At 45.1% G+C, this 144,179-nt stretch overlaps 1 protein-coding gene and 1 non-coding gene across 5 annotated transcripts; one reads left to right on the top strand and one right to left on the bottom strand.

Annotated features, from left to right (window-relative positions):
* Positions 1–30,561: 30,561 nt before the first annotated feature.
* On the bottom strand, positions 30,562–113,688 carry Fermt2 (FERM domain containing kindlin 2). 4 transcript variants are annotated; one of them, XM_052733446.1, is made up of 17 exons: positions 113,556–113,688; positions 113,036–113,201; positions 85,280–85,513; positions 58,600–58,734; positions 49,266–49,298; positions 48,755–48,980; positions 48,384–48,486; positions 45,166–45,273; positions 41,238–41,375; positions 40,501–40,550; positions 39,131–39,255; positions 37,047–37,153; positions 36,702–36,923; positions 34,589–34,609; positions 33,776–33,900; positions 33,369–33,510; positions 30,562–31,822 (listed from the first exon to the last, which is right to left on the bottom strand). In XM_052733446.1, the coding sequence occupies exons 2-17, from the start codon at positions 113,190–113,192 to the stop codon at positions 31,649–31,651; spliced, it is 2,100 nt and encodes a 699-aa protein (XP_052589406.1). In that variant the 5' UTR covers positions 113,193–113,201; positions 113,556–113,688; the 3' UTR covers positions 30,562–31,648. The 4 variants fall into 4 exon arrangements, with proteins under 4 accessions (XP_052589406.1, XP_052589407.1, XP_052589408.1 ...); XM_052733447.1 differs by lacking the exon at positions 34,589–34,609; XM_052733448.1 differs by lacking the exon at positions 49,266–49,298.
* Positions 113,689–118,840: 5,152 nt separating this feature from the next.
* Positions 118,841–118,947, top strand: LOC128108125 (U6 spliceosomal RNA). Its single transcript, XR_008217334.1, has one exon. It is a non-coding gene; the product is annotated as a U6 spliceosomal RNA (small nuclear RNA).
* Positions 118,948–144,179: the final 25,232 nt, after the last annotated feature.

Below are 144,179 nucleotides of genomic sequence, written 5' to 3'. Positions count from 1 at the left end.
ATTTTTGACAAAATGTAAGTAGTTCTTTCATAAACAGAAACATAGAATTATTTTTTTTAAATGAAGTAAGTGGGGTCTGAAGTGACTTTGAAGCTGTCACTCTGCCTGTCTCCTGAAGCTGAGACTTTGGAGCCTTCCTCTTTTTCCTGATGGTAAAAAGGACAGAATGCTGCCAGTGTGACTTCCGAGACAGACGTCTTGCTTTGCCTGTCCACTCTTTCCCTGTCCACCAAGACTGAGAAACTATGTGTGTACTCGTGTGTGCATGCATGTTCACGTGCATGGGTGTGCAGAGGCCAGAGGACAACCTCAGGATGCTGTCTTTCATGGTCCTGGAGCACACTGAGCAGGCAACACTGGATGGCCAGCAAGCCCCAGGGGTCCTTCTGTCTGACTCCTTAGCTCAAGGATTTCAAGAGCAGGTCACCATGCCCAGCATTTGTGCGTGGGTTCTGGGTCAAACTCAGATCCCTACATTTGAAGACAAGCACTTGACTTGCTCAACCACCCTCACTCACAGTCCTACACTGAGAAATGTTTAAAAACCTCAAGTTCAAAGTTGATTCTTATTTTACTTTTGAGACAGAGTCTCAGTATTCAGCCTTGGCCGGGCTGGGGCTTGCCGTGCAGTTGAGGCTGGCCTTGAACTCACAGAGATCTGCTTGATTCTGCCTCCCAAGTGCTGGAACTAGACGTAAGAGCGGTAACACATGGCCAAAATTTATTTTAAACAGTAGGCAATTGAGAATAATCACATTTAAACATATGTTATTAAGTCTATGTTATCCATTTATCTTCTTCAAAATTTCTCTTCATTTGATGGCTTTTGTTGACTCTCTTTAAAATTTAGTTCACATTTTTGTTTTGTTGTTTTGTTTTTTGAAACGGAGTAAGTAACCCAGGGTACTCTCAAATTTATGATCCTTCTTCTTCAGTCTCTAGTGCTGGGGTTACAGACATGTTCCACATACATCTTTGAATTTTAATTTTCTGCACTATAATTCACACCAAGTTTTCTTTTCTTTTCTTTCTTTATTTGTTTTCTTTTCTTTTTTGTTTTTTGTTTTGTTTTGTTTTTTCAAGACAGGGTTTCTCTGTGTAGCCTTGGCTGTCCTGGAACTCAATCTGTAGACCAGACTGGCCTCAAACTCACTAAGATCCACCTGCCTCTGCCTCCCGAGTGCTGGGATTAAAGGTGTGCGCCACCATGTCCAGCATCATACCATGGTTTCTAATTACTACAAATCCATGAACTCAGCTGCTCCTCAGTTCATTGCAAAAGTAGTTACTGAGAATGTTCTCGATTTAAGCAAAGTCACTTCAAGAATTTGCAAGCAGAAATGTTAGTTCCTCTGAAGCTCCCTCTTTAATCCAGGTTGTCTGTTTAGTGGTTCCACTCATAAACACAGTCAGTGTCTGGGCTAAAACATCTGGGATTAGGCTGCAGTAGACCTTGCCTCGTCCTATGGACTGGTCAGAAGGACAGTTAGGAATTAACAGGGTGGCATTCCATCTGGCAATGATTTTGTGTGGTGTTTGGTAAATGATTAATCCTGTTTCTTTGCCTATAAAATCAAGCTGGTAGCCCAGATGGCCTGTGACTCACGCACTGATGGAGCAGCAGAGTGTTGAAATGAGGCTGGTCTGTAAACATCCGGGTGACAGAACTCTTGCAATGCTGCGATGCTCAGGGTCTCTTCAGAGCAGTGTCTACAGGATGCTCTTCCTGGGTCTGTCACTCAACCTTTCTCCCAGCACTATGGTTTAAAGGCCAGTGTTGACTTCTACTTCCTTAGTGCTGTGGTCTGGATGCTTGTGTCCCTACCAAACCATGTTGAAATCCTACTCTGCAAGGTGATGGGTATTAAGAAGTAGACCTGTGGATGATGAGTAAGAAATGGGATCAAAGCTCTCACAAATAGGGCCTGGAGAACTCACCTGCCTCTTTCCACCATGTCAGGATGTAGCTGGAAGGTGCTGCAGTTGAAGGAGAAAGGGGGCCTCCAATGGAACAAGCACTTTAATCTGGGGTTCCCAGCCTCTGGAACTGTGAGATCTAAATATTGATTTATAAGCAACTAGTCGATGGGTTGGTTTGTTTTGTTTTGAGAGAGGGTATTTTAGTCAGGGTTCTCTAGAGAAACAGAACTGGTAGGATTAATCTATACACACATAGGAAGGGGATTTATTAGAGTGGCTTATAGGCTGTGGTCCAGTTAATCCAATCATGGCTGTCTCCTGATGGAAAGCCCAAGAATCCAGGAGTTGTTCAGTCCATGACGCGGGACGTCTCAGCTGGTCTTCAGCATACCCTGGATCCCAAAGAAGTGGGCTCAAATGCCAGTGAGGGAACGATCGTGCCAGCCAGAGTGAGGGCAAGCAGGCAAAGAGAAAAAGCTTTCTCCTTGCATGGACTTTATTCAGGCTGCCACCAGAATTCAAGGCGGATCTTCCCACCTCAAAAGATCTGGAATTAGGCTGGGTCTTCCCATGTCAAATGATTCAGTCAAGAAAAATCCCTCACAGGTGTATGGCATTGGGTTTTAGTTAATTCCATATGTAGTCACGTTGACAACCAAGAATGGTCATCACCAAGTCCCACACTGTTGTCCAGACTGGTCTCAAGTCCTGGTAACCATTCTCCTTCAGCCTCCCAAGTGCTGTATTACAGCTGTGCACATCAGGTCCTGCCTTGAAGTAGACAGAACACACTTTCGGGATGTGTTTGAAAGAACCCCAGACAGGGTACTTTATTCCAAACACCTATCCCACCTCCTGCCAATCCAACATGATTGCACTTAATTTTGGCTCCTGAAAATGCCACAAATTCTTTATAAAGACATTTTTCAAAACATTGAGAGAAATATAACCTGTAAAGAATAGAAATGTTTGTAGAGCATATCAAGCTCCATTGAAAACTGTGGTGAGATTTTAATAGACTTCCAGGGGGCGGGGGTGGGGGTGGGGCCTGGAGAAATGGTTCACAAGCTAAGAGTGATTGTTGCTTTTGCTGGGACCTGGGTTTGGTTCCTAGCACCCACATGGTAGCTCACAACTGCCTGTAATCCTAGTTCCAGGGAATCCAATGCCTTCTTCTGGCCTCTGAAGGTACTGCATACATGTGGTACACTTAAATGCATTCAGACACAGCAATCAGACACATAAAGAAAAGAAAGAAAGAGATTTCCAGGGCCAGCAGGATAGCTCAGCAAGTAAAGGCCACCAAGTCTGATGAATTCAACCCCTGAAATCCACATAGTAGGAGAGAACTGACTCTTACAAGCTGTCCTCTGACTTCCACGTCTCTCTATGACGCATGTGTATCCCCTCATAAATCAATAAAAATGATACTACAATATTTCCAGCTGGGTGTAGTAATGCATGTCTATAATTCCAGCACTCAGAGGCAGAGGGAGAAAGATTGGAAGTTCGAGGCCAGTAGAGACTATGTAGTAAAAGCCCGTCTCAAACAATAACAACACAAAGCTCAAACCTTAAAAACCACTAAACTGTTCCCATTTAACTTCTCTGCATGTTCTGTTTCTGGTGTGCCATGCACGAATACCCATCACAGTCACTATGCAGCCACAAATAGGTCAAGATTTACTTTGTATTTGTTTTTGAAACTATTTCCTTCCATTTTTGGTCATCAAGAAAAATCTTTATGTCCAGGGGGTTAATTTTGGGAATTGCATTTACAGACCTTAATAGTGAGACTAACTTTTTTTTACATAATATTTTTATTAATTATTTGGGAATTTCACATCATGAACCCTGATCACACTCACTTCCCAGTCCTCCCAGGTCTACACACGCACCCTTGTGAGCCATCCCCACCCTACCCCCCCAAAAAAAAGAAGAGGAAGAAAAAGCAAGTCCAATTTGTGTTGCCCATATACTTACTGGAGTCAAACTCCCAATGGGCAGCCCCTTAAAGAAAACAGTCCTCCTGACCCACATCCCAGCCAGAAGCCACCAATCGTAGAGAGCTACACTTCAGCATCCTTATCACAGTTTTTAAGAGTTCTTTTCAATGGCTTTCTGTCTTGGGTGGTGGGTAGGGTGGGAGTAGTGGTTGTCACAGAAGCGTTCTGTGTCCCTCTTTCTCAACTGTGAGTCTGCAGTCACCCAGACCACTGCAAAAGTGGCTTCCTTGTCCTTTACAGTCAGTGGACGCACAGATCATGGACTTCCACACGGCCCTCTGAGGCAGCATGGGCCATGGACACCATCATAGCCCTTGGCAGCGGCACGGACCAAGGTCATCACCATGACCTCTGGTGTCCGCACAGGCCACTCACATCAACACAGCCCTGTTGCCAGCACAGAGCACCATGGACACCCACATGGCCTTCAGGAGTAACAGCGGCCATTGACATCAACATGGCCCCCAGCTGCAGTAGGACCACGGACCCAAATGTGGTCCTCAGAGGCAGCACGGCCCTCAGACACCATCATGGATAGCCCAACTTTTTCAGCAATATTTTTAATATGTGGGAGATTTTTCTTTGCCTTGGCCTTTAAACTGTGAACAGTAAACAGACTTTTCTAAGTTCTTAGAGTCACTCATGTTCATAAACTTAGTGATGTTATGGACTTTTAACATGAATTTGTGATTAAACTTAGCTTACTTTAATTAGTGATGGAAACAGAGTAGACAGAGAAAACAGAACATGAACATCCTATATGGATACTGTTTATTATACATGATGTAACATTATTTGCCTGGGGCTCATATAGGGATAATCATAGTCTATTTACTGTTAGCTAAGACAGGGGTCTGGCCATACATTGTTCTAATTTACTTGATCTGGTTCATTGATTTTTCCTCTACTTGGTTTTTTGCATTGTTTTGGTTTTTTTTTTTTTTTTTTTTTTTTTTGGAGACAAAGTCCTATGCAGCCCAGACTGGCATATTTAACTCTATATGTTTCCAAGGTTAGTCTTGAACTCCTGTTTCTTCTGCTTCCACTGCTCAAGTGCTGGGATTACCAGCATACCTGGCTCTTCCTCTTGTTCTTTTTTTTTTTTTTTTTTTTGGTTTTTTGAGACAGGGTTTCTCTGTGTAGCTTTGGAGCCTGTCCTGGAACTCACTCTGTAGCCCAGGCTGGCCTCGAACTCACAGAGATCCACCTGCTTCTGCCTCCCGAGTGTTGGGATTAAAGGCGTGTACCACCACCGCCCAGCTTCCTCTTGTTCTTTAGAAGTGTCCTCTGAAACTTCAGGTAGACATTCCTCTATTAAAGTATCTGTTGGCTCCACTGTGCTCTGGAGGCTGTGACTGAACTTGAGCCATACTGTTGACTAAGGCAAAGTCTCAGAGGGAGACAGAGACAGTTACAACATCACAAACATACACGTGCTCGAGGTTCCCAGAGATCACACTGGAAGGAACTCCCAGGTTCTTCTGGACTGGAGGGTTCTGCCGAGGCATACCTGAGGCCACACCAGTTACCATGAGCCAGAGGAGAAAGAGGAGTGTGTGGTGTTTGCCTTGAAGGAGCCCTGGTACTCTCTGCAGGGCATTTAGTGCAGCCTAAGATGTTCTAGGTTACAGCTCTGATTAGACTTCATTAGAGGCTACAGAGAAACTTGAAAGTAAGAGTGTCTTCTGAGGGGCTGGAAAGATGACTCATTACATGATTAAGAGCACCATCTGCTCTTCCAGAGGACTGGAGTTCAATCCCCAGCATGAACACAATGGCTCACAACTGTCTGTAACTCCAGTATCAGGGGATCTAACACCCTCTTCTGACCTCTGAGGGCACCAGGCATGCACATGGTGCAGAGACATACATGCAGGCAAAACACACACACACATACAATTTTAAAAAAAGCCTTCTAGGAAGACAGAGCCCAGGGTGTGGCACAAAGATGTTTCCATAGCTTTCTTAGGAAAGGTGAGGAATTAAAAAAGGTTGGTGATGTTGGTGCATCAAGGGAGTTGATGGGGGAGAATGTAAATTTGCATGTAGCAGTAGTTCGTACTTAGATGGCACACACCGTTGTACATAGTTAACAGACACTCATTTAACACCATGAGGTATTACTATTTCCATCTCCATTTGTGGAGGTTAGAAAGGAAATGGTCCCCAAAGGGAGCGGCACTATTAGGAGGCATGGCCTTGTTGGAGTAGGTGTGGTCTTCTTGGAGGAAGTTGTCACCGTGGAGGCAGACTTTGAGGTCTCATATATGCTCAAGACACACCCAGTGTCTCAGTCTACTTCCTGTTGCCTGCGTATCAACATGTAAAAGCTCCTTCTCCAGCACCATGTCTGTCTTATACCGCCATGCTCGCCACCATGGTGATAATGGATGAAACCTCTGGAACTGTAAGCTGCCACCTGCATTAAATGTTTTCCTTTATAAGAGTTGTCATAGTCATGATGTCTCATCACAGCAATAGAAACCCTAACTAAGACACCATTCTACACAGGTAGCTACTGTGGTGTCATTCAAATTGGCCCACAAAATTTCTGGTTCTTTTAAAGACATGGACCCTAATTCTATCTCTCTATCTAAATAAGCAGAAATGTGGGGGTCTCTTCAAACACCACAACCAGCAGAGTGCTGATCCATGTGAGGCAAGAAGGAAGTCAGGTTCAACACAACTCAGCCGGTGTTGGTTCAGACTTCTAGAGTCTGATACTGGGCAGTTTGTTTTAGGCATATTTAAGCACAGCACAATTTGGGAAAAAAGTTTCCTGATGAACATTAACTCAGTCCCATGTGTACAACAAAGCTTAAGACATGACTACATTGAAGTCTTTTCAAAGTACCTGTGACCTCTTCCGTAAAGATGGTTCTATTGACCGAAAAGAAACTGCTCAAGATAAGGGTCTAGGAAGGATGACTGAAATAAACATCAGAGTCTAGGGTGGGGCACAGGTGTGGCTTCGCTGTACATACAGTTTGGTCACCAGGCTATTAACCACCTCTGCTCCCATTTGTAAAGTACATGTGACATCTCCCATAAGGATGGGTTCTACTGACTAAGAAACAGTGCTCAAAATAAGGATCTAGGGAGGAAGGGTATGGGATCAACATAAGAGTCTGCAGAGCCAGGTGTGGCCTGGCCCTACAGATAGCATAGGTCCCCAGGCTATGAACTACATCCATTCCCAGCCTTCTGGTGGAAAACAGGTTATATATCTCTTCCTTCGAAGAGACAGCCCTGCCTGTTCAACACTTCTGTTTTCCCTAGTGCGTATCTGTGAACACAAGGACCTTGTGCCCTCTACACAGAAGTGACAAGCTGTGACTCCTAAGACTAAATGGCAAAAAGCATTGAAGCCTTCTTGTCTCCTCTCTAGTGTGGAAGAAGGAGGCCTTACCTGGAAACACCGACGCAACATCCTGGAGTGATTCCCACCGTAGGAAATGACACCTTTCTGCTAAGGCCATTTCGGAACTGCAGCCTCCATCATAAGAGCAGCTGCTTTGGAAAGGTCTTCTAACCTCAGTGTTGCCTTCAGATGACTAGACTTCTCCCAGGTTCCTGACCCAAATTAACTTCAAAGACAGTGAATTTAGCTATTTTAAGCACCAAGTTTTGTGGTAATTTATCATGAAGTGCTCGATAACCAACACATAAGTTGTGCTCCCAAGCTCACATGACTCGTATGTTATGTTAGATTTCTGAGGTAGCATAAGAGTCTGAGGGGATTGTGTTTATTAATGCACACAGCAAGGGGCAGCCTCTCTCCCAAGGAAAACTGAGTCTGCCAAGGAAAAAGCTGCCTGGGATCCTTTAGAGGAGCAGGTGAAGGGCTTGGGAATGAGGGGGTTGTTGCAGCTGCAGGGGGTACATGTCTCTGCTACAGTCCCTACGTCCTGAAATCGTTTGCCCAAGGTGAGACAGACCATCCCTTCTGAGTTGACTGTAATCTCAAGAATCCTGTTCCATAGCCAAGGCACTACTCTAGCAAGTTGTAAACTTGAAATGTGAATCCAGGCCTTCAAATTCCAGGGTTTACACATCTGAACTTCATGTCATCTTACCTGGAAAGACACTCGGCTCCCTCTGAGGAAGTCATGAGTGTATTATGCATATATTTGCATGCACTCCACATGCATGTGTCTTGCATGCACATGTTAGAACCTAGCCCTGACACTGACTGGGAACCTGTGAAAGCGATTACACTTCAGAAAAGGCCCAGCTGGAAGAGGCTACAGTGTAGCAATGTCAGATGATCGGGATAATCCAGACAGCAAGGAGAGGTCTTGAACTAAGGGATAGGATAGAAAGGGTTAGACAAACTCAGGAAATGTTTAGAAGGAGGATTTAAAGGGTTTTGTGGCTGCATAAGTATTTGTGGTATTGGCTATGACAGTGAAAGAGGGGTCACTGCCAGGACTTCCAGAACTGTGTGGACTGTACCCATCATGGTGGGATGGTGGGTTGTGTTTGCCGCTGTCGGGAGAGAGGGAGGGTCAAAACATTCCACTCTGCAGCAGTGCAGCTGAGGTGCCTTTTGAGAGTCAGGACACATCTAGACATGGGATCCCAGCTTCCCTGAGCAGCTTGCAGAGACGGAGCTGAGATGGGATTGGAGAGATCTCTGTCGGTCTCTAATGGGTGGTGATGTCAGGACATTGACTCTTGTTCTAAGAGAGATGTGTGCCAGGAGAGATGGGGATGTCTCTCAAAGGAGGCCTGGGAAATCCTCACCTTGAGGTGTGGTGGGCAGAGAGAAGCCAGAGAAGGGAGGGCCAGGTGAAACGGCATCAGAAGACCTGAAGGGAAGGAGATTCTCAAGGGAATGTTCCTGAAGAATCAGAAGAGGTCTGAACCGCTGAACAATTCCATGGAATCTGCCTGTTGTGATTCCAGACCCGTCACTTGAAAGACACTCAGAGAAAACCGTTCTCCACTGCCCACTGAGGCAGCCAGCACCAAAGCCCCATCTCAGCAGACCTAATTGTTTAAATCCAGCACACACTTAACATTTAGCAACCGGCTGGCAAGATGGCTCAGCAGGTAAGGGTGCTTGCCACCAAGGCTGAGGACCCTAGTTCAATCCCTGGAACTCACATGGAGCAAAGCGAGAACCAGCTCTGGAAAGCCCTCCTCTGACCTCTTCGCTTGCGTGCCTGCGCCCCACGCACACAATAAATATGAAGTCTAGCAATGACTAGGCAGGTAATCGGTGATTACTGAATGAGCAGATACTTTCAGTAAGTCATGGGGTAGCTCAGCCTTTTGCTTTGGTTGTGCATGGCTTACACAAGTCACGAGACTGCTCAGGGAGTGAGGCCCCTTGACTCAGTACACCGCCTCAGGTTTTAAAGGACATTTGATGTCTCCAATGGTGCCACCCACGTTTGCCTCTCCTGGGGAAGAGCTGTGAGTGTTGACAAAGTAGAATTCAAGGGCCCATGATTCCAGGATGTTTCCTATCGTTCTAAGATTGAGTTTAAAAATGCAATGTTAGCCGGGCGGTGGTGGCGCACGCCTTTAATCCCAGCACTCGGGAGGCAGAGCCAGGCGGATCTCTGTGAGTTTGAGGCCAGCCTGGGCTACCAAGTGAGTTCCAGGAAAGGCGCAAAGCTGCACAGAGAAACCCTGTCTCGAAAACCCAAAAAAAAAAAAAAAAAAAAAAAAAATGCAATGTGAGGTGCACCGCGTTCTTCTGGGCTCCAGCAGCCTCCTTCGATGGTACACGCTTCTTCAGGCTCCAGCTGTTCCAGCGGCAGTTTCCTGTCCATCTGGGAGTCATTATTTTCCAAACTTGTATTTAGGGGAAATGGAATCATGTCAGCACTTACCTTTCTTGCTAATTAGCTATGGTGATTAGAATCCCTTCTTAAATTATGCTCAAGTTGTCGATCAAGAAAGCCATGGCAAAACCATAAAAGAATAGGTCACCAATAAAGTTTCAAAGGTCTGAAAACTTTTACTCAGAAAAAAAAAATATTAGCATAATTGAATTGATGTGGCAATCCTCTTCAAGGCAAAATGTTTCCCACATATTTAAATAATTAAGACAATTAGACAACTGTAAACCAGGCTTTCAATTCTGTGGTCTTTTATAGTAGGAAGGTTCTGTTGTAAACTGGATTTATTAGCCAAGGATGATCATTTGAGAAGGGCATAAAGCCAATGTCGCCTGCTGAGGGGTTCCTTTAGGCCCTCATTTTAAACTTTCAGAAAGGTTTTTTTTTTTTAATTGAGAAAGAATTAATTGATTACATCTGGAAGAACCTTGCTCCCCCACTCTTCAGGGAAACCTTATCCTTAAGTCCCACCTCCTCCTTGTCTCCCAGGCCAGCTCTTTGCTGACTCTTCTCACCTGTCGGGCCCCAACTCTAGTCAGCCCCTTGGCGAGGAGGGTTCCATTCTGGCATTTTTAGGAGGTTCTGTGGTAATTTCCTGGGTGCCTCACACAGGCTTTGTCTACGGAGTTTGCTTAGGGCAGAATGGAAGGTTAGCTCCCTTTCCCACAACGCCTTCACTACCACCCTGTTTCCCGGCCCCTGATGGTTAACTTTCTCCATCCATTCAGCTCTGCTAAGGTACCCAACTGTTTGGTTAAACACTAGTCACTGGCCATGGTGTTGCTTTGAAGGTATTTTTAAGATGTAACATTTAATTCAGGAGAAATTGAGGAAAGCCTTTGCGACAGGTGCCAGAACTGGAGAACTGAGGTCTCCACAGTGGAAGGAATCCCACTTAAAACCACAGCACAGGCACCTGCCCTGGGAACCGTCAGCTCTTCCTTGAGTTTCCAGCCTGCTGGTGAGGCAGGTTCAGAGTTCAGACTAGTCAGCTCTTGCTATCACCTGAGTTAAGCTCCTAAATTAATCAGAGAGAGAGAGAGAGAGAGAGAGAGAGAGAGAGAGAGAGAGAGAGTCTGAGAGACACAGAGACACACAGAGAGACAGAGACAGACAGAGACAGACAGGCAGACAGAGAGACAGACAGAGAGTCTGTGTGTGTTTGGCTTCTCTGAAGAACTGTGGCTAATAAAACTATCGAAAACCTATCTAAGGAGAGAGCCAAGAGAGTTGGCTGAGCCACCTGGATTGGACCTTTGAGGAAGCCACCATGTAGTTAACCTGTTGCAAACGTGACCAGATGGAGGGTGTGTGATGTCGCACACCTGTTAGTCCCAGCGCTGCAGAGACTGAAGTAGGGCTGGCAGGTGCAGGCCGGCAGGTGCAGGCCGGCAGGTGCAGGCCGGCAGGTGCAGGTGCAGGCTGGCAGGTGCAGGCTGGCAGGTGCAGGCCGGCAGGTGCAGGTGCAGGCTGGCAGGTGCAGGTGCAGGCTGGCAGGTGCAGGTGCAGGCTGGCAGGTACAGGCCGGCAGGTGCAGGCTGGCAGGTACAGGCCGGCAGGTGGAGGCCAGCAGGTGCAGGCCGGCAGGTGCAGGCCGGCAGGTGCAGACTGGCAGGCTCCACTGTTCTCTCCAGCCTCAGAAAGATCAACCTCCCGGGAAGCAGACAGGTACGCTCTGCCTCCTCCAATAAGAACGAGGCCAGTGACCACCGCTTTCTCCAAACCGGACTAAGTGTAGGCGTCACTGATTTTAGCTTTGTATTTGGTTGTAACTCAAGCTTATGTAAAAGCTGCAGGAGTAAGATTAGTGCATGTGGGTGTGCTTGTGCATGTGGGTGTGCTTGGGCACACACACACATCTTGTAACTTTCACCCAGCTTTAACTAGTTTCCGCATTCACTTTATCATCTTTTTCTTACTTGCAAACTCTCTTCTCCCCTCTTTCTCATTTCTCACCGTTCCTTCTTTCTCCATTTATTTATTTAATTGTTTGTTTATTCATTTGTCTGTTTCTCTGTGCTTTGGATTAACCCAGGGTTTCACAAACGCTACTCAAGTGCTCTACAATGGAGACACACTCCCCACATCTTTTTCCATGGGGCTGGAGTCTTAGCTCAATGGTAGAGGGTTGGCCTACCATACACAAGTCCCTGGGCTTGATTCCCAGCACTGCAACACACACACACACACACACACATGCATGCACATACATACACACACACACACACACACACACACACACACACACACACACGAGCACGTGCGCGCGCGCGTGCGCACACACGTGCACACATACACATTTTCAGAACCATTTGAAAGTCAACAGCATACACTATAACCATTCCTCTTCAGACGCTGCAGTCTGTATTTCTCAAGGATGGAAATAGTCTAGTCCTTCACAGACAGAATTTGACATCAACTAAACACATCTATTCCAGAACCCATGCTCCAGTGGCATCTATTAGTGTGATATTTTCTTTTAAAGCATTTTATTTTTCTTTAATAAGTTGCCCTGCCTTCCTAATCTGGAAATGTCATTTATGATATGTACTGTGAGCTATGATGTAAATGCTAAGCTTAAGGCTTGCTTTCACAAAACTTAGATTTGTAGATAATCTAGTGTAGGCTGTAGTTTTCCTCCTAGGCCCTCTTCAGGTCCATTCACAGTCCCGGGCAGGAAGCATGCTCTTGGGACGTTTTGCTTAGCCAGCTGTCAGGCCATCCTGGTCCTCATGTGCTCCTGACCCAAGCTGTCCTCTCTGGCGTGGGTACAGTCAGTACGCACCTCAGCCTCTTGTCTGACATTCTGTGACAAACAGCTTACTCCGAATTAGAGATGGTCTTGGAAATTAGAACCAGATCTGTTTTTCTCCTAATTCATTCATAACAAAATCTAAGAGCATGAGTTAAAAAATAGTTAATGAGAAAACGCTGAAGTCACTAGGCACAGGCTTTCCCAACATACGTTCTCTTAGGATTTATTTAATATATTTTGTAGAAAAAAATAATAATGCAATTAGGGTGGGTTTAGCCCATATCAAGCTCTGGCTCTGTTTTTCTAGAAAGGGAACCATTTGATTAAATTACTTTTCATCTGAAAATAACATTGGAGGGGGAAGTCCCATTAGGTGTACAAAGTTGGATATGCTGAGTAGCTAAATGGGACCAAAGACTCACATGATGTCACAGACATAAGCAAGGAGAAAATGTCTTCATTTTGAAATACTTTGTTATGCCTGTCAGACAGTCTGGTTAAAATGACTTGTCAGAGAATATTTTTTTTTTTGGTCCAAAAATGGAAGTCATGCAGTGAGTGTACGTGGAGCTTGGTCATTTTGGCTGACTCACACGGCATGGGTTTCCTGCAGATGAGATTGGAGAGTGTCCACCACACTGAGGAAATTACGGGGATTTCTACATTAAGATTTGCATGTGTCAATGTGTATGAGTGTGAGTGTGGTATGTATGTGTGTGTGTGTGTAAATGAGTATATGTGTATGGTGTGTGTCAGTTTATGTGAATGTGTGTGTGTCAGTATATGTGTGTGGTGTCTATCAGTATATGTGAGTGTGTGTTGTGTATGAGTATGTGTGTTATATATAAGTCTGTGTCAGTATATGTGAGTATGTGTTATGTATGAGTGTGTATGGTGTGTGTGTATGTGGTGTGTGTGTAAATAAATGAGTATGTGTGTGTGGTATGTGTCAGTATATGTGAGTGTGTGTGTAGAGTGTGTGTGTGATGTGTGAGTGTGAATGTGAGTATGTGTGTGTGTGTGAGTGTGAGAGAGTATGTACGTATGTGTGAATATATGTGAGTGAATGTGGTATATGAGTGTTTGAGTGGGAGGGTGTATGAGAGAGAGAGAGAGAGAGAGAGAGAGAGAGAGAGAGAGAGAGAGAGAGAGAGAGAGAAAGAGAGAGAATGTCAGTGTTGGGGATCAATGCAAGGCTTTGCTTAGTCTAAGCAAGTCCTCCCCCACTGAGTTACTGAGTCCACCCCCAGCCTGAGTCACTTAAATGCATTTTCTTGGGAACCATAAAAAGAACTTAGTTCTTTAAAAAAGAAAAGGAGTTCGTGTTAAGTTCAGATCTGACAGGGAGGGTGTACGTGTTCTGTGTTTACTAATCAGAAATCTCCAGAAGCCAGTTCTCTCTTTGTGGGAAAAAGATTTGTTTATTAGAGTAGGTGTTCCTTAGAAAACTTGATCAAGAGAATAACTGCCTCTTAGAAGCTGGATGTGGTGGCGCATGTCTAATTCAGCACTCGGGAAAGAGAGGCAAGAGGATGAGGAGTTCAAGGCTAGCCTCAACTATGTAAGACCCTTCTTAGAAAACAAAACAAAATGAGGAAAAAGCCACTTGAGAAACTAAAGCCATTCTTACTTTAGAAACAAACTAATAGAGGGCCTAATCAAAGCCAGGAAGTTACTAATAAAGTTTATGAAGATAAATGGCAGAGTTACCCCATCCAGTCAACACCTTCTTGTTCTGGAAACCCAGACGGCTTTGAGTCAACGGGGAGGCCTGCTGGCTATGTGTGACACATCTCTGATGAACCAAGGGTCCCCAGGCACATCTCCAGGCACTTGCCTGATCTACCACACTGGAGGTGAGATGCTCTCCTCGGCAGCTCATTTCCGCTGCCAGTGAGAGCCACTCACACTTCCTTAGACACGCCCCTTCTCATGGCCTGAAGGGAATAAACTGGTTCCTTTTGATTGAGGCTATAGTCAAGTGCCCAGGGGGAGGTCCTGGGTTTTCCTTCCTGCTTCTGCAAGTGGTTTTCTACTCCTCAATCTACCTGGAATCAGAAAGACTGTTCCTCACTTCCTTCCACATAGGCAGCCTCTGCCGTGAGTCATGCAGACACATGCTCCAGCTGCCTGGGCGTTTTCTATGCTAAGCACAGAAGGGTTGCTTAGCACCCGCGTCTTGTGTCATCTACAACATCAGCAGCCTCCTCCAGTTTCCCAGAGCAAGTCTAGACTACGCCCAGTGCTATGGTCCCCCAGCATCGGCACAGTGTCCCTCGGAGTGGGAGGAGTGAGGACAATTCTGTCTGATATGATTATTTCACAGGAGTAGCGGGGTTGTGAATGTGGGTGGTGCTCTTCAAGACTGTGTGCGTTACCAAACCATCATCACTAAGCTTTGAACCTGTGTTTCCTTCCTAAGAGTTTTAGAGTTAGCTCTCACATTGAAGCCTTCGATCTGTTTTGAGTTAATATTTTATATATGGTAGAAGGTCAGAATCTGGTGTCATCCTACTGTATGTGAATATCCAGTTTTCCAGCACCGTTTGTAGAAAAGGTTGTCTTTCTTGGTGTTGAATGGTCTTTGGTGGGCATTGTTTTATTTTACCTTGAGAAAAGGAAACTCTATGAGTTAGACTTTACAAGAGTGCCGTTCACGTTTCGGTAGATTTTTAAAATCTGTGCGTTCATCACTGTTTTTTTCTCAAGGGACAATGAGAACAGTAGGTTTATCCATCATGAAGGTTATCAGCCCTGGTCCTGTGAAGGGGTCTGCCAGACTTGGGTGTGCCTCCGCGTGTGTCTGTGCTGGAGGCGTGCCCTGAGTGCTGGAGTGTCCAGGCAGTGGGACATTTAAGAGGTGGAGTCTGGCATGGGGGCTACTTACTGTCTTTAGGGACTGCCCGAGAAGGGATCAACAGAGTCCTCATGGAGAGGGGTTGTTTTCAGAGGATTAGCCTGGCTCCTCACAGCCTCTTCGGCATCTGTCACACCCACGTGATCTCTCTCACCTGGACTCCCCCATTGTGATGCCAGCCACCACTGAGGACCTCACCACAGCTGAGCTCAGCTTCCAGAAGTGTGAGCTCAGTAAACCTCTTTTTTCAATAAAGCTGCCCGGCCTCAGCTGTTTAGTTATAAGAGTAGAAAACTAACCCATTCTTTTCTTCTTAGGTTAGTATTCTACAGTTGGAGGGTCTTCCCTCGTGAGCCACAGATCCCTCTAGAATGCCAATAGGCGGAATAAAAAAGCATTAGTTACTCACATGCCTGTGTGAGTTCATTCACAACACCGATTTCCCCGAGTTAATCAGATAAAAGGGAAATTTTACCTTTAATTCTGTCCCCTGCCCCCACCTTCTTCCTTTTTTATTTATTTATTTATTTATTTATTTATTTATTTATTTAGAGGCAAGGTTTTATGTATCTCTAGCTGGGTTCAAACTTGTAATGTAGCCAACAGTGGCCTTGAACTTCTGGATCCTCCTGCCTCCACCTCCCAAGCATGTAAGCCACCAGACTGGTTTTATGTGCTGTTCGGGTTTGAACCCAGGACCCTGAGCGTGCTTGGGAAGCGCCCTGGACCTGCTTCACATCCCTACAATCTTATTTCTTAGAACGGCTCTCGCTATTGGTGCCCAGGCTGATTCATCTGCCCTCTGCCTCTGTCTCTGTCCTGCCTGTTTTTGTCTTTACCTTTATTGAGTCCTGGGAAGAAGTGAACAGATGGGAAGACATTTTGCTTTAGGGACAAGTTCATATTCCTCGGAGGGCAGGCCTGGGTGTGGGGTCACCCTGGTCACCCTGCGGCAGCAAGGACCCCTAACAGGCCCAGGAGAGAGGACCAAGCCCCAGATGGGGAAGTAGGGGCCTAAAGATAGACTCTGCACACAGCTGTACCAGGGAGAGGCACCAGGAGTGGGTGTAATAATCCCGAGATGTGCTGGAGCCGCCCTTCCATGTTTATTTTTAAGCTGGTCAGGCATCAGCACTTGCTTTTCCAGGCCAAGAAACACCACCGTTAGGTACCATCCGAGCAGATGACTTTTAAGGGCAACATGAAAAGTCCATAATGCTAAAAAAACTCTAACTTTTTCCTCCTGTGCCCCTCACATCTACCTCTAACACGTGCGTGCACAAGACAACTCTGTTTTAGGGAAGGGTGAGTTGGCATGATTTTACGATCTAATTGAATTAATTCACCGCACTTAGAAAAAAAATGAAAGGAAAGAAAGGAGGTGAGGAGGAGTTGCTATGAGCTTTTGCTATGTGGCCTCTACTTTGGGACTCACTTTGCAGTTCAGGCTGGCTTACAACTTACAGGTCTCCCTGTGAAAGCCTCCCAAGTTCTGTGACTTCAGGTGTCTGGTAAATAGCATATGTTTGCTTGTTTGTTTGTTTGTTTGCTTGAGACAGTGTGTCTCTACATAGCCCTGGCTGTTCTGGAATTCATTATGTAGACCAGGCTAGCCTAAAACTCACAGAGATCCACCTGCCTCTGCCTCCTACGTGCTGGGATTAAAAGCGTGGGCCTCCATACCCAGTTAAGTAGCAGATATTTAAAATGTAGACGGGTTGCCGATTGTCTGTCTATAGCTTTCAAGAATGGGATGTCCTGAGAGTGCCAGAGCCCCGCATTTTGTCTTGGAAGCATCTCTACAACATAGAAGAACTAGGTAGTTGTAAATTTTGCTCTGGAGTCCATTGTGGTGGTACACACCAGCAGGCCCAGCTTTGAGAAGTAGAGACAGACGGATCAGGAGTTCAAGGGCGTCCTTAGCTATGTACTGAGTTCCAGGCCAGCCTTGGCTATATGAGACTGCCTAAAACAATAATAACAACAAAAACAAACAAACAAAAAACCGAAGAGCTTTGTTTGTCTCTGAAGCTCCTTGTACTTGGGTTACATTCAGAATTGGCATGTCATTCATATCTCGTTGGTCATTAATTTGGCCAGGAGGAGCTGAGCTATTATTACATGTCAGTCTCAGACCACTGAGGCCAAAGGACTCCCTTAGTTATGTTCCTGCTGAGAGCTGTCTCTGTACTCACAGCTAGCCACGCCCCTTGTTGGTGTCCAAGCTGTTAGAAAAGTTGACTTGAGACTCGGGTACAAGGCACCAGAAACTGCTCTAGCTAACGCTTGGTCTCTAACAAGTCACATGACTGTTTCTGAGACAAGAGAGGTGTCGTCTGTGACCATTAGGAAGCTGGGATTTCCTCTTTCCAATGTCGTCCATTCAGTACTACCTTTGTTTGTTTGTTTGTTTGTTTTTTGAGATAGGGTTTCTCTGTGTAGTTTTGGTGCCTGTCCTGGACCTCACTCCGTAGACCAGACTGGCCTTGAACTCACAGAGCCAGGCTCTGCATCCCAAGTGCTGGGATTAAAGGCGTGCACTCACAACCATCTATTATGAGATCTGGTGCCGTTTTCTGGTGTGCAGGGATACATGGATGTAGAACACTGTGTACATAATAAATAAATAAATCTTCAGAAAGAGAAGAAAAGAAAATATACTGGTCTGGGGAGATGGCTCTGTGGTTAAAAGCACTTAAAAGCACTTGCCATACAAGTGTGAGGACTGGATTTTGGGTGCGAGGACTGGATTTTGGGTGCCCAGAACCCCATGAAAATGCTGGGTGGGCACGGAGGTCTGCATGGAATTCCAGTCTTGGGAAGTGGAGATGGAACCACTGCAGTAAGCTGGCTGACCCAGCCACACTGGTGATCTCTGAGAGGGACGAAGAGACCCTGCCTCATAGACTAAGATGGAAGGGTGATTGAGGAGAATTCTTGATATCAGCCCCAAGCCTCCATATGCAGAGTGTATGAATACACACACACACATCTCAGTCCCATCCATAGAACCCGTGGAAAAGCTGCAGTATTCTGGGTGGCGGTGACACACCCCTTTAATCCTAGCATTCAGGAGGCAGAGACAGGTGGGATCTCTGTGAGTTCGAGGCCAGTCCGGTCTACAAGTGAGTTCCAGGGGTAGCCTTAGCTGTTATACAGAGAAATCCTGTCTTGAAAAACCAAGCAACCAACCAAACAAACAAACAAAACAAAACAAAACAAAGCCCTGCAGTACACACATGTAATCCCAGTGCTGGGATGCAGAAGCAGACACATTCCCAGAGCTCACTGGCCAGGCAGCCCAGCCTAAGCAGTGTCCTCCAGGCCACACAGAGGAGATCGGGTCTCAAAAAACAAGGTAGACGGCTCCATCACATCTGAAGCTGATCTTTGGCACACACACACATACACACACACACACACACACACACACACACACACACGTGTACTCGTAGTCACACACAGATCTGCATACACACACCTGCATATATATACAACAAACAAATGGAATAATGGTGGAAGACTTTCATTTATGACTCACACTTTGTAATTTAAGCCATGCTAGCAAAACAGAAATTCATGAAGCAAACATCTACAGTTCAGATAGGTAAGATCCCATCTCAAAAAAGTGGGGTAGATGGCAGGCATGGTGGTACACACCTCTAACCCCAGAACTTGGGAGGCAGAGGCAGGTGGATCTCTGTGAGTTTGAGACCATCCCTAGTCTATATACTGAGTTCCAAGATACCCAAGGCTACAAAATGAGATCCTGCCTCAATAAATGAGTAAACAAACAAATAAACAAATAAATAAAAACATAAAATAAGGCCGGGCGGTGGTGGCGCACGCCTTTAATCCCAGCACTCGGGAGGCAGAGCCAGGCGGATCTCTGTGAGTTCGAGGCCAGCCTGGTCTACAGAGCGAGATGCAGGAAAGGCTCAAAGCTACACAGAGAAACCCTGTCTCGAAAAAAAAATTTAAAAAATATATATATAAAATAAAAGATAAAAAATTTTTAAAATCTGGATTTAATACTTAGGACCAAAACAAAACGAATTCTATTATCTTCCAACGAAGATCCTTTCTTATACAGACAAGAGAAATTTGTAAAAGAAGGAAGGTAAGTCAAAAGCAAAACAACAGTATTTTCAATAAATAGTTCACAAATATCTAAATGTGATATTAAAACAAATTAAAACACAACCCCAGCAGGGCCAGTTGTTATAGCTCAGCTGGTATCGTGCCTGTCCAGCATGCATGCAGCCCTGGGTTCGATCCTCAGTACAGAATGCACCACGTAAGATGGTGGTACCTGCCTGTGATCCCAGAATTGGGGAGGCAGAGTCAGGAGGATCAAAAGCCAAAGCTCATCCTTGGCTTCGTTGAGAGTGGAGGCCAGCCTGGGCTGGATGAGCTCCAAGTCAAAATAACAACATCAAGAAACCCATCTCAAACCAGAGCAACACATTTGCCCAAGTCCTTCTGTCAATGGACAAAGGTGAACTTAAAATAGGCGGGGACTCAAATGAGAGAAATGGAACTGTGATTTCTTCCTTCCTCCCTCTCTCTCTTTCTTTCCTCTTTTCTTTGTGCAGCCTCTAGTGTGTGCGCAGCCCCGTCATACTGAGGGGTCCTTAGAGAAATGAGGTGACGCCTCTGACTTGAGTGCAGCTGCACAGAAACCAAATCACGGGAGGCCTGATGAAAGCCCAGCTTCGTTGTGCGCTGGACAAAATAGTGTTGTGTTTATGTTGAAGCTCCCGAGGTTTAATACGCTTACTCAGGATTCACAGTTGGGGCGAATCTGTTTCCCTTTCCCCGTTTCCTCTCCATTCTTTGTCTTCTGGTGTTGACTTTCCTTTGCCTTCTGAAAAATGAAGTTGAGCAGCGCAACAATTTTATTCAAGTGGCCAAGGAGTGGAGAAACAGCCGCAGGGCCCACATCCTTCTCCAGCTCTTTGAGGAAAGGATGTTATAGATACAAAGTAGAAGAAATGTGGAGGGTGGGCTGATGGGAGGGAGCACAGGTCCTTCTTTCCTTAGGTGGTGGGGACACCTGGAACTCCTTTTATGGTCTGGTGCCTCCGGTCTTGGCAGCTGGTAGCTATAATGACGTAATATGGAAATTAGATTATAATGAGGCTGGAAGTTATTTGGCGGCCACTCTGGTCTCATCTTACATCCAATTGGTTTTGGCTAGGCTACTCGAAGAGGAACTTCTGCCCTTCAGACAGCTTCTGACTGGGATATTTTAAAAGAACTGTCTTCCAGTTCAGGCTAATGCTTGATCTGACCGACTGTAGAGACCTTCACCTGTGTGTTTCTAATTGGAGTATGGAGAGCCTCGCCTCCATGACTTCTGTTTGGGTCCTCTTCGAAACCGCTATCTCTTTGCTGAGTCTCCCAGTCATACCCAGCATCCTCACCATCTCATCGAACTGCTTCTCTGTGTTCTCTCGTACATTGTTGAGCTGTTCTGCCATCGTGGATAGTTATGCAGGTGGTAGATGAGCGCTGTCTACAGCTTTTATGGGGAAGTCATCTTAGTAAGTAGCTTTCTGATGAAGGCGTGTCTTGGAACATCAGTTCATTAGGCAGTGTTGGCTTTCTCACAGCTTTTGGGGTTGTTATATTAGTGATTTGGGACCCAGCACAGATGTAACATGTTGCCAGTGAGACTTCCTGAGCAGTCCAGGCAGGTGTGGTGTAGACAGTGGTGGGTGTGTTGGGTCATCACAGGATGGATACTCTTGCAGTGCCAATGGTGGCCCCTCGGGGGTGAGGAGGATGTCCTTGGGTACTGTTTATGCTGCTCTGGTATTAATGAGGCCCTCTGCTAGTGTGTCTCTGGCACTAGTGGGGAACCAGCAGCACTTGATCTCTGAAGGGTTGGTAGTGCGGGCCCAAATGCTGCCGGGGCAGGGGGTGGGGGAGCTGGAGGTGCTTCCTTTCGGTGCCCATGCTCTCCTGACAGCAGAGTTTAGTTAGATCAGATACCTGGATGGGGAAGTTGGAACCACAGAGGCAGGGTGGCAACAGGAACTGGTGTCCCTCGCTCCCGACAATGACTAACGCCTGGTGAAGCTCCCCACGAGGTACCAGGCTTCTTCTTGGCTCTGCCTCATCTATCAGCGATTGTGCCTTCCTAGGCGTGAGTAGGCGCCGAGGACAGGCTGGGCAAAGTTGTTTTCTGTGCCCTCTAGCTGTGTGCATGTCCCAGGGTAGCTGCTCAAGGCCTCCACGTGTGCCCCCATAAGCAGGCCATCTGTGGGAACAGTCATGTTCCCTCTGCTTCCTCCTAGTAATACATGGGTGGTGCATGCATGCGGACCATAAGGACACCTGCTCTCAATCCTGACACTGGTACAGGGACACATGCACTTGGCCACACCCTTCTTCTTGGTTCTCAAAGAGGGTGTCCTCCACAAGGTAGTGCACATGGTGGGCTTAGGTCTCAGTCTTTCTCCCGGGCCAAGTTAGGTTCATAAAGCAGCGGTCCCTCCCACGAGCTGGGGCAGGGGAAGCTGCACTGACCCCACATGTGGAAATACGTAGGGGATTCTGGCCAGGAGAGATGCCCAGGCTCAGATCGTAGCTCAGTCCTCCATATGCTTTCTGGCTACAGCTCCTGTTGGGACGGTGGAGTTCACTGGGAGATGATGGGAGATCTTTCCAGGAGCCAGGCTGGTGCTCGGAGGTCAGGGTACTTACCCGGTACACCGACTGCGAGCCCAGGAGGACTGGGCAGTTTTCCAGAAACTAAAGTTGCCAGTGGCTGCACTGAGATTGTTGGGACTCTCCCGGCCCCTGTCCCCCTTCCCGGGCTGTGGAGCCTGGTGGCAGATGTCGGGGTGTTTTGTCCTTCTGTGCTCTTTCTCTGACTCTAATCAGGCTCCGGTCTGTCTTGCTGAATTGTGTTCATCTCAGAATGCAGTCATATACGTGAGTTTGGTTCCTCCTTGTGAATTTGGGGATGAGTGTTAGACACCATCTGTAATTAAAAAAAAAATGTATTCCTACATGCCTTCGGGAAATCCTTTGGCGTAGTTAAGGCGTGGCTTTCTGATGCTTGTGAAATGAGTGTGATACAGTCTCGTGGAAGCTTTAGGAAATTAGAAGAGTTTGTAGTGGGCTCCTCTTTGGGACTTTAACTTAAGAGTAAATGCCTCCATCGGATTAAAGTGCCTTTTTGTTTGTTTCCTTCCCCCCCCACCCCCTTTGAGGCAGGGTTTCTCTGTGTAGCCCTGGCTGTCCTGGAACTCACTCTGTAGATCAGGCTGGCCTCGAACTCATAGATCTACCTGCCTCTGCCTCCTGAGTGCTGGGATTAAAGGTGTGTGCCACCATGCCTGCCTGAGAATGCCTTTTTGCATAAAACACATAATAGCATAACCCAGATGGTCCCTGTTGTTTTGTTTTTTTCTTTGTTTGGTTTTGCATTTGAACTTACATTTTCTGTTGGAAGCATCTGCCTCCAAAGAGCTCTGATCGGCCCATTATTTCAATTGGCTCAGTTTCCTGACTTCAAAACTGTTAGTAGCAGGAAGGGAAGGCTAAGATTTTTTAATCTAAAAATAACAGGAAAAAAAAACAATAGTCCCTCGTTGGCTAACAAAAAACGAAGTAGAAAGCTGTGTTCAAACTCAGGCCTGAATGCAGTTTCCTCTGAGCCCTCCAGCCCTGGCTGGTTCCGGGATCGAACCCAGGGCCTTGCACATGCTAGGCTCTCGGCAGATACACCGCATGCACTGCAGCCCAAGGAAGTCACCAGGACGCTTTCATAAAGCCAGTCCTCTCCTTTGTATCTGGATCCTGCCCTTCCTTCACTCCAGAAGTGTGTGCCCGAGTCACTTCTGCATGCCAGGCTCTGTCAGGCGCTGGGCATGTGTGGCCCGGAGGTCTACTTTCTACCTCCAGGGTGGAGATACTCTGAGTTGATGGTAATGCCTTGTGGGACACCTCATGGTGGTTATCAGTGCCGGTCTCCTAAGGAGTCATGAGCACAGAGCCTGTCTGGTGATTGAGAGCCCTTTTCCCTAGGTTTGGTTCTTTAGAGTCAACATGGAATGTCCCAGAAAGAACTGGCTTTGAAGACTTGTTTATGGCAGTGGTCTTTCTCGGTCACTTCAGAAGTTGCCCTGAGCCAAAAAGGACACGACTTCCTTTAAAAGAGCCGTTAGGCACAGCTGCTCCGGGTCTAAGGTCCCTGCACGCTCCTCCAGTGGGAAGATTCTCACGAGGCACTGTCTCCCCGCAGGGCCGTGATCCCTTCCCCTCTGCCCTCTGCGCTCTGGGTGTGATGTCCCTCATCCTCAATGGAGAGCATCTCTGAAAAATGCAAGCTGGCTTTCCCACGGGTCTCCTGCGGCATCTTGCTTAGGGAGCTTCCGTTCTAGGCTCCTGTATCTCAGTTGTAAAATCTCCCTGGCTGCTTTCTCTTGATGTTCCTGCACTGCCTCATAAAACCACAGGCATTTAAGTTGACTTGGGTTATAGCTGATGTTCACATGGACATATGATTGATTGGCCTTGTTTCTCCAGGAGGATTTTATTAATGGCTCCACTCCCTGGAATTCTGGTCTTCCCATCTGTACTTCAGCAACAGCTAAATTTAGCTGCATTTCAATAACTCAGATGTCCCTCATTCGTCCCCATAATTTTTTTCTCTTTCTTTTCTCAAGCGTTCATTGAGGTTTTGAGGGCTATTTCTTGAGTCTCCCTTTCCTGAGGGACGGGCTCTGGGTTTTCTTATTTCCTGCCATCTGCTCTCCACACCCTCCCTGCATGGCTTCCCTTGGGCCCTTGGTCACAAGTGTCCCCTCAGTCCCACAGTTTTCCCAGGGCTGTGCCTCGTGAGCATTTATCACCGCCATCATAGCTGTAGTTAGTCATTAACGGCTGTCAGCTGTGACCGGAGTCATACTGTGACCTTTCTTACACGCAGTCTTTTCGTCTCTGAGCCCTACAGGCTTCCATAGTTTCTTCTCCTCCTGAGGACACACAAACATTTATCAAAAAAGCTCCTCGATTCTTACCCCACCTTCGGCAGCGGCAGTGACATATTTGGGTCTGAAATCAAAGATCTTTGGGAGAATGAGCTGAGATCTCTGGGAAAAACATGAGCTGGCTGGCTTCTTTAGTGACCCGTGACCTTTCTTAGAGATGGCACCCAGTTAACTAGGTTCCAAACAGTTATTTTGTCCCTCCTCATTCAGACAACAGGTGGCCTAACCTACTGCCACAGACCATGCCCTCAGGCTTTGCTGGGACGCAGCTTCTCAGCCCAGTTGCTCAAAATATCAAAGAGGGGGGTTCTAACCACACTCGCTAGGTTTAGAAATCACGTTTGTTCAGAGATCAGCACGACTTGACCTGTAGGAGTTCTTAGAGTTGGAGGAATGACTGCCGGATCCATCTTGCCTGCCTAAACAAAGCCCAGACCGGAAAGCACTTGGTCGTCCATCCGTTCTACCACGTTGTCTTCGTGGTGAAGATGAAAGGAGACATCTGTCCGGTTTCCTTTTTAAAGATCTTCACGGGGAGAATTTGGGGCATGTGAAAGAGGTCAGGCCCCCGGGCTGGGCCCCATCCACCATACAGCAAGCATGGCAGGAAATTCAGTTCCATTTTCTAGCTCGCCCCCCCCCCCCCCCCCAGTCTGTGTTAAGAGGCTGCAAGAGGAGATATCAGCAGTTTTAGTGATTTCTCAGCTATGGCTTAGGTGGTTTGGGCAGGCTTGTGTTGATTTCCCCAAGCGCTTGGGAAGAAGGCCACTGTTTGTAAGCCGAGGCAAGCTCTGAGCTTGGTTTCCCAATGAAGTCGGCAGCACTGTTCCGCCTGTCCTGCTGGTCTGTGACTTTCGTGGGGGTCTTGGTGTAGCCTGTGAGCATGAAGCAAGGTCAACTGGACCTTGGGAACTGAACCCCCAGTCCCGGGCCTATTAGCTTTTCTCTTCTTAAACCTCAGCAGTCAGGTAGCCCACCGGTGAGGGATTCACTTGGCAGCAGAAGCCAGAACTGGAAAAAGGCATCCCGGAGCGAGCAGAGTGGCTGCTGCTGAGAGTCACTCCCTCCGCCTGGCCTTTGGTGACTCAGTACCACTCTGTTTCATATGGGACATCAGAACTAAAATGTCTTTCAGTACCGTTTGGAGGCTGTCAAGACGGTGTAGTGGGGTGATGGGCTTGTCACCCGAGTCTAAGAACCTTAGATTCTGGAATCCACACAAGGGTACAAGGGGAGGACCTTGTGTGCTCGTCCCCTCCTTCTCAATATTATTGGAAATTGAAAAGCACATTGTCCTCAATGACAAACATCTGCCACTTTCCATTTGTATCAAACCTTGAAATCCTGCATGTTTAAAAGCTAACCATATTATGTTTTCTGCAGGCTGGCACATGTAATTCTTCATTCCACTCTTACACATCTTTGTTTCCAAGTTGTTGCTGCTTTATAGAGTGAGCTCTGTGAGTTTTGTTGTTGTTTTCTTCTTCAGGGTTAGACACTGAACACAGGACTCTGCATGTTAAGTAAGCACTCTACCACTGAGCCACATTGCCAGTTTGCTCTTTGTCTTTCCTTCCTTCCTTTTTTTAGGGGTGGGGAAGAGACTCCTAGGTAGCCCAGGCTGGGCATGAACTCCTGATCCCTATGTCTCTACATCCCAGGTGCCAGTTACACACTTACACACAGGTTTCCCAGCCCTCTTTTGACTTTTCAACACGAGATCTGACTAATTTGTTCAGGCTGGCATTGTGATTCTCCTGCCTCAGCTTCAGGAGCAGATGGGATTATAGACCTGTACCAGCATACAGCTCTGCATGTTCTGGAGCGTGGTTCCTGGTGGACGTGAGTAGGCAGTTTGTTTCTCCAGATGCATGCATTCCTAATAATGGAGTTTTGAGATCCTTGGATGCATGGGAGATTTTACTAGATGACGACATACGCCTCTGGTGATGCTGTAATTTATAATGGCACCAATAACTATCTTTGTTATCCTAGCAATGCTTGACACTGTTAGCTCTTAACTATGCTGCTAATGATAGGCAAGAGGCTCCAACCGGTGGCACTGGGCATGGAGTTGAGTGGTAGAGCATGTGTCTGATACACAACAAGATCCTCTGGGTTGGTTCAGTCCTCGACACTTCACAAAGTGCCCATTTTCCAGGATACTATGAAGTTGGGCGGTTTTTCATTTTAGGCTTCCATTGTTGTGAAGTGACTATATCTTAGGGTTTTGTCCATTTCCTTTTGGATTGGTCTGTGTGAGCACAGACATGTGTACTTACATGTTTATAGCCTGGGTACTCATCCTTTGTGTTATAATACCTTCCCCACATTTTATTTCATTTTGAGGCAAGGTTTTCCTATGGAGCCCAAGCTGGCTTCAAACCCATCACCCCCACCCCCACCCCCCTTTTTCGGCCTTTTACTCAATAGTTCAGTGTGCCTCACAATGTAGTTAGTTATCTTGCACTGTGTACTGTCTCACGGCATCTTATACCAATATTCTTTCAGTCAGACCATGAGATCATTTTGCTGGTTGAATTTAGTCCTCAATCCACCTGGAACTGATCGGGATAACCGTGTAACAAGATGAGGTTGTGGTCCAAGCCCTTTGGGGACATCTTTTGTGATGCTCTCAGAAACAAGTAGTCCCTCTGCATGTTTCCAAGTCTTGACTCTTCAGTGTTTCAATCATCCTGTGCCAACGCCATGCTCTTGGCTCTTGTTTGAGTCAGGTTCTCACTGTGTAGCCCTGGAACTCACTATTGTAGATCAGGCTGGCCTCTGCATGTTGGGGTGCTGGGCTCAAAAGTCGTGCAAGAAGCCAGGTGGCAGTGGCGCACGCCTTTAATCCCAGCACTCGGGAGGCAGAGCCATGTGGATCTCTGTGAGTTCGAGACCAGCCTGGTCTACAGAGCGAGATCTAGGACAGGCACCAAAGCTACACAGAGAAACCCTGTCTTGGGGGATAGGGGGTGGGGAGTGGGGGGTGGGGGGTGGGGAAGTCATGTAAGATGTGCACCAGCTTTGTTTTTTAAACTTCTAATTTTTTAATTTAGATACAACTTATTGAAACTGGGGGTATCATTATGGTACTTTTGTACCCATGTTCTGTGCTTTGTTCTCATTTAGTCCTTTTCCCCACCGCCCTCCTTCAGGAGGGCTTCATGTGACCTGCTATTTGGCAAACCTGGTCCCCTCTGCCATGATTTCTCAGGAGCATTTTGGCTCTTCCAAGCCAATTTGTAATTAGGCAAGCAGCTGAGAGGCTGGCTGTGTAGCTATGAGTAGGCTTCGGCGTGGATGTGCTCCCCTGTGAGTAGGCTTCGGCGTGGATGTGCTCCCCTGAGTAGGATTCGGCGTGGATGTGCTCCCCTATGAGTAGGCTTCGGCGTGGATGTGCTCCCCTGAGTAGGCTTCGGCGTGGATGTGCTCCCCTGAGTAGGCTTCGGCGTGGATGTGCTCCCCTGTGAGTAGGCTTCGGCGTGGATGTGACTTGGAAGCTCAGGAACCTGAGGTCAGAATTCTCCGCTCCATGTTTTCTTTCCACGCATCTGCCACATTGATTCGGACATGGCTTTCAACTTGTTTGGTTCACTGTGCCGTCCGTAATCACAAATCTAATTAACATTGAACTTGGATCGGTTCCCGGCGCAGTAATATGAATAATGCCTGACCGGTGAAGCCACAGGAGACTATAATTAGATCTCATGAAATAACGGTCTCAAATTATTTTTAAGTGCTTGTAATTTTTAGTAATCCTTAGGCCCAGGCACAAACAACAAGAGGCAAACTCAATGGGAGTGAGTCTACTATGAGAACAACGGGGCACTTGACATGTGCAAGCCCAGCCTGGGAAACTCTGTATTGTTTAATGAAGCAGAGCAGCGGCCTCTTCTTCACAGTGGGAAATAAGGCCACTAGATAAGCTCCTGGTGTCTGTTTCCTGTTCTGGGTGGCTCTGCAATCCACTGAGAATTTCACTGCCCTCACCCACCATGTCCCATTTCCTGTTGGTTTTCTCTCCCTCCTCCCCCGCTTCTTCGGCTGCCAAACCAAATCAGTTCCAACAGATAAAGACTCAGTTAATTCACTGAGCAGCTTGGAGCTCCCGGGAAGGAACAGCTTCCTGAATTGCTGTGTAAAGGGCACTGGCAGTTCTTCTGCAGAATAAAAACTGGGTCCGTTTCTCTTACGCCAGCTTTTTAGGCCTCTACCCACAGAGCAGGCCAGCTCTCCTTGTCTCGGTGTTGTGGCTACACGGCTACAGAGGAGCCGGCACAGCGGCCAGTGCGGGTGGTGGTGGTGCACATCACACGCTCTGGACAGGCAGTTCTGCTATGTGATGACGTGAAGCAAAGGGATGGATTCAGAAAGCTCTCTCCTGCTAAGGATGTTCCCATGTCTCAAGTGACTTGATAGAACACTTGAGAAGTTGAAAATGAAAAGCTTCACTATTGCGTTCACTATTGCGTTCACCATTGCTAGTGTTGACTCCAAAACCCTGAACACCTTGTCTTTTAGCTAAGGGTCAGGAACCCAGGCTGGCCGCATCCTTCTTTATCACTGCTAATTTTAAACTCTTTTTTTCTAGGCAGGGTTTCCCTGTGAAGCCCTGGCTGTCCTGGAACTTGCTCTGTAGACCAGGCTGGCCTTGAACTCAGAGATCCGCCTGCCTCTGAGTGCTGGGACAAAAGGTGTGCGTCACCACTGCCAGGCTTAAAACCTTTTAAGAAGACACAAATCACAACTAAACAATGCGGAAAGGGTCTGCCTTGTCTTTGTCTTTTGGAAGTGTGTGACATTGGAGAGTCAAGAATTATGAAAGTCTTTCTTTCAAGGCTACAAAGGAATAGTGCAGAGCTGACATTACCTTATCAGGAGTGTCTAACAGGCCCCTAGCCTGTTGACTGAGAACAAGATTCGGACAGAGCTTGGCTAGTCCCTGTTCCTGTGCCCTAGTGAACTTGAATCACAGGAAACAGAAACTCAGACGTAGGTTTCTGGGGGTCCTAGCCAGTGTTCTTGCAAGGCATCTCTCTTGTGTGAGGCTGCCGCCCACAGGCTTCTCTGGGGCTCAAAATGGCTTGCTTTCCACATAACGAGACAGAGGGATAGGAGCCTGGGCCAGGCTGTAGCTTTGCCTTAGCATCCAATGAATATAGCTGGCAGGTTAGGGAAGGCCAAGAACATGCTTGGCTCCAAGGCAACTTAGAAGGATTTATGGAAGGAAAGCTACAAACTACAAAATTTCTAGATGCAGATACAGATTCAAACAGGCGAAGAGCAGGTGAGGGCTGGGGGACAGTACGGCCCATGGGGTGGTGAAGTGTCTACAGCAGCAGTCTGTTCTCAACCTGTGGGTCACGACCCATTTGGGAGTCCACCGATCCTTTCACAGGGGTCGCCTACGGCCATCAGAAAACACAGATCTTTACATCACGATTCCCAACAGTAACAAAACTACAGTTCTGAAGCAGCACCAAAAGTCATCTTATGGTTGGGGTCAGCACAACGTGAGGAGCTGTGTTAAGGGTCGCAGCGTTAGGAAGGGTGAGAGCCGCTGGCCTAGAGAAGGAGGCTGCCCAGACTGCTTAAGGACGAAAGGGCGCCTGGGAGATCCCCCACCTCAGAATACCCGAGGAGACCGGTGGGGACTTGGGCTTTTGTCCCACAGGTCACAGTCCTTAGAACCGAGAGCAGGCAGGGCAGTGGGCGCAGGTGCTCTCTGTGTGAGCAGTGACGTGAGGAAGGACTCCAGTGCGGCCTCAACTAAGTCTATTTGAAGGCTTTTAGTAAGTGACTACATACGGATTATCTTATTTTTAAAAATGGGAAAGGGCTCTTGTATTCTGAAATAGGCCTACCAAGGTGCATGGGTGGGGGGTGGGGGGTGAGGGGAAGGAGTCAGGACGGGGATATCGCAGCCTCACCAGCACGGACAACGAGGAGAAAGCTGTAAGGCTGCCTAAGGAGAAAGCAGCGGGAGGACAGGGCTCCGGGAAGGCACGCAAGTCAAAGTCTGGAGTCTAACTGAAGGACAACAAGAAGACTGTACCTCAGAGAACAGAAGCTCCGCATCTGGGTCACGGCCTAGCACCAGGGGCCGTTCTAACAACACAAGATGTGCGTGGTGTTGAGAGATCAGAAGTACAGAGAGAAAACGTTAAATAAAAGGTTTTGCTTTTATTTAAAATAAAATGCATTTATACGGTCTTTAAATCATGGATTATTGGACAACACTGTTAAGTCCATCCCTCCCTGGCGCCCTCTGGGCTCGTGAGCTAGGAGTTTCCTAACTAGCACCAATACAGATTGTAACAGGTTGCGCGGCAGACCGGACACAGCCAGTCCAGGCATTAGAGTTAAGGACATCGTGGCAAGTCATGACCATCACGAAGGCATTCTTAATTTAGCAGATACCGAAACTGCATATTAATTATACACTTTAAAAGCATTTAATTAATGCAAGGATGCTACATTTAAGCCATTTCCTAGTCGTGAATAGTTTTTAAAAAAACTGTACAATTTTATAAAATTTGTGTTTGTACATTAGTTACACAAAATGCATACTTCATAGAACTTTACTTCATATTGTAACACAAAGGTTGCATATTTTAGGCAGATAGTGAATATGCTGGTGAATACTAAGAGTGTTGTAATACAGTATGGTGTAAAAATAAACATGAAACAATGTACAACATGCTTATTCAAGGACAAACCCAGCCAGGCACAACAGATCAACAGCGTTTCCTTCAAGGTCAATGACGTCACTGAATACCAGGCATCTACTGCAGACCTGATTTTACATTAGGAGAGGGAGCTAACTGGCTACCAGAAGTGGGTATTTCAAAGAGGGCATCAAATTAAACATACATTAAACACGTGCATTACACATGATAAATAGACTCATATAGGTTATGCCCTGGGTAACTTGGTAGTAGATGGCTTGTTTCTTAGTTTGGCTAGTGTCAATCAGCGACAGCTGATTCCTGACTCGCCCACTACTTCAGATTTCAATCCGTGGCCCTGAGGAACGAACATTCGGTGTTCCACAGAGCACATATTGCATCACGGTAGCAGATTAATAACCGTGCTTGTTAGTGCACACATTAACCGGTCTGATAAGGCAAAGAGTTTTCATGATAAAATGGTACATTTCAAGCTTACTTTATTAAGCAGCATATAAGAAACAACAGCTTTAAAGTTAAATAGTGTTATGGCCGTGGAGTTTCATTACACCCTTTTCCTATTCACACCCAACCGCTGGTGAGTTTGTAGAACATCTCCTCATCTAAACTCTCATTTTGGTCTTTCGCACGAGTCGAGAGAAATATGTAACCACCAATGAATTCATGGACCACCTTGCAGTCTACTTCAGTACAAATGAAGGACAACCGGACCTCATCTGCAAACTCCACAGTGACCTGCAACAGAGAGACAGAGTCGTCAGTATCCCCAGGGAGCTTCTGGAAGTTCACTTCGTAGGCTGCCACTCCCCGGATTGTTATACAGGAACAGCAATGGTGTCTGTGCGCCAAAACAATAAAAAAGGCGTATCATCCCCTCCCCCATTCCTTTAGTTCAGTCTCAAGGGATTTAAGCCATCAAGTTCCCAAGTGGTCTCTGGTAATGCAATTAATGAGAACATCTCTCTCTTCAGGTCCTGGGAGAAAATCTACTTCCTGTGTTTTATTTAACATTTGCTCCAGTATTTAACCTTTAGGTATCATGTTGAAATATTTCAGAAAGATGGGTTTTTCTGATAGCAACTGATACAACATATCCAATGTGCCAAGCTAAACAGTAAGACTGTTCATACGATGTCCATGTCACAAGGGAAAAGGGCACCGTAGTGGCTAGAGTGGTGCATGCACCAGGTCTCAGAGACCAGAAACAACCGTTTGAATGCTGAGCCAGTCACTAAGTGGACAATAACCACACCTTAGGCTCCTAAACGGGACTGAAGTATAGGCAACCTGCTTTAGAAGGCTGTGACGAGGCTCGAGAGGAGTCTAAATGCAAACATCTAGTGTCATGCCTGGCCCAAAGAGGCATAGGACACAAACTCTCACTGCTACTATGAGAAGAAAGATTAGCTATTACAGATAGATTATGAAGTAGGTAAGTTTAAGTGAAAAATGAGTAACAACCATATGGTCTATACTTTAATCCTAAAGATTCTTTCTTTTACAATTCATATTATTAGGCAGTCTCCCATAGCCCAGACTGGCCTCTAACTTGCCATGTAGCTGGAGATGACCTTGCACCTCTGCTTCTTCCAAGTGTCCAGATGACAGGTGTGCTCCACACCCAGGGCTTCAGGAATGCCAGGCAAGCACTCTCCCTCTACCTGAGCTAGCTATCCCCAGGCTCTATTTTGTTTTTTTTAAGTTTTATGTGCACAGGTGTTTTGTCTGCATATGTATCTGTGAGGTCAGATGAGGGCATCAGATCTCCTGGAACTGGAGTCATAGGTGGTTGTGAACCTCCATATGGGTGCTGGGACTTGAACCCAGGTCCTTTGGGAGAACAGCATGTGCTTTCAGCTGCTGAGCCAGCATCTCTCCACTCCTACTCATTTGTGAACAAATGGAGATGCCCTGTGCAGGGCCTCATTTGGACGAGGCTGGAGTCTTGGAAGCTTGGCTACCTACCCAATGGTGGCCTTTGAAAGCTTGTTTGAAGGTTCTAGCATGGGAGCACAGCTGCTCGTATACCCTTGGCAGAAGGAAGGCTGTCTTCTCCCACCAAGAAGTATGAGAGGTGAAGGGGGACACCAGAACTCACTAGCCAGACAAGCCAAATCGGCCCTAGTAGTTAATGGGGGTATCAGATACCAGAGCCAAATCACCTCACATAACCCAATCTCCAGAATTTACAAGGCTCTCCCTCTTTGTTCTTCTTGAGTGCTGCGGACCAAATCCAGACCCACGGAACACCTCAGCTGTTCTAACGCGGGCACTGGCTTACCATTTTGATCTCCCAGTTGACATTCCACTGCTTCATGTTGCTGAACCGCCATGTTTTGATGGCGTCTCCCGTGCTGGCGTCCATCCGAATCAACCTGTTGTATGCAATCCCAATAAGTTCCTCTCTCTTGCCGCCTTGAAATCTGTAATATTGAAGAAAAACTCCTCAGAGGGGGTGGGGGTGGGGGGTGGATTTTCTCCAACCCTCAAAACTCACCTACTGTAAGTAAAGATAAATATGCAATATTGTGAGCTGTTAATGAGAAAATGGAAAGCCTAGGAAATACCACTTTTTTAAGTTTTGGTGTAGAAGAAAGAGGTTAGTGTGTCTAAGCAGTTTTCCTTTCAGAGTTTAAGCTCTAAGTACATGAGGTAGACAACATCCGCAGATCACGGCGGCACACTGACCTTGCGATGAAGTGTGTGATGCCGAACTCAGGCAGAGACTGCCACGCTTGAATGAATCTCATCTTGGCTTCAATCAGACTCATCTGGGCTACATTCTGATGGGCCTCCAAGATTCTTGCTGTTATCTAAACATGATTAAGTATTAATTAGATAATTATATCTTTTGTGATTGGACCGAGATTTTTCTTTCTTTTTTTTTTTTCCTTCGAGACAAGGTTTCCCTGTGTATTTGTGGTGCCTGTCCTGGATCTCACTCTGTAGGCCAGGCTGGCCTCGAACTCACAGAGATCCACCTGGCTCTGCCTCCTGAGTACTGGGATTAAAGGCCTGTGCCACCGCTGCCCAGCTTGGACCAAGATTTTAACAAGATAAAAATTTAATTATGTGCCCCATAAAATCATATTGAATTTTAATTAAAAATTATCTAAAGCTTTATTTGGGAATTTCAAGAAAGTAACATTGTTAATTTCAGTTTTTATGTATCACACAAGAAGCATTATTAGGAGTCTAGTGTATGACTGCCAGGGCTGAGAAATGTTCCAAGTGAGCAGACACGGGTGAGCAATGACAAGATAATACATTCAAATCCATATACAGATACTGGCTGAAGTTCAGAAACAATATGCTAGGGCTCAGTCTCGAGACCTGAACACGGAGAAATAGTGAGTGTCTGCCACGTTTCCATGGCAATCAAACAGAACGGAAATCATTTACCTACACTCACTCTAGGGTGAATTGTCCGTGGCGGGGGTAAGGGGTTGGGTAGGAGCCCTACACTTTTGAATTTCTCTCTTTGTAATGTGGAGAACTTACCAAATCTCTTACATAGCCTGGCTGCAGATGGCAATGCGAGGAAAGAAAAAGGGAGCAGAAAGAAAGAAAAAAAAAAAAAAAAACAAGAGGAGATCAGGAAAACAGCAATGAAGCAAAGAAAAGCCTGTGGTACCTGCAACCCAAAACTTCAGCGGAAAACCATGCAGAGGAAGAGCACTCGGGTGGACACCAAGCCAACGAAGGAATGAGGATGAGGACATGGAGGCGGCAGCGGTACTGGCCACACAGAACAGAGACGTGCCACACTGTACACGTAAGATTAAAGGTGGAGGCTCGCAGAAGAAAGCGAGAAGGGGCAAATCTCTTTCTCCCCTCATGTGCCGGTTCTGACGGTGAGGGCAAAGCTAATTATTTTAGTAGCAAAATAAAAATCACTACTCAAAGGCCATGATAGCTTTCTCAGATTTAGTCAGACGGCACAATGCATGCACCACTCCTCAGCAGGGCGCTAAGGGTGCACATGAACACGCGGCCTCACTATTCCTTAATTTGCACCGAAAGACAGCAGCCCCTCAATTACCATCTGCTTTTTGCATCCTTTGTCCTGGAAGGAGAAATAAAAGTTTGGCAAACAGGGCGCTGGGTGCCGTGGCCACACATGTAGTATGTCTTTCCAGTTTGGGACGACAGGATAACTATTCTATTTACAGTTAAAACCTCATACTCAAAAGAATCCTGGAAAGTTCAGCTAAAATATGCATAATTTGGGGAAGAAAAGCAGATTAAGTGTCAAGGCTATGCTGATGAGTCCTGTGCCGTGGCAGGGTCTCGTGCCTGTGAGCACTTGGTAGGGTAGGGTCGGACCTTCAGGGGACGAGGCTGAGGGCCTACTTAGAGAAGGAGTTGAAAAGATCTGTGTGTTTGACTCAGTGAGACCATAGCTCCGGAAAGGTCTTTAACCACAGCCACACACTGCCTTCCTGACACTGGACACAGAACGGAGGATTTGAGGTCACATTTTTGTCTACAACTCAAGACAAAAAACGATCACCTCTGGACACCTGGCATTAATAAAACAGCCAAGGTCTGAAATCATTTGAAGAAATCATCTACAGAAACTAGCCTCTTGGCACCCAGCTCGTCAGTGAGTAAGAAGCAAGCCAGTGGCTCCTTCCTTGCCTTCCTGACTTAACTGCATTCCACAAGGCTCCTGGGTGGCACTTCCGCCATTCCTTATCACTCACTCCCACAGCCAAGGATAAACAATGTCCCTGTCGCTGACACAGCCTCTGAACCGCAGAGACAGTCCATTCCTGACTAAAGCTCTGAACATCTCTGTGGAAAGCGAAACTGTTTCAGTTTCATTTAATAAAGCTATGCTTAAATTTAAGGAAGGTAATGTTCTGTTTAATTTGGATTTTAATGTTTCAAAGTGATCCCTTAAAGATAAAAACAAAAGTCGATAAAAATGATTTGTTTATTTTAGAGGTCTTCTCTGCTCCCTCATCCAATCTGAAGCCTGTCCTTTTATGGCGTGCTGTTTAGAGTAGAGAATTCTGGGGGCTCTCAGGTCAAATTCCCCTTCAAAGGACCTTTCGTGATGTACCAAAGTGCCATTTTCCTGAATAGCAAACCTTTTATGGAATTAATTTCCAGGACAGGAATTCCAAAGAGAGTGGACAAAGGCCATGAATTTTAAGTTAAAATTCATCAAACTTTGTAACTCTGTGTAAGATTTTGTTAGTGTTAAGACAGTGATGGACAACTATCTTTACCACATAACATTGTATTTCTAAAAGCTGGTTAATCTACCTCAGCAAACACAAGTTTCAAAGATACTTTGGGGGAAGTGCTGACTGGGCTTTTTTGTCTTGTTTCCATAGGGAACCAAAGAATCAGGCCATTTCAGTTCTTGAAGGTCCTTGGAGAGAGCTCTCTGTGGGTTGTGTAGAGTAAACAAGCTCTGGGCGCTGCTCGCCAGCGTCTACCCTGTTAACTTTGTACAAGATTAACAACCAGTTTAAACTGACCTAGGCCCCCATTTCCTGTTTTATAGTCTACCAAAGCTGGCAGCGTTTATTTAAGAGGAGAAACCGCATTGAAAGCACGTGCACACAATTAGAGAGCCGGCAAATTAAGTACAAGGAAATACCTGTTTGTTCTTATACTTTTTTAGGTAGCGAGGGGACACCAGACACTCGGGGTTGATGTCGGTTGTGATCTGCTCTGGGATCAGCTGGGGATCTGGGTTCAGATGTTGCATCTTCAGGAAGGAGAGAATGTTCTGAACCTCTAAGTTGTAAGAACTGTCTGCCATGGTCTTGCCTTTGGAAGCTAATCTGCAGGCCGCCATCCAGTGTGCATACTGCTTCTCCTGTTGAAAAGAAACGCTGAGGGATGAAGCCACACAGTGCTCGGGACCTAGGTACAGAGTGTAGGACAGCTGGCCAACTCACATGGGAGTCAGAGAAAAGTGAGGTTTAATTGGAAAACTTACACTATCACAACGAAGCCAAATTTCGTTCATGCCCTCTGCAACCGGAATTAGGAGTTTGATGTTAAATTTTTGGCCTGAAATGTTTACATCTGGGGTAACTTCACATCCTGTAATAATAAGTTTAATTGTAAAAGTGCACAAAGGAAATCCTGAGTCAATAAAATAGCCTCATTTTGTGATGTTTTACTATGATGAATTCTGCCACAGCATTTTAAGAGCACCTCCATACGGTAGAAGGTCACTTGATGTCGCTTTGGTACTCAAATGACAATCTAGAGCCGAGGATTCAGAAATACAGACATTCATGAACTATAAGAATCCAAACGGTCGCCTTGGCCTCCAAGTAATGTTTAAATTAGTAAAGGAAAGGGTACTTTACGTAAACAGTTCTCTCTTCTTTCCAGGAACACTACTACATACAAACAGTCCTTTTGTAGAACGTTTCAAACAAGGGGTAAGTTGTATAATAAAATTAAAACAGACATAATCTGACTGGGTTCTCGAGGTGATTTAGAGTTAGTAACTCTGTAACTAGCCCTTAAAAAAAAATCAAAACCTGAACCAGGCAGTCTTTTCTTCTCGGATTACAGCTAACCATGCTAAGTGGTTGCATTTACCATTCATGCATTTACCATTCATGAGGATTTAGCACAGATTTCCCTTGACCCATTCTCGACATTTTAACTATTCTTTCCCTAAACCCTGTTCTATTCCAACCTCCATATATATCGCCTTTTCTGCTCAACCGCACCAGCATGGAGTGTCTGCTTGGAAGGCTCTTCCCACCAGCCAGCGCAGGCACGCAGGCGCGCAGGCACGCATGCACGCAGGCGCGCACGCACAGTCTTTGCTCTGCAGGCCTCCTGCAGATTTATTTTATTTACTTTGGTGTTCAGATGGAACCCAGGGCCTTTCGCACATTCCCAGCACATGCTTCACAAGTGAACTCTACTAGGATCCCTCCTTACATCTTGAGCCAGATCCCATTTACACCATGACACTCACACCCTCACGGAAGGACAGAGAGCAGCAACTTTGTATCACCACCTCCTTCCCACGCTCCCTTCTAAACTGTCACCGCCCAAACTGGCAGTGACTTCCAAAAGGTGCTGGGGACAGAACCCAGAGTCTCACACATACCAGACACACACTCTACCACTGGACGGAACTTCTGGTCCCCAGATGGAGAGTAAATCTCCTTCTACCTGAGCCAGGAGAAAGAAACGAAGAAGCGACAGAGGCCACCAAAATGGTAAACGAAGCTCTAGCTCCAGCTATAAGCCTGAATGAATAAAAGATGCAGCTAGCGTCTGGAGGAGGCCTGGCTCAGCAGTTAAAGAAGGACAGGAGTTCAGGTCCCACCTCACAACTGCCTCTTATTCCAGCTCCGGTGGATTTGATACCCTCTTCTAGACTACTCAGGCCACTGTATATACACACACGCACACTTAAAAATGAGATGAAGCTTTAAAAACAATCAATAAAGAAGCAGAGCTATCAGCTGAGCCCTCACTGAAGAGTGGCCCGGGCTGCAGGTGCTCAGTGAGGAGGCCCATGCCTCAAGTTTCAGCTCCTACTTCTCAGCCCACTTTCAATAAGACAAGGCAACAGGAAACTCCAGCTGGCAGCTAGACACCTAACAGGGCCATCCTGGGCTTGCCTCAGGAGTTGGGTAGAGCAAAGTAAAGAGAGAAGAACTGGATGAGGAAGAGGGAGACTGGGCAAACAGGTGTGAAGGGCAAGCAGGATGCCTGCCAATGATGAAGGGCGAGACAAGAAATACAGACGTGAGACCCACGAGGTTGCAGGTGAGGGACCCGAATGTTCCTGATGCTCAAGATGAGAAAAAAAGGCGAGAAAAAAAGGCATCACAAATGCACTTGCCGAGTGAGGTAAACGTGGTGTACTTGAGCTCGGGTCTGCCCAGAGATCACAACAAATTATCCACATGCAACTTAATACACAAACTGGAGAATCAAAATCACCGCAAAGACCCCAAAGGTGTAAAGAGAGCGCGAAGTGCCCCCCCCCCCCAGTGAAGTTTATTGAGTACCGGACTGACAGGTCCCATGAGGCTCCCCTACCTTTGAGGTTCATCTGGTGAGCAGGTGTACCACTGGACTCTTCTCGGCTCTTATAGCAGGAGATGGACGTGTCTTTGAATGTGCACCAGTACTGCTTGTACCCTTTCAAAGTCAGCTTTTTAGGCCTGGAGAACAAACAAAATTGAGACAAAAACCACTCTGAAGTACCTTCGTCAGGACTGTTTTAGCAGTTAAATTTCTCAGTGCTGAAAAACACGAGGCCAACTTTACAGTGCTGAAATCATCTGCCTTTGGCCAGTTTTTTCCTGGTGTGCCTCCTCAGTCTATTCCAGTAGACCGGGAGTCCAAACAGCGAGGAGGTAGAGGGCCCACAGCCCCACACTTCTCACTTAAAGGTGTCCATGTGGAAAGGTCCATGTCCACCCACACTCTGCAGAGGCAGTGGTGTCCATAGCATTATTGCTGCTGAGGCCTCTGCGTCATGTGATGTACTGGGCATGACTGCAGTGGGAGAGGAGTCAGCCTGACATGGACACACACACCACACCAGAGCCACACATAGATCAAGGCACAGGCAGCCGGAAAGCATGGAAAAGGGAAGAGGCTAGATATAGAGACTTTTGAAATCTTGCCCTTACTGCAGAAGCGTTCCAGACTGTGAGCTACAGTATTTTCAGCCTTGGAAAACTCTAGACCGCAACGGTTTCCCAGAGCATACAGTAGGAAAGCAGACAGTCGGCACCACATCTCCATCTCAACTGCCTTACTGCTCAGTTCTCAATTTTGAGGATTACAAGTAGACTGCTTAAAAGTCTAGAAAAATTTACTGAGACTTTACAGGAAAGGGTCCAGCAGCACATGAACATAAGCCAATGGAGTCTGGAGCTCTGAGCAAGGACATAACACTGGCATTCACAGGACACCGTTTGCCACTTCTCACGAAGCACAGTGGGGCCAGCCACTACCACCAACTATGATACAATCAGCCTCGATGATTTTTTTTAATATATATTTTTAAAAATTTATTTATTATGTATACAGCATTCTGCCTGCATGTGTCCCTGCAGGCCAGAAGAGGGCACCAGATCTCATTACAGGTGGTTGTGAGTCACCATGTGGTTGCTGGGAACTGAACTCATGACCTTTGGAGGAGCAGTCAGTGCTCTTAACCACTGAGCCATCTTTCCAGCTCCCAGCCTCGATGATTTTAAGATCAAATAAAACAATGATTATTGTGGTTTTAGTTTAGTGAACATGAATATCTTAATTTTAAGTGTTCATCTAATTGGTAAATCTTACAGATTTGTTTTACAAATAACTGACCAAGTTACTGTAAACTTAAATGTGAACATGACTATAAACTGACAGCTCTTACTGACATTTGAAATCTCCCCCACTTTCATACTTACTTGAAAACTTTAATATAGTCAGCGAGTTCTGGAATTGAAGTAATGTCACCCTAGGTAAAGAATTAAAATAATATTTTTCTTAATCTTTTACAATTAGTTTGGTATCTGATTTTAAAAACTGCTTATTTAGTATGCAAAATACAGCTGTTAAAGACATAAATGATATGATCATATTACATGGTCTTGTTATAAAGGCATTTTCAAATATTAAACAAAGTTAATAAGAATTTGAACAAAATGACATCTGTACAACTCCCAAGAATGTATTCTTGCTTCTAAATACAGCCGAAATGGTTTACAGCCACACATGGAAATACTGTAAATCATGATGCACTAAGAAAAATGTTTCTTCAGCAAGAACTCATTCCTTAGCTTTAAAAATAGGCAGCTTTTAAGCTATTGTGAGGCTCCTTCTCCTTTAGTTTATCAATTAAGCAGACTACCTAACACAACTTGACGTTGCTCTCCCCTGCAGAACCGCCTTCCCTCCACTTGCAGAACAAGTGTTTAGAGACAGCTTCAGTGTGGGAGGCCCGAGGAGCTGGTAACACTGTTTCCTCAGGGATGGGGTGGAGCCAGGCCCTGGGTGGATCCTCCCACCACAAAAACCTTCTCTGAAAATCCATGACCGACTCTGACCACTTTCTCCCCCTTCCAGAGGCCTTCTCCGGGAATGGAAAACCCACAAACAGGCAAGCCTCAACTAACGTCACTCATCAGCTAGAGATCCACCTTACCACCAGAATTGTGGATGCTTTCCCGCCTTCCAAGGTGATCTCCAGGTCAGAAAGGGCAGCGCCAACTTCATCAACGTCTCTGTCACTGTTATTTAAATGATTTTCTGACGTCATGATTGACAGCTTATTGATATGATACTGAAACCACAAGAACATGCTGTTGAAATGACTGTTCGGCAGCAGAACAGGGGTAGATGAAATTACTACCTGACTCTACATTAGCTGTTTTTTAATCTGATTTGCAAGGACAAATTGTCAGGGAAGGAGGGTGGAGGGCTGGAGGCTCAGTGCCTAACAGCACTGGCTGCTGCTGGTACAGTGAACTCCTTTGAGTTCTAGCACCCAGGCGGCAGCTCACAGCCTTCCGTAACTGCAGGTCCAGGGGATCCAGCGCCCTCTTCTGGTGCCCACAGACACTGCATGCACATGAGCACAGACAAACCGCAAAACTCCTGAACACATCAAAGTAAGCAAAGTGTCCTGAAACCGGAAGGATTAAAAGCAAGGGCCATGGCACCTGGGATCCGTGTGACAGCCCTGCTCAGAAAGACTTATCCAAAATGAGCCCAGTACCTGTAGACACAATGTTATTCTGTTTCTGCCTCCCTTGGTGTGAAGGGGATTTATAGGTCTGCTACTACATTAACACTAGTGAATTTGGGTTGTTTTGTTGTTGGGTGGTTGATTTCCTTGTGCCTAGAACAGGGCCTTGTACAGATGCACATCCCATGAGGGCTCAGGCCATGCACTTCTGTAGGGATGAACTCACCGCTTGTATTCTACCCCTGGAGAAAACGAACCCTCACTGGCCCACAGTCCTAATCACTCAGGAGAAAAGTACTGCCATTGTAACTTCAGGAGAACTGGAAGCTAGCTCCACTTTCCCAGTTCTGTTTTCTGGGCTTCATAGCCTCAGCTATCTAGAAATAAGAAGCTCTGTTCATATATGTGAGCAGAGTGTGTGAGTACAACCAGACAGCCCTTCTATCTTGCTAGGAAACAGTCTTGGGTACAGAATTTTCTAAAGTATAAAATAGTTGTTTTTAAACGCACTTGGTGACTCGGGATATTAAAAATCTATTAGGTTTTGATGTCAAGCCTGAGAGATTTTGTGGAGAGATCAACAGAATCTGGTGTAACTCTCATTAGCTGCCTTTCACAGCATAAGAAGAGGCTCTGAACTTCTGAAGGATCCATTTACCTGTAAAATCTATCTGTGGGAACACTCAATGCATGGACTCAGTAGTAAATGGTTACACCTTCAAGTTGGGCAAACATGAGATCTTTGCGGTGACAGAAACTTCTGTGATAACCACTAAGAACAAGACAGGCAGAGACTGCCAGGGATGGCCTCAATGTTGAGAGACTATTAAGAATCATGTGGAAGGCTGGTTAAAAACACAGGCCTCTCACTCCATTCCCTACCCCGTCACCCCAGAGATCTTGGCTCAAAACTCCATGGCTTAGCTTGAAATCTGCCATTTTTCAAAGCACTGTGACTGATACTGATACAAAACGCCCTGTTACTATCTTATTAACTTTGCAACTTTATTTTTTTATCCAGTTCATTCCAAATTATTTTCTTTCTTTTTGCTATAGAGTAAGCCTGCTTTGGATCTGGGTGCCCCAGAGACAGAGCAGCTCAATGTGTGGGCCACAGGCTCCTCACCATACTTTCTTCTCAATGGTGAAGAGCAGAAACCTGAGCTCCAGTCAGTGTGGTCACATGGGGAAGGACAAGAGTCTGTCTTCTTCTTACCAAGATGGCTCCAAAAGTCTGTAGGTCAGTCTTTTGGATTTGCACTTCAAAACTCCCTCCCTTCCTGCCTCCCCCATATTATATATAGATTTATTATCTCTATCTATCTATCTATCTATCTATCTATCTATCTATCTATCTATCTATCTATCTATTAAAATGGTCCAAGAGGGCTATGCTTTGAGGCCCTTCGATTACTGGGAATAGAATCTAAGGTTTGCTGGGATATAACTCAGTGGCACACGCTGAGTTAGCATGTGCAAGACTTTGGGCTCAGTCCCTAGCACAATACCAAAACAACAACAAAATGATAAACTAACACTGTTATAAAATTAAAACCTATGGTTTTTCAGATATATTTTACATGACTTGTTCTTGCTTTTGGCAAAACTTCCAACAGAAGATGCCAGAGTCTGCGTCCAGAGGGTGAAAGATACATTTAAAGAGTCACTCAAGTGGGAGACTCCCAGGAAACTGTGCCGAGATTTAGTTCAGGAAATTCTCCAGACAGTCAAAACGACCCGGAAACTGTAAGAATCTTAACCAGCTGCCTAGTTAATTCTCTGGAATAGCTGATGAATTCACCCGCCTGCCCACCAGCAAGGACTTGCCATGTGCCTTCTGCTTTCCAACAGTGATCCTGGGTTATAACTGAACTTTCTGGTGCTTTGGTGCATTTGGAAGTCTGACAGCATTTTTGTGTTCCGAGAAAAGAAGTAAAAAAAAATCTTCATAGTGAGAGCTTCTTCACTGAGGGCTTCTATTTAAAGATTGTCAATTGCACTGGGACCTTAGGGAAGACTAGAATCCCAGCCCAGCCCAGGAATACTTGCCAAAGCCCCACTCAGACACACTGAAATCTGAAAGATTTCATCTGGTGACAATGGATCTCACTGCTTCTAAGAACACTGATTAGCTAAAGCCATTTCAGTAACGGGAGTGGGCAATTAATTTTTTAGTAAGTACCACTATAATTCTGAAGCATGTGGTATCCAAGGTCTACATTTGTAAAAATACTAAAGAAACATTAGCTTTATACTTAATAATTAATACTGTAAAAACATTTATGTTTATTCTAGTCTCTTCAACTCTCATTATTTAAAGGTGTTATTTCTGACACAGCCAGTGTGCAATGTGCCCTATCATCAATTTACTATCATTAGTACTTTACTTCTAAGAGAAAACTGAGTTAACTTCAAGTTACTATCCTTGGGAGGGAAAAGACTAATTTTTCCACAAGATACAGGAAAGTAACCAAAGTATCACTGATTCTTCAATACATATATATGTATATTTAAGATTTATTTATTTATTATATATACAATGTTCTGCCTGCATGTATCCCTGCACACTAGAAGAGGGCACCACATCTCACTAAAGATAGTTGTGAGCCACCATGTGGTTGCTGGGAATTGAACTCAGGACCTCTGGAAGAGCAGCCAGTGCTCTTACCCTCTGAGCCATCTCTCCAGGCCCAATTCTTAAATATTTTAAAACAACAACAAAAATAATCATTAGCTGGGCTGTGGTGGTGCAATCTTTAATACCAGCACTCGGGAGGCAGGTAGATCTCTGTGAGTTTGAGGTCAGCCTGGTCTACAGAGTGAGTTCCAGGATAGCCATCAAAACTACACAGAGAAACCCTGTCTAGAAAAACCAAAAGAAGAAGAACTAATCCTAACCATGTTTGTTTCACTTTCGTAAATGTCCACTTTCAATGTTTAAAAATGTTCATTTATTGAGAGTGTGAGTGTGTGTGTGTGCATGCATGTGCCGTGTGTGTGTGTGTGTGTGTGTGTGTGTGTGTGTGTGTTTGTGTGTGTGCACATGCGGTGAGAGGACAGCACTGAAAAGCCAAGTCTCACCCTGCAGCCCTAGCTGCCCTAGATTCACAGACAACCACCTGCCTCTGCCTCCCCAGGGCTGGGACTAAAGGTGTGCACCAATGTGCCCAGCCTCAGAGGATTTTTGGGAGTTGGTTCTCTCCTTCTACCAAGTAGGTCCTGAATACCAAACGTGGGTACCATGGTTGGCAGAAAGCATCTGCTTGCTGGGCCATTCTGCCAGCCACACACACCACTGTCTACATAGCAAAGAATGCTATCAAAAGCCTGTATAACGACACCACTCTCCTCTTTCCCAGTAAGGATCATCCACTGTCTTCATTACCTGCAAGGCTGCAAACATCATCATCTCTTCTTCGGTGCATTCAATCTCTTCCAGCAGAAGAGCCCACTTGGCCTGCTCATAAAGCTGATTGATTCTGATAGCATCATACTGCAGAATGAAGGAAATACGGGCTTTAATATAAAGACTTCAATACCGCAAAGTTCTCAATGTTCAATCTCCACTTTTGAGGCTGGAGAGATGGCTCAGCCGTTAAAGAGTCCTTACTGCTATTGCAGAGGAACGGAGTTCAGTTCCTAGCACCCATGTAAGATGGCTCAGAATTGCTTGTAATTCCAGATCCCACGGAGTTCTGATACCTCTGGCCTCTATGGGCACCTGTGCTCACATACACCTAAATTTTAAAATAGTAAGTCTTAAAATAGCCTCTCTTTTTAAATAAAATTATTGTATTTTATGAGGGTTTTGCTCTTGTGTACATGTGTATACTACATGCATGCCTGGTGCCTATTGGGTCCCTGGAACTGGAGTTATGGATGGTTGTAAGCTACCATGTGGGTGCTGAGAACCCAGGTCCTCTGCAAGCGCTCTTAACCAGTAATCCACTTCTCTAGTGCCCCTTCTCCACCTTTTTGAGACAAGGGTCTCACTATGTAGCCCCTGGTTGGCCTTAACTTGCTGTCTAGACTAACTAACTAACTTTGAATTCAGAGATCTGCTTGCCTCTGCCTCTTAGGTGTGGCCATTCAAAGCTTGTGCCACGAAACCCAGTTAAAACTCATGTTTAAAGCATGACAAAAAGTGAGTATGTCACTTTTTTCAACTTTTTATTATCAAAATGGTTAATTCTAAAAAAGGAAGAGATCTATTAGTGTTAGCTATGACTATAGATACATGTAATTTTCCATTCAAAAATGACATAAAATTTGACAAGAAAATTACCCAGGGATGTAGCCCAGTAGGTAGAAGGGGTTGCCTAGCATGAGAGAAGATTTGATCTCTAGCACTGAAGGGAAAAAAAGGGGGTCCATGTAACAACTGTTGCAGTTTCAATGGAAGAAATCTAGCTTGAAGAAGGATGTGGTAGCCCATGACTGTTCTGCTGGCCCTTGGGAAGCTAAAGGAGGAGGATCCTTGGTTTCTAGGCCAGACCAGGCTGCAGAGTGAGGTCTGGTCTCAAAAACAAAGATGATAAACCCCGCAAAAATGGGTACTGTGCAGGGCGGTGGTGGCACATGCCTTTAATCCCAGCACTTGGGAGGCAGAGGCAGGCAGATTTCTGTGAGTTCGAGGCCAGCCTGGTCTACAGCACGAGATCCAGGAAAGGCGCAAAGCTACACAGAGAAACCCTGTCTCGAAAACAAAAACAAAAACAAAAACAAAAAACGAAACAAAAAATGGTCTGAGGCCAGCCTGAGTTTCATATTAAGTCTGAGCAGCCTATGCAGAATGGCTGGATTCTGCCTCAAAAAGCAAACACCAGATAAAGAGAGGGAAGAAGAGGGGAAAAAAAGAGAAATCTAGTTGGAAAGAATTAAAACAAGATACAAATACAGATTGCTTTTAACATTGTTATTCTGAGTTGTCACAAAAGAACCCAGTGAGCAAATTAATTTGGGAAATACTTTGCTCACAGAGGAGGAACACCCAAAGAGGTAGACCCTTGGGAAGAAGAGCTATTTTAAATATCCAAAACAGACAGTACAGACACACTTTTGGAAAATATGTGTATCTGTGTCTTTAGACTGTCCATTTAATTATATTGGCAAAAAGAAAACACTCTCTTAAAATGTTAACCAAACATTCCACTCCCCAACCTACAACCAAAAGTAGATATGATGTTGCCTGAAAATACATTTTTACTGTTTTATTGCTACAATTTGCTGTATATATGTTATGTAAAGAATTATGACCAGGCAGTGGTGGCGCATGCCTTTAATCCCAGCATTTGGGAGGCAGAGCCAGGTGGATCTCTGTGAATTCGAGGCCAGCCTGGTCTACAGAGTGAGATCCAGGACAGGCACCAAAACTACACAGAGAAACCCTGTCTCGGAAAAAAAAAAAAACCATATATATATATATACACACACATATATATATATATATAAAATTATGTTCACACATAATGAATAAAAGATAAGACACTAGATTAGTGGTTCTCAACCTGTAGGTCCTGACCCCTCTGGGGTTTAGACAACCCTTTCACAAGGGTGGTCTACGACCATTGGAAAACCGGTATTTACATTATGATTCATAACAGTAGCAAAATTACAGTTATGAAGTAGCAACAAAATGATTTTATGGTTGGGGTCACCACAACATGAGGAACTGTATTAGAGGGTCACAGCATTAGGAAGGTTGAGAACCACTGCTCTAGACAGAGTACAATTCAGACATGAAGGAGATACAGGGGGCCTGGACAGGTTGTCCCCTAAAGACTGTGCCCCTGCTCTTGGGAAAAACCAACTACAGATTTTCACAGCAAAGTTAAAAAGTGAAGTTAGAGCACAGCAGACTCACCCAGCACAGAAATCAAGTAACACTGGTTAGCTATTAGGAGGATAAAAAGGAGACAATAAAACAATACAAAGCCCAGCTTGGTGGCACACACCTTTAATCCCAGTACTCAGGAGGCAGAGGCAGGCAGATCTCTGAGTTCCAGGCCAGCCTGGTCTACAGAGCGAGTTTCAGGACAGCCAGGACTACACAGAGAAACCCTGTCTCAAAAAACCAAAAATAGCCGGGCGGTGGTGGCGCACGCCTTTAATCCCAGCACTCGGGAGGCAGAGCCAGGCGGATCTCTGTGAGTTCAAGGCCAGCCTGGACTACCAAGTGAGTTCCAGGAAAGGCGCAAAGCTACAGAGAGACCCTGTCTCGAAAAACCAAAATAAATAAATAAATAAATAAAATAATAAAAATAAATAAACAAAAACAACCCCCCCAATAATACAAAGAATAATTTTTCAGAAACTATTCTTTACCTTAAAATATAATTGCAGATGTTAAATTTAAAAAAAAAAAAACCAACTAGTACCTTTGAAACACATTAAAGAAAATGTGATTGCCTTATCAAAAGAAAAAAAAAAAAACAAAACTCAACCATGCTCCCAACCTAGGAAAATACCAGATTTACTCAGAATACAAACACCTTTGCCTTCAGGTCTGGGTTTTAAAATATTATTCAAAACTTGCTACAGTTTCTTAACGCTCAAATGAGAAGGGAAAGAGAGGCAGAAAAGATCCCTCTAGATCCTTGGTACCTTTGGGTTCAAATCAAAAAAGCTGTAGTACTTGAATCGGAGCAGCAAGGCCTCATTCTCCTTCACATCTTGTTCCATCAGCGATCTCGAGGAATCCAGCCACCTGGATAGACGCATTGGAGAAGAGCACTGAGCAAGGCCAACACCATCAGCCAAACACTCCCCCGACCAGGTACATTTGTGCTCATGCCTGGTCTCCAGAACTTACCCTTGGCCAGGCCTGGGGATGTATGCCTTTTTAAATCCCAGCCCTTGGGAGGCAGAGACAGGCAGATCTCTGTGAATTTGGGGCTAGCCTGGTCTACATAGAGTTCCAGGACAGCCAGGGCTACACATAGACACCCTGTCTCAAAAAAAATAAAAACACTTACCCTTGGTTGGTTTTTGCTTTATCAAGAAGAGCTTGAGGCTTGAACATCTTTGCCAGTATTTCTGGTGATGTTACCGGCTGACTGACGGCAAGTATCCCGGGATTGCCTTCTGACAGGGCACTGTCACCAAACCAGGCAGAAGTCGGTGACAAGGGGCTTCCGTCATGAGCGTCGTAAGTGGGGGTCATTGTTTTACTGTAAAGTCCGGGGCTTGAGTATATGCTTCCTAGTAAGTGAGAAGAGGCGGCTGTGAGGGGGGGCTTGGACTCTTAGCTCAAGGACATACACTACGGCAGGAAGCACAGTGAGCCACAAGCTTCAATCTGGAAGGAGAGCTCAGCACATTAGCTACCTGCCTCAAAACACAAAGTAACTCCGCTCGAACAACAGAACACGCAGTACCAAAGCCGTGATGTGATTGAATTGGCAGAGACTCTGAGGAACTAGGAAATAAGGCTGTAGCTGAAGCGCACAGACTGACACTTGTGTGTGTGGCTGTGGTGAGGCTCACCTTTCAGAGGGCCAATGTAAAGAACATCGATGCCTATAGGAAAGGAAAGAAAGGAATTGAGAAGGCAAAGGAAAGTCAACACCAGAAGACAAAGAATGGAGAGGAAACGGGAAAAGGGAAACAGATTCGCCCCAACTGTGAATCCTGAGTAAGCGTATTAAGCTCCGGGAGCTTCAACATAAACACAACACTATTTTGTCCAGCGCACAACGAAGCTGGGCTTTCATCAGGCCTCCCGTGATTTGGTTTCTGTGCAGCTGCACTCAAGTCAGAGGCGTCACCTCATTTCTCTAAGGACCCCTCAGTATGACGGGGCTGCGCACACACTAGAGGCTGCACAAAGAAAACACACTGGCTAATGATACAACACATACTCTTTCACTAGAATAACAGAATTAAGGGTATCAAAAACATGCCTTAACTCTGTCCTAAAACAGGTCCTGTCCTGTTTTCTGAGACAGGGTCTCACATGGTGGTCCAGGCTGGCCTCCAACTTAGGGCAATCCTCCTGACTCATCCTCTGGCTATGAAAGAGAATGTGCAATTGCTGTTACATTGTTACTGGATGTGGAAAGAAGAGGGTTAACCCACTCTCCCCAGCTATCTAACTGAAGACTATGCTTAGGAATCCTCCTTCCTCCCACTCCTGTGCACACACAGTGTAAGAAGACACAGTGTAACAGAAGGACTGTCACTGAACGGAAGTGGATACTGTCAGCCAGCCATATCTGATCTGATATCCCTGTGTCCTGGGTTGTGCTTAAACAACCTGTCGATTGGATGCTATGAGACACAGAGAGGAGGTATGAACCTGTTTCAGCCTTTAAAGGAGACACTGGACATAGTCAGTCCTGAGGCACTGTTGTCCAGGGGAGTCATTGTCAAACTTGAAACCATGGTACTGTGGACGGGTATTGTGTCCATACTTACCAAAGGCAGAAATCATGTCCCCAGCTCATCTGGGCAGACAGTGATTCTGCTAAGGGAGTACATATAAATGCAGTATGGGAGAATATTAACTAATAGGCAGAAACCTGTTTACTTAAAACAAAAACAAAAACATTTGAACCGGGCAGTGGTGGCACATGCCTTTAATCCCAGCACTTGGGAGGCAGAGGCAAGTGAATCTCCGTGAGTTCGAGGCTAGCCTGGTCTACAAAGCGAGTTCCAGGACAGCCAGGGCTGTTACACAGAGAAATTCTGTCTGGAAAAATCAAAAACAAAAACAAAACCATTTGTTGAATAAACCTTTCACTAAGAATGTCAGAATACTGACATTTTTTCCTAATGTGATGTACTAGAATTATTTAGAGCTGAGTAAAGTTAAAATCGATGACTCTACAAATTTTCCAACACAGAAAGTAAGTTAATAGAGCCCACTCTCAATCTCCTACAGTCTGCATTTTACATATCATAGTTCCTATCCGTCATAAGGATACCACGGGTTAACAACTCATCTAGTGTCCCAACAAATCTATTTTCACCCTGAGGAACAAAACTGGGGCACAAAGGCTAAAAGGCTTGTTCGCGGTCAAGAGCCAGCAAGCTGTGGGGCCATGCCGGAAACTAGCTGGGCTTGGTTGCTTGCACACTGCTTCATGAAGTACAACCCAAACCACTCCCAACCCATGTCTGTCTGATCGCTCAGAATCTCGGTGGTGAGGCAAGCGAAGCTTCAGTGAATAGCTTTGGACTTATTTCCCAACTCTAGCTGCGCCGCTGGGTCAGAGGGTAGGCATAGTTTAAATTCCTTCAGGGCCAGCTCAAGGGCCAAGCCTAACTTGTTTTCCTATTTGCCTGCTTTTCTATCTATTTCAGCAGGAATCAGAGTAAGATGAAGTAACAAATTTAGTCAGCAACAAAATATGGAGAGAAAACTTAAAAACTAAACCAAGAGTTCAAAAGGAAAATCGTCCAGAGAGCACTATATTCTGGGCTACTACGCACAGCTGGCCCCAGATAATAAAAGCCGCACGTGGCTCTTTGGAGGGCTGCTGCTGTTAGGACACAGGAAAATGACCACAGACAAAATGCTGATGTGCAGTGAGACTCTCCAACATAAGGGTAGTATCACTAAAGGCCAAAACATAAATAAGAAGGAACAGTCTAGGCATGTGAAAAATCAATAGACTAAGAAGAGCTAATGGCTAATACAATACCATTCTACCATCCCAGTGTTTATAGCATCTGTCCAGGAAATGGGAAATAAAGTAACTCTGAGATACTATTTGTCAAAATGGTAAAAAATGTATAAAGATTGACAATACTCAACACTGGGAAGAATGGATGAAAAGGGTGTATTCATATACTATCGATGGGAATGTGAACTACAGCAACTATGTGGTAAAACACCACACAGGTAGAGAACAGATAAATACCGTTTTTGTGTATAGGAACTTTTGAGAGCATTTACAAGGGCTTGGAAGAACTCTCTGCTTTGCCACAGAAAAAGCACCAAAATATTAGTCAGTGAAAAAAAAATCAATGCAGTATATATTAGAGTCTTTCTCTGTGAGCTGGAGGGCTACACAGGGAGTCCCACGCTAGCCAGGGCTGTAGAGTGAGGCCTCGTCACAATAGAAAAGAAAGAGAAGGAAGGAAGGAAGGGAGGGAAGGAGGAAGGAAAGCAGGGAGAAAAGGGCACCGACAAGCTGAAGTCCAAGCTGTTGCAATACAGTCGTCAAGAAATGGCTAATTCTTGGGGGCCTGCGGAGATGGCTGCGGGGACATCTGCTGCTCTTCAGGAGCCGAGGTCACTTCCAGCACCCATGTCAGGCAGGCAGCTCACAACCGCCTGTAACATCAGCTCCAGGGATCCAACACCTTCTTCTGGTTTCCATGGCGTGTTCACACACACACACACACACACACACACACACACACACACACACACACACACACACTGGATTATAAAAAGAAGAATATGAGGGAACAGCCAAAGAATAAGTTTAAAAGGAACCTTCAGCACTGCCTTAGCTTATTTTCTGTATTATTTGAGTTTATTATAATGAAATTAATATTCAGAGTATGACTTCTGTAATAGAAAATACAAGGCTCATTAGAACATATTACTGATGGAAGGAAACACAATATATATAATCCCACTTTAGTTGGAAAAAACAAATTGAAGAAAATTTGAGCCTTTAATATTTGAATATTTAGTGTGTGTGTGTGTGTGTGTGTGTGTGTGTGTATGTGTGTGCGTGTGTGTGTGTATACATATAGCTTTTGTTCTTTAAAGAATAGGTTTAAAATATTTTGATATTTAAAATGGTCAAGATCCAGTTAGGAAAAAAAATTGCATCCTATGTAGATAATTTTCCTAATAAAGTGAAGTAGAATATTTATTATATTCTATATTAATGTTGATCCTAGACTTTTTTCTTTTCCTAGATGCCTTCTCATTTTATTTTCAAGAAGAATTTGTTTGTTTGTTTAAGACAAGATTTCTCTGTGTAGCCCTGGCTATCCTGAAACTCACTCTGTACACCAGGCTGGCCTCAAATTTACAGAGATCCGCCCATTTCTGCCTCCTGACTGCTGGGATTAAAGGCCTGCATCACCACTGAAGTTTCTAGTAAGATAATTTCCACTTGTATAATGCATTCTGATATTAAGTTTCTTTGAAAATCATGACCACACTGCAGAAAGTGTTCTTTCTTTGAAAAATTGCAGTCAGTCTGGTGTGGTAGTGCAGAGCTGCTGATCCCAGCACTCAGGGGTCCAAGGCAAAGGATGGTGCAGAGTTTGAGATAAACTCTGGCAACATACTGAATTCATGACAAGCAGGACAGTGTAGCTGTTAGAATTTATAGTGTGTTGGCCAGACAGAGCAGACTCTGACAGATACGGGTTATATACATATACAGTCTTAATAAAAATGACCTAATTGAATTGATTATACATAGCTACATGTTAGCTGTTACACACCAGACATCTAGGCGGAGGAAGATCCTGGAGGGCTTCTTTATGATTTCGTTTACCACCCATTTCTCTACCAGAGCATCTTCTAACGGGAATATCAGTCTAAATTACCATGGTTTAATCATAACCCAAAGCCTAAGCATCAGTAAAAAACGAGCTGTTTTGCATCAGCTCAGCCAGCTTTCCTAGTCTGTCACTATTAGCATAATTGGGGAGTAGGAGGAAAAAAGAGCCTAAGTAATAATCCACGCTAACAGTACCCTGTGCTTCCCATTACCCTGTGCTTCCCATTCCGCTACTAACTACATAAACAAGGTTTTCTTGTCTTTCTCACACTCAGAATCTATTTCTAGCCACTTCTGGATAACTGAAACAATCGTGTGTCTTAGAATTCCTATGACCCCTGGAGTCACCGTTGGTTTCTGGGCTAGAAAGCTCACTCGACTCACCCAGACGGACAAGATCTTCCATGCTGCAGTTTCTACGTGGATGACCTCAAACTGTTCTGATTAATACACACAGTGGACAGTGGAGATTCCTTAAGGAACTGAAGTTTATTTCTTTTTCTTTAAAGTAATCAAAGTTGAAAAAATAATCAGTAAAAGCTAGATTCTGGCCTTTGGCTACTGGAACACTGCTAAAATTCAGGGTCTCTGTGTCCTCAGTAAGGGCGGGGGAGGGGCATGTGGCTAGATAGTCAGAGCTCAGGATGGCTCCAACAAACCTTGGCTCTCTCTTTCCTCGGTGTCTGAGCCCAGGCAACTGACTCAGCCTGAATTTGTCATGCTACCTGTTAGTCAGAACTGAGGCTAGAGGTAAACATTAGCATTGCATGTCCTGTTTGGGAAAGTGAGTCGCTCAAGGAACGTGGCCCTCAACAGCAGCAGCAACCTTTCAACACAACTCTGGTTTTTCCTTTCTTTCTTTCTTTCTTTCTTTTTTTTTTTTTGGATTTGGGTTTCTCTGTGTGGCCTTGGCTGTCCTGGAACTCATTCTGTAGCCCAGGCTGGCCTCGAACTCACAGAGATCTGCCTGCCGCTGCCTCCCGAGTGCTGGGATTAAAGGCGTGCGCTACCACCGCCCGGCTTGGTTTTCCTTTCTTAAAAAAGATCTCCTGAACGGGCCACAGAGAGGGCTCAGTGGGTAACACTGCTCTTCCAGAGGACCCAGGTAGATCCCCAGCATACACATGGCAGCCCACAACTGCCTCTAACACCAGTTCTAGAGGCTCTGACAGCCTCTTCTGGCCTCTGTGAGCCCTGTACAAACACACATGCATGTAAAACACCCACACACATAAAATTAATTAAATACATAAATATCAAAATGAAAAAAAAAAACCTTTTTAAAAAGGTCTCTCGTAAAGCTGTCCAGTAGTGTTCTTAGGACACTCAGCTGTCTGAGAGTCAGACCTGAGGGAAGAACTGAAGAATGACACACAGTCCAAAAATAAAGAGCAGATGCAGTCGGAGTGGAAAGGAACTAGTCGAAAGTGAGCCAGGAGGAGCAGATCATGAGTTCTAAGTTAGAGTGAAACCCCACCGCCCCCCCAAGAAAAACCAACAAAACAAATGACCTTGTACACCCACTGAACTACTCAAGCCAGTTTAGTTGTTGGAATAAAGCTGGAAAATACAAATGCAGAGGTGCAGGGCCTAGGATAGCTAAGTTAATAGTTCTGGGGATACGATTTTTTTTTAAAAAAAGCTAAAACAACTTCCTAGCTGGTGCGGTGGCGCAGGCCTGTAGGCTGCTATATGTGTGAGATCAGCATGGTCTACATAGCAAGGCCCCACTCAACTGAAAAACAAAGCCAGCTTGCTGAGTTAACTGAGGATCAGTAATTACAAAGGACTGTGAAGAAAGAGATGTAAAAATCTGGACTTTGGCGACTGGGGAGATATCTCAGTCCTTACGAACTCTTACTGCTCTGCTCTTGCAGGGCACCAGGGTTCTGTTCCTGGCACCCACGCAGGGTGGTTCACAACCAGCTGTAACCCCAGGTTCAGGAGATCTGACAGTGGTCTGGCATCTTTGGGCACTGCACATATGTCCCCCCCCCCCCCCCCCCACTTACATAAAAGGATTCAGAACTCTGGCCAGCAGAAACACACTAGAGGGCTTTTAGTCCTACATAAAAAAAAAGTGAAAAAAGTATGTATGTATTTGTTTTGAAGACATTACATGGCCCAAAAGTATCCCTCCTTTTGGTTGGAAGAGATCTTCCACTGTTACCTGTTAACACTGGCTGACTTCTGGGGCCATGTGTAGTCCATGTGCTCACCTGAGCTTGCTTCTCTCTGATCCTGGCTCTAGATCAGAGTGCCTACACCCATCTTCATCATTTGCTAGAGTGGCTAAGAGAACTCGGAAACTCTCGCTACATCACTAATTCCTAACGAAAGGAGTCTATTCAGGCACAGGCAGAAGGAAGAGGCGTATCACGTGGCATCTACGCCTTTTCTCTCGAACACTCTTCACAGCTCCTGAGTAAGTTCTGACCTGGAAGCTCTGCCTCCCTTTCCTTTGGGTTTTGAAGGTTCCTGCGTATCACCATGGTTTTGTTGTGATCTTGTGACTGTCCTCCAGGGACAAAAGGGGTCAAGTTTGGTTCCCAACGTGGCAGCATTACGAAGCAGCAAGATGCTTCAGAGAGGGTCTAGTACTGCTACTCAGGTCACTGGATCACCGCCTTCAGAAGGACCTGAGATGATCCTTGTAGAATTTGGAGACGCTCTCTTGAGGGGGTTGTTTCAAAAGTCTAACCCCTGAATTCTACTCTGGCATCTCTTCCCTCATGCACGGTGATGTACGTCATCAGTCACAAGATCTTTAACCATGTTTGCGTCACGATTTGAACCACTACACTACCAGCTGAATAAATGTGTTTTATGAGCTACCAGCCACAGGTATTTCCTTACTGTAACAATGCTAACTCAACCTCCAGCCCCCTTCCCTTCCACAAGACGTCTTGGAGGTACGGGAGGCGCCAAGCCTCTAACCATACAGTTGGTTTCTCGGATAACCAGTCCCATCCTTCGGGGCTTTCCAAAAGCTCCCTCATTAACGTAGACTCAGGTATGGTTAGAAGGTGCCTGTTCTTGTCCTGATCTCCTTGGTGGCTTTTAATATAGGAGTTTTAGGGCCTCCATCAGAAACACTGAAGGAGAAACAAAACGTCTTTTTATTTTATTTTTTTTGGTTTTTCGAGACAGGGTTTCTCTGTGTAGCTTTGCGCCTTTCCTGGGACTCACTTGGTAGCCCAGGCTGGCCTCGAACTCACAGAGATCCGCCTGCCTCTGCCTCCCGAGTGCTGGGATTAAAGGCGTGCGCCACCACCGCCCGGCGTCTTTTTAAAAATTATGTCACAACTATTCTTTTTTACTGTGTGTGAGCTACCACCCATTTCCTTCTCCAAAGTGACTAGAAGTAAATTCAATAATCTTTCTAAACTATGTTTTCTTTGCAACTAATTCAGAAACCAGTTGCTCTGTAACATACTAGTGACTTCATCAAGTTGCCATTACACACCCTCCACTGTGGTTTTGAACTACCACGGAGGCTTCTTCCCCAAGAACTGGCTCAGCTGCGCTATCTACCTCTTTACCTTGCTTTTACCAGGACGATCTGTGTCTGTTTCTGCCATTTCTTGTTTTGTTTTGTTTTTTCGAGACAGGGTTTCTCTGTGTAGCTTTGCACCTTTCCTATAGCCCAGGCTGGCCTCGAACTCACAGAGATCCGCCTGCCTCTGTCCCCCGAGTGCTGGGATTAAAGGCATGGGCCACCACCGCCTGGCTCCGCCACTTCTTTACAATAAAATTCTCATCTCTGGAATGCTATTTATTTGTTTGTTTATTCTATTATCAGCTTGATACAGTATAAATTCTTATCCTAATAGTGAAATGTTTCACTGAGGCTTGCCCAGTGATTGAGTAAAATCAAAACTTATTATAAGCCACAGTCATCTTAGGGTCCCCCTGCTATGTAGCCTCCCTGGTTCTGTGGGTTGCAGTCTGACTGTCCTTTGCTTTATATCTAGTATCTGGTATCTGGTATCTGGAATACTTTTAGTCCTAGCACTAAGGAGGCTGAGGCAGGCAGATCTCTGTGAGTTCAAGGACAGCCTTGTCTATATAGAGACTTTGTCTCAAAAATCAAACAAACAATAATGGGATGTGGTGGCTCATGCCTTTAATTCCAGCACTTGGGAGGCAGAGGCAGGTGGATCTCTGAGTTTGAGGCTAGCTTGGTCTACAGAGCAAGTTCCAGGACAATCTCCAAAGCTACACAGAGAAACCTGCCTTGAAACAAACAACGCAACCAAATCAAACAAACAATTCACAAACTAAATTTCTAAACCCACAAAACTGAATATTCCCTAATTGAGATGAGTAATATTGGTCTCTGAATTCCTGTCATGTTTTTAAATTCATTTAACATTTATGTATAGCTTCTTTAAATATAAAAACTGTTTTCCCAATAGCCTGCCTATAAGCAACTTAAGAGCAGTAAGTACATTGTTTGTTTGTATTTCTCAAAATACAGCCAATGTATGAATATTAACGGAAAAAATACTCTCCTAACTTTCTTGTGCCATAATTCCACCCTCCTTAAAATGTGGGTAATTATACATCTACCTCAAAGGGCTGGGGTGGGAATCCAGTTTCCATAGGTAAAGCCCATTACAGAGATGCATGGTTTGTACGTCATAATTGTTGGCTTCTATCATCACTCTGTTAGAATTTAAATGGCCAGGAATGAATTACATCAGTAAACTGAGTTCAGACATATGCAGCAGGGAGAGACCCATCCTAAGTAATGGGTGGTCAGTGGAAATGTGGCAGTCATGAGACTCAGATATGTCCGTGTTCAGACTAAAGAACTATGTAACCTCTGTCTTCCAGTGACAAGTCATTGCCTTCTTGTCTGATGTACACCATACCTAATTCAGTTTGTGGAAGGAATGGGTGGGAATGTGAGCACGCTTCTCAAAGGAATGACTTCTAAAGAAAAAGGGATGCAAAGAGACCAGATATGCAAACCACAGAAAAGGTCTTAAGTAATTAAGTGAGGTTTTTAGGTACTAACGTGTCAACAAAATAGAGACCCCCGCCACACACACTCTACCTATCAGAAAGCTTTCAATTTCTGCAACCAGAGAACGAAGTCCAAATGTGGAACTATCCTTTTCAAACCTGAGCAAAGAGCCAGGTTTCTTCTTCATTGACTCGATTATTGACAGCTGATGACCAGCACACGAGAGGACCTTCATGGCACTAAGGGGACTGAGCAAAGAGGCTGAAGGGGCCTGGACCACTCTCCCAACCTATAGGACCCACGTGCCCTGAAGAAAACACACCCAGTTCGGGGTCCTGACGCGAGTCCTGCCTTGGCGCAGTCGGGGTCTCACCTGATCCGGGAGTGATGAGCGGCCCTTCCAACTCAAGTGCCTCGTCTTCAGACTGGTCATCTAGCTTCTTCTTTTTTTTCTTTGTCGGATCTCTGGGTTTTTTTAGGAGGGAAAGTTCTTCAGGGTGTCTTATATCTGTAAAGGAATGGATTAAATGAAAAGTTAGCACAGGGAGTTTACTTCATCTATTTCCTTCTGTGTATGTGGGTGTCAGCATTCTGGCCAACACATGAAAGGGTGATAGATGACATGCTAAAAATCCCCAAAAACTACAGCAAGAGAATGCTTGGCTAGCCCACACAGAGCCCTGGCTTCCATTCCAGCACTGGAGAAAAAAAATCTACTCAAAGCACTCTTAACTCACTATTAGCTAACAAACAGAATGACGTCAAAGCAGACAGACAAGAACCTGCTAGGACACAGAATGAAGCCCCCCGGGAGTGGCGGTCCATGCCTTAATCTCAGGAAGGTGCATGTAAGTGACTTCAAGGCCAGCCTGGTTTACACAGCAAGTTCAGGACGGCCAGGACATGTCTAAAAAACACTTTCCAAAAACCAGAAAGAACATTCTAGAACTTTTATTCATATATTCATTTTTATCTAAGAATTTATATTATCTGTTATCAACCATTCTCTATGTTATAAGGTACATGTGGTGCACAAAGCATATGTAATAGATTACCTTAATAAACAGGCATTTTATTTTAACTTTATGCGTATGGGTATTTTGTCTGCATGTGTGTCTGTGAGCTCCTTATGGGTGTGAGCCACCTTGTGGATGCTGAGAATTGAACCCTGGTCCTCTGGAAGAGCAACCAGTGCTCTTAGCCTTTGAGCCATTTCTCCAGACTCAAGCTGGTATTTCTTCCATATTAGATACAGTATACACCATGTTCCTGAATCGCAGGACTCAACATTATCCCTCCCCTCAAACGAGGGGGACCTCAGTCAACTCTCCCCATAGTTGATAAGAAGGTTGAAAATTGTGTAAGTGTGCACACACGCCCTTGAGTGCATGTGTGAAGATTAGCGGTCAGTCAGGATCAGGTACCTTCCTCAATCATTTTCTAACTTTTTCCAACATAATATTTTTATTGACTATTTGAGAATTTCATATCACGCACCCCAGTCACACTCACTGCCCAGTCCTCCCAGGTTGGCACACTCCACCTGTGACCTACTCCACCAAAAAAGGTCCAATTTGTGTTCCCACACACTCACGAGAGCATGCTCAAACTCCCAGTGGCCAACCCCTTAAAGAAAACTAAGTTTTTCCCCACCCACACTCACGCCAGAAGTCAACTGTGGAGAGCTACACTTCAGCATCCTCATCCCGATTTTTACGAGTTCTCTTCCATGGCTTTCTGTCTATTACTTTTTGGGGGGTGGGTGGGGTTGGGTTAGGGGTTGTCACAGAAACGTTCTATGCCTCTTTCTCAACTGTGAGGCTGCAGTTATCGATGCCACTGCAAAAGTAGCTTCCTTGCCCTTTACAGTCAGTAGGAACTCGGATCATGGACTTCCACATGGTTTCTGGCAACAGTACGGACCATGGACATCCACAGGGTCTCCATCATCAGCATTCGCCATGGACCTCAGCATGGCCCTCTGTGGCAGCACAGGCCAGGCCATCAATATGGCCTCTAGTGCTTGACCTTATTATTGTTATTTTCTTTTTCGAGACAGGGTTTCTCTGTGTAGCTTTGGAGCCTGTCCTGGATCTCACTCTAGACCAGGCTGGCCTCGAACTCACAGAGATCCACCTGGCTCTGCCTCCTGAGTGCTGAGATCAAAGATGTGCGCTACCGCAGCCAGGCCCTTATTTTTTTAAGACAACTCTCCCACTGAACTCGGGGCTTACCGACTGGCTAGGCTGGCCGGCCAGTGAACTCTAGTGATCTCCCATCTCCAGCTCCCAACACTGACATTAAAAGTCCATGCCATCATGCCTGGCTTTGTACATGGACGTCAGGAATCCAAACTCAGGTTCCTATGCTTCTGCAGCAAGCTTTTATCTACTAAGCCAACTTCCCACCCCCACAGATGATAAATTTATATGAAAATGAAAACAATCCTAGAAGAGACAAAGCCTTCTCTGCAAAGAGTAAAGTTGGTGAACTTGGAGGAATTAATTTCAAGTCATCACAAAGCTACAGCAATAAAGAGGTGGTCAGAAAACTGATGAACGTGGGAAGGCAATTCAAATGGGAAGAAACACCTCCAACAAGTACTGCTAAACAGGAAAAGATTCACCGTTTTTGTTTTTGTTTGTTCAAGACAGGGTTTCTCTGTGTGCCTGTCCTGGATCTCCCTCTGTAGTCCAGGCTGGCCTCAAACTCACGAGATCCACCTGGCTCTGCCTTCCGAGTGCTGGGATTAAAGGTGTGTGCCATCACTGCCTGGCTAAGATTCACAGTTTTTTTTTTTTTTTTTTTTTTTTTTTTTTTTTTTTTTTTTAAGATTTATTTATTTATTATGTATACAGTGTTCTGTCTGCATGTATCCCTGCAGGCCAGAAGAGGGCACCAGATCTCATTACAGATGGTTGTGAGCCACCATGTGGTTGCTGGGAATTGAACTCAGGACCTTTGGAAGAGCAAGCAGTGCTCTTAACCTCTGAACCATCTCTCCAGCCCCCAAGATTCACAGTTTCTAACGTGAACATTAACATTTACCTAACTCAATGTGTTAAAAATTAATTCTTAACGAATTGTGGACCTATATCCAACAGTGAAACTAAAAGACCCAGATTACTTAGAAAGGGTGGTGGAAGTGTGAATGAGATTATCCCCGACAAGATCATGTGTTTGAACACTTGGGTCCCAGAGGGGGATGCTGTTGGCCGAGGTTGTGGAACTGTGATGCTGTGGAGCCTTGATGAAGGACTGTATCACTCTGACTGAAGTGGTGCTCACAGAGGGCTTTGAGGGTTTATATATAGCCTTGCCCACTTCCTGTTCACCCTCTGCTTCACGTGTGTATAATGATGTGATCAGTCAGCTTCCAGCTCCCACCACCAGGCCTGCGGCTTGCTGCCAGGCCTCCCTACATGATGGACTGATCCCTCTGGAATCACAAACCAAAAGAAATGCTTCCATCTGTGAGTTGCTTTAGGTCATGGTATTGAGTCACAGCAACAGAAAAGTAACTAATACAGACACATACCCTCCCACTCCAACCCCTCGAATTGCCTTTGGGGCTGGAGAAATGGCTCAGCAGTTAAGAGCTCTTGCTGTCCTCCCAGAAGACCCACATTTCGTTCCCAGCAGCATACTAGGTGGCTCACAACTACCTGTAACTCTAGTTCTAGGAGATCCGATGCCCTCTTGTGGCTTCTGCTGGCACTGGCACACATGTGATACATATACACACATGCAGGCAGGCACTCACACATAAAATAAAAATGCATAAATCTTCCTCTGTAATTCTGATTCCAGGGGATCTAATACCCTCTTCTGGCTTTTGAGGGCACATGCATTTGGTACACATACATATGTGTGGGCAAAACACACATACAAATAAAGTAAAAATAAATAAATTAAAAAAATTAACCAGCCTGTTCTTTGAAAGGTACTGTTCAGAAAATAGAGAAGCAATATACTGGCATAAATCTGCAAGACTTGTATTCAAAATATGTGAAGAATACACAATTCCAAATAAGGCCACTGGGCTAAAGACTGAGACAAGTACATGAAGTACATGAAAAGATAAGGAATAGCCATCCATCAAAGAAACGTGAATTAAACTATACCCGCCAGAACAAAGCATCTTTGAAAACACACAGGGGGGAACTATGACATATGAGAAGAGGGCCATCTGCAGCTCTCACACCCAGCTAGCTGGAATGGGAAATGACAGAATATGTGGAAATGGGTCTTCGGTTTCTCATAAACATGCAGCTAACACACAACTTGGATATTCCCCTATTTACCCAAGAAAGTGGAAAGCACATTCACAGCAGCTTTATTCAAAGTCCAAACTGGGAGTAACTCAAATGGGTAAGTTCACTGGAAGCAACGCTCACACAATGGAGTCCATTCATCAGCAGAAAGAAATAACTTACTGACACGTATAATAAAGTGAATGAATCTAAATTAAGAGGAAGAAGATCATTTGAAAGGAGAAAATTCGTGATTAAAAATCTATGACTCCACCAATAAAATTCCACAGAATGCCAACAAATCTCAGGGACGGAGAGGAGCTGAGCGGTATCAGATGGGAAATCTGAGAGAAGACAGAAATACGTTGAAGGAGGAGGATGGCGAGTTTAGGCTAGCCTGGGCTTCAGAGTGAGTTCTTGAATAAGACCCTCTCAAAAAACCAAACACTTCAAAGTTTTACACTTTAAATGTGTGCAGACAGTTGTATGCTGGTTGCACCACAATTTACTTAATTAAAAAAAAATAAAGGGTCAGGTTGGGGGGGGTGTGGGCCTTTAATCTCAGCACTGAGGAAACAGAACTTTGTGAGTTCAAGACCAGCCTAGTTTACATGGTGTGTTCTAGGCCATTCAGAGTCACCTAGTGAGACCCTACCTTAAGAAAGAACAGGAAGCCGGGCGGTGGTGGTGCACGCCTTTGATCCCAGCACTCGGGAGGCAGAGCCAGGCAAATCTCTGTGAGTTCGAGGCCAGCCTGGTCTACAGAGTGAGTTCCAGAAAAGGCGCAAAGCTACACAGAGAAACCCTGTCTCAAAAAACAAAAAAAGAAAAAAAAAAGAAAAGAAAAGGAAAAGTAGAGAGAGATGGAAAAGCCAAAAATGAAGAAGAGGGGAAAGAGCAGCAGAAAGCAGGCTGGGACAGATTGCTCAATCACAAGACCACGGTTTATTAGTGGCAGCTTTCCTGCTTCAGGGGCTCACAAAATTACATTTGACCCACTAGGATGATTCGGGAAGCTCTTTATTTCCAGGAAACAGAGACTAAGGTCTACCATTCGGCTGAAGGGCTGAGATACACTTTTTTTTTTATAAGGTTTATTTATTTATTATGTATACAGAGTTCTGCCTGCATGTATGCCTGCAGGCCAGCAGAGGGCATCAGATCTCATTATAGATAGTTGAGAGCCACCATGTGGTTGCTGGGAATTGAACTCAGGACCTCTGGAAGAACAGCCAGTGCTCTTAACCTCTGAGCCATCTCTCCAGCCCAAGAGACAAAATTTAAGGTAAGAAACATCCAGGCAAATTACCTGAATTCAAACCCCAGATCCATGTTTACTGGAACTCAGGGAAGCTACCCAGCCCGCCAGGGTCTGGGCTTCCTTATCAACTGCTATAAAAAGGAAGGGACAAGAACTGTCTTGTCTTAGACATTTTACAAGTCTCCTGTCTGTGAAACACATTCCACAACCCCAGTGGACACCCTGCAACTCCAGGTGGTATCAAACTCTACTGTGACTCTAAATGTTTCTTGTACATACACACCTGTAAGAAAGCATACTTCCAAATGAGGCACAGTAAGAAATTAAACTGTAACCAGTAACAAAACAGAACAATTACTACACAGACTCCTCTAACAAACGAAAGTTACGTAAACACAGTGTTGCCCATATCTGTGTTTGTTCTTCCTGTGGTGTCTTGGATGGTTCTTCAAAGGCACTTTCAGGCTTCTTTGCAGACCCAGATTGCCAGCATTGTGCCTCTTGCACTCTGAGACCACTACAGAAAGGTTAACCACGAACTGTGACAGCCTCCAGGTGACTAGGGGCAGGAGGTATGTATATACAGCAGACATACTGGGCAAAGGGTGATTTACCACTCACTGGTGAGGCAAGGTGAGATTTCACCATGCTGCTCAGAAGGGTACAAAACTTACCGCTGTCAATTTCTGGAATTTTCTATTGTATTTTATGGAACTGTGTCTGACCACTGGTAAATGGAATCTTGGGAAGTAAAACCACTGACAGCATGGGAGAATCGCCACATGTAATGTTTTCTTCTACTTGTTAAAAAAAAATACAGTCGTGGTAAAAATTGAAAATAGAAAAAAGTATGAATTATTTATGTTTTTTGTTGTTGTTTTGAGACAAGATCTTGCTATGTACCTTGACTGTCCTAGAACTATGTAGACCAGGCTGGCCTTGAACACAGAGATCCATCTGTTTCCACCTCCCCTTAAGCATTTTCTTATTGAAGCATAACTATGTAGACAATAATCTGAACACCTATGTAGTATTCTGTGTAAATATAATGACCATTTCTTCTAATACTGATGTCATTATAAATAATATTTCTATGAATACCTATGTTAACCTTTTTCTATATCCTATTTCCTTTTGCAATTCATTTTTGTGAATTATTGGATTACTACCAGAGGCCATGATAATTTTAGGGCAAAAATGAAACAAGAAGGCATGTATCTTATTTTTAAAAGCTGGCTTTTGCCGGGCGGTGGTGGCGCACGCCTTTAATCCCAGCACTCGGGAGGCAGAGCCAGGCGGATCTCTGTGAATTCGAGGCCAGCCTGGACTACCAAGTGAGTCCCAGGAAAGGCGGAAAGCTACACAGAGAAACCCTGTCTCGAAAAACCAAAAAAAAAAAAAAAAAAAAAAAAAAAAAGCTGGCTTTGAACTCTGTATGTAGCTGAGGATGACCTTTAACTCCAGGTCTTCCTGCATCCACTACCTTCCAAGGGCTGGGATGATGGCAGGTATGATGGATACTTGTAACTGTTAACTTGACACAATCTAAAATTACTCTGGTTTCTCTTCAGATCGCATACTTTTTTTTTTTTTGTCTTTTTAAAATCACCTGGGAAGAGGGTCTCAATGACGACTGTCTAGATCAGACTGGCCTATGGGTATGTCTGTGGGGGACTGTCACAACTGGTGTGGAAAGACCCAGCCCACTGTGGGCAGCACCATCCCCTCGGTCCTGGAATGTCTCATCTGACAGGGACTTAGTATTTAGAATATTTAAAAAACTCAAAACATTAAATGCTTCTCTTAAATCATCCAATCAAAACTGGGCAAATGAATTCCATAGAAGAAATAGAGAGGGCTGGAGATGGGGCTCTGTGGTTAAGAGCACTGGTGGCTTTTCCAGAGGACCTGGGTTTGAGTCCCAGCACCCACATGACAGCTCACAACTGCCTGTAACTCCAGTCCCATGGGATCCAATGCCCTCTTCTGACTTCCATGGGCACTACACACATGTGGTGTATAGATATACACAAAGGCAAAACACACACATAAAAATAAAGCTTAAAAAATTCTAAAGGAGAAATACAGAGAGCCAACAAATATTTAAAAAAACATTTAACATCATTAGTGGTCAAAGAAATGCAAATAAAAACTACATGGAAGGCTGGTGGTGGCACACGCCTTTAATCCAGCACCTGGGAGACGGGCAGGTAGATCTGTGAGTTCGAGGCCAGCCTGGTGTAGAGAGTGAGTTCCAGGACAGCCAGAGCTGTTACACAGAGAAACCTGTCTCAGAGGAGAAAAAAAAAATTTAGCTGATCAGTGGTTGTGTATGCCATTAATCCCAGCACTCAGAAGGCAGAGGCAGATGGGTCTCTGTGAGTTTGAAGTCAGCCTGGTCTACAGAGTGAGTTCCAGGACAGTCAAGGCTACACGGAGAAACCCTGTCTCGAAAACCAAACCAAACCAAACTAAAAACAACCCTCCCCCAAACCCCTACAATGAAATCCCATCTCACCCCAATGAGAATAGCTATCATCCAAAAAACCAATGTGGTGCTAGAGGGTGAGTGTGAACTAGTCCAGCCACTATGGAAATCTGTGTGGTGCTTTCTCTAAAAACTGAAAATAGAGCTATCATCTGGTCCAGCTGCAACAGACCTGGGTATATACTCCCAGGGTCTTTTTAGGAAGTCAGCATGCCACGGGAGTGTCTGGACATCTATGTTTACTACCACACTATCCACTACAGCTGAGATACGGAACTGGCCTAGATAAGCAGCAGGTGAATGGATAAAGACATTGTGATAAATAAACACAACAGAATTTCATTCTGCTATAAAGAATAAAATTAATGTCAGTTTCAAAAAACTGAATGGAACTAAAGAAAATCATGTTAAGTGAAATAAGCCAGCTGAAGACACACAGTCTGTGTTTTTTTTCATAATCAGAATCTCTCTCTTTATATATATGTTCATATATATGTGAATGACATGTAAACATATACAAACATACGTGTGGTGAACACAAAAGCAGAGGGAATGAGAAGAGCAGAAGAAAGTCCACGGCACAGGCACTCCCTGGTGCTGAGCTGTGACCCGCTTTGCTTCACCACGTGCTCCCTGCCACAACGGATTGAAATCTCTAAAGCTGATGTCAAATCTTTCCTCTCTTTAAGCTGTTTCTCTTGGGTATGTGTCATGGTCACGGGGACTTTAACACACACAAGTATTTATGAACTGCACTTTTAATTCTCCGTGCACCCTCGGATTTAAATGCCATCACTGCTGTGTCTAGAGAAAAGAAAATTCCAAGCTGAGCTGGAGAGATGGTTCAGCAGGTAAGATCATACATTGCTCTTGCAGAGAACCCAAGTTCAGGTCCCAGCACCCACATCAGGCAGCACAATCACCTTTAACTCCAGTTCCAGGGGGATCTGTCACATCTGGCCTTGGAGGGAACCTGTACTCATGTGTACATACCCCCAAATAGACAGACAATATACATAATTAAAAATAATAAATCTCTGAAACAAGAAATTTCAAGCTTCTGCCATGCTTCAGTACTGGGGGCAGGTTGGCGGTGGCGGCAAACTCTTCCCGCATGGTTGTTTCCCCTTAGAGAAATTACACTAGTGTACGGTAAAAAAGTCAAAATATTGGAGGACACAAAATGAGTCACGGCTGAGCTCATTTTCCACCACCTCTCTGTGTCACTCACTGTCCAGCTGGGCGGGGGAAATCAAGCATGTCATCTAAAGTCTTCTCAAGTGTTTCTGGAATGTTTTCTGGGGCCTGAGAATTTCTGCACTGCACAAGTCATACATTGAGAATTTTTGTTCCTAAGTCATTTCCTGTCCAGCTCATAAGCTAGCTATGAATGTAACTAAAACAACAGCAAAAAATACTAGTAACTAACTTTTCAGCCTGTCATAAGCAGACAAGGAGCCCTTAACCAGCTGGGCCAATGCAAACTGCTTGTCATGTCAAAATATTAAACTGTATGCTTGGGGACCTCCCTCTCCAGTATTCTCAGGTGCTCAGCATTCTCCCAAGCTCATTCTTATAAAAGTTCTATAGGTAAGGCTTTGCTTGTTTTTTGTTTTTTCAAGACAGGGTTTCTCTGTGTAGCCTTAGCTGCTCTTGGCTGTCCTGGAACTCACAGAGATCCACCTGCCTCTGCCTCCCGAGTATTGGGATTAAAGGTGTGTGCCACCACCGCCCGGCTTATACCTACATCTTATGAGGTAACTAGAAGCTTAGAGGAACTCCTCTCATTCTCTTGGTGATTGACAGTCTCATCCTTGGTCTGCATCAGTCATTGTCAGCACATGAATACGACTGCAACTTTCATTTTATTATACTGACGACAAAGAGTAAGCCTAATCATTCATAGCGGAGACTATTTTACTAATGAATGAATTTAGAATTTACTGATTGATGAACTGGAGAGAACTTGGGGATTAAGAGCTCATGTTGTTCTTGCAGAGGACCCAAGTTCGTTCCCCAGCACACAACTGCCTTTATCTCCAGTTTCAAGGGATCCAACACCATCTTCTGACCTCCATGTGTACTGCACTCACAGGCATAAACCCACACACAAACACACACCTACACATTATATCTTCTTTATATAAAAACATAATCTACTGACTTTACTTTGTGCCTTTTATCAGGAACTAGTAAATTTAAGAATCTAAATTAATGGCTGGAGAGATGGCCCAGAGGTTAAGAGCACTAGCTGCTCTTCCAGAGGGACCTGGGTTCAATTCCCAACAACCACATGGTGGCTCATAATTGTCTGGAACTCCAGTTCCAGGGGATCTGGCATCCTCACACAAATATACATGTAGGCAGAACACCAATGCACATAAAATAAAAATAAATTATTAAAAGAATCTAAATTAAGTATAAGAGTGGGACTAGTGAACAATATAGCACTACGAGACATGCAAACGTCAGACATAAAACATACTGTCTCACTGAACAATAATACTGTGTGCATGTGTATCACATATATGTGTATATATGTACACATATATAGAACTGTAGGGACCCAGGGATAGAAAAACTAAGAAATGAGTACACAGAAGGGTGTTTGAGGGAAATAATTTTAGATTTTCTTTAAAGAAAATGTTTCTTGCTAGCTTCTGGTTAAATAAGAATAATGAGTGTACATTTGTTTTTACTTTTCCAAGGTGACACACCAAGAAATATCTGCCTGTAAAGAGTTTTCCAAAGGGGTGTGTGTGTGTGTGTGTGTGTGTGTGTGTGTGTGTGTGTGTGTGGTGGGGGGAGACACAACAGCAAGAAAGAATGTCAGGAGGTAGAACTGATGGGACACACATAATCTCAGCACTCAAGAAGCTGAGGCAGCAGGCTGTCTACAATTTCAAAGCCAGCCTGGGCCACAAAGCAAGATCTTGTCTCAAAGAAACAGTAATATAAACAAATACAAACCAAATAATAAGAAATGCCAGAAACCCTCTGGAAGGAAGAAGCCAGATAGAAGAGCAGGAACTGGCTGACCAATGTGGAACAGTGTCAGCAGCAGAGACCAGTGAGGGCCACTGACTCACTGGGCCAAATGCCAGGAGTCAGGAGGACCAAACCAGCACAGCAGATGGAAAGACAGTTTGCCACAGTTTCCTGCTCCATTACTGCCTTCAACTCACCTAACCTACCTTTAGGTTCCTGTCAACAGAAAAGTGTAACAGCTCAGCAGAACATCCGTGAGCTGCTGAAAAGCTCAGAGTGGGGACTCTGCTCCCTGACAGAGGGTGATGAGTTAAGCTCTGCCCAGAGCTCCCTAGTAGTGAGTTAGGGTGCATCATCACTGTAAGCTCCGCCCAGAGCTCCCTAGTGGTGAGTTAGGGTATGTCATCACTGAACTGTGAATGGACATTTGAGAAAAGCTTCCAGAACAGAAACTCTAGAGACATCTCTTAAGATTCCTACCCCTGGCTCTACATTCCAACAACGTGGACACCGCCATGAAGGTTATTAAGCAACTGATCTTAGGGGAGATAATCCTGGGTTATCTGGATGTGTCTAATATCATCACATCATCCTTTACAAACAGAAGAGGCTGAAGAAAGGCATAAGAGAGATGAACTAGGAGAGGTCAGATAAATTTGTGGGAAACTGGTGGGGAAAATCTTATTCCTACAACTACAAGTAACCAAACTGTACCATGAAAACCCCACTCTCAGAGCCTCGAGGGGGCAAACAAAGACCTCAAGGGTCAAAGCGGAGGACTTAGGTGAGCCATGCTGCCATGCCCAGGCTTTCAGCCTAAAAATGAAAATTCTGTCTTGTTTTCAGTTGCTATATTTATGACGCTTCCTGACAGTGGCAATGAAATTCTAACAGTTTCAAATACAAACGTCAGAGGCAAAGCTCAGTAGTGGAGTTCTTGTTGGTATGCACAAAACTAATGACATAGTAGAAGCATGATACCGAGTCCAAAATGAAACGACCTCAATAAGCTAAGAAGAATGAGAGACAGACATCTGTGAGATGAACAGGACGTCGAAGAACCAGAGATGAAGAGGTTTAGGTATCAACAATGTGGAGGGTGTCTCTGTATCTTCTCTGCACCACTGAAGTACAACTGCATCACAAGTCAACCATCTTAAACTTACTGAGTGTCTGCGCAATAAACATCCAATAAGCACTGAAAATGAAAATGTGGTGTCACAGTGAAAAAGCTCAATAGAAGAGATGTATTCAGTAGGAGGGTCAACCCAAGAACACTGCCCAACAGCACCAAGTGATCAAACCAAGGGGGAAGAATTAGTAGGAAACATTTCACACAAGAAACAGGCCCGGAGGAGTGTCCAGAACAACGGATGGAAATAAACCCCTAACCAGGCACATTGCTATGAAACTTCAGAGTGGAGGAGGAAAGACCTTCCAAGTTTCCAGAGAGAAAAAGCAGTCCACAAAGAAGAGAGGAAAATAAAAACTCACAGCATCACCACGCCTTAACAACAACGTGGAACCTACCAGACAAGTGAGCAGTGACTTCCAACTCAGAGGGGAAAATAACTCTTACTCCAATAATTTCTATTAAAAAGCACAATAAAGTCAGTTTCAAATTAACATTTTAAAATTACTTATCCTATTCACCTTTTTCTTACTACAGGGATGATCTTATTTCCCACCCTAGGGAAACAAAAGAGGAAAATATAGGATCAAATGTGACAGAAGACATTTCAACCCATGTGTTCGTGTGTGTGCCTGCATGAGTTTATATGCAGAGGCTAGCGGGTGACCAATCCCCGGGGCCGAATTAGAGGTGGTTGTGAACCACCTAACGCGTATGCTGGAAACCAAGCCCGAGTCCTCTTTAAGAGCAGTAAGCGTTCTCAGTCACTGAATCCTCTCTCCAGCCCCTTAAGAAAATAATTTTTTAAATGTTTCTACTTAAGGAGTGTACCAAAAGGAACAAGAATGGATTAAAAAAAAAAAAAAGAAAGAAAAGAACATTTAAAAAGGCTGTTTGGAATAACCCACAAGGAGACAGTGGCAAATGGGTTATCATCATGGTATAGATGACATGGAAGATTTGCAGAGATCTGGAGGCAAGATCAGTATTTACATGTAATGAGTCACTTTCTTATTCTGCAACAAAATACTTCACAAGAGCAAGAAAGGAATGGTTTGTTTTGGCTCATGGTTTGAGGACACAGTCCACCATGACAGAAAGGCATGGGAGCAAGAGCCTGAAGCAACTAGTCACATTGTAGCCACCATCAACAGGAAGCGAGAGGAGCAGATGCTTTGTGCTGCCCCCATTTCTCCTTTCTGCTTAGTCCCGACCTCAGCCTATAGGAAGGGACTGTCCAGTTAGGGTGGATCTGGACAACTCCTCACAGACACGCCTACAGATTTGTTCCCATGGTGACTCTAAGGCCCATCAAGCTGACAAGATTAGCAGTACTAAGGTTGACCACCCCGTTCCTGGTCTATGTATCGGGGTGGTTGACGGAGCCTTTTACTCTCGTGGGGTGGGGTGGGGTGGGGTGAAGACTAGATCTGGACAGAACACCATGAGCATGGCCTAGAACATGTTCAAGTTTAAATTTCAATGGAAGAAATGAATTTGCACCTAAAAATGCTTTATTGAACAATGATGGCTCTCTGAAAAATATACAAAGCTGAGCGAATTTTATAATAAATTACGATAAATTAGGATGGAAGGTCTAATGAAGATGGAGTGGCAAGAACTTAGACCAACTATCCTTTATTTAAACAATAATAAGGAAAAGTCAAGGGGATGAATATGGCTTTACCTGTACCAATTTACTAGCTAAAGGCAGCTGGGCCAGGAGGGGCAGAGAGCGCCAACTCTTGCCGAGTTGAGACACTGGAGATGGAGGTCAGGGAGGCCAAGATGACTAGAGACAGAAGTGAGCTCTGTTTACAGAGAGGCCTCCCAAGGTCTCAGAGATGGTCCCTGGAGTCTGGCTGACTGTGATCTGTGTCTGTGAGCAGAAACCACTTAAGACTAGGAAACGGGAAAGGACCCATGACTGAAACCAGGTTGCCACCAGGAAAAACGAAAAATTCCCAAAAGACAACACCTTAGGAGGTAGGTGAAACTGGTCCCATAACTAATTAATGATGGCTCTGGAGCTACCCTGATAAAGCTAAAAACAAAACCTAAAAAACAAACAAAAAAATTGATTTCCTTACAATCTGACTGGTGAGCAGAAAAAAGCTGGCACCACTTAAAAGGAATTAGGAAAAGAAAAATCCAGCTACCAACCACACTAAATTAACAAAGCCTCTTACACAAGCTAGTATGATGTGGGAAGAGGCAGAGGAAAACACAATCCGTAACCATGAGTGAAGGAGGAGGACGGGGGGGGGGGGGGGGGGGGGGGGGGGGGGGGGACACGGGGAGGAGGGCGAGGAGGAGGCAGGAAGGGGGCAGAGTGCCCCAGATGGACAACAGGAGCTGCCCTGTGGAGAGTCCAAATGCTTAAACGGAGAAGAAGTGCAAACACAATCAAGGCAAACATGAAAGACTCAAATAAAAATAATAAAGTCAAACCTCTAGTGTTAGGAGACACCTGGCATGGCAAATACACTGGGTAGGATAATCAGCAGATGAGCAGAGGCCAGACCAAGGAACTCAAAGATGTAACAAGAGGCCCTGCTGGAAATGAAGCACACTTAGGCATCACTAAGAGGAGAGCAGAGAGCACACAGAGGAACAACAAACTTCTGTGAAATCGTGCTGGCCAGAAAACAAGACATCAATTACTGGAGAGAGGAAAATCCAGAATTCTTCAGCTACAGTGTCTTTCAAAAATAAAGGCCCCCCCAAAAAAAATCTTGGTTGTTTTTTTTTTTAAATAGATAAAGAACAAGTGAGATAGCCGGGCGGTGGTGGCGCACGCCTTTAATCCCAGCACTCGGGAGGCAGAGCCAGGCGGATCTCTGTGAGTTCGAGGCCAGCCTGGTCTCCAAAGCGAGTTCCAGGAAAGGCGCAAAGCTACACAGAGAAACCCTGTCTCAAAAAAAAAAAAAAAAAAGAACAAGTGAGAACCCACATGCGCCAGTTTCATTTTCGTTGCTATGGTGAAACAACCCGACCAAGAACAACTTACCGAGGAAGGGTTTACTTGGGTGACACTTCCAGGTAACAGTCCGTCTCGGAACAAGACAACTGGCCCTGTCACACACACAGAGAAATGAATGCACCCACACCGCCCGCCTGTTAACTAGCTTTCTTCACTCTTACACAGCTCAGAGCTCTGCTTAGGGACTGAGGCCGCCCACAGTAGGCCTGGGTCCTCCTACACCAGTAACAATCAAGACAATCTTCTACGGACCTGCCGACCTCTGTGACATCGCTGTCACCAGAAAATTCTTGCTCAAGAGCCGCACAATCCAGTTATAAAAAAAGTGAAAAAAAAATTAAAAAAACTAATAATGTTTTAAATAAGGTGATGATTTTGCCAGTGTTCAGGGCCATCCCGGAATGCAGGCACAGGCTCAAGGGTGGACACCCCTGCAGTTACTATGAAGACTAAAGTGGAAATAGCTCCTAAGTCAGGGGTGGAGATAACTATACAAAGGACAACTAAAGAACCCTTTCCTAGAAAGCAAGGAAGGAAAACAGGAAGAGAAAATAGAGATCACAAACTGTTTTTCACAAATATTAAAACTTTCCTGTTTCAATAATACTTCATAAAAAGTTAGCCACACACTGAGAAACACTTGCAAAACATGGCCAATAAAGATTCTACATCCAGAATATGCAAAGAATGCTTGTAGTTCAACCAGACGGCCCGCTTATAAGAGAGGGAAAGAATTCAAACATATCTCACGTGTAGTTCCCTTTGTGGTGCTTTGGCCACAGCAGCAGAAAGAAATAATGCCGAGGAGGAAAGACTGTCCTCTGCTCACAGCTTCCCTCCACCAGCGTGGAGCCTGTGTGGGGTCTATGCGAATGGTGTCAGGTTTGAAGGCAGAAAGGGCCCTGGAATCAGGTTTGCTCCTAGTGACCTACTTCCATCAGCTAAAAGGTTCCAAAGGTTCCACAGCCTCTTAAAATAGTATCACAAGCTGGGGAGCAAGCTTCACAACGGGAGCTGTGGGAAACACTTCAGACTCAAATCATAACATCGCCCAAGGAGCTAGGCACAGGCAACTAATCACTGGGCTCTCATCTACCAGAACGCTCAAATAAAATGTTTCAAGGACACAGGGTGTCTTAGTCACTGTTCTATTGCTGTGAAGAGACACTATGACCAAGGGGACTCATGAAAGAAAGCACTGAATGGGGGCTTGGTTGGTTTCAGAGGTTTGGCCCGTTACATCATGGTGGGAAGCATGGTGGCATACAGGCAGGCGCTGGAGCAGTGGCTGAGAGCTACATCCTGATCCGTAAGCAGAGGGAGAGCCTGCCATGGGCTTTTGAAACCTCAAAGCGCATCCCCAGTGACACACTCCTAATCTTTCAATAAGGCTATACTTTCTTGGCTTTTTTTTTTTTTTTTTTGGCTTTTGAGACAGGGTTTCTCTGTGTAGCTTTGGAGCCTGTCCTGGAACTTACTCTGTAGACCAGGCTGGCCTCGAACTCACAGTTAGACCCACCTGCCTCTGCCTCCTGAGTGCTGGGATTAAAGGTGGTATGCCACCACTGCCCGGCAAGGCTACACCTTCTTATCCTTTCAAATAGTGCCACTCCCTAATGACCAAGCACTCAAATATATGAGTCTATGGGGGCCATTCTTATTCAAACCACCACATTCCACTTCCCAGTCCCCACAGGCTTATAGCCATAACATAATGCAACAATTCATTCAAGCCAACTTAAAAAGTCCCCACAGTCTTTCACAGTCTCAACACTGTTTAAAAGTCCAAAGTTCAAGGTCTCTTCTGAGATTAAAGGCAATCTCTTATCTGTAATCCCCTATAAAGTCAAAATCAAAAAGCATATCGAACTGGGCAGTGGTGGCACATGCCTTTAATCCCAGCACTCAAAAGGCAGAGGCAGGCCGATCTCTCAGACGAGGCCAACCTGTTCTACACAGTGAGTTCCAGGATAGCAAAGGTTATACACAGAAACCCTGTCTTGAAAAAAAAAAAACAAAACAAAAAAGAAAAAAAGCAGATCACATACTTCCAACATTCAGTGGCACAGGATATACATCACCACTCCAAAAGGGAGGAAAGGGAGCACAGTGAGAAAATACTGGACCAAAGCCAAGCCCAAGGCCAGCTGGGCAAACTCCAAATTCTGCAATTCCATGTCTGATGTCAAAGCACTCTTCAGATCTCCAACTCCTCTTCAGTTTGTTGACTGCAACACACTTTTCTCTCTTGGGCAGGTTCCAGACCTGGTCCCCAGCTTTTCCTGGCAGGTATCCATCCCACAGCTCTGGCATCTCCAACATCTTGGGGTCTCCAGTGAAATCCAGGCTTCACCTTCACAGCTTCACACAATGGCCTCTCTAGGCCTCCATGCAGACACCCTTGACCCACACCTGGCCTCAGTGACTTTCCTTAGCCACAGAGGGAGACTCTACAACCCCTTTATTGTATCCTTGACTCTAAAGCCAGAACCATGTGGCTGAAGCTGCCAAGTTCTGCTGCTTGGTGGGGCTGGAACATGGCCCCTGTTCAATTACATCTGCATCAGCTTTGTTGTGCATGGTTTCCTTCCTGGCTTAAGCTTTCCTTTAATTCCTTTTCATAAATTGGAAGCTTAGCTGGGTGGGGTCTTGCCCTGAGGCTACCACTCCCTTTATTACATTTAGCATCAGGCTTTTCTTTAATCTGTTTATCTCTTTGAGCCCTGGACTTAGCTCCATTACACTTCCTGGTGCTCCTTCTCTCCTCAAACTATACATTTTGCATTTTTCCTTGCTTAGCTTTCTCTTTTTCATTATAGATCTTCATAAAAGTGACCACTAATAACCATACAACACAGTCAATACTAGGCTGCCAACACCATTGATTCAAAACTCTTCAATTTTGCTTCAGGCAGATTTTCAGGTCAAGGGCAAAAGCAGTCACATTCTTCGGCAAAAACAGTCACATTCTTCGCCAAAATATCGCAAGAATGGTCTCTAGGCCACTTACTAATATTCTTCCCCTCTGAAACTTGAGCTGGGCTGACACTGCTCTCAGCATGACTGCCCTTGATCTTACTAGGGTGGCCCAGTAAGCCCCATTTGAAGTGTTCAACCACTTTTTTAGTCCAAAGTCCCAAAATCTTCCATATTCCTCCAATAAACAGCATGGTAAGGCCTGTCACAGCAATACGCCAGTCTCTGTCTTAGTTACTGTTCTACTGCTGTGAAGAGACATCACAGCCAAGACAACTCTTATGAAAGAAGGCATTGAATTGAAGGCTTGCTTACAGTTTCAGAGTTATGGTTCATGGTATGGTTTATTGTGGTAAGAACCATGGTGGCATAAAGACAGGCAATGGAGTAATAGCTGAGCGCTACATCATGATTCATAAGGAGAGACAGACAGACAGACAGACAGACAAGCGCCTGGGCCTTGCACGTGTTTTTGAAACATCAAATCTCACCTCCAGGTACATTCTTCCTCCAACAAGGCCACACCTCCTAATCCTTCTAATCCTTTCAAATAGGACCACTCCCTGGTGACTAAGCATTCAAAAATATATGAGCCCATGGGAAAGCATTCTTATTTAAACCACCACAGGGCAGGCAGCTGGAACTCTCAAGTACTGCTGGTCAGAATGCAAAATAGTATGTCCAGTTTGCAAATGGGGCTGGAAAATTTTACTCTTTTAAATTTCCTATGTTTGATGACCCAGAATTCCTACAAGAACTACAAGTGGGTGGTCTTTGTATCTTTATTTAAAATTCTTATTCCATTTTATTTATTTTGCATGTGTACATATGTTTGTGTGGATGTTGGGGGGGGGGGGTCAGAGGACAACTTGCACTAATTAGTTTTCTCCTTGCACACTAAGGGTCCCAGAAATTGAACTTAGGTTTTCTGGTTAGGTGGCAAGTGCCTTTACCTGCTGAGCTATCTTATCATGTGTCCTTAGATTAGTGATGCATTATTATCTTTCTGTTGCTGTGATAAAACACCATGACCAAAAGCAACTAATAGAAGTTTATTTTGGCTTCTGGTTCCAAAGAGTTCAGAGTCTACAATGATGAGAAACCACAGCAACAGGCAGCAGGCAGGGCAGCAGGAACAGGAAGCTAAGAGATCACATCATTTACCTCAAGCACAAAACAGACAGGGTGAACTGGAAGTAGGGTGAGGTTACATAATCTCAAAGCTCCACTTCCAGTGACATACTTTCTCCAACAAGATTGTGTGACCCAAACCTTCCCAAACAGCATCACCAACTGGGGACCAAATGTGCAGATACTGATGACCTGTAGGAACATTTCCCATTCAGACCACCAGAGGTAAATTATACACACAGGGCAGAAAGCATTATGCTAGGTGGGAAAAGCCATAGAAGGCTACATACTGTACAGTTATGCTTAAATGACATTTTCGAAAAGGCAGCCCTTATAGTGATAAAAATAGATCAGTGGCTGGCAGGGTCAGAACAGCAAAGGGGACCGAGGAAACGACAGGGTGATGAAACCTGCCCTATCACTCTGCTCTAAATTTGCCAAAATGCACTCAGTATTGCCTAGAAGATTATATACCTCAATCACACTGACCAGACAGTTAAGTGAGAGGCTGGAGAGATGGCTCAGCTGCTAAAAGCATTGGCTACTTTTCCAGAGGACCTGGGTTGGATTCCCGACATCCACATGGCAGCTCATAACCATCTATAATTCCAGTTCCAGGGGATCTGATGCCCTCTTTAGGCCTCCCTGGGCGCCAAGTACACACATGGTACACAGACATACATGCAGACAAAACACCCACACACAAAATAAATCTTTTTATACTTTGTTTTCCGAGAAAGGGTTTCTCTGTGTAGTTTTTGTGCCTGTCCTAGATCTTGCTTGGTAGACCAGACTGGCCTTGAACTCACAGAGATCCGCCTGCCTCTGCCTCCCGAGTGCTGGGATCAAAGGCGTGCACCACCACTGCCCGGCTCACGAAATAAATCTTTAAAGTTAAGTGAAATCACAGCACTTGGGAGGCAGAGGCAGGCAGATCTGTGAGGTTGAGGCCAGCCTGGTCTACAAAGCAAGTTCCAGGACAGCCAGGCACAAAGAAACCCTGTCTCCCCGCCACCCCCCAAAAAAGAGTTAAATCAAATGAAAGAGAGTTTTCATATAGTCACTCTAATCAAAATGGCATTTGATCTTTATGTTTTGCTCAGTTTGTCTCCTTAAGGGCTTAAGAAAGGAGCACGTCACAGACCTGCATATGGGTGAATTCACAGACCGTTTCTCAGTCCTTTTTTCTCTGTCTCTAATATAAGGAAACTGCAAACATTAGTAGCTTCCTATGTTTCTCTTACAGCTAAGACTGGCCACATGATCCAGGTGGGCAATGAGATGTGAAGGAAGATTCTGGAAGGTTTCTGCTTCATTTATCAGCCAAGTCGGGAAGAGAGCTCAACAGACCACACCCTGAAGGGGGCCTGTCCTGATTGGTTTTTAAATCAACTTGACACAAGCTAGAGTCATCTGAGAAAAGGAATCTCAAGAGAGGAAATGTCTCCACCAGACTGGCCTGTAAGCAAGTCTGTGGGGCATTTTCTTGATTAACGATTGACGTGGGCAGGCCAAGCCCTCTGTGGCGATAGCAACCCTGGGCTGGTGGTCTGTAGTTGCATAAGAAAGCCGGCTGGGTGAGCCATAGGAAGGAAGTCAGTAAGCAGTGCTGTGGGATGGTCTGTATGTCAAATGTGTTGCTAATTAGTCAATAAATAAAACACTGATTGGCCATTGGCTAGGCAGGAAGTGTAGGTGGGACAAGGAGGAGAATAAAGCTGGGAAGTGGAAGGCTGAGTCAGGGAGACACTGCCAGCCGCCATGATGAGAAACAGCATGTGAAGATGCCGGTAAGCCACGAGCCACGTGGCAAGGTATAGATTTATGGAAATGGATTAATTTAAGCTGTAAGAACAGTGAGCAAGAAGCCTGCCACGGCCATACAGTTTGTAACCAATATAAGTCTCTGTGTTTACTTGGTCGGGTCTGAGCGGCTGTGGGACTGGCGGGTGTCAGAGATTTGTCCTGACTGTGGGCCAGTCGGGAAAACTCTAGCTACAAAGCAGCACTCCCCTATGGCTCCTACATCAGTTCCTGCCTCGAGCTCCAGCCCTGGCTTCCCTTAGTGATGGAGTGGGACCTGAGAGCTGCGAGCTGAAATCACCCCCTTTCACCCCAAGTTGCTTTTGGTCGTGGTGTTTATCACAGCAACAGAAACCCTTACTAATGCAGGGCCTTACGAACAGGAGGCCAAGCCCACATCTGAAGGGTGGAAGGGCCTGTCCTTGGAGACACGTTAACTAATCACTCCAGTTTTCTCATGTAACTTCTCATGATGGGAAAATGTAAACCCTTACGTGGAACACAGCTGAGTTTAGATTTCTAGTACTTACAGCCAAAATAAACTTAAAAAGAACAAAATATTTGAGAAAAATAATTTGAAAATAAACTAACAAGAATGAGAAAAATAATTTGAATATAAAGTAACAAGGAGCACTAAATAATTTTTAGACTGAAAAAACAAAACAAAACAACCAACCACCAAACTCTTTGTGGGTAGAAACACGCATAAAGTGCTGCTGGAGAGATGGCTCAGTGGTTAAGAGCACTGGCTGCTCTTCTAGAGGACCCAGGTTCAATTCCCAGAACCCATATGGCAGCTCACAACCGTCTGTAACTCCAGTTCCAGGGGTTCTGACATCCTCACACAGATAAAACACCAATGTACATAAAATAAAAAATACATTATTTTTAAAAAAGAAAGAAGCATAGAGCATAGAACAATAATCTGACTGATTCTTCATTTCTTTTCATCTTTACAGGAGTCCCTCCCCTCCGATCTGCTCTGTACACGTGTCTCTACAAAGTCCAGCAGGAGGGAAAAGGGAATGGGTCAGCACGTGCCTAACCAATTTCACTAGTGGGAAGACCTGAACCCCGTCTATTAACACCAACCTAACACTGTGAGCACAGAACTCTGTCAGTCTGGGGAGCACATTGGTGACGTCACCACACCAGCGTGCTGGTTAGAACTTGACAGCCTCTGCCCACGAGCTCGTTTAAAAAAGGAAGAGGCAAGTCAGTCAGTCTCATTTAACCACCACACGGCATTTTTGTGAGAGTTAAATTACAAAGTAATCATTTTTACTGATTTTAAAAACAAACAAACAAAGAAACCCTGGAAAGGCTGTCAGTGTTCAGCACAATTAGGTCATTTCCTGTTCAGTTTGGTGTCGGTCTGTACTGCTGACCCTACAGTAAGTAGCGGGCGTCCCTCACAAGACTCTGGGCTCTGATGGTAACTGCATTGGTAACACTGGCCATGTCATTTTTCTTTTTTTGACGCTACTTCTCTTACAGTCGTCAAGAGCCAGAAGAGTTCAACTAATGAAACCACAGTGACCAGCACTTAAGTGAATTCATTTAATTTGAGGAAAATTACTCGGCTTGAATATTAAATGACTAACAGGAGAAAATCATTGCCAGGAGCAGTTATGAAGTGACTTCAGTGTTTGGTGTCCAGTGGTGGAAAGACGAACAGTGCCTCCAAGCTTTCCCTACACAAGGCCAACAGAAGGTATTTCACCCCTGTGCAGATCTCTTCATCCGCCTTGTAGTACAGAGGCAGCCAGACAACAGCTAAGCAAGCAGTCGGACTACGCTCTAATACAAGTTACTTGTGGACAGGGGAACTTAGATTTCTGTAATTTTCATGTATCTCAAATATATACTTTTATAAAACCATTAAAACATACAAAAGCCTAATCACAAGTCACTCATAAATGACACAAATGTGGACAGGCACACTGCTAACTGGATTTAACAACTGTCTATCAAATATGCACACTTTCCTTCCCAATTCACACACTAACATTTTTATGGTATTTATAAGGAATATTTTTCAGCAAGAACAATCTTCAATTACTACTAATAAATAAGTTAAACATGTAGTTATTGAATTACTTAAGGCCAAGTAGCTGCCTTAGTTATTTCTATAACCAACTCTCAACTCCAGAGTGATTTAATTACATCTGTAAGTCCCAGCTTCCTCTGGGCTCCTGCAAGCCTGCAGATGCTGTGGCTTGAATACAGGATGTCCTCCACACTCAGTCTCCAGGTGGTAGTGTTAAACACAGGTTATGGAGCCTCTGGGGCTGGGGCCAGGCTGGTGTCACATCTCATCCCAGAACTCTAAAGATAAGAAATTCTAGACTTACACGTGGCTGAAAATGACACGGTATTAGCAGTAGTAAAGGCTGTAACAACAACAAAGACAAACATGCCCATAGCTGTATTTAGGAAGGTGGAGAAATGTAAGTACAGATATTTAAATACCACCTACATTTACCATCACTCACAAGAGAATGTGGCAGGAAGGATGAATGCTGTGCAATAATCCTTTTGTACACTGTGAAGATTTGTCGCTGTGGTTGGTTTAATAAGGAAGTTGACTGGTCAATAAATAGCTGGACAGGATAAAGTTAGGCAGAAAAGCCAAATTGAGAATGATGGGAAGAAGGATGGCAGAGGCTGGAGTTACCAGCCAGACACAGAGAGCAGATGAATGTGCCACGCTAATAAAGGTACAGCCATGTGGCAGAATGTAAATAAAGAATATGGGTTAACTTAAAATGTAAGAGCTAGTTAGTAATAAGCCTGAGCTATTTGCTGATCATTTACAATTAATATAAGTCTCTGTGTGGTAATTTGGAAGCTGCTCCAGGAATGGGAAAACTCCACCTACAGATGAATGCCCAATACATTTACAGGGTAAGGTTTAGTGACAGCACGTGGATAATAACGAGGGGAATACGAGCTAAGCTAAGGTATGAAGAGTTCTGAAGTTAATCAGGGCATGGAGGTCCTTCCCATTGTCCTGCTATGACCTCCATTTAATTACATTTTAGGTGTTTTCATGAGTTAAGGTATTAGGAATAAAACATAGGTGAAAAGTTCCTAAACACACGCAACAAAATGTAAGCTCTATGTAAAATATCAGGAGCAGTTTAACAATACTGCCACTGTTTTTAGTCAACACGACTAAAAGTCTAATTCGTCACAGTAAGACACAGTGAGAAACAAGATGTACAAATGAGAAAGAGAGTAAATTGTAAGAGTGTGATTATTTATACAGAAAGTGAAATATAAATTGTTAAGGTTTAAGACAGAGCCCAACAAAGATATCAGATAGATTATAAGAAAAAAGAAATCGATGGCATTTCTAACAGCAGAGACTGATGAAGGAAAAGACAGGACTGGGAAATGGGTCAGTGGGTACAGCGTGGAAAAGCTTCTAAACTCAACCCTAAGCCAGGCACATTGGCACACACATAATCCGAGCACTTGGGAATGTCCGAACGAATGAAACAAAACTACACACCACCCTACTCTGAAAATTCCTAAGAAATACAGAAGAACACTCGCTGGAGCTTAGCCTCAGCAAAGATCGTTCGGACAAGATGCAGCCAACACTAAGCATAAACATGAAAGACCTGGGCAGGAAATGGCTCTGAAGAAAGGAGGGGGACTTGGGTTCAGTCCTCAGACCCCACATGGTAGGAGGTCGGAACCATCTCCAGAAGCTTGTCCTCTGACCTCCACATGGACATCATCATGACATTTGCTCCCCTGCCACACAAGCAATACATAAATCAATGAAAAAACGTTTGAGCCATGTGTGGTAGCACACGCCTTTAATCCCAGGAACAACAGTGCAAACTAGGCCACATGTGCTCTGTGAAGGAAGTTAGGAGGATGTCACTTAAGAATTTTACCTATATTACCATGACTTAAAAATGATAAAGAATCAATAATTCTAAATAACCTAAATCATGGGAATTAAGTAACTGTTACGGAGTTCTTTGTACTTTTCAGTGTTTAAATTTGTATTATCCCATTAAACATAAATGAGTAATCCCAGAAGCATTAGATAAAAACAGTGATATTAATCTGACTGTATGTCCCCCTCTGATACCCTAAGTTCCTAGAAATGACAGCAAAAGATGCCTAAAAACTGGAGAGAAAGGATGAACATTCCTAAGACTGCTTGTAAACAAGAACAACACACATTTCAGAAGGTTTAAAAATAATAATAATAATAATAATGAGCTGGGCAGTGGTGACACACACCTTTAATCCCAGCACTCAGGAGGTAGAGGCAGGTGGATCTCTGGATCTCAAGGCCAGCCTGGTCTACAGAGTGAGTTCCAGGACAACCAGGGCTACACAGAGAGACCCTATCTGTGCGTGCGTGCGTGCGTGCGTGCGTGCGTGCGTGCGTGCGTGCGTGCGTGCGTGCGTGCGTGTGTGTGTGTGTGTGTGTGTGTGTGTAGGGTGGGGGGAAAGGGGTGGGGGGGTTAGGGAGGCCTAAAGTAGATACTGACTTGGTCAAGAGCCCCTATCAGAACCACAAACAAGAAATGGGGAGACTCCACACGACAAACCCAGAAACTCAGGAGCAAGGAGCACTGTGCTAAGGATTGGCAGCCCCACCCCAGCCTCGATTCCAGGTGCCTGAGACAGCCCAGGAGCATCTGCCAATGGCTCTAGTAGCAATTAATGAGGACCGGGTATCCTGAAGCTATCCCAACCAAAAACTTGTCAATAATATGCTACACCAAAACAAAACCTCATCGCGGTATTTGCTCTAAAACTGAAACAACCTAAATGTCCACTAACAGGGAACGCTGGGACTGGGGAATTAATACTAGTGCAACTATACACGATTACTGTAAAACAGTAAATTGTATATAAAAAATACATGTAACTGGGGCCAGGGAGACGGCTCAGTGGGCAAGAGCACTTGCGTGCAAGCCTGAGGACGTGAGTTCGGATCCCCGGCACCCACCTAAACAGCTGGCAGTGCCTGTAATCTCAATGCTGCGGAGGGCACACGGAGGGCAGCTGGGGTTTGCTGCCTGCCAGCCTAGCTCCAGGTTCAGAGAGACACTGTTTCAAGGAAACAGGGCAGAAAAAGTAGGACAACCAACATCCTCCTATCGTCTTTACATCTGTGAAGACTTCCAAATCCTCGTACACGTGTGCACAAACCATACCCCACACATAAACACACTGCACAGAAAATGGCCCGGACAAGCGAATGTGTAGAAATCAAACTGTAGACTGAAGTCACTTTTGGGAAGGGGTCACTTACTGTGTATGTCTACAGTCTTGACTCTTTTGAAACAGTATGTTCATGAATTATTAGTGTCACCTGAAAATGCAACATATGTATAAAAGAGTTCTAGTTCTAGTTGGAACTAAAATCTGGAGGGTCATTAACAATATCTAAAAATTATGTGCTAGCGGTAATGACGAAAATTCACGTTTTCTCTGATGGCTAAATGCTTCCTGCCATACATCATAACCAGAAACATCTTGTTTCTGAAAGCACAGAATGTTCACAGCAGGTGAGGGACATCCCTCACGGTTTCCTTAGGAACTGGCAAGCCTTTGTCAAAGGAAGTGACGCCATCTCTCGGAATTACTAAAATCACAGTGACTTGTGTGAAGGAAATACCGGAGAGCCACAGCCCTCTGAAACAATGCCTATTCCCTTCCCCTCCCTCCGACAGACACAGCTGCTGGGGCTGAGAGCGCAGCTCAGTGGAAAAGCGCTTGCCCTGCATGCACTGAGGTCCAAGGTTCAATCCCCACTACTGTCAAGTAATAAAGCTATCAGAAAAAAAACTTTTATATAATAAGGAACATGATCTGATTCTAATCAGGGAAAAAAGAAATCTAATTCTCCCTGTTCCTTCTTAACCCAATACTTCTTTATCTAAAATGAACATTAAAAACTATATAAACAATAATTTCATCCCAACCCACACCCTGAGGATAAGCTCAATGCCATGTGAGGCCCACGGGCACCACACTTGACTGGAGGGCTGAACACTTACTGAAAGTCTTGCAGATGTCAGACACAGCCTTGAAGACTCGGTCAGAGAAATTCACTTTCACCTTCACATACTTCATGTTGGGGAGCTGCAGTCGGAGCAGCTTGTGCTGGGGGGTGAACTGAAGCTTGGCGTCCGCCTGGATCCCGTACTTATCCAAGGTCCAGTGCGTCTTAAGCAGCCAAGTTCTCTTCTTTTCCCACCAGAGAGCATGGTCAGACCAATCCTTTTTTACATCTATAAACAACAAACAGTAAATAAGAAAAATGCTTTAAAAAAAAAAATCACACAGAATAGCTGGAGAGAAATTAAAGACAGAAAACCAAACCTGGGTACTTAAGATAAACAACAGATACCAGAAAACAAAACCGGATACTTAAGAAAAACAAGACTGTTAGTGATAGGTGCAAAACGTACCAACGGCTCTGCCCTCAAAACCCAGTGCACACCGCGCCCAGGAAAAACACCCAGGGTCAATCAGACAGACCTGGACCTTGGAAGACAAACAACCCTGGGACTGGAATAGGAAGGACTCAAAATTGAGTGTATTTGGAATTCAGCTTTGAAGAACAGGCAACAGGATTCCCACAATATACCTAGAAAGGCTCATGTCTGAGGCTATCCACCTGTGTGAAGGCAGGGGGTGGGGGGGAGAGGCAGGGCTGGAGAGGCGGCTCAGTGGTTAACCACACTTGCTGCTCTTGCACATGGGCTCCAGGGGAATCTGTTGCCTCTGGCTTCTGTGGGCACCAGCACTCATGTGTACAAACACCCCCATATAATTAAAATAAGATAAAAGTCTCACGAAGAAGAAATAAAAATAATGTGTTAAGGTAGTAAGGGTAGGAACATGGGTGGGGAATCGAAGTGAATGAGGGTGACATTCTAAAATGTGAACAGCCTGTAGCCCAAACATGCTTCCCCAAAACATCCTGAGGAAGGTAACTCAGAGAACGGTCACAGTTAGCGACTCTATCACTGTGATGGAATAAACATCATGACCAGGAGTGCTCAAGAAAGAAAGGGTTTATTTCAGCTGACAACTCTCAGGTCATACTCCATCCCTGAGGGAAGTCAGGGCAGGAACCTGGAGGCAGGAACCAAGTAGAGGGGATGGAGGAGCGCTGCTTACTGGCTTGCTCCCCATGGCTTGCTCACTCCGCTTTCGTGTACAAGTCAGGACCCCGAGGGTGGGCAGTCTGGTGAAGACATCTTCTCAGTTAAGACTCCCTACTCCCAGACATGTCCAGGTTTGTGTCAAGTTGACAAGAACCAACCAGGATAAGACTCACACAGCCCAAGTTTTTTTTCTTTGAACATATTTCAGTATAAGTATATAGAAAACATTAATATCTACCAAATGTTTTAGTAGCTTTAGAAACCAAATACAGGGGCTGGAGAGATGGCTCAGAGGTTGAGAGCACTGACCGCTCTTCCAGAGCTCCTGGGTTCAATTCCCAGCAACCACATGGTGGCTCACAACCATCTGTAATGAGATCTAGTGCCCTCTTCTGGCATGCAGTCATACATGCTGTATACATAATAAATAAATAAACCTTTAAAAAAAAAAAAAAAAAGAAACCAAATACACAAGATTTGGCTATAATCAGGTAAGGAATACAGAAACAATAAACTTGTAACAGGAAGACATACAACCTAACTTCAGCTAGTATTTACAGAAAAATCTTTTTGGATGAACTGTATAGTAAGCTTACTAAGTGGTTAAAAAGGGGAGAAGTGACTTAAAGAAGACAAGAAAACAACCAAACAAGTACTCCAGAGGAAGTAACCAAACCAGAGAGATCTCATCACCACCAACAGCATAGAAACTGACATGAACATCCTTGAAAATAAAAATGGCTGAGACACTCAGAGAAGCTCTTGCTAGCAACCAGCAGGACAGATGTAAGGGGAAGGACACCACAGCACCGTGGCTAGTTCCTAACTCCTTGCTAAGAATCCAGCCATAGTTTATAGCCATGGCGACACGTTCTCTGTTTATAAGACAGTTGACAAATGTTATCTTATTCAAAGCAGAGATGATTCTCCAAGTTATTTTTCCACCAAACTGTAAATTACACTTTTATTTATCTATTTTCTTGTTTTTACACCCTAACCAAAGCTTCCCCTCCCTCCCCTCTTCCTAGTTCCCTTCCCCCATAAATTACATTGAATAAAAATGTTTTTTTCAATATTTGCCTTGCACTGGGATATAGTCCAGTCAGTCACGGTGTTGGGAGCTCACCTGCAAACACACGTGAACTGTTATTTTGAAGCCGCCCTGTTATACAGGTAGGGTTCACGGCTTAAGTTATTCTCCAGCACAGAATTTGACAACTTTTGGAAGTACCAAGTTCTTTCTGAATTAGCTTAGAGCAGATAGCTGAAGCTGGGGCTTTCTACATTTAAAGAGTTCTGGTCACACATGCTACTGTTCTCTTTAGGAACAGAGATTAAGATCATAGAGATGACCTGGTTTAATCTGTAGGTAGATACAAGCCTCCCCACCCACCTCTACCTAGGCACTTCTGTTAACTCTTGTGACAACATCACCATTAAGGAAATGACGTCACGGATTTCCAGCAAGCAAAAGAAAGGAGGGATGGGCTGGAGAGATGGTTCAGCGGTTAAGAGCACTAACTGCTCTTCCAGAGGACCCTAGTTCAATTCCCAGCACCCACATGGCAGCTCACAACTGTCTGTAACTCCAAGGTCACACAGAAACATGCAGGCAAAACCACCAATGTACATAAAATAAATAAATTTTTTTAAAAAAGGAAGAAAGGAGGGAGGGGAAGGCTTGAAGTAAGAGTCACCCCGGGACCAAAGCAATGGCTCAAAGCACTTGCTGCTCTTGCAGAGGACACATGTGAATTTCATTCCCAGCACCCACACGGCAGCTCCCAGAGATCTGGAACTCCAATTCCAGGGGGTCCACTGCCCTCTCCTGGCCTCCTTGTGTACCAGGAATGCCTGTGGTGTACACACATACACATGTGGTCAAAACATCCATACACATAAGAAATACAAACAAATCTTTTTTAAAAAGTTACTGAGCCAGGTGGTATAATTTAATTTAATTTAATCCCAGCACTCAGGAGACAGAGGCAAGTGGATCTTGATGAGTTCAAGGACAGCCTGGTCTAAAGCACGCATTCCAAAACAGCCAGGGCTACACAGAGAAACCCTCTATTCAAACCCCAAAAATAAATTAATTAATTAACTATTAATTAATTTTTAAAAATCACTCTAATTCCAAAAATCCAGAAGATGCGGGCAACTTTGAGATAAACGAGTGACTTATTTATGGAATGGGGGTGGGGGGTCCCAGGAAGAGCACTGTGGGGGGAGGGAAGCAGTTCTGAATGGCCAGGAGTTCACTAACCTGTGTGGACAACTGCCATCCATTCCTTCTGAGGAGAAAAGGCCGGGGCTTGGTATTTCTCCTCTTCCTAGGTTAAACATTGTTCTGGGGTCATTAAATGCCCAGAACTTCCGGGCTACCTCTCTAGTGGCCTAGGGCCATGCACTCCACAGGCATACAGCAAATCTAGAAATCTCCATGCTTTAGCAAAAGAAGCCACCGGCATGTCAGGAATCTGTCCACACAGCTGCCGGTGAACCGGAGTGGGGGCAGTTCCTCAGCACCTGCTTCCAGCCTGAAATAAACGCTGACTGATGGGAAGTGCAGCTGCTGGACAGGGCTAGCAAGGCAGAGGCGTGCTTTCAGCCATAACAAAGGGCAGACTCAAACAATGTCAAATGTGGTCCAGAGTAAGTGCTTAACAGAGAGGCCTGACAGGGAGCGATCTGAAATAGAAGCTACACTACACATACATTTTGACAGAGAGGCAACTTGTTCCAGACCACAAAAGTTAAGAGCGGTCAAAAATTGCACTTTTGAAGAAAGACCTCAAATAAGATGTGAAGTTAGAGGTGGCGACCTATGGATGGCTGAGGGACCAAATGCACCAACCATCTCCTGGCTTTTTGGTGTCCCCAGGAGCTAAGAATGGGTTTCAGTGTCCATAAGTAGCTGTGTGGCACAAGGTCACACTCATCTGTTCAGATACTATGACTGTATCTGCCTTCAACATCAATGCCATCCTGACGGGCAAGCTGTGGCCCTCAAGCCTGATATACAACATTGTGAGCACTCTCCACATAAGCAGTATTAGAGTAAACTTCATCAGAGGAGGATACAATGAAGTCTCATCTGTCCCCTCCCCATGATGAACTGTACCCTGAAAGCAAGAATAAAAAGAAAAGAAAGAAACCCACCACAAAACCCTCAATGCTCTATCAACCAGTCTTCAGACTGGGCCCAGGGCACAAACCTTCCCCAAAGCCCATTTTCCTTCTTTTCCATTTCCCATCAGACACACCGTGCACCGTGTCAAGGTCTGTAAGAGGCACGGCTCACACATTAGCACAGAAACGGCCTATCTATAAACCACAAGTGGATCGCTGTTCTTCTTGAAAGCCTGCTCTCCCAGCCAAAGCCAATTCTACCTGGCTCTCCCGTGAAGGAGCAGCCTGCCTGCAGCCGGCAGGGACAACACGCGATACAAGGACCAGAAATCCTGCGTGGGCTTCACCCACTGTACAATAGAAGCTCTTACCAAGGGCAATGCAAGTGAGACCTGATGTGTTTTATCCACAAGAAAAGGACCTGAGCTTAATTCCCCAGCCCCTACAGATAGGGGAGGGCAAATGGAGCACACCTAATCTCAGCACCATCAGGGAAGAAACAGATGTATCAGCTGGAGCTCCGTGGTTAGCACGTCTTGCTAGTGTCAGTGAACTTCCGGCTCAGTGAGAGACTGTCCAGAAAAACAAGGTGAAGAGTGATGGAGGTCAAGAGTAGTGGTGCACACCTTTAATCCGGGGACTTGGGAGGCAAAGACAGGAAGTCTACACAGTGAATTTCATTCCAGGATAGCTAGGGCTACTTAGAGAGACTATCTTAGTTTGGATTACTATTGCTGTGATGAAACACCATGACCAGAATCAAGCTGGGGAGGAAAGGGCTTTTTTGGCTTACGCTTCCACATCCACAGTCCACCACCAAAGGAACACAGGACAGGAACTAAAAAAGATGGGACCCTGGAGACAGGAGCTGATGCAGAGGCCATGGAGGGGTGCTGCTTCCAAGGCTTTGCTCCGCCTGCTTTCTTACAGAGCCCAGGGTCCTCCTCCATCAATCACTAATAAAGAAAATGCCCGGAGGCATTTATTCTCTCAGTTGAGGCTCCCTCCTCTCTGGTGACTCTAGTGTGTGTTGAACTGACATAAAACCAGCCAGGACAGAAACCTGTTTCAAAGGGAGAAAACAGTGAAAGATGACACTTGACATTGCATCTGGCACGCATGCAGCATCCAACATGAGCGCGTGCATGCACATGCACGCGCACACGTGTGCGCACACACATGCACACACCCGTGCACACGCGCACGCGCACACACACACACATTCTACAAAAAGAAAACAGTGTTGGAAGGTGGATAGAAGAGGAATTGTGAGTCTGGAGCATATATTAAAACAGTGGACACTCTGGTATTACAGGAGTGTGCGCTACAGCATCTGTGTGGAGCTCAGAAGACCATTCACAGAATCAAGGATCCACCTTTCTGTGGGTTCCCATGACCACAGAGCCATCTCCCTAGCCTCTCCAGTAGCACTCTTAAGGACAACAGGCTACCGACCTAGTCCATGGTTTTCTCACCACAGAATATCACACAGCATCTGTAAAACAATACATGGACGGTCTCTGTTAACCCGTGTGTCAAAAGGCACTGGAGACGGTGCTGGGTGACAAAGCTGTGGTATCTGAAGGAGACTGATGAGCAGAGGGCTGCTGTCAGCAGGTGAAGACTCCAGGCAGCAGGACCCTTGTTTGCTGTACAAAGTTGTCCAGGTTTTACTGTGAGTGTGACATAAGCCACTTAGTGACTTTCCGTCTGCTCAGCATTGGAAATGCCTGAGCAGCATTAAAAAAAAATTTTTTTTAAGTCTAAGCAATTTTTGAAAATATTGATGCCTGGACCTATCTGCAAAGCAGAGCTATTTTGCTTGTGGACAGATGTCTATGTTTGCTTTGGGTTTTAGTTGGGGGTGGGCAGATAAAGGTGACTGTCTCCTACCACCACCTTAGATTAACTGTGTCGAGATAGGTCTGGAAGTGCTTTTAAGCAGGGTGACCTGTGCTTTACAGTGTGTTCACCGAGAAGAGTGCAAAGTGAACAAGGGCTGGGTGAGAACACAGCAACGAGGGAGACACTGTGGCTCTGATATTCTGCTACGGTGAGGGGTTGGCCAACAGGGGACAGATGGTCAGAAAAGGGACGGCAGGCCCAAGGAGTCCTTTAGTTTGGGTTTTCGGAAGGGAAAGACACTACAGCATCACTGTAACAATGACTGGGATGACTAGGATGACCGTGGAGCAGTCTCCACAGAGCATCCCATAACCAGCTCCTTATGGCAGCAGCTGAACACATCCTCTCTATTCATGAAGACAAAACAAGGTTTCACATCCGCAGAGAGCCTGAGAAGGGCACACTACTTTACAAGCAACTCCAAAGACAAGCCCCAAAGCCAATGCAGGTCAGAAGCACAACTCAGGTTTCCCGCTGAGAAAGGGAGACTCACAAACAGGCTTCAATGGAAGAGAAGTCAAGCTACTACGCTGCTGTTACTGACTGAAAGTTTACTTTTTACTGTTGCGTTATTTAAAAGAACTGGCTTTTCGATGATTGCTCTCGTAACCAAGCACCTCTGCCTCATGGTAAATGACTGGATGTTTCCAGATGGAGGAAAGTAGGTTTAGGGAAGTTGTAAAGGTCTAAGGAAGTGATTTAAGGTGTGTAAAAAATGAGACTTAAAGATTATAATATGGCATTAAGACTTTAAAATTCAAAGTTTAACATTAATCATTGGAGTTCTGACAGATTGCTAATCTGGTCTTGGTAACGAAAGCACTGGCTGCTATTATAGTCACAGGCTCCAAGTTTTACATTTTCCTGGGTTGTTTACGAAATAGACTTAAAAGTGCTTTTCTCTTGTGCTGAAAACACCTCTCTCTGCTCTCTCTATACCCAGCCCTCAGGATAGAGGACAGGCTCTTATCCCAGGACCGTCTTCAGGGCCTCAAGCTCTTCTCCTTTGTCTTCTTCCCTGCTGAGAAATTTCTTATTACAAGTCCATGTTTACACTTCTATTACACTGGTAACTTTTCAGGCTTTGTTTTGCTATGGCTCAAAGGTGTGAGCCTACTTCAGCTGGTAACTGCTTATTCTACAAAGAGGATTTCAGTGCAGATTATAGGCAGCGATCATGCTAATACCTTCTGTATGTATGTGTATATATATATACACACACACATACATATATCCACATATATATGTATGTATATGTGTGTGTATGTATCTATGTATGTATGTATCTATGTATGTATGTATGTATGTATGTATGTATGTATGTATGTATGTATGTATGAGAAGACTCCCACTCAGTTGACAGACAACATCCAGCAATCAACTGCAGAGCCCACCAGTGAGCCCTACTCATGATGAAAACCAGTGTGAACCAGTCCGGCCAACGTGACTGCACCTTGTTTCTTCAGGCTTGGTCTGCAAACCAGATGCTTCTGATGGAATTTCCATGTCTCCTGCCATTACCTGACTCCCCTCCCCCTCCCGACCTTTGACCAGCATTCCAGCCTTTCTGGGCCCTCCCCAGTTGTGAAACGGCCAGAGCTTACCCTCTATCATCAACAAGGCTGGAATGTCAGGTCTAAAGGAAACTCTAATTCCCCAAACTCCAAGTCCTTGTGAGTAGGGACTGAGGAAGCCTGGTGGCTAGCATTGACTTTGATATGCTGATAGGCATCACAGGTATATGTCAAGGAAGAGCCATATGTGTCCCTCTGTCAGAGGTAAGGGAAATGACTCCTTTTGGGAACCTGTTTCACAAGTTCCTGAGGAATGCTGGCTTTTATCTAGCCACCAGAAATCCTTCTAGAGCACAGTTTGAATTGGGCCAAGACTGACATTTCTGGATACATGTACTGCCTTTGGAGTTTGGAGAATTGGGATTTACTCAGGGCCTGACAACCAGTCTCACTGACATTTACTACAGATTAGAGAGGACAGACAGAAGGAGTGGAGGAGAAGCACGAGGCCCTCAGGCTGACTGATGCACCTGAACATTTCCAACAGAAAACAAGGACCATTCAGGAGTGAGAAAGAAGACAGGTGGGACTTCAGAGACGAAGAGTTACTAAACAGAGTCCGCAGCTAAGAACAGCAACCTGTTTGTAAGACACACTGGTGCTAGCCAGGCGTGATGGCACATACCTTTAATCCCAGCACTTAGGAAGCAGGGCCAGCCTGGTCTACATAGTGAGTTCTAGGACAGCCAGGGCTACATAGTGAGACCCTCAAGACAACACCACAACCAAAAACCCCCAAAACAAAAAACAAACAAAAAGACATACTGGTGTAACAGTGGCACAGATATCATGGGAGTAACCAACTACCTCTTGATTGGATTTAAGGCCTACTCCTTTAGACTGGACACATATCTGACACTGATAAAGTGGCCAAGAATGTGAGAAAACATCACAGGCTTAGAGGAACTAAACTGTTCTCCTTAAGGAACACAGCCATGAAATGACACCTAATGACTCCCTGCTGTACCCACAGACCGGGGCTTTGCTCAGCCCTCTTACTGTAGATGGGGCCAACACAGAGACTCACAACTGGACAATGTGCAGAGGGCAAGAGACTTGGAACACCAAGTCCTAAACAGGAGGTTTTCATCAAAGCCCTGCTCTCAGGGATCCATGCAGAAGAGGAGGTGGGAAGATTTTTAGGAGTCCAAGGAAACGGTGTCTTCCAGATACAACAGGACCAATGTACATACGAACTCTCAGATTGTGGCAGCACTGTACAGGTTCAAGATAAATGGGGTCCCAGCACTGAGACAGGGGAGTGAACAATCAACCCTCCCAGCTTCACCTTCTAGGTAGCTGTGGCTAGGGACTGGTACATACCCTCACACATGGCTGGGTACAGCCACTTCTGTTTTTAATATAAGAAATTGGATTTCGTGTGTGTGAGAGTGTACATGTGGCACAAACTATGCGACCGGCCTCCCGAAGGACTCCAGGTCTCTGTTTTAAGTGTGGTAGAGAAGGCCACTGGGCTCGTGCCTGCCCTGCCCCAAGAGGGCCACCATCTATCTGGGCCTTGTCCAAAGTGCCACCAAGAGGGACATTGGTCAGTTGACTGCCCCCGTACATCTCACAGCATGGGGACATCAAATGACGACCACCCTCCAGCCCATCTCCTAGTCTTGGCGATGGACGAGGATTGAAGGTGCCCTGTTCCTGGCCCGACCACAGCCATCTCTCACAGGGAACCCAGGGTAGCCATGACAGTATCAGGGCGATCCATTTCCTTCCTTTTGGACACCGGAGCCACTTACTCAATCCTGAGGGAGTTTTGGGTCCCACCTCTCCTTCTCATCTCCCTATTGTTGAGCTAGGGGGACAGCCTTACCTACCTCACCAGACCCCACCACTTAACTGTATTTTCAGGGGTATCCCTCTCACCCACACATTTTTAGTTGTGCTAACCTGCCCCGTGCCCCTAATGGGAAGAGATTTTCTAGCTAAGGTAGGAGCTTTTATTTCATTTGCTGCCCCCATGTGCCTTACTCCAGACTCATCAGAAGCTCCTCTCCTCCTCCTCCTCCTCCTCCTCCTCCTTCTCTTCCTTCCCACCCAGTTTACTAGCTCTAACATTTCATTTCCCTTTCCAGCCTCTCAGGTGGACCCCAAAGTCTGAGACACCCAGAACCCTTCTATTGCTAGGCACCCTTATTATTATCCAGTTGCAGGACCCTACCAGGTACATTACCCAAGCTCAGTACCCTCTCTCCCTCCTGAGCCTTAGAGGACTTAAGTCTATCATTTCCTCAGGAAAAAGCTGCTCAGCCCAACCTCTTAGCCTTTTAACACCCCCATACTTGCAGTTAAAAAGTATAATAGCAGAGACCCAAACATTAAAATAGATTTTAAATTCCCTGTTTAAAAATTCTTCCGAGCTCCAGAGCCACCCTGAATCCACCTGGACAGGTCAGACCCACTTCAGCTTGTCAGACCCAAACAATCACCAAGCCCAAAGCAGCAGAAGGCGATGGACGAGTCCCAAAGCAACGGAGGACAATCCACTACCTCAGGACGTCCAGCTACCTCAAAAGCCCCCTTCCCTACCTCCAAAGTTAATCGATGCCCACTGAGTCAGCCAGAAGCAGTTTCAGGAGACATGGTGCCCCCCATTCCTGTTCACCTGCCATTTTTTTTTTTTTATAAAAAACAAAGAGTCTAGAATGTTAGAATTCCTGGCCACTCCCCCAGCTACATGACTGCACATGTGCTGTCCAGTATTAATGCTTAGTCATCCCAGGGCCTTACTTCCTACGTAATCTGTGTGCTGCATGACCACATAATCTGTGCACAGTGTGGTCACGCAATCTATGCGCATGCATGGCGTAGCTATGTAAGCCCATATGTGCATGTGCTGGGGGGGGGGGGTTTCCACCTATTCCTTCCCTCTCTTCCTGAATGGTCACTCCACAGGCCTATGCACACCCCTTCTATTACCTTCCCTTAATAAACTCTTACAGTGGGTTTTGCTGTGCCTGTGGCTTCTCTCACATGGTAAACAGTGCTGCTTAATAAATAACAATACCCACAGCCCCTTTTACTGCTCAAAAAGGATCTCTGTAGGTTGCTCCAGTTGGCCTTAAACTCACCCTATAGCTTTGGCAGTCCTTGGACTTTTGAATATTCAAACAACATTCCAGTGGCTAGGATAACAAGTTTGTACCACACCAAGGCTCAGTTTGGAAACCTATTTTTACAATCTCCCTTAGTGAACTTTTACAATGCAAATTTCATCATTTTACTTCTAATGAAAAACTTGAAAGTCTCGGCTGGCAACGTCTAAACTCCTCAATGAGTTACACAAGTCTTTCAGTGTGAGGGCTTTTCCATCCCAAGTCCTCTGACCCATTTACAGAACAAGGTGTTTTTGGTCTGCCTGACTTGATACCTTTCCTGTCATCTCTATCCCCAACCCAGTCAACACCCTGTTTTCCCATGACCCTTTTTGCCAATGCAGCCGAGATTAGCTTAGGGTCCTGAACACTTCTAGTGTGCTTGTGTGTAGATGTTTGTATGGGTGTACCCGCATGTGACGTCAGAGTTTGATACTTAAGGGCGTCTTCCTTAACTTCTCTCCTGATATGTGTGTGTGTGTGTGTGTGTGTGTGTGTGTGTGTGTGTGTGCATGTGTGTGTGTGCATGTGTGTGTGTGAGTGTTTGTGCATGTGTGTGTGTGTGTGTGCATGTGTGTGTGTGTGAGTGTTTGTGCATGTGTGTGTGAGTGAGCGCACTCATGCTATACGGAAGTCCAATGACAATTTTCAGGAGTGGGTTCTCTCCTACCACAGGTTTTAGGGATTAACTGAGGTCTTCAGTCTAAAACACACAGTTCACGGTTTCAGCTAGACTGCCTGTCCCAGTCCTGACTGCCTCCCCAGCACTGGGATTATAGGCATGCCCTCAACATGGGCCCAAATTTCTGTGGGTTCTCGAGAATCGAACTCAGGTTTTCATGTTTGCACAGCAAGTACTCCCTGAGCTGCCTCCCCAGCCCGGAACGCACACTCAACGCACAGAAACAGCATCTGTCATGCTGTGCTAAAGTCATTCTATTTTCTAAATGTGTATCTACATTTTACTCTTTATATTCTTGCTGCTGTTGTTGGTGTGGGTGTTTTGTTGTTGTTGTTTTTGTTTCTCCCTTGAGACAGGGTTTCACTGTGTAGCCCTGGCGGGACTGGAACTCACTAGTATGTAGATTAGGCTGGCCCTGAACTCAGTGGTCTGCCTGCCTCTGCCTCCCAAGAGCTACTCTATGTATTTTCAAAGTCATTCTGAGCTGGTGGCACAGGCCTGCACTCACAGCTACTTGGAGGCTGAGGCAGAAGGACCACAAATTCAAGGCCCGCCTACACAACTTAGTGAAAACCTGTTAAAATAAAAACCTTTTTAAAGAGCTGCAGCTCAGTGGAGGAGTGCTTGCTTAGCAGTGACAGGTCCTGGGTTCAATCCCCAGTAGCCAGGGCAAGGCAAGGGGGATCAGTATCATCAAGTATTTCTGAGATCATCCTTTATACACACGCACTTTTGTTTGTGGGGACATGGGGACATCTCTGTTACACTGTCTTCTCTTTGTGTCGTAAGTTCTGTCTTTACCAAGTTCTATTGGCTGCATCTGAGTCTTCCGAGTGGCAAGAGCACTCAGGTGCCCAAGCTGAGCTACCTATGCAGGAGCTCTATTTGCACGGTTCGAATCTCACACCCAGTGCCTCCCCACTGCTACGGGTTGTGCTTCTATCTTCATTAATCAGTTTCCTCTTTCAATTATCCGTTCTTATAAAACAACACAGAAATGTATCACCTGGAGACAAGAGGCCACACCAGGACACATTTTGCTGTCTCTGTGTAAACGGAGCCGATCACGGACAGAATATGAAGAGGTGTCATGACTGACGTCACTCACTTATCACCACTGAAGAGCTAGTGGCACAAACTGCCCTTCCCACAATCAGTCACAGTTCAAGTCGATGCAGCAAAATGTGAGTTGTGTTGCTGGGTAACTGGTGCAGTGTAAGTTACAGCAGCAAGGGCGTACTGATGGAAGAGCATTGTTTTGAAAAGTCTATGTCCTATTTTAAAATGTTAACTTATTGACAGAAACATGAGGTGCTTCAAAGTCTACATGCCACTCAAACCACCAACAACTTCCATGGAAGCCTGGCATTCAGTCAGAGTTAAAGGGAGTATTAACTGACATGAAGCCTGGCATTCAGTCAGAGTTAAAGGCAGTATTAGCTGACATGAAGGTTTCTGAGGTTAACTATGGGAACACAGAAGCTGCTATGGAATGAGGACTTGGATCTCTTCACTCTCACTGTAGAAACCCTACTCCCCAGGGTGACAGCACCGGAAATGGGGCTTCAGGGAAGAAATCAGGGCAGAGGGCAGAGCTCTGCTGGTGGCCTCGGTAACTCCAGAAGTCAGGACAAAGCTTGGTGCCCCTCCCTCCAGAGGAAAGACACCAGGCTGGCTGGGACCTCTCGGTCACCGGAACTGTGAGGACTAAATCTTGCTAAAGACAAACAATTCTGGATATTTGTTATGATTAACAGAAAAATAAACTTCTAATAAACAAACACTGACTAATTATTATTTCTTCTACATAACTAACAAAATAAAAGTTAGAAATATACTTGTGGTCTATACTTGTAATCCCAGCACTCTGAATTAAAAGTTGGAGGTTAGGTTGTCATTGTATGCCATTTCAAAACCATCCCCCCCACCATGACCCAAACTTAACACAAGCTAGAGTTATCTAAGAGGAAACCACAATTGAGAAAATGTCTCCATAAGACAGCCTGTGGGCAAGTCTGTGGCGTATTTTCTTAATTACTGGTTAATGTGGGAGGGCAAAGCCCATGGTAGGTAGTGCCATCCCTGGGCTGGTGGTCCTTTGTGTTATAAGAAAGTAGACTAAAATACCAGCACTCAGGAGACACAGGCAGGTGGATCTCTGTGAGTTCAAGGCCAGCCTCGTAGTGAGTTCCAGGACTGCCAAGGCTACATAGTGAGACCCTGATTCAAAATACCAAAAAAAAAAAAAGGAAAGAAAGGAAGGAAGGAAGGAAGGAAGGAAGGAAGGAAGGAAGGAAGAAAAAGAAAGAAAGAAAGAAAGAAAGAAAGAAAGAGAGAGAGAAAGAAAGAAAGAAAGAAAGAAAGAAAGAAAGAAAAGTATTCTATGAGGCTGGAGAGATGGCTCAGTGGTTAAGAGCACTGGCTGCTCTTCCAGAGGACCGGAGTTCAATTCTCAGCACCCATATGGCAGTTCACAACTGTCCGTAACTCCAGTTCAAGAAGATTGAATGCCCTGATACAGATATACATGCAGGCAAAATACCAATGCCCAGAAAATTAAAAAGGAGGCTGAGTCAGCCATGGGGAGCATGGAGGTCTCTGCTTCAGCTCCTGACTTCAGGTTCACCTTGAATTCCTGCCCTGACTTACCTCAGTGATAGACTGTGATGTGGAACTGTAAGCTGAAATAAACCCTCTCTTCCTCAGGCTGTTTTTGGTCATGGTGGTTTATCATTCAACAAAAACTTAACTAAAACACCAGCCTGGGCAATATAGGGAATTCTAGGCCAGCCCTATATACGACAAAACCCTGTCCAAAAGCAAACAAAGCCAACCAACAAAAACCAAGACACAGAGAACCTTTTGAAGTACAAATACAAAATTAGGTCTATTGATGTCTATCTATCTGACTTCTCTAATTCTATTTGTTATTATATACTAGCTTGAAGTCGCTGAGAAGTTTCTCAGATCAAATGGACCACACAACTATAGAGTGCACACTGTAGACACCACACAATCATCATTTCCAGAGGGTGGCTAACTTTCTACCCAACACTGAAGGCTTACTGCTAATTTGTCCAACCTGCCTTAGTTCCTAGACACCAGGGCTCACACTACATGCCCTGCAAATACTCAAAGTGTATCACTAGTGTATATAAACTAGGTAATATTCAACTCACAGAAGAATTAGTGGCATTTGTCCTAAGTGGTCAAAGGCATTAACTAGTTCAAAGGGTAATTTAGTAAGAATACATGGCTTTGACATTCTAAATTTCTCTCAGAAGAAAATACTAACAAATTCTAATGCACTGAGATCTGAGCTTCCAAGTCATTGTCCTCTACAAATCCTTTCCTACATTCTGGGCCAGGGTCTCCAGCACACACTCCTCTATTTTACGTACATTGACTTTTGCTACATTTTAGTAATTACTATGAAGAACATCTTCCTTCATGACGGAAAGTGGAAGGATAGTAAGATGTGAGCTAATTTCATTTACTGCAGTATTAAGTGGAGAATAAATGGAGTGTAAGATAGCACTTGTGTTCCATCAGGTTTTCTTCTGAGACGCCTACACCCCACTCCTCTAGGAGAATCTATAATACACCATGATGCTGCACTCTCCCACCCAAGAGTCTTTCTAACTTTTCAATGGACCCTCCTCAACTAAGGCCAGCCACTGGCTATGCTTCTAAGGCCCCATCATCTTCCTGTACCAGGGCATGAGTCATCTGGCATTTATTTCTTAGCCAGTCTACCAACTCAAAGTAATCTATCTCATTTTGTTATCAGAAAGCAGCTCCCGGTGACAACAGGAAGGACTTATTAAAATAGCTCCTACCCCTCCATGTTTACTACTGTTCCTGGGAAGGATGGATTCATGTACTTCTTCACCCCACACACGTTGCATACTCCATACCTCTGTAACACGATGCAGCATGAACATACAGAACGTGTACATGACTGTCCACCTCACCCTAACATCCCTGGTTTGCAATCAGAATCATCATATAAGGCATTTCTTCCCCAAACTCATATGGTGAGAAACATAACAATGAATTTCAAGAGGAGACCCCAAGACAATGATAACCGTCACTGATGGACTGCTCTACCCTAGGAGGTCAAGTATAGCAGGATCCCCACTTCACTTACATGACAGTTAAGGCACAGGGACCCTAAGAAACTTCGCACAAGACCATAAAACACACATTATCAAGCTAGTATTCAAACACACGTGGTCTCACTTTAGGGACGTAATCAGACATCACACTATTAAACAGAATTGGTGAAAAAAAATCTTCCAAAGTAGTTTTGACAAACAACTGCTATGGAATGTTCTGTATGGCAAATGTGCTGCTCTGATTGGTCAATAAATAAATCACTGATTGGTCACTGGCTAGGCAGGAAGTGTAGGCGGGACAAGGAGGAGAATAAAGCTGGGAAGTGGAAGACTGAGTCAGAGAGACACTGCCAGCCGCCATGATGACAAACAGCATGTGAAGATGCTGGTAAGCCACGAGCCATGTGGCAAGGTATAGATTTATAGAAATGTTTTAATTTAAGCTGTAAGAACAGTTAGCAAGAAGCCTGCCACGGCCATACAGTTTGTAACCAATATAAGTCTCTGTGTTTACTTGGTCGGGTCTGAGTGGCTGTGGGACTGGCAGGTGAGAGAGATTTGTCCTGACTGTGGGCCAGGCAGGAAAACTCTAGCTACAAACAACTTCATCAAAGACATCTGATTAAACACTACAATTAGAATATTTGAAATTATTTCTCACATTCATGAGTTTGGTTTGCACAGTATTTGAAATACCGCACAGTATTTTTCTGAGACGGGGTCTTACTCTGTAGCCCTGGCTGACTTTGAACTTGCTACATAGAGTGGGCTGACCAAGAACTCAGGTTATCTGTGGGCCTCTGCCCGCCCCCCTGCAGGACTAGAGCTATGCGCCATACAACTGGCTGAAGGATGTTTTTACTGACTACCAGAGATATTGAGTCAAAATACTAACTTTAAGAAGTAAGTGAGGAATCTAAGTTAAGTGAGACTAAATAAACCTAGTCTACAGTACACACAACTCTGGCCATGTCTTTAAAAAAGTTCTTAACTGCTAGGGGAAAAAAAAAAAAAGACATTTGTCTAACCAGAATACTAAATTTACAGAAATACCCTCTATGCCAGTACAGTACATACTGAAGCATAGAACTTCATACATAACTCTTCATAATATTACTAATATTAATACAAGGTAGGTCAGTAAAGCTCCATGTATTTCTCATAATGGTAGAGAATGGATGAGTACTAGTTGGCTTAACTTCATAAAAGACATTTTTAATCTGTTACAAAATACTGTTATTTCCCTAGTTCAGCTTGAGAGAAAGCTGCACAGACCATTGACGGTCTGTCCTGCAATGATGCACATCACCATACAGATGTTCTAACACTGCACCTGTGCTGGCTGATGTAGTCCTTCTTATCACTCAACTAGTAAGGCTGTAGATCACCCCCATTCCACAGAGGAGGGGTGCAGTCCAATGGCACACAGCTCGTCTGTGGCAGTCAGGACCCTGGCTCAGGAGGCTTTCATAGCCACAGGCTCTATCCCCACACCGTCTGAAGCGTTTGAAAACTGATAGGGCAATCACTCGCCCTTTTCAAGTTATTTTTAAATTTAAGGCTTATAAAATTTTTAAGTCAGAACCCCAAAATTACATTAAGGAACATCACACCATCAACAGTGAACTACAATCGATAACCCTGGCACTTTATTGGTGTTTTACTCATAACTCCGGGTGTTCTATTATGAAAAAGAAGAGATCAAAAACATCATTATATTGATGCTTTAAAAGACCAATCTTTAAAATACCTAATATATTTTTAAATTACATTATAAGATACAGAGCGGGTATGTAGTGGGTAGCTGCTCTCATCATGCCCTGAAGCACCACCCCTAGTGAGGTAGCAGGTAGCTGTTACACCTGCCTATGACCTTGTACATGCCCCTGGGGTGTGGCCACTCAGGGACCCTTAAGACCTGGGACGCAGGTACGCGCCCTCCTTGTTGAGGGTGCTATCTTGTGGTTTTGGATGATGGGACAGACCAGGGTAGATCTTGCCAGAGAACAGCGTTGGACCGTGCCTCACCCTTCCAGGATCCTGTGACAAACTCCTTTATTCTATCTTGTGAGTTAACCCCCAAATAAATTCCTTTGCTCATTAAGCGGACTCCATGGATTGCTAGCAATATAATCCCATTGCTGGTGTTTTTCAGATGGGTAACCTAGACAAGTGTTAAGGTCATCCAGGGCTGGTCCTCATGTACCTAGACAAGTCTCAATCCTGAATCCTCGGCAGGGTATAGCCCTAACATCTGTAAACCCAACCCTCTCTTTAAAAAGCAAGGCGGGAGGGTTTCCATGAATTCAAAACCAACCTGAGCCACACTGTGAGTGCCAGGTCAGCCTGGGTTACAGAGTGAAATACTGATGTAAAATATTCTCACTTAAGGAAGCTGGAGAGATGGCTCCGAGTTTAAGGGCAACCGCTGCTCTTCCAGGGGTCCAGGGTTTGATTTTCAGCACTCACATGGTAGCTCCTGCAGAGGACCCAAGTACCATCCCCAGCGCCCATGCCAGGGGCTCACAAGTGCCTACAAATCCAAGCCAGGCATCTCTTCAGGCCTCTGCAGGGACCTTCACTTACACATGCACGTATTCACACACAGAGACATACATATATACGTAAGATAAAGGAAAGTTTAAGAAAGAAATAAAAACACAATCAAGATAAAAATGGGCTGGGGTGCCGGGCGGTGGTGGTGCAAGCCTTTAATCCCAGCACTCGGGAGGCAGAGCCAGGTGGATCTCTGTGAGTTCGAGGCCAGCCTGGTCTCCAAAGCGAGTTCCAGGAAAGGCGCAAAGCTACACAGAGAAACCCTGTCTCGAAAAACCAAAAAAAAAAAAAAAAAAAGGGCTGGGGAGACGGCTCAATCAGTAAAATGTCTGCAATACAAGCACTCAATTAAAAAGCCAGCGTAGTGTGTGTGTGTGTGTGTGTGTGTGTGTATGTGTAGTTCAGGGATCTCTGGGCCAGCAAGGCCAGTTAGCTTCATTTACAAACACATCCGCACTGCAGCAAATGAGCATTTTGAAAAGTACCCCAATGCCATCACTCATTCCAGACACTACCCAAGAGCAAAATCAGTTCTCAGAACAGCTCACATGAGAACAAATACAACAACGAACCCTGACTACTGTGCTGAGGCGGACTAGAACCGACCAGAACTCTCATACACTACTGACAGGTGTGCAAAAGTGACTCTGGACAAGCTTCGTGGTTTCTTCTAACGTTAGGTGTGTATTTTAGCCCAGCCATTCCACTCCTCACCAAAGAGAAATGGGAAACTATGTCCACACATGTTTGTGGCAACCCTCTTCACAGTCTCCCAAAACTGCAAACAACTCACATGTCTTCAGTGACTGATAAAATCATAACGCACATCCAAGCGGGGTGGCGGTGGCACACACCTTTGATCCCAGCACTCGGCAGGCAGAAGCTGGTGGATCTCTGAGTTTGAGGTCGGCCTGAGACCAGTCTGGTCTACAGAGCTCTAGGACAGCCAAGGCTACACAGAGAAACCCTGTCTCTAACCACCCCTTACACACACACACACACACACACACACACACACACACACACACACACACACACCATTATAGTACACATCCATTCCACAGACTACCATTCCCCAATAAAAGCTATTGACATGTTCAGATTCACCAAAGGGCCAAACTGTATCAAGAAACCAGGTTCGAAGAGTTACATCAGTATGTTCCACGCACAAGGCTCCCCAGAAAAGGCAAACCAGCAATGGTTTAAGGACCTCAGGCGGGGAGGTAGGTTAACTATGGAGGAATACCAAGAAACTAGGGGCTTATTTCTATTTATTGATTATGGTAGCTTAACATGACTGTGAATTTTTAAAACCCAGAACATTATATCCAAGGACTATTTTTGCTTTGTGTAAATTATACCTGAAAAGGCTTGCACATGTTAAGAAAAACAGTAGGACTAGAAATGTAACTGAGTTGGTCGGGTGACTGCCTCCCATGCAGAAGCCCTGAGTTTGATTGCTAGCCCTGCATTAACTGGGCACACAGATGCACACGTGGAATCCCAGACCTGGGAGACCGAGGAAGTAGGATCACATGTCCAAGGTCATCCTCAGCTACCTAAGAGTTCTAGGCCAGTCTCTGCTGCATGAGACACTATCTAAAACAAAAACAGCAGTAGTATAAAAAAGTGCTGGTGTATGCAGTGATTACAGTCCAATACAGTAATTTTGATAACAAACTATATGTTTCAAAATGAAGTTCAACAGAGAGTAATTTGTAATCACGGATCCAAGAGCAGAATGTCATATCTAAGAACAAAATGCTGGAGAGATGGCCCAGCGGTTAAGATGTCTGCTCTTCCAGAGGACCAGGGCACACACATGGTAGTTCACAACCATTCCTAACTCCAGTTCTAGGAGATCCAAGGCATGTACATGGTGCACATACATACACAAAGCGAAAACATTCATATGCAATAAATAAAAAAAAACCTTTTAAAAATATAATAGAGTTATTTGAAAACATCTTGCAGAATATTTACTTCATATAAGGCATTAATACTTGGATGTCAATATTTGTATAAAATTATTAAATAAAAATAATCCTGTACCCATGACTGAAGGTCTGGCTCAGTGGCACAGTGCTTGCTTAGTTAGCATCTGTGAGGCCATGGTTTTGAGTCTCAGCATCAAGAATACACAAGGAACCTGAATACATTAGCTTTTTCTCAAAGTACTTTCAAGACTTTCTGAATAGGCTGTTTTCATGTGCCAAGAAATAATTTTACTTCATTCCTTTATTATAAATGAATATAAAATACCACTCTTATAAAATGGATTAAGTAAGGAATTAATTGACCGCTGGCTATAAATTTTTCAAATCCCTGAAATACCATCCTCCACTTACTGGTCAATTGCCTTTCAGAATCTCAGAAAAATGGTGGTTAAATAGCTCTTTGTTACATTACAGAGGCAGGTGTGTGTTTCAAAGTGAGGGAAGGAACAGAAGGATAGCTATTTTTCTTGTAGTCTAGGAGATGGGAACTCACAGTAATCCCAAACTAAATTCCTTTGAGGTGTACAATTCTCCTCTCACAAATATGAAACACCCTTCCTCCACTGACAGTATATACCCGGAGACTTTCAATGCAGAGTGTACTCACTGTATTTGTATAGCACTGATAGTTTTTATAAAGCACCTCAATGTAGTAACCCAATTAAGTCTCAACAAAACCCATGAGAATCTGTTTTCAATTTTTTATTACATCTATTCTCAAGCATGTGCACATGTGTATGCTCTGTGTGTGAGTGTGTGTGTGTGTGTGTGTGTGTGTGTGTGTGTGTGTGTGTGTGTGTAAGTCGGAGGACAGCTTTTAAGAGTAGTTCTCTCCTACCATATAAGTCCTGGGAATTGAATCCAGGCCATCAAGTTAGGCAGCAGGTCTTTACCTGCTGAGGTGTGTCACTGGCCCTGTTTACTTTTTTGAGACAGGGTCTCATAGAGCCTAAACTGGCTTGCAGCTCATTATATAGCCAAGCCTAGACTTCATCTCCTGGAATTACAGGCATGCACCACCATCCTGGCTTAAGAACTTTCGTTTTTCCATGTTATAGAAGTCAAGACCCACTCTGAAGGTTGGACTGGTTGCCCACAGATCACACAAATCAGAAAGTGGCAAGGTCAGGAGCTGAAATCAAATCTGCTGGCAAATAGACAAACATCTTACTGATCTATGTATCCACTAGCACCTAAAACATCTGAGGACAGCTGGTATTGGCGTAATCTACAGCCAATGATGGCTAGAATGCTATTAATAGTGCTGGGTGCAAGGTGAACACCCGTAACAATCCCTATACTTGGGAAGTCAAGGCAAGACGATCATTTAAACCTAGGAATTCCAGGCCAGCCGGAGGAGAAAAAGGAGAACCCATCACAAAAATATTAAAATTAAAACCTTTCCAGCAGTCTAATCTGAGAGTTAAACTGAATTTAAAGATACAGTCTATGAAAGAGTACCACACTGATGCCTTTGCTTTGGAGGGTAAAGCCGTGTCTTAGGAAGGCTGTTTTGCAGTGTGGCTATCAAGTCTGGAAACGGACACTGTTACATTGCATGTATCTTAACTGCACACTCTTTCAACTCTGCACTTAGATATTTTGTATTAGAGGCCAGTCTGGTTACAATCAAAGCTATTGGGACAAGCAAACTGAATGTATTTAAATATGGGCTTATAACAGATGACAGTATTAAAATCAATATTAAATTTCCTGAATTTGATAAAAATGTACTCTAATCATTTAAGAGAGAAGCCTTCCTTTTTTGGACAGAATGTGTTAGAGTATTTAAAGACAGGAGGTTATGAGGGTAACAATCCGCTCAACCAGCTCTAAAAGCTGTGTGATTTCCAGCAATGAAATCTAGTGACAAAGTGACCCAGCTGAAGATTAAACGGTACTCACTGAGCCCTCCTTGACTTAGTTTGAAGTTTTAAAGATGAGTTGAAGATTAAAGTTAAAACTTAAAAGTATTTTCTTCCAAACGACAAAAAGACTTTTCTAACAAGGTCTTTTGTAAGTAACTGAATAAAAACAAGCATAGCCTTTGCCCCTATAAATAAGTTCATTCTAGTTGGAATCTGACTTTTATTTTGTAGAAAATTGGGGCATAAAACATGGCAAGTGAAAAAACCAGCCGCGAAGGTACCACCTTCAACCCCAGTACTTAGGAAGGCAAAGGCAGGAGGATCTACTCAGTGAGAACCTGTACTTTTTTTTTCTTCAAAGGGAACAAATGCCACATAATATGCCCAACAAAACAGCTCATATTTTATTGAGGTTTGTTTATAAAGGGTATAGTAAAATTTATACTGTCCTCTATTCTTAAGGAGCTTAAAACTAAAAAAAAAATTTTTTTTGACATCTTGTTTGGGTGTGTGTGCATGCCACAGTACATGTGCAAAGGCCAAAGGACAACTTGTAGGAGTCAGTTATCCAGAAAGTGACCTCAGGTTGCGCTTGTCACACTTGGCACCAGGCGCCTTTAACCTACTGTGAACCATCTCTCTTGCCCAAAGAACCTGCAAGTTTTTTTTTAAGAAACAGATAAAATTCAATACTGAATTCCTGTGGATCAGTCACGGTATAGAAACACCTCGTAAACGTGCTATCAAATTTAACTGGGATTCAATTCACTTAGGGATTCCCCAGCTGTTCCTCCCACCCACCCAAAGACTTGAAAACATGCCTTAGAACCCTAATACACTTGGGCTGGGAGTCGCTGACCTGCATTACTACGCAGACATTTGCTCCTAAGCCTTCAAAGGCGGAACCAGGATTTTCCCAGCATGGACACCATCTCCCTTCCTCAGGGAGCCATATGCATGAGGACTGGAGGAGGGCTTTCCAGTCACGTGGCCTCTCTCTCTCCCTGTGGACACCCAGTCAATCTCTGATCTTAGTGTTTAAAGTACTTTGCATAATAAAGCTTCTAATGGGAGCCAACTCTTTCATCAGGCACTCAACTAAAACTTACTTTTAGAGTTCCTGGAGGAAAAAACTAGCTATTTGTATTTCTGGGAGGTGCAATAAATGCACACTGAGAAATCACTTTGAGTAATTTGTAAATAACTTTACTAATACCTTTATTTAGTTTAGATCATGCATGCTAACTTCACAACCTAACTGGATTCCTCCTGTCCCCCCTTTTTGAGAGCAGGTCTCACTGTGTAGCCCTGGCTGGCCTGGAACCTCACTGTGTAGACCAGGCTGGCTTCAAACTCACAGAGACCCACTTGCCTCTGCCTCTCAAATGCTGGGATTAAGGGCATGCACCAACCAGGCCTGGCATTCTTCAAATTTTTTAAATCAACTCCATTCATTTCTTCTTTGTTATACCTGAATCCTGAAACTTGCATTTTTGATCTGCATTATCTGATGTGATTTAACTTCAGACTAAGGAGAAATTAGTCTGGTAAATTGATTCCTCCCTTCCAGCTCTCAGAGCTAGCTAGCTGCTGAGATGTCCATTCGGTGAGCTCCACAATATTATAAATTCCTTACTCACCACTGAAAATGAGTATTTTTAGAAAGGTTCAAACGTGTAATTGTAAGAAATCATCTACAAAGACTTTTGTAAAGTGACTCTAAAACTCAGCAAGGGTTAGTTAGCTCAGAGCACACTAGGAAAAAAAAAAAAAACAAGCATAACATCAATTAAGCATCTCTTTGGTCCTCAGGCTCCTCAGTGCTGACTGGAGTACTGAATCTCCCAGGTCTTAGTCTGTTAATTGCTTTCCAGGATCTCCAGAGGAATCCCATCCAATTAAGCCTTTCAGAATTTATTTTTAGATATAATTATCTTAAATTATATCCTCTTTTATTTTTATAATCCTTATCCTTGAAATAGTTTAATTTTTTTTCTAACTCACCCCATCCCCTCCCCACCCCCGGGAAAAAAAGCCAAGTGTGGTGATATGTGCCTTTAATCCTAGTACTTGGGAGGCAGAGGTAGGTGAATCTCTGAGAGTTCAAGGCCAGCCTGGTCTACAGAGCTAGTTCCAGGACAGCCAGGACTACACAAAGAAACCCTGTTTTGAAAAACCAAAACAAAACAAAAAACAACAGAAAACCACCCTCTACGTGGGCCAGTCATGGCAGTGTATGCATGGATCCTAGTACTTTGGAGGCTAAGTTCAAGGATAGCCTGGGCTATACAATGAGTTCCAGGCTAGCCTAGAGTACATAATGAGAAGCTACTTCAAAACAAATCAACATAACACTTCAACACATGTCATATACCTGTATGAAAATGTCCTTATATAAGGTAGTACAATTTATAACACACACAATGGGAAAAAATTTAAACTATGCACATTTAAAATTTTAATAATAACTGTAGTAATAGTTAAAGCATTCATTATGGCTTTTAAAAAGAAATTGATGAAAAAAATTTTTTCACATACATTGAGGTCTACAATATTAAGACTGCCTAGGATCAGCCTACAAGGGGTCAATGATACAAGTTTCTGTCTTATCAAGACATAAGTCCCTAAAGCCCACATTATATTGACAGCATATACTCCTCGTTTTCTTTTAAATGTCTACTGCAGAATGACAAATGTACTGTACATTAGAGACTTTTCAGATACTTGAATTGAAGTAATAAATCTAAGAATCAGGTTCCAATAACATTCCCTGAAATGCAAATGCTCTTTATAAAACACCGAAACCCACCTGCCGGGCGGTGGTGGCGCACGCCTTTAATCCCAGCACTCGGGAGGCAGAGCCAGGCGGATCTCTGTGAGTTCGAGGCCAGCCTGGTCTCCAAAGCGAGTTCCAGGAAAGGCGCAAAGCTACACAGAGAAACCCTGTCTCGAAAAACCAAAAAAAAAAAAAATAAAAAAAAAAAAAAAAAAATAAAACACCGAAACCCAATACAAAGGCTTCACTGGACACAGCCTAAGAAAGCATCGTTTACCCTTTTGTTGTGGTCTGTTCTTGGAGGAACACTATGGCTACACAGCAAGCCCTACTGTACGGCTGTTCCCTTTTCTGCTCACATGCATCTTTGAGGACCCAATGACAGCCAAAGAACCCTCTTTCCAGAGCTTCCACACTTAATGCATCAAAGGGAGGGTTCACCCTGGGATCTACTAACTCCAGGGACTCATGGGGTACCATGAATACTGTATGGGGAAGATAGCTTTGAACCATAAAACCTTTGGTAACCATACACCCTTCACGGAGGGTGAAAAGGGTACCAGACAGGCGGCAGGAGCCTGAGGATACAGGCTAAGGCTCCTGCAGTAGAGTGTCATAACCTGGGCATGGCCACAGAGCCTGCTTTTGCTACATGTCCAGTACTGCTGTGCAACCTGAAGACACCAGAGACTGGATCCTCTCATCCCTACAATGACCTCCGTCTCTTATCTAGACTCTGTAGAGTGCTTTGATCTAGCTAGCCACTGTCGACAAGTAGTCATCAAGTCTACCCTTTAATGCCTTCGGTGATATCGATGCAGGGCTTCAGAAGGCAGCGCATTCCAACTTTAAGACAAACCCGAAAAACTACAAAATTCTTTTCTAATTTGACTGGCCTGATTTGTGGACTTTTTTTAATGGTATCCTACTGTATGTACCTGTCAAAAGTTTGCTGAAAAATGACTTTCTTTTTGGAACTTAAATCACAAGAGGAATCAGTATCGGTTCAGCTGAAGAAAGGTACAAAGTTCCCAGATACCCCTTTAGGCTTGTCTATGTAATTAATCTGTATCAGCATTATTTATTAAGATTATAGTTACTCAAAAATAACCTCAATCCTGTCTACAAACAGCTCTTTCCCTACAATTCTATTTATAATTGTGATTTCATAACACAGTCAATCAAAGTGATGTAAATATAGTAGAAATCATTATTTATTCATTAAAGCCTGCCTGTTTTTTGAGAATTCCAACTTGTCTAAGTCACCTTTAACAGATCCTTTATTATCTTAAAAAAAAAACTACAATGTAGAGCTGGGCTCTGGGCATGAGTAGGGTACCCCTTAAATCTCAGAACTCAGAGGCAGATAGATCTCTGTGAGTTCCAGGCCAAGTACGGTCTACACAGCAAGTTCCAGGCCAGCCTGAGCTACATAGTGAGACTCTGTCTCAAATAACAAAAACAAAAATTAACTAAATAATTAAAAACTACGATGTATTAATAAGATCTATTTATCACACATACGGAAATCTGATACAAATGACCGTTTCCTTGTCAAACAGGAACCATATTGGATAGTTTTCATCCTCGAGTGGAGCTGGACAGAAATGGTTGGGAAATATTTTGCCAACAGTGACTGATTTACTTGAATCAAATAAAAACTGTAAACTGACAGTTACGTGGTTAAACCAGCAAAATCGAATTCTCAAAAGGCTCCTGGGCGCTCTTTCTTGGGCTGTCTCTAGAGGCAAACAATGGACCTTGTGGAGAAGGCCCCCCTGCCATGAGCGCTTCTTTGGTCCTTCGATAAATTCCCTGCAGGGGCATAAAGCAGGTTCACCTAAATGAATTCAGTCTAATTTTCCAAATTGTATCAGACTGCTATTTCATTTAAGTTTATATGGTAAATATACAGCTCCCCTTCCCCTTGATAAGGAATACATTTCCTGAGAAACGATTATTTCTTACTTTTCCAGGATGGCCTGAAGCATGGATACTGACGAAAACCAATCAACCCTGTCTAAAATGACACCCTCATACAAAACAATTTAGCACGACTTCATTAGATAAAGCACCAAGCGCATTTACAGCCCAGGAAAGCAGTCCTCTGATAAAACCTCTCCTGATAAAATCACCCATCTGATCTAGTCAGTTAATTCTGCCCCGTGAAAATGGTTTGATCACAAAATGTGCAGTGCCAAGTTTTCTCGAATACCCTGTGGGATGTGATCGCCCTTTACTTCCAATCGGAGTCAGAATCAATCCATTGTGTGTACTCACAATAAATTCTGTCAACCTCAAATTAGTTTAATAAAAGTCTGATTTAAAAAGAAAAACCACGAAGTTCCTTCATTGGCTCCTTAACACAAAACTAAATGCTCGAAATAGCTTACTCCCAACTCAATATAGATACCAAGTTGGTCAAGCACTGCCCCACCCCTCGCAAGAGCGGATGAGTGGAACATTTCACTGCACTCCACCACGTAGTCCGGCCACAGAAACTTCATAAGCGACGGCAGTCGCACATTCTCCCCACTAACCACGGTCATCAACACCCAGGTTCAATGAGGGTAAGACGTGGTGACACAGACCCCTAATGTCACATTCGCAACTTTCACCTACATACTCTCTCCTCGTTGTTTCAACAAGTCGTCCCGGGAATCCGCAGTTAAATATTTAGTCGGCTCGAATCACACTACCTTACGTAGATTCAAACATAACAAAACAGGACGCAAAGGGGAGCTGGTCTATGCGCCCTAATATGAACAAATTTCGCATTTTCAGCGCAGCCCACGCCGGGTGCTAGGATCTCCCAATTCCACCCCTCCCCCCGCCGTCTTTCCTCCCCACCCCCTCCTCCCATTCTGGGAAGTCTTTATTGGAGGCATCTGGGGCCGGGGGGGGGGGGGGGCTACTCACCGAGTTTCTCCACCAACTTCAGCATCACCCCTCCGATGTGCACCTCTCCGGTCACTCTCAGGGTGACATCACGGTTGAGGTCGGTGACATGGACGCTCAGTTCCCACGTCCCGTCCGCGTAGCAGCCATCTGGCATCCTTATCCCGTCCAGAGCCATGGCTCCTTCCTGCGGGCGCGGAGGAAATGGCTCTCGTCAGCGTCACTCCCCCAAAGGAAGGCAAACCCCACCGACTCCGCTGCGCCGGCCGCGGCCAGGGAGAAGGCGGAGGAGCCGCGTCTACGCGCGCACCACCCCCCGAAGGCGCGAGCGCGGCCGAGGCGGCACCCACAGATCCCGGCCTCCGCCCGCTGGCAGCGCCCGCCTAGCGGACTCGGACGCCTTCACCTGCCGCCGCCGCCGCCGCCGCTGCGCCCGGGCCCGCCCCGTGCTCCAGCCGGGGTGACCGCGCTGCGGTGCTGCGCCCTCCCGCCGCGCCCCGCTCCTCCCGCCGCGCCCCGCTCCTCCCGCCGCGCCCCTCACCGTGCTCCTTCCGCCCGGCTCCCGCGGCAACAGGCTCCCGAGGCCGGCGGCGCCCGCGTCGCTGCTCTGGGTTGGGGGGGGGGGGGGGAAGCGAAGCCTCCCGCCGCCGCTAATGGAGTCCCGGCGCCGCGGCCCCCGCCCCACCCCCTCTCCCCGCCCCGCCGCCCCGCCCGCAGCCGGCCTCCGCCCCCTCCTCGCCTTCTCCTCCGGCCGCGCTCCCGCGGGGGGGGCCCGGCGCGCGCTCGGCTGGGGCCCGGGGACGGCGCGCGCGCCTCGGGGGAGCGCCGCGGGGGGAGGCGGCGGCCGCAATCTCGGCCCGGCGGAGCGCTGCCCTTTTATGGAAATGAAGGACCAGGCGCAGGGATGGAATCCAACATCCGGGCTCTCGAGGGCTGCGGAGCTGGGGAGGGGGGCGGGCGGGGGCGCGCGCCGCGGGGCCGAGGCGGCGCCTGCGGCGGGGTCTGGGCTTCGTGCGTGAGAAGCTGCGGCGGGAAGTTCCCAGGGCCGGGACGTGTGCGGGGGGGGGGGGGGGGGGGGGGGGAACCTGGACCCGGCCGCGGGGATCTAGCGCCGGGGAGCTAAGGAGAGGAGTTGGGATGCAGAAACTTTTACGATGTCTTGTCTTGAACATCCCACAAAAGCACGAGAAAGGCCAGAGGGGCGAATGAGTCACAAAAGTTGCCTGGCAAGCGGGGTCCCGCACCAGTCCTCGGCTCCTGCTGGACCCCCCACCCCACCCCCGGGCGTGGGCGAGCATTCCTAACCCCTCCGACCCAAGCGCCTGCCAGATGCCAGAGCGCGCGCGGCCTCGGCGCTCCTGCTGGAAAAAGGGGGGAAACCATCCCCTTCGGGCAGCGGTTTGCCCAAGATCGCTTCTCTACTCTCGCCAACGGTTGGCGCGCACTTGCGGCTTTTCCTCCTCAACTTAGAATAATCAGCGGTTTGGATGCACGCACATTGTCTTCCTCACTCTCCGCCACATCTCGGAGAGATTTAAGGAGATTTGAACCGGTGCGCACAAAGGGAAGACCTTTACCTGCTGGAAACTGACTGGAGATGGAGAACGGCCCACTCCGACGGCCCACTTTGACCTTCCCCACTAACTCGCACTCTGTTGAAGGGAACTGTTCAGAATCGGCAAGCCCGGGAAAGTGCCTCGTCTAGCAAGCAAACCCATGGCTCAAAATTATTTAGGTCAGGAAGACTCAGATAAGACACACAGTAAAAGATCTTAGTTTTAAGTCTCTTGGACTTCTTGAACTGCCTCAGGCACTTCAAAAGGGAGTCCACTGGGCAACCTTTGTTTATCAACACTACCACAAAAGAAAAGGCACACCCTTCAGAAATGGGTGGACGCCCGCCCGTAAGGGAGTGAAAGCGGGGAAACTTAGTCAAATGCCAGAGGTTTGGGGGTGGAAAAAAAGGGGAAACCACTCTCCTTACACTAACTATTCATCATGGAGGAAATGATGCCTCTCTCGCCAGGCTTGCCACTCTCTAGTTATGTCTACGTTTCAAGGAGTTCACTTGGAATCGGTGCTGTTCAGGGTGGGAAAGAGTTGCTGGAAGTATGGTGTTGGAAAAATATAGAAGAATATTTTAATGATGTAGAGAATTACTTGAGTGAAAAAAGTCTGTACAAGCCGGCATATAGGGCTCACGCCTTTAATCCCAGCACTCGGGAGGCAGAGGCAGGTGGATCTCTGTGAGTTGGCGGCCAGCCTGGTCTACAGAGTGAGTTCCAGGACAGCCAGGGCTATTAGATTCTTTCTAAAACAAACAAAAATCTGTAGAAAACGGTACATGCAGCTATAAAATCACGAACTCACCCATTTTGAAAAATTCGGACAAAAAAAAAAAGACTAAAAGGAAATCCTCCAAGTGTTAATTAGTGAGTGTTGGGGGGGGTCATGAGGGGTTTGGAGGTTTTGTTTTGTTTGGTGCCTCATCATGGACATTTCTGTCACTGCTAAGAACTACATTCAGTGTTACAGTTCCTCTGTGTGATGGACGGACTGTCTAGGGCAGCTACCAGATTCTCAGATTTTTTTTTTTTTTCTGAGTGTGTGTGTGTGTGTGTGTGTGTGTGTGTGTGTTAGCCTCTCCAAATAAGAGTTATACCAATTCAAAACAAATATCAAAGAATCAATGATCTATCCCATAGAGAAATCTCATTATTAAGGAAATCCCCGTGTGAACATTTTACACATCTGTTTGCTTCCTCACCTTATCCTCAAAAGATTTGTGACATGGGCTGGAGAAATGACTCAGCGGTTAAGAGCACTGAGTGCTCTTCCAGAGGCCCCGGGTTCAATTCCCAGCATCCACATGGCAGCTCACAACTGCCTGTAACTCCAGGGTCTAATACCCTCACACAGACATACATGCAGGCAAAACATCAATGCACATAAAAATAAAAATAAATTATAAAAAAAAAAAAAAGATTTGTGGCAACGTATAAGGATTCACAAACAGGAGGTAGAGGACATTAGAAATGGCACACACACACACACACACACACACACACACACACACACACACACAAGATGTGGAGGCTTAGAAGGGTAGGGTAGAGAATTAAAATGGAATCAGGAATGAGGCCCAGAATCATTCCTAATGACCTGTGCGTATGTTCCAGTAAGCCCAGAGTGAGTAGTTTCTCTAGCATGCCTTTAGAACCAAAAATACCCATGTCCTTTCTGACTGTTCCTTTTCCCCAGACAAACTTGTTGAAGCCAAGTGCGGTGGTTCAGAGCCCTCTCGTGCCTCAGCTTCCACATTTCAGCTGTCTCCTCCCAGTGAGCTGTTTGCCAAACAACCTTCCACTATAGTGTCTGCCACTTGGACGACCATGCTTCTTTAATCGACTTCAGTAACTTCAGTAAACATTCCCGACAATTAGCGAGGGGGTGGAGGTGTGTTTAATATTGCAAATAACTGCGCCATTTAAATTACAGTTTTACAGGAGACGTTAGGCTACCTTAAAAAGCCAGCAGGAATGTTTGAATGGTGTAAAGCACCAGGAGGCAGAGACCCCTGGTTAAATTCCTTTGGAGGAACAATTAGGGTGGGTGCAGCCGGTTCTCTCAGGACTGTGCTTTGAGTATTTCAAGCTGTTGCTGCTTTTGAAGACTAAAAAGGAGCCAAAACTCAAACCTTTGAAACTAGGATATTTTCCCTTTCTAGTTCATCAAGTGAGGTCTTCAAGTGCATGTCTGAAATATTTACTTCTACCTAATGTTTTCTAACGTATTTAAATGTAGACCTTATCTGAACACACACACACACACACACACACACACACACACACACACACACACACACCCGCCCCAGCAAGAACCTCTAAGACAATGCAATACTTGTGGTACTTACATCATGCTGAAAAGTAGCCGAGAACTCCAGTGTTTGGAAGAACAGCTCAGGCTTTGAAAGCAGCAATACCCAAATAAGGTACCAAGCACTGGGCTTAGGTTTAGACCAAATGATACCTCACAGATCTGTCCTCAGATGCAGCCCTGGGCTTGGTAATCCTCAGGTTGACTTCGGCTTTTTCTCTGGACCTACTTGTGGCGTCCTTTAAAAGTTATTCTGATGTATTGATACTAAACACAATCATGGGGTTGAAAGGAGAGAGGGGAGAGAGGGAGGTTTCAAGCATGAATGTATGAGATGGAGCTTGAAATTTAATATGAAGCCAGCCGGATGAAAAAAATATAATGGATTATTCCTATCGAATACCAAGTAAGCAGATTGCCAGGGAGGAAAAGCTACCAAGAAGACAGAAACCAAGGGATGTAGGGTAGGGAGGAAGGTAACGCAGCCGCTGTTTTGGTATAAGTGGTTAGGCCTTGTGGGGTGGGACAGGAGGTGGGGGAGGGCAAGGTGAAAAAGACTGGTAAACTATGAAGAAAAGAAAAAAGTATAAGCAAAAGCATAGGTCTGTTTTCACACAGACCAAAGGAAGGGCTCTAAGATAACAATGCAACCTCCTCTCCAAGGGAAAAGAAATACACATTCCTTGTATTTACTGTTCTCATTTCAGAAAGGTTTTTTTATTTATTTTTGTTTATTTATTTCTAAAGAATCATGTTGGGTTTTACTTTTTCTGTCTCTCCCTCTGATTTAAGTTTGAGTATTCCAACATCAGGATAGGTCACGATCTTTGACAAAATACCCAAGGTGCGTATACACTTATAACAGCATGGGCATAGTTGTGTGGTTAGCGGTGTGGGGCACTGAAATAAACAGGCAGATGGGGAGCACACCCCAATCTCCTGAGGCAGCAGGCTCATATTTAAATCATCAGAAAGATTACCCACCCAGGAGTGAGGTTAGACCCGGACCTCACACTGTACACAAAAAGTGAACTGAAATGGATTGCAGACTTGAAATGTCAGTTCTAAACCTGCAACACTCTTAGCAAAAACTCAACACTGGCCCTCCAAAACCTGGGATAAGGCAGGGGCTTATCGAGTAAGCCGTAAAAACAGAAGTCACAAAGGAAGTTAGGTGAATTGGGTTTTATCACAATATGAGGGGCAGGTTCATGTAAGTCTGTGGCAGAATATCGGTTTAGCATGTGTTCCAAAATAGGTTCAGTACCAGCGCCCACAGAGCAGCTCACAAATGTCTGCAACTCTGGTTCTAGGGAATCTAACGCCCTCTTCTGACTTTTCTGGGCATCAGGCACCCGCATGGTACCCAGACATATATACAGGCAATATACTCACCACACACATAATTTTTTGTTTTTTCGTTTGTTTGTCTTGGTTTTTCGAAACAGGGTTTCTTTGTGTAACAGCCCTGGCTGGCTGTCTTGTCATTTTGTAGACCAGGCTGGCCTCAAACTCACAGAAACCTGCCTGCTTCTGTCTCCCCAGTGTTGGGGTTAAAGGCATGTGCCACCAATACCAGGTCATAAAATAATTTTTTAAATGTAGGGAAAAAACTCTACGGAATAAGAAAAATATTTTAAAATAATCTCTTTTAAGGAGTTTGTATCTAGAATATACAAAACCCTGCTATAATATGAGATAAATAAATTTATTATCATCATTATTATTGTTTTTAGACAAGGTCTCACTATGTAGCCTTGGCTGGCCTGGAGCTCTCTATGTAGATCAGGCTGGCCTTGAACTCACAGAGATCCACCAGCCTCTGCCTCCTGAGTGTTGGGATTAAAGGTATGTGCCCCCATGCCTGGCAAAAGATAATTTTTATTGGGCAAAGGATACTAATAAACAGGAGATATACAAATGGCTATAAGTATTTAAGAAGATGTTTAGGTGCTCGCTTCGGCAGCACATATACTAAAATTGGAACGATACAGAGAAGATTAGCATGGCCCCTGCGCAAGGATGACACGCAAATTCGTGAAGCGTTCCATATTTTTAAAAAAAAAAAAAAAAAAAAAGAAGATGTTTAGTGTCATTAGTCATTAGGGAAATGTAAACCAAAACTACAGGGAGTTAATACTTCATACCTATTACAATAGTTACAATTTAAAAAGATGGTATGGGGCTGGAAAGATGGCTCAGTGGTTGAGAGTACTGGCTGCTCTTCCAGAGAACCCAGGTTCAATTCCCAGCACCCACATGGCATCTGACAAGTATCTGTAACTCCAGTTCCAGGGTACTCAATACTATCATACAGACATGCATGTGGGCAAAACACCAATGCACATAAATAAAAAAAAATTTAAAAAAGATGGTGTGGTGGTTTGAATAGGAATGGTCCTCATAGACTCGTGTGTTTGAATGCTTGGCCCACAGGGAGTAGCACTATTAGGAGGTGTGGCCTTGTTGCAGTAGGTGTGGCCTTGTTGGAGGAAGTGTGTCATTGTGGAGGCAGGCTTTGAGGTCTCATATGCTCAAGCTATACCCCATGTGGGACACAGGTCTCTTCTGCTGCCTGTGGATCAAGATGTAGAACTCTCAACTCCTTCTCCAGCACCATGTCTGCCTGCATGCCACCATGTCCCGCCATGTCCCACCATGATGATAATGGACTAAACCTCTGAAACTGTAAACCACCCCAATTAAATGTTTTCCTTTATAAGAGTTGGCATGGTCATGGCATCTCTTCACAGCAATAAAAACAGATGACAATAGAAGGTGCTGTCTAGAATCTGGAGAAATCACACTGCCTTTATTTGTTTGTTTACTTATCTAACAATTGTTATTTATTCTTTGACAATGTGTATATAACACATTTTCTTCTCTTATCTCCCCCCAACTCCCTCTGAAATTCTCCCTTTCCAACACATCCCCCTTCTACTCTTGAGTTCTTTAAAAACCTAAACCTACTGAATTTATTTAGAGTTGCTTGTATATGCATGAGTGTGAGATTATTTATTGGCACATCCCCCTTCTACTCTTGAGTTCTTTAAAAACCTAAACCTATTGAATTTAATTAGAGTTGTTTGTATATGCATGAGTGTGAGATTATTTATTGGCACATCCCCCTTCTACTCTTGAGTTCTTTAAAAACCTAAACCTATTGAATTTAATTAGGGTTGCTTGTATATGCATGAATGTGGGATTATTTATTAGCACATCCCCCTTCTACTCTTGAGTTTTTTAAAAACCTAAACCTATTGAATTTAATTAGGGCTGCTTGTATATGCATGAATGTGGGATTATTTATTAGATCATGGGCAATTTACCAGTAGCTACACCCTGAAGAAAAATTAGTCTTCCTCCCTAGCAACTTCTATGTGCTAATAGTTCCTCAGCTAGGGGTAGGGCCGGATGTTCCTTTCCCCAATCAATGATGGGATATTGATGGCTCGATCTTATGCAGTCCTTTGCAGGGAACCACAACTGCTGGGATTTCATGAAAGCAGCATTCGAGTCATGTCCAGATGAGGGTTTCACAGCTCTCTACCCCACCCTCTGATTTCTAGAGAAACTACAGTTCATATATATTGCTGAAAGGAATGCATAATGGCCAGCTGCTTTGTAACAACTTGGCAGTTCCTCAAAAAGTTAAACATAGGTTTATTGTAAGCTATCCACCAAATTCCTAAGTTGAAACCCTACCTCCAAGTAATAGTACTAAAAGGTGGCCTTTGATTAGATCATAAGTTCTAATTAGACTTTGATTAGATCATTGGCTCCCATACATAGTCATGGCTAGAATACACCATCTGTGAAACAAAGGGATTCTCACCAGACACAAATGGACTTCCCAGCATCCAGGACTTGAAAGATAAGTTCTTTTACTTATAAGCTGCCTCATTATAGTATTTTGTAGTCCAAATAGGCTAAGATAACATATAAGCCCCAAAGTCTATTCCTGGGTATATAACAAAAATGTTTAATGCATAAACACTTGTATACCCCAGCTGTGGGTACGTAGCTCATTGGCAGAGTGCTTGCTTTTGCAATTTCTGAGCTTAAGCTCTGGATTCAATTCCTAGCACTGAGAAACAAAACAAAATGGAAAAAAAAATATATCTTGAAAACTCTAAAAGGCGACTGGGCAGTGGTGGTGCGTGCCTTCAATCCCAGCAGAGGTAGGCAGGTCTCTGTGAGTTTGAAGCCAGTCTGGTCAGTTTGGGCAAGTCCTGGCCATTGCATATATACATATACACAGAACACTGGTGCACGCTAACTTGAAATCATGCCTAGCGAATGAAGTCAGATAACCACAGAAGATGATTGCGTGATTCCATTTACGTGAAATATCCAGAACAGGGGCAAACCATATAAAGAAAATTCTCAGTGGCTGTCAGGATGAGAGCAAGGTGTACAGAGAGAATGGGGTGCACTGGCGGACCTACTTCTTATTTATTTACTTAATTTTATTTTTAGTTGTTGTCTTGTTTTGTTTTTTTGAGATAGAGTTTCTCTACGTAGCCCAGGCTGTCCTGGAACTCACTATCTAAACCAAGATGGCCTCGAACTCACTGTAATCCACTGCCTCCCGAGGGCTGGGATTAAAGATGTGTGTCACCACACCTGGCTGCAGTTCCTATTTAATGACTGGAAGTTAATTGTGAGGTCTGCACACTTTTGTGACCAGGCTATGCCCTACTGAATTATACTCTTCAAAAGAGTAAAATTTAAAATGTGAGTTATATCTTACTAAAGTTATTATTTTTTCAAAATGAGAAAGGAGAGGGGAAAAAAAACGAAGGGCATAGTCTGAAGGCAGTGACAGTGAAGATCTGGAATGAAGGCCAGTCAGCAACAGGCCATCTTATGGAGACCTGCAGCCCTACACAGAGCTAGGTCTGTCCTGGCAAGGAGTGGACCGGTATGGGAGAGGGAGAAGTCAACTGACATGCCCCGGACCAGGAAGAGAAGCCTAAGGAAGGCTGGGGGAGAGTCAGTGGAGTAAGGGCATCTGACCATGGAAGAAGGTCACTGCCTGTCCCCAAATTGTGAAAGCAGTGCTGAAATAAGATCGACCTAGTAAGAACATGCATGAGGGATTGAAAGGGGAAGGTCCTAGAATCCAAAGTGGGTTGCATCTGTTCATAGCTTAGGTGTGGGAAGGGGCAACACAACAAAACGGTACAAGCATCTTTGACTTCGGCTGCTAAGTTTCGTAATTGGTAGTGTCGAATGCAGAAGATTGAAAAAGAATTGTTGTCAACCCCCACCTCCAATATTCTAAGCATTTCTGACGCCTTAGGTGCTGGCTTAGGCCATTTGAAATGTTCCTCCAAATTACCCGATTTTTTTTTTCTTTCCTGTACCGAGGATTGAACTCAGGGCTTTGAACGTGCTGTACCAGCGCTTTACCACTGAGCTCATGCCCAGCTCTCTTTTTGTTGTTGCTGCTGTTTTTGTAACTTAGAGTCAGACTCTTAACTAAATTCCCAGGGCTGGCCTTGAACTTGTTCTGTAGCCCAGGTAGGCTTTGAGCTCGTGATCTTCCTAGTAGCTAGGATGAAAAGACTGTCCCCATACCCAGTGTGCGAGTATGTGCTTCTCTCTCTCTCTCTCTCTCTCTCTCTCTCTCTCTCTCTGTCTCTCTCTCAATGTCTCTGTCTCTGTCTCTCTCTCTCTCATACACACACACACACACACACACATACGTACATACACATCTATCCTTAATGGTTATAAACTGATGGCCAAATAGGTTACTGGATTACACAACTCACCCTGAACCACACTGCTAGCAGGTGGAAGAACTGAGAATTGGATCTGAGTTTGGAAAAAGATAGAAATGCTTCCAAGTGTTTAGCTGTGGGTGGTGGGAAGAACAAGGGAGTCCCTGGATGGGGAAAGAGATGCTGAGGGAAGATTCCCGGGTGCTGGGAAAGCTGAAGAGGCTTTGTTTAAAAAAAAAAAATGGGGGGTGGGCTCAAGCAATGGCTCAGCAGGTAAGAACTCCTCTTGCAGAGGACTTGGGTTCGATTCGCAACACTTTGGGCCTCTGCAGGCATCAGGCACATATCTGGTGCACGTTTATACACACAGGCAAGATACACACATACAATTATATATATGAAATGCTGAACTTGGGGGTGAAAGCATTATATCCAGTGGGAAATTCTACAGGGCAATTAGGTAAGTATGCCTGGCAATCTTGAGAGAGGATCAGATCACGCAAGGAATTCATTAAGGTAGAGGTGAACCTTAATGGAGGGTTCAACCTTCCCAAATGACACTCCTCCTTGAATAACAGTCTCCCAAGGGCAGAAGCAGGAAGAATAGAAGAGTCATCCCAGGTGACTGAGGACAGAGAAGAAAGGACCAAAGGGGTGGGGGGAAATGAGGTCAGTCTAATGCCAGGCATGGGGGTGGGGGCGGAAGAAAGTCGAAAGCAAGCATCCATGTCAAGAAAGGAAAGGCCATCAGTGGTATCGGATGATGCTGCAAGGCTGGGAAGAAAGTGGTACAGTGCCCAGGACAACTCTAGAGCCGACCGAACAGAGGGAAGGATGTTAGAGGGAGATTTGTCTGGAAAAGCTGAGCAAGGAATAAATGGGGATTTGAGGGGAATGGGGAGAGCAGCAGTAAGGATTATTTTTTAAAAAACAAATGAAGCCTGGGTGTAAGTCAAGGCTCGGGGATGTATGGGGAGGTCTAGACAAGCAAGAGGTAACATACAAAACTTCACCAGTAAGACTGGGTGGCTGGAGGGCCCTGGACAACATATACCAGTGGGAAGGTGCTGCCGGACAGAGCAAACCAGAGTATAAACACATTTAAAAAGATACTGTGGCTACGGGCCAAGGGGAGGGTGGGGCTGCTTGGGTTATTGTGCGACTCCAATGGACTCCCTCCAGGAGGTCGGAGCTGGGCCGGGATGTAGGAAGGGAAGGATGTGATTGAAAGATTATTTCGGTACAACTAGGACAGAGGCTTGTAAAGGAAAGGCAGCAGTGACCTCACACATGCAAACGTGCCTGCCCTACCGAGGGAGGCTGGTCTAGGGCCATGAAGAGGGCTCCTACTTGTGAATGAGCAGGAGCTTCACGCCACGGGAACTCCACCTCAGTCCTCAAGCTTGCTAATAACTGTGCTAGGTTCCGCCCCAATCTCCAGGGTCATTCACTGTCCAGTCGGTTTCTCCTAGTTTGGGTGGCAGGCCCAATCCTCCATTCTGAGAAAATGTTCTCTAGCTTAGTCCTTTGTATCATGGTGTCCTCTGCAAACACATACACCCTTTGTTGGTCCTGAGGCAGGATTTTCAGGGCCACTGAAAGCCAAGCCAGAAAGTCACCTCAATTCCAATTGCCCTGAGGCCAACTTACAAGGACAAAAGTGTTCTGTTTTGTTTTTAATCTGCCAGGTCATAAGGAGGCACTCTCAGGTGACAGAGAATGGCCCAGCAGCTGAACAGCACCCTCTGGTGCCCGGGAGGTGTCACTTTGAAGTTTTTCTCTGAACTAATCTCAATAAACCATTAAGGCTCACTACCAACTTGTAAGTCCAGTTTCTAGGGGATCCAATACTCTCTTCTGGCTCCTGTGGGTGTCAAGCATGCACGTAGTGCACAGACATACATGCAGAAAAAAAAACATTCATGCACATGAAGTAAAAATAAAAAACAAATACATTTAGGTAGAGCTGGGGTGTAGTGGCACCAGATTTTAACCCCAGCACTTGGGGTTGTGAATTTGAGGCCAGCCGGGGATACATAGTGAGACTATTTCTCAGCATTTGCTTTTCAGGCAGGAACTGGTGAGATGGCTCAGCAGGTAAAGACACTTTGCCATTAAGTCTGATGACCTGACATGTTCAGGACCCACACGATGGAACTGACGACCACAAGTTCTCTGACCTCCAGATGCATGCCGTGGGATGTGCAAAGCCCCTCCCCACAATAAATAAATGCAGTAAAAAAGCAGATAAGATGGAAGTTTTCATGTTACATGGATTTCATCATAATAAAGATCGGGGAAAGAAGAGCTTTTCCCTGAGATGCCATCTTCTTTAGGATGCCCCGCCCCCACATGATTGGCATTTTCTGCTTCGGATCTTCCTATTTTGCTGTGCGTGCAGACTCCATTATCTGTACCTCAAAAGCAGAGAGAAAAAGCGCATCTTGATCACATGCCTGCTTCCGGTACCCATTCATAGATAATGGTCCCTTAAGCATGAAACCACTTGCACAGCATGCTTGAATGCGAAGTCTCTCCTTTCTCAAGTCTTTCAAAAATATTTGTATTACATTTTATCCCCCTGCCCTACCCCTGAGTGTGCATGCACATGTCCGCTGTACTTCCGTCCGAGGACAACCCCTGGACGACGGTTCTCTCTTTCCCCAACGTGAGTCCCAGGGATGGAACTGGGCTTGTCAGGCTTGGTGACACATGCCTTGCACCTGCTAAGCCATCCCAAGGGCCCTCCACGTCAGTCAGTTCTAAGTTACTTTCTACATTCAGTCCCAGATTGGCTCAGAAGAAACCGAACCGTCTCATCTTTGAAGTGTGCTTTGAGCTGAAGGAAATGGAGAAGCAGCAAGCAGAAGAAAGGCCCGGTCTGTTCCCTCTTCTCCTGAGACAGGACATAAACAGGACAGAGATTCTCCTTTCCAGGTGACAGCTCTACATTGGACACAGAAGACTGTGCAAACACATTTTATCCGTTCATTTTCTTCCCTTCCTCCTCCTCCTCCTCCTCCTCCTCCTCCTCCTCCTCCTCCTCCTCCTTTTTTCCTCTTTTCCAGTTTTTCAGGGTTTCTCTATGCAACAGCTCTGGCTGTCCTGGAACCCTCTGTGTGTATGTCACAGTTGTGTAGCTTGGTCTGTTTGTGGGGTTCCCAGCAGTGAGATCAGCGCCTATCCCTGGTACTTGAACTGGCTTTTGGGAACCTACTTCCCATGCTGGGTTGCCTCGCCCAGCCTTGATGCAGCGGGGAGGAGCTTGGTCCTGCCTCCACTTGGTGTGCCATGCTTTGTTGGTGCCCATGGGAGGCCTGTCCCTTTCTGAATGAAGAAGTGGATGCGGGAGGGGCGGGTAGATGGGAAGTGGGGGGAGGAGCGGAGGGGAAACTGTGATCGATATGTAAAATAAATGAAAAAAATTAACGAATGGAAAAAAAAACCCTCAGTAAAAGAAACATGAAAATCAACCCACATGAAACAGATATCAAAAGTTCAAACAGATTGGAAACCTGTATGAGACTTGTTAGGTTTACACAGCAGACAGACCAGCATGCCCACCTTTGTTCTGGTCAAACTCACTTTATCCCTCCACTCTTTGTTCAAATCTTGAGTCTGAAGTCCATCATTCCCTAGCTCTGCTAGTGGAAAAGACAGGATTCCTTCATACTTACATTTGTAAAATTCAAGCAATGCTGTTGTACAAATAAGACTTATGTATATTAAAAGTAAGTGAAGGACAAACAAAATAAATAAGTAAAGTTTTTTTGAGACTGGGTTTCTCAGGTAACAGCTCTGGCTGTTCTGGAACTCAAACTGTAGACCAGGCTGGCCTTGAACTCACAGGGATCCGCCTGGCTCTGCCTCCCGAGTGCTGGGATGAAAGGCGTGTGCCACCACAGCCCAGCACTATTTCTTTTTGCATTTGGCAGTGCTGGGGATTGAAGCCAGGTGTTGTGAATGGTACTAAGTGTTCTACCACTGAGATGTCCTCCCAGCCATGGAACATGAAGAGGGCATTGAGTCGCCTAAGACTAGAGTTATAGTTATGAGCCACCTTGTGGGTGATGGAATTCAAACCTGGGTCCTCTGGAAGAGCAGTCAGGGCTCTTAACGGCTGAACCATCTCTCCAGCCCCCCCTCCTTTTTTTTTTTTTTTTTTTCTTTAGAAAAGGTCTGGTTATGTAGCGCAGGCTGGCTCTAACTCACAATCCTCCTGCCTCTGTCTCTTGAGTGGTACACATCATTCCCTCATGCCTACAGGCTGGGGTACAAGTATATGCCACCGCCTGGCTCTCACTTGTTCTTGCTTGAAGATGCTGGATTAGCCAGAGCTCTGGACCTCTGCTGTGTCTTCCACGAGGCTTCCTGTGTGATGCTCATCGAGTATGTTAATAGTGTTGCTTCTTGCTTCCCGATCGTCCTTATCATTTGTGTCTCAGCTGAGAACAACAAGGGGTTATGAAAGAACTCGTTCACCTCTGACAACTGTTTCTCGACCATCCCACTCGAACGGTTTCCAATATCACCAGTGACCTCCATGTTAGCAGACAAGTGGTTCCCTTCAGCCTTTCTCGGCTGTTCTTTGATATTTTTCTCTTCTCTCTTCCAGAGCTCTCATTCCTCCTGGAACCCAGGCGCTGCCATGTTCTCATTTTGCTGCCTTCCTCGAACGCAGGCTCCTTCTCCTTTAGCTCACTGGGGAGTTAACTTGCTGTGGCACTCGATCCAGGATCCTTTCTAACATCTTCTTTTTCACAAATCCTCTCGTTGACTTCTCTTGGTTTGAGGCTTGTGATCCCCACGCTGGTGAGCCAGCCCCAAGTTTCTTGCCTAGACCTGGTGGTCTTGGGGCTCCAGAATCACGGGCCATGTGAAACACCGCAGAACACTACACTCTGTGTGAGACTCGGGACTTTTTCTCCAATGTCTACATCATTCACATCACCAAATGGTGCCATACACTCATCTGCGCAACTTAGAAATGAGGAGTCAAGCTTGGTTTTCTACTTCATTTACTGCCTTTCTCCAGTGACTAATGGGACACCAAGTTCCGCCCTGTCTGCCTCTGGCATAGACCCCACAGTGAGCCTCCTTTTCCCATCTCCGCCCTCCCTCTAGAGTCTAAACTATAGTCATCTCACTGGGATCATGTATTCAGTAGCCTCCTGTGCTCTCTCCAATAACTCTCACGTTAACTGCCTCCTACCATACTTCAGATGAAAGCCAGAGTTGAAAAGGACTCACGTGACCTGGCCTGAACTGACCTCCTGACCTCTTGTTCTCTGCGTTCCTCTCACACAAGCTTCCTTGTTTCTCTGTCTTGCCACACACCATTCCCCGTGCCTGCGGGCTTTCCCTGGCTCCTTTGTGGCTCTGTGTGGCTCAGCTCAGAAGGGCCGTCCTGACAGACCACTCCATAGGAGCCTCACTTCCTATCTGTCGCCTTTTATTTCTCATCTGCTTCTATTGTCTTAGAAGACACACATATCAAAACATGCAATTATCGTATATTTGCACATCTGCTTGCTCATCTCCATGCCATTCAGGTTTCCTCTGAATGCCGAGTGTGAGCTCTTTATGGGGAGGAATCTCCTGGTTCCATCCCACAGGCACCAATCTTGCCTTGTTCAGAGCCACACCCCAACCAAGTACCGTGCCTGGCACATGGCTAGTGCTCAATAAATATTTACTGTATGAATGAATAAAAGATGGAAAGAGATTAACTGAAGAACCATGGTTGTATGCCTTGCTATGTCCTATGCTTCCAAGAAACTTAAACTCTCTTGGAAGGCTATTAGCACCAGGAACATAAACATCACAAATAAATATTGATGAGTTTCTGCACATGAATATTGGATAGGGTGGTGCTTTGATGGCTGGGCTGTAAACAAGCCTATCTGTGAACACAGACTTTGCCCCCATCTCCTCAGAGATACTGTCCTGCAATCCCCCCTGCCGCCCTTCAATAGTCAGCCCTGTCCCCTGCCAACCTGGCCTTATTGTTTCTTCTCTCGTGACTGCTGTGCCTCACTGAGACTGAAGCCTTCAGGGAGTAGCCCCTTTGCCTTCTCTCTCAACTCTCTTTCAAGCCCCTTGGCAGGATCACAACAAAGAGGAGTCCGTATCGTCATCAAAGGCCAGTGCACCGATAGCTGGATCCCGTTCCCTCCTAGTTTCTATCCATGAGTTCTGGACTGCTCTTCAGATTCTCCCCTTAACCTAGAGATCCCTCGCAGCAGTGAACATGCTCAAATCTTCCCTCTTGTCGTGCTAGGTGGAGGAAAGGTCAGGACGCTCCGCCCCTTCCCATTTCCCACGCAGCTGTCCTTCAGAGTCAAATTCCTCAAAGACATTTAGGACACTGTCTCTGAACTCACGGCTCTCTTTGCTTACCATTGTTCTAGTGCTACTGAATCAGTTTGTTCCTTACTCCAGGGACATCGCTCGTGTGGGGAACATGAATTGCCTAGAAGCCACTAGTTGATATTTAAAGAAAGAAAAAAGGAAGGAAGGACAGCTTTTATCACAGGCATGGAGGGTATCAGAGAAAAATAACTTACCATTAAAATAAACTGATAAAATAGTTACCATTACAGAGGTGAGACACAGGGACTTACTTCCCACCTAAGGAAAGGCGACACAGGTTTAAGCTTGTGAAACAATGTTTACGGCAGACCATTGTTTGGACTGACCAAACCAGAGTGGAGTTGCTGGAACTGGTGCCATGCAATCTACTTGAAATGGACCAGCTTTCTGAAAACAAGATACTTACAGCAGTCATCACCCATTGACATGAGCTGGCATGAAAGTTCCCTGTGAACTAGCTCCATATAAACAACTGTGGGACTGGGGCGTTGCTCATTGGTGGAACAGCCTGGGTTCAGTCTTCAGCAATAATAATAATTAAATACTAATGATAATAGTTATTGAAGTATAACATTAAAAATTTTTAAATGGGGGGCTGGAGAGATGGCTCAGCGGTTAAGAGCACTGACTGTTCTTCCAGAGGTCCCGAGTTCGATTCCCAGCAACCACATGGTAGCTTACAACCATGTGTAACGAGATCTGGTGCCCTCTTCTGGCCTGCAGTCATACATGCTGTATACATAATAAATAAATAAATAAATAAATAAATAAATAAATCTTAAAAAAATTTTTTTTTAAATGATTCTAGAAAAAGATTAGATCTTTGTGATGTCTATTCTTGGTTGTCAACTTGACTTCATCTGGAATGAACTACAATCCAGAAATGGAGGGCACACCTGTGAGAGATAATTTGCTTGGTTTGAAGTGGATGAGTCCACTTCTAGTCCGACCTTTGAGGTGAGAAGACACACTTTTACTCTGGGCCTCACCTTCTGCTGGAAGGACACAGAAGAAGGAAGCTTTTGCTCTTTGCCTGCTTGTTCTCGCCTTGCTAACAAGTCCATTCCTTCACTGGCAGTAGAGCCTACCTCTTTAGAATTCCAGTATCTACTGAAGACCAGCTGAGACATCCAGCTTCATGGACTGAGCAACTTCTAGATTCTTGGACTTTCCATTCATAGCCAGCCATTGTTGGATTAGCTGGACCACAGCCTGTAAGTCATTCTAATAAATCTACATATATATGGAGATTCATTCTGCTACTTAAAGAACCCTGACTAATACAATCTTTAAGCACTCTTTTCCCTAGTGGTGTCTTTAACAGGTTTCAAAGGAGTAGAAGCTATGGAAATGAGTGGATAAAAGAAGAGAAGGATGCCGGGCGGTGGTGGCACACGTCTTTAATCCCAGCACTTGGGAGGCAGAGCCAGGCAGATCTCTGTGAGTTCGAGGCCAGCCTGGTCTACAAAGCGAGTTCCAGGAAAGGCGCAAAACTACACAGAGAAACCCTGTCTCGAAAAAAAAAAAAAAAAAAGAAGAAGAAGAAGAAGAAGAAGAAGAAGAAGAAGAAGAGAAGGACTGTGTCCCACATTCGTATCTTGATATACTCTTGTCTCCCTGGTAAAGGTGTCCAACTCTCAGATGTAACAGAAATGTAGAACATTCTTCCGGAATCTGTTGAGACTTAGTTGCCATTATTTCAAACAGTTCTGATGTCAATGCTGCACATTTTGGGGTGGCATATTCTGATCCCTCAGAATTCAGACATATCACAGCAGCAGTGAACTCCAAGTAAGTAGCCAGCAATTTAAAATATCACAGTTTAATGAATGTTGTGCACTGCCCTTCAGTAGTCAGCCTTGGCCCCTGAGGACCCAGCCTCATTGCTCTGTCTGCAATATGCTGCCATCCACTCAGTGGACATTTACTGCCAGGGCCAGCATCAACCTCACGGTGGCTTTTCCTGGAGGACGTCAAAGGGAATTTTCAACTTACATTTTTCTGGCTCTTTCAGCAACTTTTGGTGCGGAAAGCTATTTTTTCCCTCACAGCAATCCTGTTGGCTCCAGCACCACGGTGTTCCCCTAGCCTTCCCTCAATTCGTCTCAGACCCTTTATCTCACTGTGACCAATTTGCTGGAGTTCTCGAGTCTGAAGCTTCCCTTCTCTTGACACTCAAGGGTCTCTTTCTAGGGGTGGTATCCCGTGGTGCCAAGCAGCAGCTCCATGTTAACCATCCCCAGAAGGAAACCACTGGACCAGATCAACCAGCTCATCCACTCGGTTCCTTACTGCAGGCTGTGCTTGATGTCTACATGACCCTCAGACTCTGCACACACCACTCAGCCCTGTCAGAGGCCAGACCACACACTTAGGAGTTGTTCTTGACACAATCTGCACCTCTTCCCCTGTTCACTTCATTACTAAAGCCTGTTTCTTATTTTTCTCCTACATTCTTACCAAATTTATCCGCCTCTTTTTCTCTCTACCACCTATTGATTTGCCCCGGAAGCCACACTTGCCCTGGTGCTTTCTAATGCTCTCAATACTGTAGCCCAATGTACACAATGAATTTAAAGTCTTTCAGGAATAAGGTCAGAACTTAGCGTGTGCCCTGGGCCCTGACGGAGCTGACTCTACCAGCTACATCTTCTTCTCAGCTCCCTCCCTTCTTCAAAAATCCTTAATTCCTCTGATCAGACCCTTTCCCTCCCTCAGGACCCCTGAGGGCTTTGACTGTCTGATATCTCTTTCTTCTGACCCTTTCTCTATCTAAACCTCTTCTTCCTTCTCCTCCTTCTTTGGGTTTATTTATTATTTTATGTGTGAGTGTTCTGCCTTTATGTATGTGTGTGTGTGTGTGTGTGTGTGTGTGTGTGTGTGTGTGTGTGTGTGTGTACCTGCATGAATTTATGTGTACCACATGAATGCAGGAGCCCGAAGAGGGAGTTGGATCTCCTGGAGCCAGTTCCAGGTGGTTGTGAGCCACCGCATGAGTACTGGGAACCAAACCCTGGGTCCTCTGCAAGAGCACTGACTGAGCGCTCTTCACCTCTGAGCCATCTCTCCAATCCCTTAATCCTCTTTAATTTTCAAAAATACATCTCAGATTTGTTGTTGTTGTTTTGCTTTGTTTTGTTTTTGGCTTTTTGAGACAGAGTTTCTCTGTGTGGCCCTGGCTGTCCTGGATCTCGCTCTGGAGACCAGGCTGCCCTCGAACTCACAGAGATCCACCTGCCTCCGCCTCCCGAGTGCTGGGATTAAAAGTGTGCGTCAGATGCCCAGCTTACAATTTTATTTTAAAACCCCGATATTCCTTAACATCCGTCCTCAGAGTGCATGGATTCCTTTGTCAATCTGCTTACTTCTGAAGGAGGTTGCCGAGGAGTAACAGATGACAGTGTGTGTCTGGGAGGGACCGGAAGGAGGCTCAGTGAGTTCAACACACCAAGAACACAGCCCGAAGGGTGCTCACAGCCTCTCATAACCTGTCTCTTCAGGAGCAGCTTTGGAGCTTCTGCCCTGTGGGTTTTGCTTCTTGGCAAAAATCTTTAAAATAAATAATAGAAAAGCCCCAATAGGTTTTTCAGCCTCTCTCCCCCAAACCAGAACAGGACCATTTCCTACATTAGACCCAGCTAATGTTTTATCTGATTTAATTTTTAATATTTTGGATAGTGACTCTCGCGATTTTCCCGAGGAGGCCATTTCATAATTCAATATTTCTCTCCCAGATAGGGAGTGTTTCCAGTAATCAACCCAAATGTTTAAATTTATTTTGTTCTCTTGGAGATGGAGTGCTTCCTCTCTGTGAAAGGTAAAAATTTCCAAATATGGCATTAGGATACAATAGCTCCCCAAGGGGCAACCTATTTCCTTAGTCTGCTCAAGGAAATTAATATCCCCAACCAATGGTTTTCTGCTTTTTTGCAAACCTATCATTTCCTCTAGTCTCTTATTATCTTCATAAACTTTCTACTTACTTAAAAAAAGAATGGCTATGGACCAGAAAGATGGTTTAGCAGGTAAAGGTGACTGCTCCCCTCCAAATTAAAAAAAAAAAAAGATACAAGAAAAGGAAAAGTTATACTAAAAAAAAAATTGCCTTTTTTTTTTTTAAATAGTGGATTGGGACACACAAATGTGAAAGCATGAAAGAAGGCTGAAAGGCTGGATAGAAAGAGAGTGGAGGTGCAGAGCTAACGTGAGTGCACAGTGGCCCTGCTCATTCAAGAGCCCTGTGAGGTTGCCAAGGGAACAGGGCATTGCCAAGCACCCACAGCTGACCTGTGGCGACAGACTATAGGAAACCCAGATGGATGCACGTACAGAGGAGACAAGGGCAGAGGACCTATGATCCTGGTGTGGCTGGACCCGCACCAGGCTAGCACGTCAAAGCCGGGTGATGGAACCAATGAGGGCCATAAGAAATGTGGAAATGCCATAAAAACACCCCAACTTTCAGCTGGGAAAGCTGGCTGTGTGGGAAGCCCCGTTAGTGGCATCAGGGCCTACACTAGATTTTGAGAAAGAAATGACTTGAATTCAGTTTTTGATATGTTGAACCTGGGGTGGTGACTTCGAAACACCCAGATCCCTCTGGGTTAAGAGGGCTTTGAGGCTTTTCAGGCTCACGCAGCCTAACCGCTAAGCCAGCCAGCTGTTCCGAGTTCTAACTCAAAAGGTGTGACTTTTTTCTTTCTCACCTTTCTATGGCTTCTTAAGGTGCTGGCCCAAATCCTAAGTACCGTTGCTCTGATGTTTGAGGCTGAGATGGTCTCACTGACCCGGCTGGCCCATGCATCTGCTTGCCGACCTTCACTGCCAACCTGCCAGCTCTCTCAGGCCCCTAACAGAGGCAAAGGTCTCAGGCTTTTCCTTGTATCCATCCCTCCTCTCCGCGGCTTGCCTGACCCACAGTTAATTCTCTCTAGCCACCACAAAATGACCCTTACGTTGCAGAACTAAAGGAGGCGTTGTCTTTGTAGGTCTGGAGTTAGAGGACATAGCAGGGACATCTGTCACTTGTGAGTCAAACACACACACACATCTATACAACCATCCGATATAGATATAGCCATTTGCAAAATATTAATATTACGTATATAAGTGAAAGGCAAGCATGTTTTGAGAGCTCCCAGGCAGGAAGAATAGCTACGTGGAAAAGAGCCCTGGGGCTCTGGAACAAGTAAAGGTCAGATTAGGGTGTCCACCCATGAATCGGATGGAGAAACAGGGACCTATGAAGGAAACGGGAACGTGGACAGCCCAAGGAGCAAGGTTTCCAGAGTGTGTGGGGGCCTGAAGGTGCCACATTCTTCTCAGCACCGTTCATCCTGCTGTTTAGCCTTTTAAATCCAGTCCTCAGGGCTTGCTCCAAGTTCTGCTTGCTCTCTGTGAATTCTGAGCACATTACCAAAGCACCTTATACTGAATCATTTTAAGTGCAGGAGTTTATTGCCCACACTTTGGGAAGCTGGGAATCCAAGATCAATGTACCAGCAGAACTGGTGTCTGGTCAGGTCCCATTCCTCACAGACGTGACAGTGACCTGGTTAAGACACTGTACAAGGCACTAGACTTACCCATGAAGATGGAGCTTTTAGGGTCTAGTCACTTCCTAAAGGCACTTTTGACACTGTGGATTGAATCTCAGCACACAGGTCAAAACCTTATCAGAAATGTCTGAGATAAGACATTTTCATATTTTGCTCCTCCTCCTCTTCTTCCTCCCCCTTCCTCCTTCCCCCCTTCTCCTCTCTCTTCCTCTTCCTCCTCCTCTGCCTCTCCTCCCTCCTCTTCCTGTAGATTTTGGGATATTTGCTTACCAGTTGAGTATCCCTACCCCCCACCCCCCATGTAAGATCTAGAATACTTGGTTTTGAGCTGAAATTTCAGGTTTCAGAGCGCTTTCCATTTCATATTTTTAGACTGGGGATGCTAAGCCTGCGTGAATGGGAGCCTTACAGACATTCAGGCCACACAGCATTACCTGTGCTGGAAAATATTTTGCTTCACATTGCGTGTTCTCAGTGCTCACCGACGCCAAATTTAGGTAAAGGTCCTGGTGTTTATTTAGCACAACCTCCCACACTGTTGGAAAGTGTCCTGGTGAGCTTTTCTGTCTCTGTGATAAAACATTAACCAAAACAACTTGGGGAGGAGGGTTTATTTTAGCTAACAGGTTAGTCCATCATTGAGAGCAGCCCGGGGAAGGATCTCAGACAGGAACCTGGAGGCAATGGCTTACTCTGCTTGCTTTCTTTTACAATCCAGGAATACTTCCCCGGAGGTGGCACTGCCCAAAGTGGGCTGGGCCTTCCCACTTAGAACATTCATTTAAAAAAACAAACCTACAGCAGTGGTTCTCAATCAGGGGGTCTTGACCCCCCTCCCACAGAGTTGCAGATCAGATATTTCCATTTCAATTCATAACAGTAGCAAAAATTACAGTTATGAAATAGCAATGAAATAATTTGATGGTTGGGGGTCAGCACGACATGAGATGTCCAGCACTAGGGAGGCCGAGAAGCACTGCCTTACACAGACATGCCCTACAGGCTGATCTGATGGAGGCAACTTTCCAAATGAGGTTCCTGCTTCCCAGCTGACTCTAGCTTGTGTCAAGCTGACAAAACAAGACGGCACAGAGAGCGAGATGAGGCTTTCGGGCAGAGCTTCTCTAGGTAAATAACAGGCAGTAAACAGAGCGAGCCTTAGCAACCTAACTCACCAGGAAAGGTAAAGGAAAATGGCTTGTGAATCTCTTCTGTTTTGCGTTTAGTAGTTCGCATCATGTGCGGTGATTAGGCCCGGCTATGTTTTAATTACAGCCCTGATGGGTACCAATAGTCTATGACTTGACCAGCAGAGGGAGCCAACTGGGGGTAGGCCTGGGCCAAGAGTGTTATGGTGTAACAGAAGCGAGGGGGTGGTGGGTAGCATGGCAGCCAATCACCCTTTCTTAGTATGTCCGGGTGACATTTGCTAGAAATAGGAACAAGAATTGGTCTAGCTCTTTAGTTACTTCCTTAGTCGTTCAGACAAGGTCTCATGGAGCCAGGCTGACCTCCCATTTGCTGTGTAGCTGAGGATGACCTTGAACTTCTGAGCCTCCTGCCTCCACCTCCTAAATGCCGGGATTACTGGTGTGCACCACCACACCCGGCTTATGTGGTGCTGGGGATGGACCCGGGGGCTTTGTGTGTGCTAGGCACTCACTCTCCTAACTGAGCCACATCTCCTGCCCCTGTTTTTGCTACTTTGGGGCCTAAGGTCTTTTGTTTGTTGAGATAGGGTCCTGTTATGTAGCCCACGCTGCCTTAGAATTCATGATCCTTCTTGAAATGAATGATAAGCGTCGCTGGTTGCAGCACTGGTTACCCGTGGAAAGGTCACGGTCACGACAGAACCCAGTATTAGTTTTAGAGCTTTATTAGTAGGAAGAGGGGTGGGGGGGGAAAGAACCTGGCCTGGGAAAGGAGTGTGTGCGGCGAGAGGGAAAGATGGTGGGGGAGAGACAGAGCAGAGCAGAATAGAGAGAGAGAGGGTGGGGTCTGAGTCACGGCTCTTTAAGGCGCAGATTGTGTGACCACACCTCATGTACGTGATCACCAGCGCACACCGATGACATAAGACACAAGACCCTTTGCTTAACTCCTGAACTGCGCATGTGCGGTCATGGAACTGGAGCAAGGGCAGAATTCTAACACTCCTGCCTCTATCTCCCTGGGATTACAGGGATTAAAAGTGTCAGTCACCAATACTCTCTTTGTATTTACTTCCAGCTATTAAAGCAGGAAGTGTCAAAACAAGGTCCTGGAAGCTTTTTGTTCACAGTACCTGGTGCAGACAAGGGCTCAGCTTCATACGGGCATGTCCTGCGATTTGAGTGGCTGTACTCAACTCGAGACAATCACCATCAGGTATTCCACAGCCAGGGGAAGATGCTGTCCACTGAAAAGGGCCACTGAAGTTGTCCTCCCAATCAGTAAACAAATGTGCAATCAAACAAAGAGCCTGCAAATGCTTGCTGGCCCCTCCCCCTTCCTCCTGTTTGCCAGACACACACTAAATGCCAGTAAGAAGGCAAGGCTCACGCAGGAGAGCCCGTGCTGCACCAGCTGACTTGGTGGCCACAGGAAGTGCTTTCTCCTCACAGATCCGAGGACCACCAAAGCACTTGATGCCCAATTTGCTTCATCAGGATACCAGGTGAGGAAGCTGTCTTGCTTATCTGCTCCCAGGCTGCCTCTGAGGAGGAGTACCTGGATAAAGATCACTTCACACCTGTCTGAAGGAAGACAGGGGCTTGTGCGTTCTTAGACTTGATGTGCATTCTTAGCCTTGCAGAAATACCTTGAGGATGAGTCAGCCAGCCCATACCGCACAAGGCAGTGCTTCAAAATCGACGCTCCTCATCTGACTTATCTAATCGTCTCCGAGCAGACGCAGAAGCCTTCACAAAGAAAAAGGAACAATAAATAAAACATTTGCTAAAAACCTACCCCAAACTCCCATTTTGTCTTGTACTATAGTTTAAGATGAGAGGAACATATTGCAGGCAGATACATTGGCAGGATTATGTTCTAAGAGAAATCAGTGCCAATCACATGATAAACACTTTGAGGGTTCAAGCACAGCACCATCTATCAATAGCACCTTTCCTCGGGAGCATCCTGTCACTGGGCAGCATCTTTGTGGGACGGTTCCAGATGCTCACAATACAACCCTGAGCAAAACCCATGTACACTATGCATTCTCGGGGAGCTTACCTCTAGAGCAGCGGTTCTCAACCTTCCTAATGCTGCGACCCTTTAATACAGCTCCTCATGCTGTGGTGACCTCCAACCATAAAGTTATTTTGTTGCTACTTCGTAACTATAATTTTGCTACTGTAAATATCTGTGTTTTTGATGATCTTAGGTGACCCCTGTGAAAGTGTCGATCAACACCCTCCCCCAAGGGGTCATGACCAAAGGTTGTGAACCACTGCTCTAGAGAGAAAATGTTCATAAGAAACATTAGATAATGCTAAGTATGGCGAAGGAAAAAAGGTGGCGGGGGTGGGGGGGATAGGGGTGGGGTGGGGGGGATGGGGTGGTGGAGGTGGTGGTGGTGGGATGAGGGGTTATGATTCACACAGAGTGGCTTCAAGAAATCTCTGTTAGAAGGTATAGAGACCTGAGTAAGCTAAGAAAGAGAGACAGACATGCAGATATTTGGGAAAGAGCATTTCTGTACCACATTTTTTCTTTTGGGCCACCAACTAGCTCCCAAATCATGACATGGAGACTTATTATTAGTTATGAAAGCTCGGCCTAGCTTAGGCTTGTTTCTGGCTAGCTCTTAGAACTTAAATTAACCCGTTTCTCCTCATCTACCTTTTGCCTGGAGGCTTCTTACTTTTCTCTCCCTCTCCTGTGTTCTCTCTTCTCTCATTCTTCCTTCCCTATGTATTCTCTCTGCCCGCCAGCTCTGGCTACCTGTCTCCTGCCTCACTATTTGCCATCCATCTTTTTATTAGAACCACCAGGTGCCTTAGGCAGGCAAGGTGAAACAAATGCAACACATATTTGCAGAATTAAACACACATCCTTACATCATTAAACAGATGCAGCATAAACAAATGTAACACACCTTTACACGGTTAAAGTAATATTCCACAACACATTTCGGACAGTAAAATGGTACATGCAAACGTCCTGAGGGCTGAACACATTTGGTGTTTTGCATAGAGGCTGAAGCTGAGTGGACAAGAGTTGAAGTCAGAGGTGTGGCAGGGGCCTGATGGTGACAATTATCTGGTTGGGACACTGACTGTGGGCTGCTCGGTACTGGCTAGCTCTTTGTATTTGGATGAACACTCGTGTGATGTAGAATAATCCTCTTTAAAGATTTGTCATTCGAATGGGTTTAATAAAACGCTGATTGGCCAGTAGCCGGGCAGGAAGCATAGGTGGGGCGACTAAACTAAAGATGATGGAAGGAGAAGGTGGAGTCAGGGGCTGCCCGCCAGGTGCAGAGAAAGCAGGAAATGATCATTGTTGGGATTCCTGGCCACTCCCCTAGCTACATGACCACACATGCGCTGTTCAGATGTTTAGTCATTCCAGGGCTTTGCATCCTACATAATCTGTGTGCTGCGGGGTTACATAATTTGCACACAGCGTGATCACACAATCTATGGGCATGTGTGGCATAGCTCCATAAGCCCGTATGCATGTGTGCTGGGGAACCCATAAAAAGCGGGTTACAGACTCCTCCCCGCTTCTTCTTCCTCCTTCTCCTTCTTCCCCCCTCTCTCTGCACAACCATTTCCATAGGCCTAAGAGCATATTCTCTTCCGTCCCCCCTCCCTCTTCCAATAAACTCTTGTAAGTGGGTTTTGTCATGCCTCATGGCTTTTCTTGCATGGTAAACACTTAATGAAAAACACAGCACCGCCGCATTAAAACCAACAATCATGCCATGCTAATAAAGGTAGTGCCATGTGGCAGAGCGTAAATAAGAAATATGGGTTACTTAAAATGTAAGAGCTAGTTAGTAATAAGCCTGAACTATTGGCTGAACATTTATAGTTTATATTAAGCCTCTGAGTCAATTATTTGGGAAGCAACTGCCAGATATTTGGGAACAGGTGGGCAGGAGAGAAATGTTCAAGTATGCTCATGTATCCAATACACACAGAGAGAGAGAGAGAGAGAGAGAGAGAGAGAGAGAGAGAGAGAGAGAGAGAGAGAGAGAGAGAGAGGAAGGAAGGAAGAGGGAGAGGGAAGGGAGAGGGAGAGAGGGAGATGAGATAGAGACATCTACCTGCTAAGGCCTTAATGTGTTTCAGACATACACCTCTCTAGAACGGGATTCCCTAGGGCTAGAAGCCAGACAAGCACCAACAATAGGCTCATTAGACTAACCTGCATTTAACTATTGGGTACAGGAAGTTGCTCACCCTCACTCCATCCTTCCATACAGAAATTGGCAGAACCATAATTTTTTGGTTTTGCTCATGGCTCTGCTCCCACATTAAGTGGTACTGGGTGCATCTCTTATGTTAGTCCTAAAATTTGCCAGAAAAAAACAGTTCCACCATTTTGGCCGAATTTAAGCAAACTTTTATTATAAAATATTAAGTACTGACCAAGATAGAATATGGCCAGGACCATCACCTGGAAACTTTCCAGGTAAGTGGCACAGAGATACGTGTTGACAGAGCAAAACCCATAGGCCACCTTACTTTTCCATGAGGCTCTTGTTGTTAGTTCCAAGAACTCCAACTCCCAGAATCCCAGGAAATTACCCTGTCCTTGGGCAGGTGTTATCTTTTGGAACTACAATTCCCAGAATCCCAGGAAGTTACCTGACCATCGGGCAGGTGGACCTTATAGGTTAACGTTGGGTCTAGCATTAGGGAAGCTGGTGGCCCAAAGCACATGTGGTAGTGGTAATGCCATTACCTTCAGAAATGTGCATCCACTTTGGAGTTTCCAAACTAATGGCTGGTAAAATGGGAAGAAGCCCCATGAAGGGACTGGAGAGCCTTCTGGAAGGCCATAAAACACATAATACACTTACTAGAAACTTAGAAAGGGTTGGAAAGGCTGAAGCTCAAAGCAGCCCTTTCCTCCCCCTTCCCTCTCCCCCCTTCCCCCTCCTTCCCCTCCTTCCCCTCTCCCTCTTACCTGTCTTCCCTCCTCCTTCCCTCTTTCCTCTTCTCCCCGCTCTTTCTCCTCACTGTGCATGCTCCGTTAGACCCACCTCAGAGGGGATGAGGGGTAGCCTTTCTGATTGCAGATCCTCTCTGTGTCTTATAGGTTCTCTTTTGAATCCGGGCCCTGCCCAGGCTGCAAAGCTCCATGAAGACCCTTCCATCTGCATTTGAGTGTGTTCTTACAGATCCTTTGGTAAGTTCCTGTGTGTTAAAACAGTCCCATCCAGCCTGTTGCTCTGTCCTTCTGCAAAGGTAGCACGTGCCATGCCTGAGAGCTCTCCTCACTAGGCATCCTGCCAACCAAGCTTCCTGGAAGGGGACAGCTGGGTGGAATTTCCCCTTGGGCCAGACGGAACACCCGCCACCCCAGCAGCAGATACATGCAAGATAAACTCAAAGGATCCCACGCATTTTCTTCTTGGCTAGGAGGACATCAGTTTGTTTTATTTTGTTATTGTTTTCTGGGGGGGGGGCGTATTTTGAAACAGGGTCTCATGCATTGAAACAAGGTCTCATGCAGGCCAGGCTGGTCTTAAAATTGCTGTGCAGCCCAGTGTGGCCTTGAACTCTGGAACCTCCTATGGTCACCTCCTAAGCGCTGAGATTATAGCCCATGGCTTGTTGAGTTCCAGCTTAATTGTGCCCTTCTCAGAACATCCTTGGTACTCTGGTGACCGGGAGACCTGCTGAGCCTGTATCCCTTTTGTGAACTATGCTGTATTAGCATTTAGGTAAAATTAAAATTATTCTTTGTGCTCAGAAGGACCAGAATGATTGAGTGTTTTCCCCAGGGGGTGCTCCAGAATGCCTTGTCCAAATGACCTTGGTGGACCCTGCAGCGTTGACGCTTATGCTGCCTGCTCAGTTGAAGTGAAATCATATTTTGCTATATCAGCCAATATTCTTATGGATTCATGCCCAGAAATGAACTCATAAAGCTGAATAATTTTCTTTAGGCCACTGATCTACGGTCTAACATTAATTTATCCTTTAGCAAATGTCCTGCATTGGTTGGCTTAGAGATTAAAACTTTTTTGAAATGAAGTATGAAATCCAGAAGTTAAAAGAATAATATGTTGAGTCATATAACACCATAGGAAACTAAATGGGCATCACCAAAGAATTATTTCTAAAACAGTGAGAAGAACTCAGATGTCTTTCAATAAATTTGATTAGATGTATTATGTTCTATCTACTTGCTGGAATACTATGCAGTTGTACAAGAGAATGAGAAAACAACAGGAAAGAAAGTGAACAGGTGATAAAAGATGTCTAAAACCTATTAAAAATAAGGTGAAATTCAGGAAAATCTTCCAGGCTTTGCTAAAGAAGGAAGGAATGGGAGGATGCATATTTGCAATTTGTTTGCACATCCATTCACTAATTCTGGAAGTAAGTTTATTTGAAAAACAGAAAACAGTGGTTACCTATGGAACATAGGAATTAGGAGAACTGGAGACAAATTTGGTGCAGGTGTTGTATGTTTTTATACATGTTGGCTTTAATCTAAGAGAATATACTTCCTATTAAGAAATCTAAATTTAAAAAGCTTACCTGTATCTCAGAGCCAGGTCCAAATCAGGCCTTCAAGGAGCCTTTACACCCAGAATTCCCTTCTTTAATCAGAAATACTTACTGCAAGCTTCTTTAGGTACAGCAGTCAGTAGGCATGGTTGTCGTTGTTGACTTTACATGGGAGACGTACAGTGAACTAAGCAAACAGACCATGGTCAGTCTGCCCAGAAGGTTCTTCCCCTGAGCTCTTCACATGACCAACCTCCTCTCAGCATGCTCCTCTCAGTGCCAGTTGTCTCCCGTGGACACTACTTTTGACCATTCCATATAAAAGCCAGTTTTAGCGAGTCTTTCTCTGACCCACCTTCCAGCTCCCAAATAACCACATGGAGACTTATTAATCATGAAAGCTTGGCCGATAGCTTAGGCTCGTTTCTAACTAGCTCTTATAACTTAAGTTAACCCATTTCTATTAATCAGCATTTTAGCACATGGCATTACCTCTCTTCCATCTTGTACCTCCTGTTTTCTCTTTGTGTCTCCTGGCTTCTCCCTTCTCCTTTCCAGCGTCCTCTCTGCCTCAAAAATCCTGCCTCGCTATTGGCTGTCCAGCTTTTTATTCTATTTTTTAAAATTGATTTATTTATTATGTATGCAGTGTTCTGCCTGCATCTATGCCTGCAGGCCAGAAGAGGGCACCTGGTCTCATTACAAATGGTTGTGAGCCACCATGTGGTTGCTGGGAATTGAACTCAGGACCTTGGGAAGAGCAGCCAGTGCTCTTAACCTCTGAGCCATCTCTCCAGCTCCTCAGCTTTTTATTAAACCAATCTGAGTGACATATCTTGACCGTGTACAAAAAGATTATTTCACAACAGCCAGTGGCAGTTATGTTACTCTCTAACTATTCCTTAAAGTATGCACTGTTATTTGAGAGTATCTTTAAAGTTTTAAGTAAAAATGTAATTAATTAACTTTAAATTACAATATAATTGCATCATGCCTCCCCTTTTCTTTCCTTCCTCTAGCCCCTCTGATGGCCTTCCCTCCAACCCCTACCATGTCTCTACCTACTCTCATATTGAGGGCTTCTTTTCTTTGATTATTTATTGTTACACACTCACACCCCACACCCCCCCCCCCCGACACACACAAATACAACCTACTGAGCCAATTTTTGTTGTTTGTGTATATATGGTTCTGGGGCTGACCATCTTGTACTGGATAACCAGTCAGGGGGCTCGTTTGTGGGAAAGGCTAATTCTCCCTCTCTTGGCAGTTATTAGTTGCCTGTAGTTATAGCTAGAGTTTTCCTGCCTGTCCCACAGTCAGGATAAATCTCTATCCCCCGCCAGTCCCACAGCTGCTCAGACCCGACCAAGTAAACACAGAGACTTATATTGGTTACAAACTGCCACTGGCTGTGGCAGGCTTCTTGCTAACTGTTCTTATATCTTAAATTAATCCATTTCCATAAATCTATACCTTGCCACGTGGCTCGTGGCTTACCGGCATCTTCACATGCTGTTTGTCATCATGGCGGCTGGCAGTGTCTCTCTGACTCAGCCTTCCACTTCCCAGCTTTATTCTCCTCCTTGTCCCGCCTATACTTCCTGCCTAGCCACTGACCAATCAGTGATTTATTTACTGACCAATCAGAGCAACACATTTGCCATACAGAACATCCCACAGCCTGTAGTTCTTTGTCTAGGAGTGGGACCCTGGGAGATTTCCCCCCTCTTTCTTAGCATGTGTATTGATATTGTCATTGTTTCCCATCTAGTTTATGCAGCTCTTTCTATGAGAGGCAGTCTCACAGCCAACTTCTTGGTACTCTGGCTCTTACGAGCTTTCTGCCCCTTCTTCCTCTCTGTTTCTTGAGCCACAGGTGCAGGAGCTGAAGTACTGAAAGGGTGAAAGTTTTCTTGATCGAGGTGAACAGACACACAGATGAAAAGCACAT

The sequence above is a fragment of the Peromyscus californicus genome, unplaced genomic scaffold, assembly GCF_007827085.1.
Source record: "Peromyscus californicus insignis strain IS unplaced genomic scaffold, ASM782708v3 Scaffold_12__1_contigs__length_115047231, whole genome shotgun sequence".
Lineage (NCBI taxonomy): Eukaryota > Metazoa > Chordata > Mammalia > Rodentia > Cricetidae > Peromyscus > Peromyscus californicus.
The sequence above is the reverse complement of the archived record's forward strand: the minus strand, read 5'-3'. Positions and strand labels throughout refer to the sequence as shown.

Excerpts from the sequence above, each read along its gene's own strand:
- Fermt2 (XM_052733446.1), bottom strand. The coding sequence starts at position 113,192 with ATGGCTCTGGACGGGATAAGGATGCCAGATGGCTGCTACGCGGACGGG. Across the intron at positions 33,511-33,775 it reads ATCACACACTTCATCGCAAG|ATTTCAAGGCGGCAAGAGAG; the intron begins GTCAGTGTGCCG and ends TCAATATTACAG. Across the intron at positions 31,823-33,368 it reads TCAACTGGGAGATCAAAATG|GTCACTGTGGAGTTTGCAGA; the intron begins GTAAGCCAGTGC and ends TCTCTGTTGCAG.